General features: G+C 44.7%; 1 protein-coding gene across 4 annotated transcripts; it reads left to right on the top strand.

The window, feature by feature from the left end:
* The first annotated feature begins 60,946 nt into the window (after positions 1–60,946).
* WNT5A (Wnt family member 5A) lies at positions 60,947–133,538 on the top strand. Of its 4 annotated transcripts, none has more exons than XM_085624644.1 (5): positions 60,947–61,083; positions 108,106–108,209; positions 109,944–110,191; positions 124,603–124,895; positions 130,703–133,538. In XM_085624644.1, exons 2-5 carry the CDS (start codon positions 108,130–108,132, stop codon positions 131,159–131,161), a joined length of 1,080 nt encoding a protein of 359 aa, XP_085480770.1. In that variant the 5' UTR covers positions 60,947–61,083; positions 108,106–108,129; the 3' UTR covers positions 131,162–133,538. The 4 variants fall into 4 exon arrangements, with proteins under 4 accessions (XP_085480770.1, XP_085480767.1, XP_085480769.1 ...); XM_085624641.1 differs by lacking the exon at positions 60,947–61,083 and adding an exon at positions 88,610–90,668; XM_085624643.1 differs by lacking the exon at positions 60,947–61,083 and adding an exon at positions 105,080–105,333.
* Positions 133,539–144,179: the final 10,641 nt, after the last annotated feature.

Below are 144,179 nucleotides of genomic sequence, written 5' to 3'. Positions count from 1 at the left end.
CGGGCACGTGGAGTGCCCACTGCTGCACACTCCGGTGGCACCAGGTAATAATTTGCTCATGGATGCACAGGGGATTCAGTGTCTCTCTCTCTCTCTCTCTCTCTCTCCCCCTCTATCTCTCTCTCCCCCTCTCTCTCTCTTACTCCCCCTCTCTCTCTCTTTCTCCCCCTCTCTCTCCCCCCTCTCTCTCTCTCCCCCTCTCTCTTTCCGCCTTTCTCTCTCTCTCTCTCTTTCTTCTTTTCCTTCTATCTCTCTAACTTGCTCTTCCTTCTCCCTTTCTCACTCTCTTTCTTTCCTTCCCTCTCTTTTTCTCTATGTCTCTCTCCTTTGATATGTGCATTACACACGTCCTTATATTATGCTTTATTTTACAGGCTCTGTCGTCCACATCCATGGTCCCCACAGCAGTGTTCCACCTTGTTATTTTCGATTTTTTTTGGATACATTTTGTTTATTACTTTATCGTTGATATATGTTAATAAAAAAATAAAGTTTGAAAAAATAATTCATAACGTTTCTGGTTGTTTTCTTAACTGCTGTGTAACTCTTTCTTGTTCTTATTACTGTTATTTGATGAAGTCCACCATGGTCTTAAATTGTGGAGGACTTATCGTGGGAATACTGGTGATGTCTGCAGTTTCCGCCAACTTCTGAATAGTCTGTTAGATTTATCTCAACTTTACTTCCATTAAAGTGCTGATAATGAAATGTAGACTAGCCATTCCCATGCAAAAAGACACGAGGTGCACCTTTGCAATTTATTCAAAATACTAATATCCTGTATTGAAATGCACTGACGTAGTTGCTGCACTCACAGTGCACACACAAAATCATTTACGAAACCTCATTGTATTTATATTGATTGGGAATCGGGCCTCAGATGCTGGATCTTGACGAGATACACTGCCCAGTTCGTATATTGTCCTGCACATGCAAAAAATCACATCACAACTTTCACACCAACTGCAATGCAAAACAAATTCCGTCGATAAGCCACGTTAGCACCAGGGATTTTACACCTGCTTTCTGATGGTGTTAAGCAGGACGACTACCTGCACCATGAAAGAGAACACAGCCAAGAGCCACACCAGAACACCCACAGGTGCCATAGAATAAATGAGCATGATACAGAGATACCCATGAGGGCCACAAGACTCTTCGGAAAAACTCTGTGACCGCCAACGCCCCCCAAACCCGCATCTAAGCAAGAGTGTCCCTCTAGTCATTGTGTTAGCATGATAGTCACCAGCCCTGCAACATCACAGTGTGCTATCACCTCAGCGTTGGCAGCGAGCCTGGACATGTAGCTACGCACGCATCCTTCTGCATGCACAACCGGTGTGTGCTGGTCCGGAGTACACAGGTCAGCGCAGGGGTGTGCCTATCCGACAACGGGAACGGGGTGTCTCGGATATCTCTGTGTACAGGAAGTGCGGTAAGTGTGTCTCTGTGTTCTGGTGTGGCCTGCCTCAAGGGCCGCAGCAGTCGATGTTGTAAAGTGGCATGCACCACCTCCAAATAGCACTGTGATGGTGTAGTTGGAATGCAGCAGCACATGCGCAAATAGGCATTACAATGGTGTGCTGTACGAGTGCACGAGATACAACAGCGCACCGTACAAGTATGGGAGCTCATGGGAGGGAGGAGCAGCTGATTGCAACGTAACAGACAGTGAACTCGCCCATATGCCACGTGCTGGGCATCTCATCCATGATGACCACAGTCGCAGACATCCCACAACACCAACGACCCGCCTTTGTACACATCCTCTATGAATGCAGCGTGGTTTTGTCTTCTATGCTCGCTCACTGGTGTGATGTTGGCAAGTTGTGTGATTTGTGCATCTTGTTGGTGTGTTTCATTTTGGCCATTGTTTGTCTATACTTGTGCTATACTTAATTGTGAATGTCTGCCATTCTGCCCATCTCCCCCCGTCCCCGCACTCCCTGCTTCTTCCTCTTCCTGGTGCTGTTCTGTCTATAATTTAGTTGCTCCAAACATAAATACATGTAAAGAACAAATTAGAATAGTTCCTTGATTCTGTTAGGTTTCAAAAGTTCTCTCTCTTGGTTTCTTTTTAATTTTCCATATAAACAGTTTTTTTAAAAATTCAACAACACATAGAAGACAGAAGTGCAACGTATTCTATCAATACACTTTCTAGAACATTCTACAAAACGTACAGGTCAAAAGTTCATCAATCTTTTTAAACGTAACCATATTTTTTTGCAACATTTTCTCGAACATTTAACGGCACGTGCAGGTTAAAAGTTCACAATTGTTTTAAGTTTGAACAGTGCCTACCAAATGCAAGTAGCAGGTGTGGTTGAGTTGACAACTTTTATCCTATGATAAGTACTCCACGTTGAAACTGCCTTTTCTTAACCAATCACAAAGATGCTTTTCCACAAAACGAATATGCACCCTACTTTTAAAAAAGAATGCTTTTCGTCTCCCAATCACGTATCGTTTTGTATGGCAATAAAAAGTAGTTCCCCATCTTTAAACATATCTCCAATTCTACCAAGGAACAGCACGAGCTACAGACATCTTTCCATACCTTCCAGCCATACCTTCAAAATGCAAGTGTGGATCGTAGGACATAGCTATATTTTCTTGTGCAAGAGGTATGCAGAACAGAGATGTATTGACTTAGACCTAGGTTTACAAAATGTGGACATTAAATGGTGTACACAGAGAGGATTGAAGTGGCACCAATTGTTGTCTTTGGTTAAAACCTGTTTGCATCTCCAACACCCTGACCTCATGATTGTGCACTGTGGTGGAAACGACCTAGGCACATTGACTGGGGTAGGTTTGGAAATGCTTATGAAGGACTCCTTTGGACAATTGATGTTACTTTTCCCTTAAACTGTCTTTGTATATTCCAATATATGCCAAAGACAGAAGTGGAAATGGTCAAAACTATTTTGTCCTCAGATTGAGAAATCTAGGAAGAAACTCAACAAAGTTGTGTCTGCATACCTCAGAGACCACACAATGGGGTCCATCTACAACAACAACATACGTTTTGATATGGCTGATATCTACAGAAGTGATGGAGTACACGTCACAGATCACGGAAATTGAGTTTTCCTGAATACTTGAAGCTGTGCATCCGCACTTACATGTAGCTCCAACTAATCAACACAAGGGCTCTTTTTAGAGCCACCCTATAACTGACAACTTAGGCCCGCTATTTTAGGGCCAGGTAACGGCAACTCCCGGACCCTCACCAACATTTATTCTCCACACAGCTGTGATGCAGCGGCCAGACCTTCTGACTTTGCAGCACAGAGCTCTCGCTTTGATCACCACCTCTACTCCCCCATCGGGGTGAGTAGTTTGCGCTTTACAAATACTGTATTGATTTACCTTCGCGCTACCTATTCAACACCACCTAAGCACCATATACAAGTTGGACAAGTGTGGCACAGTGCCCAGAGCACATGACTTCACAGCATAGCAAACACAGGCTCACGGTTTCATACCCGAGTCCAGCAGCAGCTCAATTTAGCAGCATGACACTCTACACAATACTTCACTTAATTTCCGTACCCAGCACGTTCAGACCAGTAGGGGTCAGTAGTTCACCGGCTTTACCCTGAGTCCGTCAGCAGCTCAGCTTATGCCCCCAGCGCCATCAGACCCGTAGGAGTGAGTAGTTTGCACTTTACAAATACCGAATTGATTTGATACGCGCAAATTTACCTTTGCACTCCCTGTATAACACGACCTAAGCACCATACACAAGTTACAATGTTCGAAACAAAAGTTCTTCCGAGTAGGTATAACTACATACTGACACTACTTGGACAGATATGGCACATCGGCCAGAGCACATGACTTCACAGCATATGACACACTGTTTGGACTCGCGCTTTCATCCCGAGTCCGACACCAGCTCAGCCTAGCAACATGAGACTGTACACAATACCTCACATATTTTCCGTACCCCTGGACTTTCAGACCAGTACGGGTCAGTAGTTCGTCCTAGTAGGTATAAACACATGCTGACACTACTTCCACAGGTGTAGTGCAGCAGCCACAGCACATGACTTCACAGCATAAGACACACAATTTGGGCTCACGCTTTAATCCCCAACTCCCGCACCAGCTCACCTTAGCAGCATCAGACTCTAGGCAATACCTCACTTAATTTCCGTAGCCCAGCACTTTCACACCGCTACAGGTGAATACTTCGCTTCACACCCCGTCTATAGCACACCCTAAACACCCCACAGAGGTTACAGTGCTCCTACCCTCCTCTTTCCCACTTTTTCTGCCCTTTTTTCCCCTTACTCGCTTCGACGGAATCACAAAATGGTGGCCAAAACATCCTAGTTGCAACCGCTTGCAGCGCTCACAACCAATAAGCAGCAAGCTCGTGCTCGTAACGCCTCAGCCAATCAGATGGCAGAATTCCCAAATATTGATATCTGTAAATTTCGATATTTCTCAAAAACTACTGAACGGATTTACACCAAATAATTAAAAGCGTGCTTTTTAGACCAAGACCCTTCTCCCTGCCAAATTTGGGGTAATTCCGTTCACCTGTTCGACCTGTAGCCTTGTCTAAAGTTTCCTATGGAAATTAACATAGAGAAAACACGTTTTGGGACCCCCTTTTTTCTCGGCTCCCTCTTGACGAATCACCCCCACACTTCCCACATAGGAGCTGACATGAACAAAGAATTAGTTTGGAAAGTTTCATGAAGATTCATCAAACGACGCCAAAGTTATAAGCAAAACAATAAATGCTCTTCCTATGGAAACTTGGTCCTAACTATAACTATCTACTGGCGACCACCAGTAGGGTAAGATAGATAGATAGATAGATAGATAGATAGATAGATAGATAGATAGATAGATAGATAGATAGATAGATAGATAGATAGATAGATAGATAGATAGATAGATAGATAGATAGATAGATAGATAGATAGATAGATAGATAGATAGATAGATAGATAGATAGATAGATAGATAGATAGATAGATAGACAAATGTTTGCATACATGTATATTCTATAACTTGTGCCCCCATCATTCTCTGCGTACAAGCTCCTATATTACGTCACTTATGACATGTTAAATGACATCATTGATGACACCACTGATTATATTTAAACAACAACTTTGTTGAAATTACTGAGGTCAACCAATGATTGACAGTGTGCTATAGGCTTTGTGAAAAAGAAGTCATGCAACACCCTAAATTGATTGTTGGACTCTTATAAGCTTGTCTGTAAGCTTTTGAAAGATAAAAAAGAAATTGAGTATTTCAGAAGTGAAACACTTTTGACTGCTGTCATTGTCTTTATACTTGTTCTCTCCAAAGTATGGGTGCAGTTGAGGTAGGTCCCTTACAGACTGCAGATCACTAAATATCATTGAATAATAGACGCGTTGGTCAACCTTTGCTGGAAGGGCTGCAGGCTGAGTAAGTAGGGTGTTAGGTGGTCATGAAAGGGTAGGCGCAGGGCCTGGCAAAAAGGTGAGACCCTGCTGGACATAGCTGATGTCCATGCACAGTGGGCATGTACAGAGGTTTGGGAGCAAGGTCTGGCTATTGGGGAAGCCAGCCTCCCAACCCTTATTGTATGTTGGATACAGGGTCCTTTGCATGGCTGAAGATCGTGTCCAGTGGAGGATTGATGCTAGTGGAGGACTGGGGTGCGAGCCTTGCAAAATCCTATGCACTGAGTCCTGATGTGGATTGGATGCAGGGTTAAATCTTAATGTGGATTGGATGCAGGGTCTGACTGAGATGCAATGAGTGATGCCATCAATGATGTCTTTAACAAGCCATTTGTGACATACAATACGAGGTCATTAGCAGTGATGCATGGTGAAAGTTATAATTAGTTATCTAAACTATAACTTACATATTTCACTGTTTTTGTTTTTTTAACATTATCTTGTGTTTCATTCCAACGCCTAACTAGAATGTCACTTTAGCCATTGTTAATAAATATTTAGGTCAGAGGTTCCATGGGAAGAACAATTTTTGTTTTGCGAGTAACTTTGGCACCGATTGATGGAGCTTCCCAAAACTTCCTAAAGAGTGTTCATCTACTTCAGCTCCTTCCTTGAAAGTTTTGGAGTAATCCGCTAAGTGAGGGCCAAGAAGAATGGGGGTCCCAAAATGCTTTTCCCCCTTGCAATTTCCATAGACAATTTTAGACAGTGCTGCAGCCAAAACTGCTGAACAGGATTACACCACATCTGGCAGAAAGCGTGCTGTTTGTGATTTGTGGTAAATCTGCCTAGTGGTTTTTGTGAAATTAAGGTTCAAAATGATTATATATATGTACAGTGGAACAAGGCGCAAAGCCGAAACGAGTCCTGTGCTTCATCTCGGTGAAATAAAATAAACGAGTTTCAACCTTTGATCGAGTGCGGTCCCTTCATTTTCCTTTTGGGGGGGTGAAGTGTATATATATATATATATATCCTCCGCATTCCAATTGGCTGAGATGGCTTTTTATCCCTGTCGAAAATCATGCTCTTTCCGGAGTGAAGCGGTTCCTCAGGAGCTCACTCTCTGGTTGGCTGACCGCAACAGTTTTAGAAATGTTGTGGCCACCATTACAGGACAAGGGAACTCAGTAGTCCCTGTGCACTGAAATTAAGAACAGAAGGGGACATGGTAGAGGTACCTTGCCCCCGTGGGCCATCTGAGGGTCCCAGAGAGGCCTCCTTTTTGTCAAATTAAGCAAATTATTTGGGTTGCTGTGGTCCTGCAGGACTGCAAGAGGCACCAAAACAATAAATTAAAACACAGCCTTCAGGCTGTACATAGCTCTTTATGGAGAGTTCACTCTGAAAACCCTATGAAAACCCATTACATAGGCAAACCCCTACTACTCATAGCCTGGCTCAGTGCAGTAACTGTGCCTAGAGCAGACTCCCTCTAGAGACCTAATCCCCATTAGGTAGGCAAGAACCTACTATGCAGAGACTGTGATTAGTGACCAAACTGTGCCTGTAGTCCGCTCCCTTGAGAGAACTAAACCCCATTCGTTTGTGAAAGCTTCTACTATGCAGAGTCTATGCTCAGTCCGCAGACTGTTTGTAGAGCCTCCTTCCTTCAGATATGCAAGCGTTATTAGGTGGGCAACCCCTAATATGCACAGTTTGCATTCAGCACGCAGACTATGTGCAAAGTCTCTCCTTCTAGACTGCAAGAACTATTAGGTGGGCAAGCTCCTACTACGCACCGTCAGAGATGATAGTATAAACTGTGTGTAGAGCCCAATCCCTCCAATACCTCAAGCCCCATTAGGTCTGCAGGCCCCTTCTAGGCCCAATCAACCAGAAACCAGAACACGTTCCCCTCGAGTTCCAACAGAGTTTATATTACCACTAGCATCAGTAGCATTGAGGATGAACTACTTCAAGTTTGAAGATATATTCTATTTACAAACAAAAGGGACCGCAATGGGATCTCCGTTTGCCCCAGAGATGCCGATGCTGTATACGGCTAGATTTGAAGATAAATTCATTTATAATGATAATCCCTTTCTGCAACATCTGTCACAGTGGTATCGCTACATTGATGACATCTGGTGTCAATGGAGTGGATCAGAAGAAAATCTAGGAAGGTTCCATGGTTGGTTAAATAGTAGACATCCTGACATCCAATTTAGCTTCACGAAAAGCAAGACAAGTTTAACATTTTTAGATGTTGAAGTCAGACCCATCATAAATAAATTGACAACTAATTTGCATAAGAAGCCAATGGATAAGAACACTATACTTCATCCCAGAAATTTGAGGGACAATTTGCCGTATGGGCAATTATTGAGAATTAGGCAAAATTGTTCTTGTAAAAAAGATTATGAAGTACATGATGGGGCACTAAGTGACCATTTGAACGATAGAAGATACCCCAAAAAACTGAAACATGCAATGAAAAGTGCGTGGTAAACACCCGGGGAATGCCTCCTGACAAAGAAAGTAAAACAGCCAATGCATAAATTGATTTGTGTTTCCACTTATGGTCCACACACAAATACATTTCGGCAAATTATTCTCAAAAATTGGCATCTTATACTGAATTTGGAACATCCTTTTCCACCAAAATTCTAGCAATGGCCAACAAATAGTGCGGGCTGACATTGCCCCTCCTATTAAAAAGGAGAATTCAAGATCACAATGGAATTTGAAACCGATCGAAGGCCACCATAAGTGCGGCAATTGTTCAGTCTGCAACTCAACAATCGAGGGAACTGAGTTTTTACATAACAATCTCAATGGACCCACAAAGAATTTTTTCAAATTGTAAAACAAAAAATGTTGTGTATGCCATCAAATGTCCATGCCAAAAAATATATATTGGTAAGACAAATGAAGAGGCAAAACAACGTATTGTACAGCATCATTCAAGAATTAAAACAAAGGGCTTGTCACTAGTCTATTGTGACCGCAGACAGGCTGTAACCAAGACAGGGAAGAAGGGGATGCCTGACACCTCAGAGGGGTGGAAACCTCTAGAAGCTTCTCCAACTTCAAAGTAGGCCCTGGGTATAAATATTGAACCTCCAAACCCAACCTGTTAGTACACTTCTGGCCCTGTGGAAGAAGAACTTATGTGTTGCAACAAGGAGTGCCACTCTGCTGAAGGCCTGCTGACCTACTGCCCTCTTGCCTGGGTGAGAAGGACTGCACTTGCGTCTGTTGAACCCAGGTCTGATAGCGTGACTCCAAGGGCTAGTTGGCTGGCCTCTTGACAAGCCTCAGGGACAGAAGGCTCCAACAACCTCGACCCAGGTACCTGGACTTCGCCATCTGTCAGTCTACCCTGCCAAGCAGTGTCACCCCAGTCCTGGACCCTTGGAAGTGGGTCTAAGGTGTGCCAGCCTCTGTGGATCCAGCGGACCTGACACACCTCCTCTGCTGCGCAACCCTAAGTGGAACAACACATCACTGCTGTTGCATGGATTTGACCCGTAGCAAAGACCTGCATCGCCTCCATAGCCCACAGCCTCTTCAAAACCCCTGCTGCATGATGCATCCTCACCACAGGCCCTTTCATCTCTTGTCAATGCACTACAAACCACACTACAAACCAGATTTTAAGGTACTTTGTTCAGCAGCAATAACTGGGTCCCTGTAGATGGCCCATGCTCCATCCTGGTTAGCCTGAACTTGTGACTTCGTCCCAGTCCTGCGTGACCAGATATCCATAGTTGGCGGTTTGTGTTTTTTTCACACTATTTTCACCAAAATCTTTAAAATTGCACATTTCCTGTTCGACTGATTTGGATAATTTGTTGTTTTGTTTGTGTTTTATTTATTTAAAGAAAATCAATTTTACGAACTTGGTGCGGGATCCTTTTTGTGTGGTGCTGTTCACTTTATTATCCTTTGCCTCTATGTTAAGCCTGCCTGCTCTGTGCCAAGCTCCCAGAGGGTTCAGCTAAGGTTAATTTAGGGTTGACTTGTGCCTCACCCTGACAAGGATTTTGTTTGCTGCTTGACCAGGGCTCACACCCTTAGTCTACCAATACCCCAATTTCTTACAGTCAACCTTGACATGACTTGGCAGGCAGAAAGTGCTGCTGGTCTCCTCACCAGGAAGAACAGATGGCTTTAAAAGAGCACGTCCAGAAACATCAGCAACTGAGATCATCTCCCATACCATCAAGCAGAGGCTCTCCCATTTGTCCTCCCCCACAGAGAATGTCCGTTCATCACGACAACAGGTCTAAAAAAGTACAGAATTATGGTTAAATAAACACTAAGACCAATGTAATCAGTAATTGGTCCAAGTCTGTTTAAGTAGAAAACAGCATTAAATGCTACAGCTAGATAAAACGTTTTTCTAATTCTAGAGGGCCAATCTAGCTGCCTACTGTAGGGCTGACCCCTTCTCACAAAGTAACGTTCTAAAACTGGCATTTTCAGAATAGTGATGACAAATGTGTCTTTCCATTAAAGTGGACTTTTAATTATAATTCTTTAAACACCAAACTCGAACTGTCCACCTGCTCCCAATCGGAAGTTATAGCTTATTAAATATAATAAGGTAACTCCAATGTTAACCTATGGGAGCGAAAGGCTGTGCAGGACTGAATCATGAATTTAAGGGATTTTCACTACCAGGACATGTAAAACTTAATAATAAATGTCCTACATTTTAAATACATGGTACTTTGCCCTTTGAGCTGGTCAGGTCGTATCCTAGGGGTGACATATGTATTAAAAAGGAAGGTTAGTGCCTGCAAAGGGTTTATTTTGCCCGGTCGAAGTAGCAGTTTTAAAACTGCACACACAGGCTGCAATGGCAGGCCTGAGACATGTTAAATGGCTACTAAAGTGGTTGGCACTATCAGTTTTACAGGCCCACTAGTACCATTTAATTTACAGGCTCTGGGCACATGTAGTGCCACTTTAATAGGGACTTAAAAGTAAACTAAATCTGTAAATTGGGTATAAGCCAATTCTACCATGCTTTAAGGAGACAGCACAAGCACTTTAGCACTGGTTAGCAGTGGTAAAACGCACAGAGCCCTAAGGCCAACAAAAATGAATTTAGCCAAAAAAGCAGAAGGAAAGCAAAAAGCCTGGGCCAAGTTCAACATTGACCAACTCCTCAGATGCTGCGGCCTCCACAACTAGTCATTTTATTTCTGAACACATCCATGTTTTGGTAGGCACAATCCCCTCATTGGTGGTGGATTAACCCTCCTCCTGCGTGGAGATTTTTGACACCACTGACCGCCCTGCAGCCAGCTGAAGCCCTCCTATGTCATTGCCTTAGTTCCTGATGCTTCTCTCCTGCTTCCAGAATGTCAATGGTATTTGTTGCATAGTAAAGTACATTTCCATAGACACATTCATCTCTCCTGTTAGCCCATGATAGATGTTTCAGAAACAGCACCATACAGACGTAGAATTCCCATGTGTACTATTGTCCAATAAGTGGCTATGTCATAAAAGCAGCTGTGGCATATTTGTGCTCCCCACATACCAAATTTCCAGATGTCAAACGGTTTCATAGATATTGCTCACAAATGAGATGACTAATTAGTCAAGCATTGTCAAACATATATAATCTTGTGAATGTAGGCCAAACTCAGAGGTCTGATGATAGAATAAATAAATGTGACATGACTGTCCGCTTGCATGACATCTCACATATGACAGCCAGAGGTGTGCATAATGTGTACAAGACAGATTCATGACGTGTGATTTCAGATTAATTTACATAAATTACGCGTTAAGGCAAAATACCTTTCCGCATTGTCTCTACCTAATTTTGCACACTAGTCAAAGACAGTAATAAGTAGTTACAACGTACTCTCGGACTTCATATTTGATCAATTCCTGATGATGATCCCTTATTTACAACAGTTATTGACTTTCACGCAGCCCCATTACATTAGGTAATGCTCTTTACTGCTTTGATACACATTTTGATCACCTTTATAACACGTGTTTATCACACTTCAATGAGCACAGAGCACTTTTGTCACTAACACCCAATCTGTCGTTTATTACATGTTCGCCTTTTGCTTTTTTTGCCTTTTCTTTGTACATTAAGTTAACATGTGGCTACAATTATAGCTTTCTGGAATTACTTCATTAGGGACCATTCTTCATGCACTAACCTAAGATACCCCAGGTCCCTCGTGGCTCTAGGGTTTCCCTTGTATGCTTTTAACTTCCATTTGGGTATTCAGCAAAAGGATGGGGGTGGGTTGTTATCTGCTTGAAGGATGGCCCTGGAAAATTCAGTTTTGCCCTATGCCTACGCTATGTTGATGTACACGGTGAAGATTCTGAAAATCATAATAGAAAGTAGCAGAAAACAGTCTTTAAAATATGGAGGGGCCTTAGTGGCACCACACTTCATTCACTGGGTTCACAAAACCATTAAAAATAATAATTTTGGGAAGAAGTGTTTCTTTAAAGGTATAGAAATGTGCATAGTGGTTGTTTTTACATCCACACATGTAGAGCGTGATAATGTGAGACCAGAAATCAAGTGCATTTCAAACTGATATGTGGCTAAAATAGACATATATACATGATGTAATCAGTGATTTTTGCTCCGATGCATTGTGCATTCACCTGGGCAAGTTTGGGCATAGCATCATAGTGGTGTGACAATGGTGTGTCTGGATTTTAGGCGAGGAGAGTGAGATGGTGCTTCTTAGATTGTCTCAACACTATTAAATTACTGGGATGCCAATGGCCAACTTCCAGCTCAGGTGAAGTGTTAGATCACATATTTATAAAACACCTGTTGACCGTGACTTCTAGGCTTTACATTATCCTAGGCATCACTATGGGGCTGCAGTGCAGGGTTTGGGCATAGTGATGTACTGCAGCACTCAACTGGTGACACAAATACCTGGTGCAAGCACCAGAATGGCTTGCCTGTAAGGTGTCAACCATAACACCATTTCCCAGGAGTTAGAATGATCCATTGGCCTGGAGGTGGAATGCAGTCAGTACTTTTCTATAGTGTAGAATGGTGTGGGTGTTGGTTGTAGGTGAAGTGAGCTCCTGCTTATATCAGTGGGAAAATATATTAAAAGGGTTCCCTAACTGGCCATCAATTGTGCTATTTGCTTAATCATTCAACCTATATACTTATTTGTAGGATCAGTGTTTGTTTTTAAGGTTTAATTTTAGTTATTTACATCAATCCCCAATATGTGGCATATCCATCTTTTGTCCTATGCAGATATCACATCTGTTTTAGAAATCCAACATTGCTAAATGCTAATGTACAAAAACGTGTCTTAAGGTGTATCACATAACTTCACAGCACACAAACATCTATCTATCTATCTATCTATCTATCTATCTATCTATATATATATATATATATATATATATATATATATATATATATATATATATATATATTCACTGAAAAAACCATAGGTTTTACAGATGTTATAGTTAGGAATTAGCATTTACAAAAACCTTAGAAATTCACTGAAAAAACCATAGGTTTCAGGGACGTTGTAGTTAGTTGGACATTTGACTCAGAAATCCAGAGAAATTCGCTTGTTATAGTTAGTTGAGCTAACTATTACTCGCACGCCACCAATGCACTGGTGATGACGTCACATATTACATCACTCATGACATGGTCAGTGACATCACTGATGACATCATTGGTGACATCTCAAATGGCATCACTGATGACATCATCCAGTGAATCTGTGTTTCTGTAAAGTTTAAATATTTTTCATATATATCTATACCAAGGTGTATTGAAGAATGAGTGGATTTACAAGTGCCTGACTGGATTATTTAGTAGGTGCGTGACTGACTGTATAAGTGAGTGATTGAACATGTGTTACTGAATGCATGGGTTAGTGACTAAACTGTGTGAAAGTCTGTATTAGTGTCTCAGTTGGAGTATAAGCGGCTGCATGGGTTGGTGAGTAGCTACATGAGTGTCTATATGGGTTATTGATTTGTTGTCTGAGTATCTGTATGGATGCCTGAGTGTCTGTGTGGGTGGGTGGGGGGGGTGTGAATATGTACATAGATGTCTGACTGTGTGATTCACTGGTTGTATGGATTCAAAAGTGCATCTGGGAAGGCCTGTATGGGTGAGTTAGAGTGTGTATGGGTGTGTTGGTGAGTGAATGAATGTCTCAGTGGTATATATGTGAGTAACTACATATATTTTAAGGCAGTATATGTGACTGTTGGAGTATTTAAATGACTATATGTGAGAGTAAGTTATTTGAAGAGTGGGTGTATAAATGAGTGTCTGCTTGTATCAGTGATTGTATAAGACAGTAAGTATGTGTTAGTATCTGCATAAATAAGTGATGTGGTGTGTGTATAAATAACGGAGTTGGTGTGTATAACTGTATACATGAGTAAATAGGAATGTGATAGATTCTTTGCATGACTGACTAGGTGTGTGAGTAATTCTATGGATGAGTGGCGGAGTGGCGGAGTGTGACTGTATGTGTAGGTGTATGAGTGCATATAATAGTACTTTATTGATGAGTAACTGCATGTATAGGTGACTGGATGTGTCTGTAGACCTAGGAAATAGTGGGTGGTATATAGTATCTGGCAGTGTTGTGTGTATGGTTTCAAAAATAGTAGTCTGTATTTTAGAGTGTGTGTATCAAAGTTTATATTAGGGCATCAGTATGTGCATCAGATTATCACGTGGGTGATGTCATCAGTGATGTCATCAGTGATGTCATTTGAGATGTCATCAGTGATGTCATCAGTGATGTCATTTGAGATGTCACTGACCATGTCATGAGTGATGCAATATGTGACGTCATCACCAGTGCATTGCGGGCGCACGAGTTATAGTTAGCTCAACTAACTATAATGTGCGAATTTCTCTGGTTTTATATGAGTCAAATGTCCAACAAACTATAACGTCTGCAAAACCTATGGTTTTTTCAGTGAATTTTGAAGGTTTTTTAATCTTTATAAAACCTATATTTTATTATGTCATTTTTTATATCTTCAATAAAAAGTATGTATATCTTATTTTTTTTTGTTGTTGAGCAAACTGGACTCCCGTACCGGTAGTGTACCAAGCTCCATCAGCACACGAATCCTATACGCCATATTTCTAAACTCGTAAAGGATGCACATTTCATATCCGACGGCTTCGTAGCACCACGTCCCGCCTAGCATCATATACGTATAAGGTCGCGCCAGCTGCTAGTTTGGTATGGGATGGGTGCGAGGTACCAAGCCGCGCATTACGTCATATACGTATGAGGTCGCGCCGGCTGCGCGTTCCGTATGCGACAAGTGCAGGCTGCCAGGCCCTGTGTTACGTCATAGACGTATGGTATTGCACCGGGTACGCCATTCCCTCATTATTTTTTTAATGCCTCAAAACTATATCTAAATAAGTTTAAAGTGTATATGAGAGCAAGCGATAATCTAAAATATTTTAAACATTTATATATTTCTAACTGTAATAAACTTATATTATGGTAAATATATTTTCTCAAAATCACGTCGGGTGCGGCCTCCTTGCACGTTCGGTGCGCGATTGCCAAGTGACCTTAAAAAAAAGCATTTGATTGTTTCATACCATTTCCCATTGTAACAGTTGGAGGACCCCACCCATTTTAGTCATTCTCTCTACAGCGTTTGATGAGAGACACCTCTTCTGCTTAGAGAGCTTTTTTGAAACTTTTTTGCTGTGTACACATATCTTATAGTACACACAACATGCAATGATCATCTTGATCAATATTCATGCTCTGTACAGTAGCCCTTCACGTGTGATGGCCATGCATCTGAAACGTTGCGAGCAGTCCGGTGGCAGTGGGCTTGCTCGTGGGAGCTGAGGGCTGCGATTGAGCTTCTAAGTGCTTTTAGCGCGTTGTCACGCCGATCGAAAGCGGCGACACGCACTCGTTTTTAAATTGCTTGTTTCTGTTGTTTAACCTGTACTGAAAATTAACAGGTACCTTTTAACCCCCACCCTGCTTTTTCTGGGGCCCAGCGAGGCTGGCTGGCAGCTGATTCCACCTCAGGCGCCTAGCGGTAGTGGCCGCCATCTTGGATCGGGCTGGCTCGCCCGACCCCACCCACGCCACTCCCCCCACGCTGCTCCTCTATTTAGGAGTGCTTCACAGTTTCCCCAGCGATTGCGAGCAGTCCGGTGGCAGTGGGCTTGCTCGTGGGAGCTGAGGGCTGCGATTGAGCTTCTAAGTGCTTTTAGCGCGTTGTCACGCCGATCGAAAGCGGCGACACGCACTCGTTTTTAAATTGCTTGTTTCTGTTGTTTAACCTGTACTGAAAATTAACAGGTACCTTTTAACCCCCACCCTGCTTTTTCTGGGGCCCAGCGAGGCTGGCTGGCAGCTGATTCCACCTCAGGCGCCTAGCGGTAGTGGCCGCCATCTTGGATCGGGCTGGCTCGCCCGACCCCACCCACGCCACTCCCCCCACGCTGCTCCTCTATTTAGGAGTGCTTCACAGTTTCCCCAGCGATTGCGAGCAGTCCGGTGGCAGTGGGCTTGCTCGTGGGAGCTGAGGGCTGCGATTGAGCTTCTAAGTGCTTTTAGCGCGTTGTCACGCCGATCGAAAGCGGCGACACGCACTCGTTTTTAAATTGCTTGTTTCTGTTGTTTAACCTGTACTGAAAATTAACAGGTACCTTTTAACCCCCACCCTGCTTTTTCTGGGGCCCAGCGAGGCTGGCTGGCAGCTGATTCCACCTCAGGCGCCTAGCGGTAGTGGCCGCCATCTTGGATCGGGCTGGCTCGCCCGACCCCACCCACGCCACTCCCCCCACGCTGCTCCTCTATTTAGGAGTGCTTCACAGTTTCCCCAGCGATTGCGAGCAGTCCGGTGGCAGTGGGCTTGCTCGTGGGAGCTGAGGGCTGCGATTGAGCTTCTAAGTGCTTTTAGCGCGTTGTCACGCCGATCGAAAGCGGCGACACGCACTCGTTTTTAAATTGCTTGTTTCTGTTGTTTAACCTGTACTGAAAATTAACAGGTACCTTTTAACCCCCACCCTGCTTTTTCTGGGGCCCAGCGAGGCTGGCTGGCAGCTGATTCCACCTCAGGCGCCTAGCGGTAGTGGCCGCCATCTTGGATCGGGCTGGCTCGCCCGACCCCACCCACGCCACTCCCCCCACGCTGCTCCTCTATTTAAACGTCCCCCATGTGTCAGCGCAGCGGACGAGCGCAGCGGGCGCGCCGTAGGCTCGCCGGAGTCAAGCCAGAGTCCTGCCCGTCTGCGCCCGTCCGCGGCAGGCCGGGGCTGGGGGCTCTCCCTTATGCCCTCCCGCTGTCATACACTTCCTCCGAGCTTCTTTCTCACTGGATTCCTGGCACCATTAGTCCTATTGTGTCTAACTCAGTACAACATTTAAATCTCCTTACGAGCCCCCCCGCTGCACCCCCCGCCGTTATTCAAAGTTGTCTTCCTCGGCCTCGGGCCGCTGCGCCTATTCATTCCATCTTGCCTGTTCCCCACACGCCGTCCTATAATACCACTGCCATACTCCTCAATACCAGATCTGTCGTTAGCCATCAGCATGAGCTACACGATTTTCTTGACAGCCACAACCCGGACCTCTTGTTCTTAACAGAGACCTGGCTTAAGGCAGACTCCCTCCCCAACGTCTTAGCCGCACTCCCCCCCTCTTATTCCATCATTCGTGCGGATCGCCCGGAGGGCAGGAGAGGCGGCGGAGTAGCCCTGATAACACATACTGACTCCCCCTTTCAAATACTCCCCTCTCCTCTTATCCCCGAGGTAGACTGCCTAATAATTCGTGCTAGCTCTTACTCTACCCCCCTTACTGCTGTTCTTATCTATCGACCCCCGCACACAACTTCCAATTTTGTTTCCTGCCTTCAGGACATCCTCGCCACACTGGTTATTAACAACTCCTCAGTGTTGGTGTTGGGTGACTTCAATTTTTGGCCCAACGATCCCGTCGAAACCCCCCTTTCCAAAGAATTCACCAGCCTCATGACCAGTCTTAACTTTTGTCCCCTCGTTCACAGCCCCACCCATGTTCATGGCCACTCGCTCGACCAGGTTTGGACCCTAAATATCCCCACCACTTCTCCTGTCATCTCCCCCTGTTCTTGGTCGGACCATTTTTCAATCTCCTTCTCCCTCGCGTTAGCCCCAGTGCCTATACCTCTTCTCCCAAAGAACATCTGGGCTAGAAAATGGGGTAAGGCAGACATGCCTTCGTTTTGCTCATCCCTGGCCAATTCCTGCCCTGACCTCTCGGGTCTCGCCGCCCCGGACCAGCTGACTATCATCGATGGCTGGCTGACCCGGGCAGGCGATGATTTTGCTCCCCTGAGACGGATCACGGTGAAGCGTGCCCATGCTGCCAATCGCTGGTTTACCCCCGATCTCAAGGAGAAGAAATTAGCCGCACGCAGAGCAGAGCGCGCATGGAGAAGAGAATATAGTCCCGCCAAAAAAATCATCTACCTCTCTGTGCTCAAAGTATACAAACAAAGCATACTTGACGCCAAGACCCTGTTTTACTCAAACAGGATACTAGCAGCTGAATCTCAATCTAAAGAGATTTTTGCCACAGTACATGAGCTTGCCTCGTCTAATAGAGCCACGGCCTCGATCCCCCCTTCTCAACCGTTTTGCGACTCCCTCAACGACTTCTTCGTTGATAAGGTCGCAACGATCAAGGCTAATATCTCCCCCCCTTCCCTCACCTTCACTAATCCCTCCCCCCCTGCTATCACTTCCAAACTCACTTCCTTCCCCCCTCTGACCACAGTTACACTTCCTCCCCTGCTCCAAAAGGTAAAGTCAGGTTCCCCCCTAGACTTTGCCCCTGCTCGTATCCTGCGAGAAGTCTTCCTACACTGCCCTACCCCTTCCCTTACACTTTTAAATGACTCACTCAAATCCGGAGTGGTCCCCACTGCCCATAAATTTGCGGCAGTCATTCCCATTCTAAAAAAACCCGGTGCCGACCCTTCATCCCCTTCCAATTACCGTCCCATTTCCCTGTTACCCTACCTGGCCAAGGTTTTGGAGACCCATGTAACCAGCACCCCGAGCACCTATGTGGAAACCAACCACTGCCTCTCCCCCCGGCAGGCGGGCTTTCGCCCCCTCCACTCGACGGAGAAGGTAGTGATCTCAGTGATGGACAGCCTACGTGAGGGCATTGATACCAACGTCCCCCAGGCCCTCATTCTTTTAGACCTATCCGCCGCATTTGACACGGTGGACCACTCCATCCTCCTCACCCGTGTCAAGGCGGCGGGTATAGAGGGCCTGGCCCTCACCTGGCTTAAGTCCTTCCTGAGTGACAGGGCTCAGGCAGTCCACCTTGCTGGCTTCACCGCTGCCTCTCGTAAGGTTGCATGTGGAGTTCCCCAAGGCTCCTCCCTCTCCCCTCTTTTGTTTAATTTATACATTTACCCCCTCATTTTTATGTTACAGCAGCTCGAGGTCACGGTGTTCAATTACGCCGATGACCTCCAGCTAATTTTTGACCTTTCCCACTCCACTTCCTCTGCTTCAAATGTCCAATCCGTCATGCTGTTCATCCAGGATTGGATGAACTGCAACCACCTCAAACTCAACCCGGACAAGACGGAATTAGTCCTGACCAGAGGTGGTTGCAGTCCCTGGTCCCCCTCCCATTGGCCAACCTCACTTGGTGTTCCCCCGCTCCCAGTTCCTAAGGTCAAGACCCTTGGCATCCTCCTGGATCCCTTACTTTCTGTTCACTCTCAGGTCAATTTAGTTGTTTCCTCCTGTTTTTTTTCCCTTCGAATCATTAGGAAGATTTCTCGTTTTTTTTCTTTACCTGCCCTAAAAATTATAGTGATGGCCATGGTGCTTTCGCGCCTCGATTATGGGAACATCATCTATAATGGCGCTCCAGCCTACGCCACTCGCCGTTTGCAGCTAGTGCAGAATCAGGCTGCCCGCCTGATCCACGGCCTGCCCAAATACCATAGAGCTACTCCCCTACTGCAGGCCTTGCACTGGCTGCCGGTGAAAGAGCGTGCTCTGTTCAAGCTTGGCTGCACTACTTTCCAGGCCAAAACAGGCACTGCCCCGGAATTTATCTGTTCTGCCATCACCCCCTACATACCTGGACGAGAGCTTAGGTCTACTCATCAGGCTTTGTTAACCATCCCCCGCTTCAGCAAGAAAAAGACTGGCGGTACGAAATTCGCAGTGCTTGCTCCTGCATTTTGGAACTCCCTCCCCCCGGAACTCCGTATGTCATCTTCCTACATTGAGTTCCGGAAGGGTCTTAAAACTTTTCTCTTTTCCCGTGCTTACAATGCTTAAATTCCCCTCTGCTCCTGCTTGCTTCTCGCAATCCAACAGCGCCAAGAAACCGCTTGGTAAAAGTGCGCTATAGAAATGTTTTTAAATTCAAATTCAAATTCAAAAAACAAATGTGTGTTACACGATGCCCCTGGTGTGTGTGTGTGTGTGTGTGCGCATTATTGTGCTGCCTTTCGGCCTGGGTATTGGTGGCTCGAAGGTGTATCATCAGCCACGGGCAGAGTGCACATCCTAGATCACATGTGATAAACACTAAAGAGCAATGTGTAGATTTGTGTTGTAGTATGCTCTGTTGGCAGGCTTTACCACTATAGTAGTGTGTCATATATGAGACTTTCAGATTCACGTTTGACATGCATTGCTTGACTGTAATGAGTGTTATCACTGTGTATGACGTAACCTCACTGCTGATCCTCCCGCCATCCGAGCACATTCACATGTGTGCGCTTCGCGATAGCAACACTTTCAATAATACCGCACACCATTGACATGCGTGTCTGAGCATATCCACAAGCTTGACTATGACATGTGATGTTGTCCATTCAATGTTTTCGGACAGCATCTCATTAGCGATAGTTGCCGCCCTACCGGTACATGCTACATTTTTGTAAATTGTGGATTGTGCGATGTCAAAACTGCAACAGGGACACACACATAATCACACTTCCTGCCCAGGCAGGAACTGAACAACGCCCAGGTCCCCAGAATAATTACTCACACCCCTACGCTGTCCTGGCGTACGCAAGCCCAGCCCACTTTGCGTACGTATAAATAGGATAATGACGACGCCACATGTCCCAGTTCTTCCACACTGACTCAGGTGATATGGCCGCATCCACCTCGCATATCACAATGCGCAATAAAAAAAAAGGGATCCATGAGGTGTACATCATCCTGGCAATCAAAACTACATCTGAATTGTGAACCCTGCTGGCCGTCATGTTTGGACACACACCAATGACAGCAGGTGAGCAGTGGGGCCTGGGTGCACAGGGGCTGCAATTGAGCGTGGTGCGGCGGGAGGGGTGGGGTGCATCAGCCTGGGTGTGCAGGTGCGAACAAACGAAGTTGCCGTGCGTAATGATGTGATTGATCTCTGACCTCATTCAGTCACATCTCTGTCTCTTTTAGGGCCATGCTGGACCGTACTGTAGGCCTGAGCCAGCGGGCAGCGCTGCCATACAGACACGTGGTGTTGGCTTTTGGGGCACTGTAGTGAGCTGACTGCTAAGTGTACATGCACACAGGCTTGCGCCACTGCATTGCATGCGCACATTATGCTTCTAGCAGGCGCTCTGTTCCTTTGTATGTGAACGTTGGCATAACATATTATTATTTAACCTTGTGTATTCTCGTGCACTCCAATTCCTCTTTCAACCACGATTACCACTAACAGGTGGTAGATCGTACTTCAAGAAGGAAGGATACACTCAACTGGTGTTCTCTATTAAGCTTGAAATAAACCTTCATTTACCTCAAGACGTTTCCACCATTATATTATTTCTCCCTTTTCAGACACTAAGTTAGTGGCACCAGATGAGGCCCTGGGCATTCAGATGCCTTCCATCGTGATATCAAGACACCGTCCCCGACCGGAGACCTGCTGTGCCACCCTGAGAGCGGCACCCCGGAGTTGGAGCTCGCACCGGCACGTCATTGAACACACCGCTTGTGGCAGGTGAGCAGTGAAGCCTCGGTGCGCTGCAGCTGCAATTGAGCACAGTGCTGGGGAAGGGGCTGGGGTACAGCAGCCTGGGTGCACCGGTGCAGGCAAGCGATGTTGCCGTAGATAATAATGTAATCTCTGGCCTCATTCATATCTCTGTTTCATTTTAAAGACTTGCTGGACCGCACTCTTTCTCGTGGACCCCAGGGTCCCAGACACACGGGTGATGGGAGGTGAACAGTGAGGGCTGGGTGCAGTAGGCCGACGCTCTGTCGCCCCCTCCCGCTGTTCTTTTGACTCTCCCTCCCCTTCTCCCTTCCACCCACTCGCTCTCTGTCCCATTCTCACTTTCTTCCTTTCATTCTGACTACCTTTCTTTTTCTCTTGGACATGGCACACATACTTATGTTTCTTTTTTGTGTTGCAGGTTTTGTACGCTGCTTCCGGAGGAGTCCCGCCCACTTATTTCACGTTTTACTGTTTGTTTGAATAAAGTTGCATTTCCATTTATTTGTGTTGTTTTAATAAAAGTAATTTTTTTTTTACCAATAAATAAGTGAGTGTATGGGTCTTCTTTTTCTGACAACACTTTTCTGTAGTTTATTGTGAAAATCGGTGGTTGTTAGGAGGTTATGAGGGAAAACATTAGTAATTTTGCGGTGCACCTACCAAATATAAACCAACAGACTATTACATAAATGAAGCCTAGGTAATTCTACAACTGCAAGGCTTCTATGAGGGTATCACTTTACAACACAATGAGTACTGCCCGCGTGATTACAGAACCAATAAGGCACTGCCTAGGGACACCGAGGCTTCAGGGACTGGCGACACCCACCCTGCATATTTAAGTAAAGTCCTGGAGGGTGGCAATCCCCAGACTTGAGTTGGCCTCGAAGCCCCCCGAACAATTACTAAACAATACCCTGGGAGGTGCAGATCCCCTAGGCTGTGAAACGTGTTTGTGCCCTCCAGCGCCTAATTTACATGTGAGATTAAGGTCCCCAGTGCTGCAGAGACCCTGCAATATAATAATAGAACATTACCCACCAGGGGGTTCATTTAAATGAACGGGTGAGACCCCGCTTCATTTTTTTTTCTCCATTTTTACCATCCAGATCCGCTTTATTGAAGCGATACAAGGTTTTCCTCCTCTCGCTTCAACGAGGCAAACAAGGATTTGCTATCACAGGGTGGAAGCCATGCCCCTGCCCTGTAATAGCAAACATAAATGTCCCGTGGATGCACACCCCGGGGCATAGTATGAACTGTGCCTGGGAGGTGGCGCTCCATAGGGCCATGATGCATTGGTTACTGCATAACTACAGAATTAGTATAAACGCATACTAACACTACTTGCACACATGTTGTACAGTGACCAGAGTGTAGTGAAGAGGCAGAGGAAGCCCAAAATCCAAAAATGTAAATCCTACCAGGTCGGATGACATAGTTCCATGAGCCGATGACCCTGGGATGAGTAGAAACAGCTTCACCAAGAAAACAGGTCTTCAGCAGAACGCAAGGAAGTTCAAAATATTGGTGAGTGCTGCCTTCTTTTTACCTTCTCCCGCTCGTCGCCAAATTTATGTAGTGAAGAGGAAGACAAGAGTGGATTCGATAAGTAGATTTGTTGCAGGAAAAGAAGACAACTTAAACAGCCACCAACAGGAGCAGACAGCAAGGCAACCATCTTCTCCAGCACCGTGTACAAACTCCCCAAGATTCCCCTCATGACAGCCCTACATTCTAACATTACATACTTACATTCTAGTAGCATTATATACTAACATTCTACTATGACTTACATTGGAATACTACACAGAGCACATGACTTTACAGCAATGAGCTCATGGTTTCATCCACGAGTCTTGAGACCGGTAGGGCTGAGTAGTTCGCTTCCCACTCCCTGTATTGTATAAACGCAAACTAACACTACTTCCACAGGTATGCTACAGCGCCCAGAGCACATCACTTTACAGCAATGAGCTCATGGTGAAATCCCCGAGTCTTCAGACCAGTAGGGGTGAGTAGTTCACTTTCCACTCCCTGTATAGTATAAACACATACTAACACTACTTTCACAGTTATACTACAGCGGCCAGTATGCTACAGCGCCCAGAGCCCATCACTTTACAGCAATCAGCTCAGTTTGATCCCCGAGTCATTACACCTGTAGGCATGAGTACTTCGCTTCCCACTTCCGGTATAGTATAAACGCATGGTAGAGGTCAGTAGTTCGCTTCCCACTCCCTGTATGGTATAAACGCCTACTAACACTACTTCCACAGGTATGCTACAAAGACCAGAGCACATCACTTTATAGCAATGAGCTCATGGTTTAGGCTCTCGGTTTCATACCCGAGTGTAGCAACATCTCATCTCAGCACCATGTAATTCTGAGCAACACCGCACTTTCAGACCGGTAGAAGTGACTACTTCGCTTCGCACTCCCCACAGAGGTTACAGTGCTCCTATCCTCCTGTTTCCTACTCTTTTTGCCCTTTTTGCCCCTTACTCATTTCAACGGAATCACAAAATGGCTGCCAACACGTCCTAGTTGCAACAGCTCGCAGCCAATAAGCAACAAGCTTGTGCTCGTAACGCCTCAGCCAATCAGATGGCAGAATTCCCAAATATCGATATCTGCAAATTTCAATATTTCTCCAAAACTACTGAACGGATTTACACCAAATAAACAAAAGCGTGCTTTCTAGGCCCTGCCAAATTTGGGGTAATACGGTTCACCTGTTCGACCTGTAGCCTTGTCTAAAGTTTCTGATGGAAATTGCATGGAGAAAACACGTTTTCGGACCCCCCTTTTTTTTTCTCGGCCCCTCCTTGATGAATTACCCCCAAACTTTCAACATAGGAGCTGATATGAACAAATAATTAGTTTGGAAAATGTCATGAAGATTCATCAAACGACGCCAAAGTTGTAAGCAAAACAAAAAGTGCTCTTCCTATGGAAACTTGGTCCTAACTATAACTACCTACTGGCGACCGCCATTAGGTAATTTATATTTAAAATAGATTACTTATATAAACATGGTGTCATTCAAGAGAAATAGATTCAGGAGCCACAGTTTCTTCTCACTGGGCCCCCACATTGTAAGTACATTCAACAAATCCCCTGTAGATGCTCTCAATTGGTCATTTACTAGTCTTTCAGTCTACAGCCATCAATCATGTTATTTAGGTTCTTCCAGGTTACAAATGTCTTTCCTGAGCCCTTCTCAATATTGCTGAGGATTTTTAATTCAAGGAGGTATATATTTATTACTGACTGAAGTCACATATGGTATGTCTCCTGTGTTTATTGTGCTAAATGTGCCTTAGATTTCTTTAAGTTTAATTTTCCCATTTTTCTTTTGTTCCTGGTATTGTTACTCCAAGCCTCCATTGGTTTCTGTGTGTTTTTGTTGCAGTACCTGCGTTTCACCTGCTGTGGTCTCCGACTTTATTCAAGGCTAGGTTGCAATAGATTTGAGTCATTTTGGATATAGTAATAATCAAGTATATGTTGGTTGAAGATTTGTGAATTGCAGCTGACATACACCGTTGTAGATGTGTTCTTGTATTCACCTTGGCCTTCTTGTACCATTTGTTGATGTTTCCTTTGCCTCTCACCCTTTGGAATATATATTTCCATTTTCCAATCACTTATCCTTGCTACTTCCACATGTATACCTCAATAGTAGGTTTTTATAAGCAGCCCCTGATGTGTACCTTTCAATGTTCAAGTCTAAAGGGAGTGTGCAGTTCCTGTCTGGATGTGGGGGAAAGACAGGTCTTTCTTCATGATGCCCTCACACACCCCAAGAGGTGTCATGCTTCATCATTGGGCAATTGCCCCTCGCCAGGCCAGCGCTGCAATGCCTGACGGGCTTCCGGAATCGGGGATCTTTTGAAAAAGCCGTTAGGTGCGTGCTGGTGTGGGGGCTGGGTAGTGCACGGGGGTGAGATAAGTAAAATAGATCTGGAGCAGTCCTACTTAGATCACATTTTAATGCATTAGGTAGCTCTAGCCTGGTTAAAAACTGTGTGTGTGCCCCTATGTGGGAATAATGTTCCTAAAGGGCTATAAAAGTGTGGATGGTCAACATGTTTCGTGCCCAGTCTGCCCCTAATGGATCAAATGGCACTTTATCAGGAGCGAGAAAAATAAGTGTGAAAAGTGCACTACCGTCTGGTATTGAGATTCTGTGACATAAATTACCAGGTACGGTAGGAGTGCCCTATTAGACTTGTACTGGGGAGTACTGTAGACCTGTGGGAGAAGGGGAGAAGAAAGGGAGGTACAACCAAGGAAAAATAAAAATAAAACCAATGAAAGTCAAAGCATAAGCCAGCAGTGTGGCAACATGGTTATGTAAAAAACTGTAAATTGTACTGACAAACAACCTGGCAATTGCATAATTACACGTTAGTTGGCTGAGGTTCAAGCATCGCCAGTGCATAAACTCATGCGCCTTGCAAGTGATTACTAAATTGAAATGAATGAGCGCAAGGTTGCGTGAGCATTCATACTCGAACAAATTGAAGGAGTTCTGGCAAGGTATGTGCTCACGGATTCCAACCCTTTCTCGGATAACGTTCTCCTATGGAGACGTTATATCGATGATATTTTAATATTCTGGAAGGGCTACAAAGACGTGATTCCCAGTTTCCTAATATGGATTCATAACCTCAATCCCTACCTCAAATTCACAGCCAATTGCTCTGAACAGGAAATCCCTTTCCTTGATCTCATGATCATCAAGAAACCAGACAGATTGGATACCATCACATACAATAAACCCACCGACAGCCACTGCCCTCTCTTGTACCAAAGTTTCCACCCCAAGGCCCTTAGGGAGAATTTACCCTACGGACAGTTTCTACGCATTCGTAGGAACTGTGGCAACATTGAGAACTACAAAAAACAAGCATTAGAGCTAAGCACCCATCTGGCCAGGAGAGACAATACCCTCCTCGCATTATAACTAATGCACAAAAACGAGCACGCAGTGCCAACAGGTTAGACCTCCTTGAAACACAGACCAAACCTGAGAATGATCTCATTACATGTGTCATGACCTACACCCCTGAGTCAAACATGTTAAAACGGGTCATAAACAAACATTGGAGAATTCTGGAGACAGGAGACCTGACACTAAGCAAACCATGATTTGCTTTTAAAAGAACAACCAACATCAAGGATCTATTGATCAACACTAGACCAAAAAAAAACCACATTAATGACACCCAACACATTGTTGAATTTACCACCTGTGACTGGACACTATCCTTGTGGCCAATGTGTAGTCTGTCCCTTAACACCATCCACCAAAACAATCCCACTAACTAATAACTGGACATACCCAGCCCCCACACCCGCACGCACCTAACGGCTTCTGCAAAAGAGCCCCGATAAACAGCCCCGATTCTGGGAGCCCGTCAGGCATTGTTGCGCCGGTCTGACAAAGGGCAATTGCCCAATGATGAAGCATGACACCTCTCGGGGTGTGTGAGGGCATCATGAAGAAAGACCTGTCTTTCCCTGATGTCCAGACAGGAACTGCACAATCCCTTTAGACTTGAGCTTCCTCCGGAGCCTGTGTGCAGGACCTCTAAACTCGGCTCCCTGTCTCTCCTTTGTTAAATACCTTTCAATGTTGCATTTTATGAGTACGTGAGGCAACTCTAGTGGAGTACTACTCCTCATGTTCATTAAGGGATCTATAAATCTGTCCCATTCTGCCTGTAGAAAGGGAAGGAAGTTGGAAGTGCTCTCTGCACGGTGCATTATCACAGTGCACAGGTTGGAATTAAATGGTTTTTATGTTCCTTTCATGAATAGAATTTTGATTAAACAATGGGCAAGCGTAAAGCTGTGCAGAGAGGTTTGGAGCTGTCCTAATGATGATGAAGCCAATTATAAGAAAGCTGCACAAACTGCAACAGGTGTGACTCTGCAACAGCACACCACACTGCCAGGGAGAAGAGGAGGTAAACCCAACCGCGGGGTGGGAGGCAAGTTACCATCAGTAAATGGGAGTCCATAATTACTAATGCAAAAATCCCCCTACCAGTGCTTTAAGTCTCAGAACAGTAGGAGAGCAGAAGCAGAAATTGGAAACAATAGTGAACACATGTGTCGAAGTGAAGCAATGCCCTTCCTCCTGACAGGGGGAACAGCAAAAACAAACAATTAGATCAGCCCGACTAATAATATCTTCAAGAAGAAGCGTATATCAAGATTGGAGTTAGGCCTGGTTGGCCAGCTCACCTCCTAAGGAATAAGGACCTGATGTCGCCTCAGCTCATCATGCTGTGATCTCACTGCACAGAATAGCCCAAAGAGGAGGACCCCAGGGTGTTGTGATGTGTTTTAAATGGCTGTTGCCCTAACCCGGAAATTACTTAACCAGAGGGAGGGGGTGTTCCTTCTTCTCCTGGAATGAGCCCTCCCCCAGTCCTATTGGATGACAACTCAGGAGCAGAAAGGGTGTTCAGCCTGGCAGGGAAATGCTGAGCAAAGCTCCTTCCCACTTCAGGTGTCACCCTACACGTGAGGCAGGCAGCCACAGATTTAACAAAGACTGCTGAAATATTTTCCATATTTCACAGGGTCTCTGTGAAATATGGCCTCTTATACCACTGCATTTTGTGCTATATATTTTTTTGAGGACAGTTAACATTTTAGTCGGAAGATATTTGATATTAGGAAGGCATCTGATGTTAGGTAAACATCATATCTGTCTGAGCATTCATTTATAGTGAGCATATATGCAGAAGTTCTAATTTTGTTTACCATCTGCCTTATCTTGTCTACGTATACATATGTTTAATACAGATGCTAACTAAGAGGACTTGCTCAATTAAATAAAGAAGCAAAAATGCAAAGGTTAAGCGGTTTTGATTATATTTCCATGATATTTAGCAATGTTATTCATGAGTATTATTTTACCTACTGAGGACTTTCCCACCTAATATTAATTTAAGGTGAAGTAAAGGGAGTGAGTAGAGATTATATAGACCTATAAATATTCAGTACACTTCCTTACTGTAGGTAACAAGATTATCAAGTTAACTGTATATATTATTCAGCATTTGTATCTCACAGATGCGCCGTGAATTCAGGTGTTTGTATATTTTTTGTTAGAAGCGCATCCCATTCTTGTTACCAGGTCAGCAGTAAGCTATACATTCCTAGGGCCAGATGTCTCATAGGATTGCATTGCCCTTGCATCACGCAGGGTGATGCAAGGGCAGTGCAATCCTTATGATTTACCAAGCCACGGAACGCCACCTTGTGTGGTTCTGCATGGTTTGGTAAGTTGCTGTCTTGCATTACTCTGTGCCAGAATGGGGGTTACAGGGGTGGAGAGTGGGTATTCTCATGCATCCACCCATGTGTTCTGGTGTATTCCCGTATTTACCAAGACAGGTTAAGATGGGATAGAATAAAAATCCTACGCCTTCCGGATAGAGGCACAATAAGGAGAAATATCTTTATTTTACTCTTTCTAAGGGGAAAAATTAGATAGAGGAAAACACATTTAAAGGATTGTGTTGCAGCAAGGGGTTCCTTGTGCAAAAACAATTCTGTCTGCACCACAGGCACCCTTACACCATGACACAATGGTGCCTGTGTTGGCGCTAGGCTGCACTGAGTGCACCAGTGCAGAACGAGAGCAGGAATGCGCCATATGTCAGTAAATATGTCGAATTCCTGCTTATGTATGGTCCTGGACTTTCCACTGTTCCTATTTTGGTCTCTCCTGCGACAGTGTATGCACTGCATGTACTCTCGCTTGCGAGATATATTTTATACAACAAGGGATTTGCAGCCTGCCGATTGCATTCAATTGGTTGGCTTCCTTGTCACTATTATGTGCTGCTTTCTAATTGCCAGAGCGTGCTTGCTTTACTTCCTTTCTTTCAGCTTCAGAAAGGACCAAATACTGATTGCTTCAGTTTCATTGCTGTCCTTCTCCCAATCACGCTGTGATTGACATGCTATTTTTGTTTTGTATTTTTCCCCTATTGTCTTTGTCAGTGTTGTTTTTTCACTCTCATGCCCCTAGTGTTGCTACATTTCCCTCACACCCCATTGTCCATGTTGCTTCTTCCCCTACCATAAGAAAAATGCGATAATACGTAAAGTACTGTCGCTTCATAGTGCTTTTCTTTTGCCTTGTTTTCCTTTCCCTACCACCCTCCCTTTCATTGTCAGTGTTGTCTGTTCCTTCCCACCCTCCCTCTCTGTCCATGTTGCCAATCCCCTCCCACCATAACAATTAAAAAAAGCTATGATGCAGGGCTGGCTGCTTAAAGCTCCATTTTATAACTTTTTGATATTTTTTGGGCGGGGGGAGGGAGTTTTATATAGCGCGAACTAGACCCGAAGGTATCAGAGCACTTTACATGAACGCCAGTTGAATTACAGATAGTTACATTCATTTTTTTAGGCACAGGGAGATTGTGATTTGCCCAGAATCACAGGATGTAGAGCGTCCCTGCCGAGAGAGACTCGAACCCGCTTCCCCAGCTTCGAGGTCAACTGCCCTAGCCGTTAGGCCCTATCCTCTCCTATGCTGTACAACAGCTATGCTGCTCTACAATATGGGTAAAATACATTATCAGAGTCAATAGGTCTTGCAAAGGTGAGACATTTGGCTTTACCAATGCTTGTTGGCTGTAGTAACTTTACACTTGTACATTTGGTTCCAATCACCTGTTTCAGGGGGTGCAGACATGGAAGTCTACACTTTTGAATAACTTTCGACTCGTAAATAGTGAGTAGCCAAGAATAGTAAAGTTACTCAAAAGTGTAAGAGTAAGCCTACACATAAAGAAATACTCACATATAAGATTACTTTTGTGAATAGGCCCCTAGTTTGTATGTAGTACTAGAACATTTTCTTTTACTAAAGCAAATGAAGTAGGCAAGATTGAAAATGTTCCAAACGTTCCTCAGTTGTGTTGTATCCTTCTTTAATGGATGCTGCTACGTTCAACAATATAGTATGACCCCTCCATCTCTCATGAGGGGTTTGGACTTTTTTTTTTTTTAAATATACAATGAAGCAAGGAAATAGTGGCAAATGTTTTGCACAGATATACAGAAACTCAGGTTTATCCGAAACCCTTTGGTGCATGCACTTTAGCTATATGAAAATTACTATTAGAAAAGATGGAAAATGTAATCTGGAATTTAGATATTAGCCTTGCAAAGAGTCAATACACATTAAGCAACTACATGTTAAATTCCTGTAAGTGTGCTAACATTGAGTTGAATCAAAAAACATTCCAGAAAACTGCCATGGGAAAAGGCATTTAGCATCATCCCTCTCAAAACACCAAAGAGAAATACAAAATGTGTGGTCAATGAATGTAAAATGCAGACAGATATATTTGTACAATTTCACAACATGGAGATTTTAGACCAGGTGTCCCTGTTTAATTCAGGTATAAGGATTTAGAATTTAGTGTGGACTGTCACATTTACAGATGGCAGATGTATATATATTCATAAATCTAAAGAGAGCTTCATACTTCTAACAACCTTCCATTACTGTAGTACAGAACATCATAGTTTGTCTTGGCCTGGAAAATAATGTTTGTCAATATTATTGTTGCTCTCCCTTGTGTGCTGCTTTTCCCCTCGTAATGCCCATTCCCCATTATTCCCCCCGATCTGCTCCTCCTTTTGCCCCCCCATGCCCACTGTCTTTTTAAAAGAACAAATTGTATTTTGCGGAGGAGTGCACACCAGGCACCAAATTGATACCAGCACCTCCTCCTTTAAAAAAACTAACACTTTCACACAATTATTGTTATTGTATTTACTGATTCATCTTTGATCAGCAATTAAAAGTTATAATGCCTGCGTCGTCATTTTGTAAGCAACCATATGTCATCACAAATGCACACGCATACATCGTCAGGTGTGCCGCACATCTATACAAAATTAAGAGGAGAAGCTTTTGTTTTCACTTTTTTTTTTTGTTTACTTTTGGCCATGGTGCACAGCATCTTACTGAAAGACTAAGAAAGGTTTTGGCAAATAATTTCTGTAGGCAAGACTTATTGGCTTTGCCAGTGCCTGTTTGGAGAGACGGGTTGAGTACTAGTCAATAGAGCATAAGTCCAAGTTTTCCTTCTTTATAAAAAAATAACATCACTTATCTGTGAGGGTACCAAGCTGTGTCTACCACAAGTGTTACCCGAGAATGAGACTTAGGGCCATATTATGACTTTTCCGATCCTACCGCTGTAGGACTGCCAAAGCCGTTGTGCTGCTGCCGGCCAGATTAGGAGTTGACTCATGGTTTGGTGGGCGGTGCTGCGACGGGCTACGGCAGCAGTCTGTCAGGCTCATTGAAGAGCCTGACATGAAGACTGCCGTTCTCAGAGCGCCGACTGCACCTTCCTGCAAGGTGTGACATTCATTCCTCACTGTGCAGAAACTGGGGGTGTAAAACCAGGGGGGCACTACATGTCCCGCCCACAATGCACCCCCGGGTGCATGCGGGGGGCTCAGAAGTGTTAGGGCCCCCTTTGTTGTCTGTTAGGGCCCCCTTTGTTGCCTCTCTGCCACCCTTTTCATTGTGGGTTCACCGCCATGAAAAAGGGCAGCGGAAAGGCAACTCCTAATATGCTTGGCAGTGCCGCTGTTGTACCACCAGCATATTAGTGCTCCTGACCGCTGCGCGACCGCTGCAGGATCCTTTGATCCCCAGCGGTCGCAGGAGTCCAGTGACGGTCTGACTGCCACACTCCTAATAATGCAGGCGGGCTTGCAGTGTGGCGATGGTCGGACTGCCACCACAGGTTCGGTGGTCCTATGGACAGCCAAACTCGCAATAAGCCCCTAAGAGACAAACCTTAGTTCTCAAAAGTAAATGTTTACCTGTTGGAATTTTGTAGTATTAATTTGAATTGGACACTATTTTTATTGGATGTATGCAATATTGCTAAAAGAACTGGTGAAATCAGTTTTGATAATAGCTTTACATCAACCCAGTTTCCTTACATTTTTCTAACTGAATGGCATTAATAAAGCAGACAAACCCAACCTTGTAAATTTAATTGCTGCAATAAAAAAAATGATGTCATTAGTTATGTTTCACTTGGTTTCATAACAATCCTCTTCTTTCTATGAACTTTGTTTGCATAAATTACATAAAACAATAACTTTATCTCTCCACTGGTCGCGTGTGATCAAACTTCTTTTTAAAATATTTTCGAGGTGGTACAACACTTCTCCAAAATCCACTCCATTCTCTCACCACTAGACTCTTCCCTTCGCTTGGTACTATCACCCTCCCTTCCTTCTCCCTAGAATATAAGCTCGTTTGCATCAGCAAGGCAAGCGAATGGAGAGATGGAAGCTGGAATATGAGCTTTTAGTAAACTGGCTCACGTGGCAGAGGTAGCAGAGCTGGTGAGAGAACTACTGTCAAGGTGCTGTCCACGTCTATGCATACAGTATATAAAGAGCAATATTAAATACATCTTGGCATCATTTCTTTAAACTGCTCCAAGGTCAATTTGACTGCATTTAAGCCTGCAGCTGGGAAAGTGGTCACTTTATATAATACATTCCTGGAGGTGCTAATTAAAAGCAGGTCTCTGCCACAGTTTTGAGCTGATTCATGCCATAAATTGTGGAAATGATCAAGCAATGGGATTATTGCACGTTGGTCAGTGGTGAATGTTTGCTTGTCAGAGGACTTTGAAAGACGTGCTGCTTGTAACGGGAAATGTAGAAGCATTTGTTGATGTCTCTAAAATAAACAACAGAGCTTGACACAATAAGATACAAAAAGCACGTCTAACACCAACAATCTCATCTACATAACAGTAAATAGTCCTCACAATCGACAGCTCATCAGCATAAACTCTGCAGTCATCCCCACTCCATAATTAGTGGCATCATCACATAAACACACCTTAGATGCACTCACTACAGACGTGTTTCAAACCCACTTCTATATATGTCCTGGATATCCTCCTATCTGCAGGCTACAGTATTCAGAAAAGACACACACAGAAACACACACATCCACGACAAGAGGAGGACTTGCATTCACCCACAACTCTTCCTAGCCCAGCAACAAGTATGTCATTTGAGCTCTGCCACTTCCCTCTCTTTGCATCTTGGGCAGTCTCATTCCATCTTTTTTAAAGACCTTCACACCTCGCGAAAGCTTCACAGAAGAAATCAGAGATCTCCGTTACAACACCCAGCCTATATTTCTTGGAAATGATCCCACTTATTCTGGAATAAAGACAAAGAAGAAGTCCATCAAAACACTTCTCAACACTCTGGTCATCAGCCAGCATATCTATAAATCAAGCAACTCCAAAGGAAACACACTCTGTCCCATCCTAGCAGCCTTGTCCACAACCGATTGTAAGGTCCTCATTACCCATGACTTGACAAACCGCTCCTCCATCTTCTTTTCTATCATTCACTCCACACCCATTCTTGGAGGTCAAATAAAAAGAAAAACAATAATATTTCCCTCCGTCAATGATCTCCTCCACGGACACTCACCAAGAAAGAATGCATTAGTCTGTCTAACTCACTCCAGCCTACGTCACAAATGCATTGACTACTCAATGTCTACAACAAACTCTGAAAACTTATATGGAAGCCCCAATGAAACACCCATCCTTCAAATCTAAACACCACACCATGGTACACCCAAAGACTCAGTGAAAACAATTATAACTTATGCAGACAAGAAAGGAAATGGGGAGCAAGAGAGACTAATCTCTCAGACAACCTCGTCTTAATAAATGTCAGGTTTAAGAAGGGAATTGAATGACAACAAGGAAACCAGTCAACAATTCCAATCGCCGCTTGTTCCGATTAAAATACACATACCAAAGGAGATAACACACTCCCGGAAGCTACATTTAGCAACATCCATTTAATGAACAGCATTTCACAAGACACCATGACGCGTTTCGACATCCATCTTTTTCAAAAGTGGTTTCAGTCTCAATTTCCGCTTGTTGCTCTTACTCCGATGCCCTATATTCGGTGAAGGCATTCTGGGAAATGTGGTTCCTTGATTAATACACCTGGAAATCCTTAATCATTTTGAAGACCTAAGTTCCAGCACAGTGCTTGTTTGTAGCTCCACAGATTTCAACAAGCGGTCATACATCCAAGTCTCAAAATAACAATGCCTCCAGCCATTGAAAACGAAGATGCCATTCCCACATTTCCAGTGCTTAATCAATTTGGTAAGTTCAGAAATGCAGAAACAAACAAGTGTTGCATGCCAATGTACCCTACCGGCAACAGAATGATGGGCCTCATCTGTGTAGTAAGTACAGAAGGGCACGCCCATTTTACTAGATGAGACTGTCCTCTAAACATTGTTCTATACACTTGAATAAAAATGATCCGAGGTCTGAACTTCAAATGCACCTGGCACGACTTTGTTTTTAGAGGACAGTCTCATCTAGTAATATGGTGAGTGTCCATCTGTACTTACTATAACAATGAGGCTTGTTATTCTGTGGGAGGAAGGGTCCAGAAGCATGCAACACTGGTTTGTCTTACAGTCTTTAATTAAAAAATGAAGAAGTCTGCACGGTGCCCACCTCCAAGGGCTTAAAAAAAACAGGACTACCTCCTCCTTGGGGCCAATTTTAATAATAAGTGGGGGGCTTGCAGGTGCCCTTGGAACCGCCACCTCCCCGGGACTACAAATTAAAAAATACATGGGGGGCCCCACAGACCCCCCGGGGCCCTGACCCCTGGGGACCACCACCTCTCCTGGGCTACATATTAAAAATGATATAGGGGGGTCGCGTAGACCCCCTTGCCCATGGGGACCACCACCTCCTTGGGGCCGGCACATGCATTGTAAAGAACGGGGGCCATGTGCCATCCTTCTGGAGCTATTAATGGACTTGGGGACTGTCAACCCCTGCTACGTCCTGAGGTACCCACCCCCGAGACGAAGCCGTTGCTTTGGTTAAGCAAAGCAAACACTCCACTTCCAGCAAGCAGGAGCTGTCAAACAGCTCCCACTTGCTGGAAGTGAAGTTTTTAGCTCTTTCCCTGCCTGCAGACATGCAGGTAGGGAAAAAGATGAAAGATTGCTCTTGCATGCAGGGAGCTGCATTTCTACCAGCTCCTTGTGTGCAAGAGCAATGCTGGCTCCCGCAGGAGGCAAGAAGGTGGTTGAGACAGTGGGGGTTTTGAGGCTCCCCCAGCATTCCCCATCTTGTATACTGGGTGCCCTGGCTGGGACCAGGGCACAAAGGGACACATGGCCGGGCCCCAGGGAAATAGGGTCCGAGGGGCTAAAATCAAACCAGAGGGAGGGGCCATGTGGGCCCTTCGCCATAGAGTTAAGGCTGGGCCCTGGGGTATGGGTTCCCCGGGGCCAAAATCAGCCAGGTAAGGGGGTCCATGTGGATCCCCTCCCCTATTCAATTAAGGCCGGGGCCCAGGGGATGGGGTCCCCGGGCTGAAATCAACCCAGGATGGGGGACCGCATGACCCCCCATCCCCATTAAGTTGTGGCTGAGCCACGAAGAATGGGGTCCCTGGGGCCGTTCTGGCCCTGATGCTCATTTCACAGAAATGAAACCTCAACATGAAGCATTTACTAATATAAATATAGCAGGTGCCCCCATTGAAGCTCCACTTCGGTAAAGGACAATGATTCTAACTCCAGGGTTGGGAAAGGCAAAGCAAGTGTGTTTTCTCTGTGATTCTATATTGAAAAATGGCATGAAATCCTTAATGGAGGTGGCTGCATCGTTGATCTATTGGAGAGCAATCTCTATGTGACTGTGATGAGTGGGTTCTTTGTTGTCCTGTCCTGGTGAGAGCAGAGTCCATGGTTCTCCCTTTAAATTGCTATGAGTGTGCAAATGTGGAAATCACTTGGATGCTTCCCTGTTTGGCCCCGCCCACCTTAGTAAGATGCAAAGGTCTTCTTGTCTTCTGCCAGGATGATGGACAGCTTAACAAACCGCTTCCCCATTGCGTTACCCATCGATTTTGGTAAGGAGTTCTTGATGCTGAGGAATAGGATGACATCGTCACCAAACAAAGAAGCAATTACTTCATATAGTTAAAAGGAAGGACCCTTGTTTAATAGAGATTTACGTCTTTGTAGTCTCTTTGTCTTCTCTAGAGGAGGATTGATGTTATCACATATTTCTGGATAACGGTGCACCAGGAACAATCACATTGCCAAAACACACACAAGGCACTGGTGACATTTCCTTGTGCTCCAATACTCAGCTGTAATGTAGAATATGTACTGGACATTTACCAAAGGAGGTAGCTCTTAGTAACTATCCAGTAGAAAGAACTCCACTTGGGTAGATATTCTTTGCAAAACTTTGGACTCTTGTTGGATAAAAGGGAAGGAATGGTTCCTTTGTGGCTGTGTTACTGACACAGCTACTGACACACCCACACAGATATATACCCACCCACTCATGGACACACTCAGCCACTCACACAGCCCCTCACAGACCCATTCAGACACTCACATAGCCTTTCACGGACCCACTCAGAGACTAACACACCCTCTTACAGACCCAATCAGACACTCAATTACTCACAGACTGACTCGCACACTCATGGAGGCACTTACAAATCCACTCTGGCACTCTCACACCTACTCACAGACCTACTGAGACACTCACTCAGACACTCATGCACCCATTCTGACATTCATTCAAACACTCACACACCCACTCACAGACCCAGTCAGACATTCACATACCCACTCACACACCCAGTTAGATACTTATGTAGCCACTCGCAGGCCCATACATACACTTACACACCCACTGAGACACACATGCACTCACTCACTCTCACAGGATACAGTTAGGATTTTTTTTTTAAACATTACAAATTCACTAAAAAAGCCAAAGGGTTACAGGGACATTGTAGTTAGAAAATAGAATGTAAAAAACCTTGGAAATTTACTGGAAAAATCAAAGATTACAGGAACGTTATAGTTAGGCTCATATTTCAGTCGTACAAAACCAGTGAAATTCAGCAGCTATAGTTAGCTGAGTTAACTATAACTTTCGCCCCTGCAATGCGCTGCTTATGACCTGACATTACATCACTAATGACCACAAAGATTACATCTCAATGACATCACTGATGACATCATCCACAGAAGCTCTCAGACACCAACTCACTCCTTATACAACCTCTCATACACCCACTCACATACCCATTCACAGACCCATACAAGTACTCACATAACCACTCGCTCATCCACAGAGCCACTCACGCTCCCACTCAGTCACTCAGCCTCTCACACAACCACTCACTCACCCATATAGGTACTCATACAACCAGTCACTTACCAATACAGCCACTCACACAGCCACACACTAACCCACACAGTTACTCACACACCCACGTATTCACCTATACAGCCTCTCAACACAGTCACTAACTCACCTATACAAGCAATCACACAACCACTTACATATCCATTCACACATCCACGAATAAAAAACAAGTTTTTTATTCTATCATGGAAGGGACTACCAACTAGAGGAAAGGCAAGTAGCCCTGTCAAAACTGGGGAATATAGACCTTCACAGACTCAGGAGACCCAAAGTTAGGATGTAGCCTATTTCATACGACCAAATAGGAAAACTCCAAACCTCGCAGGTGACTATCGCCAGCACTAAGGACACACTGTACGATCAGAGAAACAATGAAAAAAAGTAAGATAAGTTATGAAAACCCTCCACCAAAACAGTAAAGAGACAATAAAATGTATCTAAATATCTATTTGCAGAAAACCTTTATTTTGAAATTGAGCCATAAAACATATCTTTTCATGATATTGTTTCATGATCATAACATTGCAAGCAAAACAGAAAATCAAAGTGTAGACAGCATCTGTATTGTCCAATCAGTTGTGTTCAGACCAGTGGTAGCAGAGTTCAACCGATCAATCCAACAGCATTCAAAGAGTGTCAAGGTTTGGAAAATAGTCATAATTTTTTCAGCTCTGCAAACCTGTTCGATTACCGAACATTTGATTTATTGTCCCAAATTGCCCATTTGTTCCTAATGTTCCTCTAAGGGTACAGTTGTAATGCCACAGCATATTTGACTTAGATGTTGTAAAATCGTGCAACGTATTTGTTGGCCCATCATCCCAATATAAATCTTGCCACAAGGACATCAAGTAGCATAAATAACATTTTGAGAATGACAGTTAGTATGACATGTCAAAGGTACATTTACGTTCTTTAGTGTCACATCTCAAGTCACAAACACTACACATCCTGCATTTAAAGTGTCCGTGTATAGGGGTCATTCCTAAATACTGGGACATCTGGTTGCTCGGCCTAGAGTCACAAAGTTGTGATGTCTTCACTAAATGATCTTTTAGGTTCCTACCGGTCTTTAGAGAACATAGGTACATTCAAATCACATTCCACAGATTTTAGATTGTTCCAGTTAGACAACATCAACTTTTTAATTTGGTCGCTCACATGTGTAAATTGAATAACAAACGTCAATCGTGATTGGGACTCTCTGTTCTTAGGTGCTAGCAGGATGTTCAGATGAGAGTATCAAGTTATTTGTTGTGCCCTACTGAGGAGGGGTTTTGGATACCCTTTTTCCAATAGGCAAGAGATAAGAATTTCCAATTCCTGATAAAAAATCATACCATTAAACTATGTCTTGCGTAGAAACCTGCAACACAGCCAAAGTTTGATCTACATAAAACATGGTTGTCTTTTCATTTTGTAAGCACTTTCATTCGACAATACTATACGGTTTTCTCATTTTTGTCATTGCTATGTACCGCGGTATACCGCAAAAGTACCATGGTCCAATTCATCACTGATATTTTGTGCCTTATTATATAAAAACTGCCACATAGATTTTCATGAAATACCAAAAAGATCCTTTCCAGACCATAATCTATGTTCCTGGCAAAAATCATGAAATCCGTTTAGCCGGTTTGCTGCTATGGCTATGGCTGTCTAAAAAGTCTAGGGAAGACGCATTGGTGGAAAAATGTGTTTTGAGACCACCCTTTTTTCTTTGCACCCCCTTAACTAATCACCATGAAACTTTTCAGAATTATCCAATGTAGAAAATGGAATAGGTCTGCAAAGGTTTGTGGAGATTCATCAAATGGTGGCAAGGTTATTAGCAAGCAAAAATGAGAGGAATTCCTATCTCTGGGAACCCTAACTGTAATTACAGAGTGGCTATAGTCACTCTGTAATATATATATATAATGTTACAGGGACATTATTAGTTATGCTCAGGTTTCACTTATTTAAAATCAGTGAAATTTAGCACTTATAGCTGAGCTAACTATAACTAGTGCCCCCGCAATGCACTGCTTATGACCTCGCATATGACATCACTCATGACATGGTCAGTGACATTGCTGATGACATCAGTCATAAAATCTCAAATGACATCACTGATGACATCATCTGGGGACTGTGAGTTTTTAAAACATTGATGAGTGTTAAATATAGATAGCAAGGTGTATTGGTGAATCAGTGGGTGTATCAGTGCCTGTATGGATGATTCAGTGGGTGGTGACTCACTGTATTTGTGAGTGATTAGGTGTCTCGGTGAGTGACAGGTTGTGTGAATGTCTGTCTCAGTCTGTCAGTTGGTGTCTAAGTGGTTGTATGGGTGTGTGGGTATGTGAGTGGCGGTATTGGTGAATGATTGGTTGTCTGATTACCTGTATGATTGTCTGAGTGGCTGTGTGGGCAGGTTAGGAAGTGTGTGACTGCCTGTATGGATGAGTGCGTGGGTGAGTCAGTGGCTGTATGGGTTAGTGAGTGTGTGTGTGATGGGTTGTATGGGTGAGTGAGTGTTTGTATGGCTGTGTGGGTGAATAAGTGGATGTGTCAGTGATATATGGGTGAGTAACTGGGTATGTGAAAGGCAGTATAGGTGAGTTGATATATGTGTGTCTGTATGGGTGAGTGAGTGAATGTGAGAGTGGCTGTATGGGTGAGTGTGTTCTTGTGTCAGTTACTGTATAGGTGAGAGTATGTGTTCATATCTGTATGAGTAAAGGTGAGTGGGTGGGTGTGTATCTTTATGGGTGAGTAAGTGTCTGTGTGATTGACTGTATGGGAGAATGACTAGGTGTGTGAGTTGCTCTATGGGTGACTGTCTCAGTGTGTGAGTGGCTATATAGGTGTATGAGTGGATATGTCCGTGGCTGTATTAGCAACTGAATGGGTGTCTGAGGGACTGGATGGGTTAGTGAGTGGATGTGTGTGTAGAGCTATGAATCAGTGAGTGCGTCAGTACTGGTATGGGTCTGTGAATGGGTTTGTGAATGGTTGAGTGGGTGTCTGAAAGGTTCTATGGGGTGGGTGTGTCAGTGGTTCTGTGGATGATGTCATCAGTGATATCATTTGAGATATCATCAGTGATGTCATCAGTGATGCCACTGCCATGTCATTAGTGATGTAATATGTGAGGTCATAAGCAGTGCATTGTGGAGGGCGCAAATTATAGTTAGCTCAGCTAACTAGAACTGCTGAATTTAATTGGTTCTGTATGAGTGAAACCTGAGCCTAACTCTAACATCCCTGTAACCTTTGGCTTTTTCAGTGAATTTCTCAGCTTTTTTTTATTTTATTTCCTAACAATAACATCCCTGTAACGGTTGGAATTTCAGTGAATTTCTATGTTTTTTTAAGTAGTAATGGGGTTTGCACAGTGGAGGAGGAAGGGGGCAGGGTCTCCGAAGACCTCTTAGCAATCTCATTATGTGGGACATACTAGAGGTAACAGGAGGGGTTGTTCGCTACCAGGGAACCTCAGTAGCAAAGGGGAGGTGTGTTTGCAGAGTGGTAAAGAAAGGGGGTGGGGATGATGGAGCAAGGTCTCGTAGAAAAGAGAATTGCTTGGAAATAATCCACTAGTTTAACTCATTAACAAGTTATCAATAAAGTTTTGTGAAAAACAATATGCACCACATGAACACGCGGGTCAGCGAAGCTTGCGTATGTATGTACTAACAAGGATAAGATTGAAAAAGGACTAATATCGCTTTAGACGAGAAATCTGTTTTGCGCATGCGTCAATTACATCTACGTAGGATGACGAACTAATGCTTGGAGGCAAATTAAAAGACACACAATTGATGGACGGAATGCAGAACAAATCAAAACATTCACCCCCAGTCAAGAGATCTGGGTTAAATCCATCATTCTTTTGCTCACCATGCCACCCCAGTTTAGACCTGCCTATATGCAAATCAGTCTTGACCCTGTGCCTCATGGGAACAGTCCAGCGCGAACTGCCAAGCCAGGTCCTCCCTGGACTGGAAACAAGCATCCTAGGACCAGTTTCGGGGTTTCATCCCTCTTCAGAAAAGGATAGCTTGATTCCAGTGGCACAGTGAGCCCAAGACTCACGTCTGAGCATACCTGGCGCACTTAGGGTGAGAAAGCAAAAGACACACAATTGATGGACGGAATGCAGAACAAATCAAGACATTCACCCCCAGTCAAGAGATCTGAGTTAAATCCATCATTCTTTTGCTCACCATGCCACCCCAGTTTAGACCTGGCTATATGCAAATCAGTCTTGACCCTGTGCCTCATGGGAACAGTCCAGCCCGAACTGCCAAGCCAGGTCCTCCCTGGACCGGAAACAAGCATCCTAGGCAACTTCTGGCGCACGAGCAGAAGCATTTAAAATGAAGTCTTTGAGGCTCACGTGCATGGCACCTGCTTAGCTGAAATAAAAACAAGCTATTTTTACTAATGCTTAAGTGGGGAAGAGTATTAATAAATAAAATGGGATAGAGTAGAGGTGGGTGGTATACAGTGTAACACTTTATTTGTGAAATTAATATTTGTCTTTCTGACTTTATCATAAGTGTGTATTTGGGCCTCTCTCGCATAACCGAATTGAGCTGAGTAACGTGAAGTCTGCGCATGCCCTCTGAGTGAAGCCATGAAGGCCGTGACAGAGCAGTTGAAAAGGAGCAAAGATCGAGCGCTACAACGTGGGAACAGGATGGTGCAGAGTTCAACAATGAAGAGTCGTATTCATAATGAAATAAAATTGTTGCTATGTGGATACATTACGTGGATGGGAATAACATTTATGAATAAAAATTAAGGGGATGGGTTTGCAAACAATAGTTGAACTGATTTTAGTGACATTTAAGCATGGCGTGATGAAGATCACCCCCTTGCCTGACCAATCAAATTTCGTATTTTACGATATTGAAACTTTAGTGGGTGGAACATGGAGAAACAAAAGGTATTATTAAAATAGCTTTAGTTAGTTAGTTAGCTGTTGCTGGTACAGTTGCTGGGGGAGATGCAGTGTCGTGCTGGGACAAATGCTGGGAGATGTTAGAGTTGCTGATGAAGAGCCGATTGTAGAATCTGAAGCAGAACTTTCTATCCTAATATAATTGGGTTAGATCAGAAGATTACGGAAGAATCTTGAGGAGTAAGAGAGTGTCAGAGAGGGGCGCAGCGCAATCGTCAGTATTCTAGAGGTCAACTGTCCTATGCTGATTCTTCTCCTGAAGTCTTTGTCTCCTGACCTATCCCAGAGGACCCTTACCAGCCCTTTGGCCAGGGGGTTGGTCTTCCACACCATCCTTGGTAATTATAATTTTTTGTTATTTGCTGATGTTTTTTTTCCTCTCTGTCCTCTCTCTTTCTGAGCATTGATTATTGTATGAGTCCGATGTAAATGCTTGGTGTTTATGAATTGAATTTTCTCTCCTATGAATGTTGGTGACTGCACTGTATTTTGAGATGGTTCACATACATTTAATTTAGATTTAAACTTTACTGAGACTGTGGTTATTTACTTCCTAAATGAATGAATAGTTAGAGATATGTTAATTATCACCATCAACTAGTTCAACTAATGGTCCATTGACCAGAGGAAAAACTTTTTGATCAGTGAAGGGTTAGTTAGAGATGAACAGAGGTACCGAAAAATTAATCCTGAATATTGTGAAATCTATAAACTTGACTCCAGCGGCTTACTCAAATGTGAGTTTATGGGCCCAGGTGAGTATATGGTAGTGGAGTATCTGTTGTTGGTATACTGCTGGATCGGGCCACAAAGACCTCTTAGCAATTCCACAGTGTGGGACTTACTGAAGGTAACACGGGGGCAACTACACCTCCTATTACCTCCAGTAAGTCCCACACAGCCACGCCCCCTTTCGCCACCACTCTGCAAAAGTGCCTTCTGGTGCACTGGTGGTTGGGGGATGAAGTCCTCTTGGCTCCAGAGCGTCTTTTGGGACCAACAAGCACTCCTGTTACCTTCAGTAAGGCCCACACAGCAGAATTGCTGAGAGGTAGTGGGAGGCAATGCCCCCTTTCTCCACCACTCTGCAAATACGTCTCCTGGCATACTGCTGGCTAGGGAGGAGGTCCCCTTGCCTCCAGAGGGTCCTTAGGGGCCATCAAACCCTCCTGTTACCTCCAATAAGGCCCACGAGGCGATACTGCTAAGAGGTCTTTGGAGGCCACGCCCACTTCCTCAACCACTCTGCAAACGAGCCTCCTGGTGCACTGATAGTTGGGGGATGAAGTCACCTTGGCTTCAGAGAGTCATTAGGGGCCATCTACCCCTCCTGTTACCTATAGTAATTCCCACAAAGGTGGATTGCTAAGAGGTTGGTGGAGGCCATGCCCCCTTTTCCCACCACTCTGCAAATGCACCTCCTGGTGCACTACTTGTTGGGGGAAGAAGTCCACTTTAGTTCTGAGGTCTTTAGGGAAATGCTTGGGAAAAGAGGTGGGGCCTTCGGCATCGTGCCGGTAGAGTTTTTTTTTTTTATTATTATAATGGAAGGGGGGCCGTGTGGCCCCCTTCCTTTGGCCATATTTCGCCACGGGCCCTCATCCCCTGGGGCCAGGTTTGTTAGAAAGGGGAGGGGGGAACGGCGGCACCCCTCCCAGGACCGATTACGGCCCGAGGGCCCCATCCCTAGGGGCCCAGCATTTCTTTTTCAAATGTCTTTGTTATTAATAAAGGAAGTTGACCGCGTGGTCCCCCCTTCCCTGGGCTGATTTAATCCTGGGGACCCCATCCACGGGGCCTGCCTTTTATTTTTCATTATTTTTTTTTAAAACAAGGAAGGGGGCTGTGCAGCCCCCCCACCCCCCCCGTGGGCTGATTTTCCACCATGGGACTCCACCCCTCTGGGCCTGGTCACACTACTGGGTATCCATGGCACCCAGTTGCTCATGGTGGGGACCGCGGGGAAGCCTGAAGGCCCCCACGGTCCATGCCGGCTCCCTGCATCCTTCGGGAGTCGGCATTGCTTTTGGACAGAGGGAGCTACTAATATGGAGCTACTTTCAACAAGCAAGAGCACGGGCACCCCAGGACATTGATGTAGCCAGCTGTTCAGGGGGTGGCGGTCCCCAGGACCATGTTGGCTCCAGAAGGGGGGCCCTCCTCCATTACAGCATACAGCCCCTGAAGGTGGTGGTGTCCGGGGCTAGGGGGGCCACAACATATATGTGGGGGTCAGGGTATTCCTGTCCCCCTTTTTTAACTTTTTTTGTGGGACTTGGTTCAAATGAGTCCCAAGATGGCTGCCAACACTTCCTGGTTGAAGTGTTGGCAACCCATCAAATTTCAGTAGGGTCGCAGAAGGCTGTTGGGCTCCGAGATATCTAAATTTTTTAAATATGTATGTTTATGATTATTTGTAGCCCTGAAGAAGTCCGTAAGGACGAAACGCGTTGGCTACGCATATTTTAAGAAGAATATTGAATAAAGAACTTTTAAACGGAACCTGCTGATTGGACTCACTCTTGTTGGAATTTACTTATTGTATTATATATAATTTCTATGGTGTGCTGGATCATATTTTCTTTGTGTATAACTGAATTGGAGATTTAGAGGTATTGAATCTCAGATCCTTAGCACCCTAAACTAGCCTGAAAAACTCTTGACTAACTTTAATAATAGGTGCAGATAAAATTGCCTCATACCTCTTCCTTTGTGTTTGATCAGTTAAATGTAATCAGTGATTACATCAATTACGTCATTTATCATTTCATGAGTGATGTAATATGTGAGGTTACAAGCAGTGCATGATGGGGGCACAAGTTAGTTAACCGAAGTTTAACTAGCATTTTGCAAAGGTTTTAATGTTAGCTCATGTCTCATTCCAAAACCTAACTAGTCACTTTTATTTCAGTGAAATTTTGTTCTTTTAACATAATTTAAGGTTTTAGCACCTACCTTAACTAGAACACCACTTTAAATGTTGTTTTTCTCAGTGACTATAAACATATATTTGTCTACCAAAATGTTACCAATTTCAACTTAGAGAACTCTTAAGTAACTGAAAAGATGGGTAGGTAACTGAACAGATGTGGAAAGGGTATGGTTTACTTATGCAGACGTCTCTCTCTTTAACTATTTTAAGGCTCTTTAAAAATACATTATGCCTCAAATTAATAAACACCCATACCTTCCCTCACCTTTGAACCTGCTGGTTAAATGCCTACATTAATGTCTGAATGCTCATTTACTCCAGCCTGCTACTTAGCAAAGGTTTTATATTCAACAGCTCCTATTGCAACAAAATGGCACTCGGGAGTACCTCATTTTTGTCTGGAAGACTAAAATGTTAGTCCTCTAGATTTCCATTAGAACTCTGTGATAACATTGCAGTTGATCACTAGGGAATTAACGGACAGACTGCTGCTGGTGTTGGAAGTACCTGTTTCGCCCTGCATGTCAGAAAATGTTACTGAAATGGATGAGTAAGATATTTGAGAACTCATAGAATATTAGTCCTCAATTCAGCTTTCTAGAGCACTAATCATATGATAAAAAACTCCCTTTTGTCTTAAATTTATAATGTTAGCACTCTAGTTGCTCATTAGAAGTCTGTGGTGAAGCTGCAGTTGATCAGTAGGGAGTTAACTAACAGACTGCTGCTAGTGTTTACAGTACTTGTTTCAGTCGGAATGTTTCATGCAAATGGATGTCTCATTTAAAATGTGTCCTGATTTTAGCTTTCCAGAGCGCCTAATAATAATTTCTATGACAGAATTAAGCCCCTCATTTTGCTCATTTCCATAGGAAATTCTTAAAGTTAACAGATTTGATTCCATCAAGATGGTGTTCAGTTGTGCCACACTTGTGTCATTAATCCAGAATGTTAGTGCTCCAGTTGTTCATTAGACCACTGTGGGAATCTTCAATAGAACACTGGTGAATCTAGTGACAGGCTGTTGCTAGTACGTGTTTTACACAGAATATAAGAATTTGTCACATGGCTGAGGAAGTTAGTATGAACTTTTGTGCTCTCTTTTTAGCTTTGGGAGCATTTTCCAGATCCTCTACGAGAACATCATGAGAGAAAACACTTTTCTCTCCAATGTGGTTCATCTAATCACAGCACAGGTTCAGCATTCTACACAGGGTAAAATCACCTGAAAACTCACCAGAACTCCTAAAATGAGTATAACACCACCGGCAAATGATTTATACTGTCACTAGAAACTTAGCAGATGTGCTTCCTTTTTGGGACCCTAAAAACAGCCTTTCACTACAATGCATTTCAATAGGGACCATGACCCAAAGTCCTGTAACTGGTGCCACAACATGTGGTCTGTGTTGTGGCTAGGCAATTAAGGCTGGTCTCCTTGCAACCCTCCATATGCCCTTGAAGGTCAAGGTGTGCTCATCCCATCCTCTTATATACGTTTGGACTCATTTTCAGGGCATAGGGACCATGTCTCTGAGTACTGTATTGGTAGCCATAACTATGATGTATGTTGCAGCAGTCAATCAGGATTAATTTGTCCATTTAAGGTGGTCAATCAGAGCCTATCTGAAAACATAAAATCCAGATATACCTAACTTTATAATCCCTTTATGCCCAACCTGTGCCCCTCTTTAAATGCCAATCTCTCAAAACTGTCATTTTTTCTTAATTGGAGAGCAAATTTTCCTATGTGAATTGGAAATTAAACGTTTGGGACCCTACCCTTTTTTTCTTGGCTTACTCTTGATGGATCTGTATGAAATTTTCCATGATAGAGCTGAGGGGGATGAACTTTTCTTCGGACAGTTTCATAAGGAATCATCAAATGGCACCAAAGTTATTAGCGAAACAAAAACATTCCCCCTATGGAAACTCTGACCTTATCTAGAACTGCACAGTATATATAGTTTCACCTGGGTGCCAATTTTCTACGCTGGAGATGCAGGATACATGGGAACCAGACAGTTACTATATGTACCATCATGTTGCCTTGAAAAACTATTTTACCCACATTTGGTTTTACAGAAGCGCATTTATTTATTGACACGATATGGCTTTTGTATGGTTAAATAAATGCACTTTTGTCCACTGGGTGCAGGTAAGGTTTTTGCAAGGCAACATAATGGTATATCTATCAAAAAGGAACCTGGGGAAAAATGAGGATAAGAGTAAGTCAACAGAGACACTTTTTCAGACTAGCTCCAATTGCAGTTTCAGTCCGTCTCAGAACCACCTCTTACAATGCACAATAGTTTTAGGAAATTGTCCCTTTTAGAGATATCCAAGTAATATGCAAGACAAACAGTTCATGAAATTACCTTCCCCTTCACTTCTAAGAGAAAGGCAATAATGAGCCCAGGTTTCTGAGTAGAGACTTTTTTAGCAGGAGAAGCATCTGTCTGATGTTGTCAAGACTAGATCGAGCAAGATGCCAAAGACTCGGTGAGGGAAAATTATTCTTTCTGCATTGTCACCCTCATTTTTGCTGAATTGTTTTGCTAGGTTTTAGACTCTGCACACTGGGGCACAGCTGTCCAGTGCCCAATGTATGTACTGTGATCCCTAAAACATGTAGAAATTGGCTAATCCCGGATTGGAGTATTTAACTCTCCTGTAAGGCCATAGTATATGATGTAGAATCTGCACCCATGGCATGCAAAGTTAAATGTCACTCATGGATTGCACCACTTATTATGCCAGCCTTTTATGTAACAAGAAAAACATGGCGTCAGGCCTTCCATTGTAGCCTGACTGTTGCAGTTTAAATCTGCAGTGTGACATGTTAAAATATTTTTTGACAGGTAAAAACCTCCCTTTTAATTATTAGTAAGTCATCCTTATGTAGGCCTTGTAGTCCACAAGGTAGCTTACAAGGTAAAGTGCATGAAATTTAAAAAGTGGGACATATCGAAAATGTATTTAATTAACATGTCACTATACTGCCAAGGCCGTAACGGCTATTATCACTGTGGCAGGCCTTGCTACACCTACGTAGAAAATAAGGGTGTAGATTAAAATACTAATTCCTTATCTCCGGAATGGTTGCAACTAGAAAAACGCCTATTTTTAATAAACATCACAAATCCAATTCAATGGTGAAGTTGGATTTTAATAAATATTAAGGAAAAGTAACTTTTATAAAATGTTACATTTTGCCTGGCTTAAGTTCCTGGACGCTAATTTCCATTAACTCTCCAGATTCTCCCAGCCTGTACCGGGGATGAATAAGGTGTGGATGAGATGTGAAGTTACTCCCAGGAGATACACAATTGGTCAAGGTGATTAGCGGGTTGATATGAATGAGCAGACATGACTCTTCTGAGCTCAACAGAATATGCAGGGTGGGATATGGGGTATTCTGTTGATTCCACACCTGATACTCACCTGAACTGCAGGCAGTTCCACTAGGGTGATGCTGCACAACCCACGCCCATAGAGAATAATTCTCTGCCCAGATGTTGAGAACTACTAGGGCTGGCAATTGATCCCAGGGGGGTGGATATTGGGACAGAAAGACACACACTGCAGGTATTCATATTCTAGGGTTCTTTCCAGGCAAACTGGAATGAATGGGTCAACTTTTGTCAAGTAATCCTTCTAGGTTGTATCTGTTCAGTCTAACTGTAATGAAGAACACAAGAATTAGTAATGATCTCTTCATTCACATACCCTTTCTAAATACTTCTGTTACATATGTCTCTAAACATACACCTTCTGAATGTACCCGACTCACAACAACAGTATTCTGAATAACATGGGTGTTAGGGTACTCTTCTTGATAATCCTCAAGAATGTCCAAGGTGGGCTTGATTCAATGTTTTTTAGTTTGCACCAGACTGTAAGTCTTTAGTTTGTACAATGGCCGTTGCAATCAAATTAGTCTCTTATCTCAGTAAGCTCCATAAAATATAGGATTACTGGGAAGCCTTCAACCTGTTATGATGCTTTTATTACGTGAAAGCGCTTAAGTAGTTTTACTGTAGGCGGCAGTGCCTCACGTGTACTTAAAACAGATTAGATCTTATTTGTCCTTGTTTACTTTCCAGGGTTGAAGAGTGCCAGTTGCCGGGACCAAAGACTCCAACTCTGAAGTCTCAGATAAGTGCTCTTGTGGTTTTGTAGGTTCTTGGTGAGGGCTCGCAGAAACACTTCACTTTAAGGAAGGCGAGGCCAAATGAAGCCTTATGCATGGGGTGCATTATTTATAGCCATGGCCCAAAGATGGCCACTGGGCTACATGATGTGCTGACGTCTCACAAGAATATGCGGGGTCTAGTGCACATGCTGGCAACAACGGTCAGTCACACAGAAGCATGCAAAATGAGGGAATGAGTGAGTATCTTCTGTGCAGCATTAAATAAAAGGCAGTTAGGCGACAGCAGTTGGGCAAGCGGACAAGGAGCAATATGGGAGACCTGGATAAGCTCAAGAAGTGAGTGGAGGCTGCAGGGAGAAACCAGGATGTGGGGGCCAGCAGGGACTTTTTTGGTCAAACAAAAAGTACAATAAACGCACAGAGTGTGGGCATGAGCCGAAAGTGCAAAACCTACAGGTCTGTTGAGCCACAGGTAAAATGTTGTTGCACTTGAAAGGGAGAGAACAGGGTTCCAGGACAATTCTTGTGTATACCCTGTCTGGTTGCTGAAGAATCCTTATGACCTGGCAGTCTTTTGTCTTTGGGTTTATTGTGAGAACAGTGCCTTCTTCAAATTGGATTTTGGTGTTCGTTGTGTGGAAATTTGTGATTACCATAGTCCGCTGCCCTACACATTCCCTTTTGAGCCCAAGTTTAGTATGGCTGAAGACCGTTGCCATCTTGGATTTTCCCAGGCACATTGTATTTTTGTAAAGCAAATAGGAACTACTGAAAGCGTAAGAAGGCCATTACATGGGAACCCTTACTCCATTGGTCAGAAAGAGACTCTATGGGATGTCTTAGAGTGCCCCCCCAACAGGTTGGTGAACCTGACAAAGCAGATCCTCACCCAGCCTTCCTCTGAACCCTGTTGGGTTTGTGGAACGATACCAGGTGGACTGAACTTGCTGCACTTGGCCTCTGTGATCTTTGAGAAGACCTGGTGAGTTAAGACTCCCTTCCACATCATATCCAAAGATAGAAAGATCTCCAAGGATCATAAGGATGATCTCCTGCGTGGCTCCAGGAACATAAAGAAGACTTTTGTGTGAAGAATACCAGCAGACTGTTAGTAACTGAAAATGGGCTGGACTTTGCTGTTGCCCTCTGCCTGTCACCCGAGAGTCTCTAAATGTTTCCTCTGAGGTCCTGGAAGTGTATCCCTATGGTTGTCTGGGCACCAAAATAAGTCTGAGATCTTTTTCAAAACTTTTGCTCCAGAGCTTCAAGGGCACAGACCGCAAACAGTATCCAAAAGGCAATTCCATTGCATCAGAATGAATTCAGGTTTGTCCCGTGTGGAGAAGAGTGTTTCCTCAAAAAAATGTCAAAGACCCTTTTACAGATTGAGACTTAGAAACTTTTTTTTCTAAACTCACTATTTCCAGGTCCTTGGAAGGCCAGTCCACTTAGTGTATATGACCCACGCTCCACTGTGGTTGGCCTTAAATCACACTTAGGCCCTGGTCTACTGAGCACGTTGTTACCATTGGTGCTTTTAGTTTTTTGGAATTATTTTCACTTAACTCTTTTTTTAAGGTCTCTGTTTCCCTTTACTATTTTTTTGTTGGTTTTGCGTCATTTTGCTTATTATTTTTTTTTCTATTATGTATAAATTGGAGTGGGATTTTGATTGTGTTGTGTTTTTGACTTTTTAACTCTTTTGATACTTCTAAATGCTTTACACATTTTCGTTTTAAGTTAAGCTTGTCTGCTCTGTGCCATAGCCTCCAGAGGTTGAGCTCAGGGTTAAATTATTGAAACATTTGACTGGTTAGCTGGAACTAACAGGATAGTGACTTAAATATTGTTGGTGGACACCAATCCACCCCAACTAATAAACCACTTTCTCACACTTGGTAAGAGCATTCAGTGAAAGAGTAAAAAGCTGTCTCTCTGGAACAGCAGAGACAAGTAACAAGGAAAACACAGAAATCCAATATGTGAAGGAAACTAAGTGGAAAAGAGGATCGAGAAGGAGAACCACAAAAAGTGCAGGCTGGGTGACAAACTATATATCAGACCAAAAAGCTGGAAACAATGGGAAGTTTCCATGCATCTTCTAAATATATATGAGGTGCGTATATTCGGACTCCACCTTCCTTGTCCTGAAAGTCCTGCTTCTGACCCAGACGTGTAATGCTTAGTATTGTTACTACTCTTACAATTTAAATGTTCACATTCTCTACAAGTTCTATGATTGGCTGCTCTTGAATTAAGACCTAAACCCCCTCTAAGACTTAACAGCATGTAATAAGAAACGCTAATATATAGCAGTGATAGATATATATATCTCCTTTATTGTTTGGATTCCCTTTGTACATGGAAGAATCAGGAACGGACTCCAATTTTGCTGGTGCAAATAAGTTTATTAACTCATTGTTCCGCCATGACGCGTTTCGGCCTCAGCAGGTCTTGATCACGTATATATCATATATATATATAATTTAAGAAACAAAGGTGGTTGCTACAAAAAGTGAATAGGTGATGTTGCAGTCCTCAATTGATTATCATGTGCACATGGGTGAAGGAAAAAAGCACATGGTTAAAAGAATGCAGTGGCTGCATAGAGGCTTTTCATTTCCCTACTGACTCCCTCTTCTTAGGATTATTGTACGTGTGAGCTAAAGCTCAATGATTTGTTAATGTTTCAACACAGATTGCATCAGTTGAAGGTGTCATCATTGGGAGAGTAAGATTAAAAAAGTAACAACCTTATGGAAGTATAAAAGCAAACAATATAACTAATATAGCAAGGCCAAACAACTCATTGAATCAATCAACAGGACAGAAATTGTCCTAGTTTCAGACATCCCATGGTTAGTGGAAATGCAAGGTAAGTTTCATAGTCCAGGTTAGTGGGAGAGTCTCTAAAGAGATGAACACAACAAACACCATAACTTTGGCCAACAGCCATACTCCAAACATGAATTTGCCAAGCACATAGAATCAAACTGTTAGACCTGGCATCTTTTGGTGTGGTTCCCCTGTCTTTTTGCTTCTGACCTTTTGTTTTTGATTGTGTGCTGAACTAAATTTTTGCTGGTTTTATCACTCTGGGCACTTTTCCACTGCTGACCAGTGCTAAAGTGCATGTGCTGTGTCTAAAATGTAGTGGTATTTGGTTTCTCCATAATTAGCATATTTGATTTACTGATAAGTTCCTAGTACAGTGCACCACATGTGCCCAGGGCCTGTAAATCAAATACTACTAGTGGGCCTGCAACACTGATTGTGCCACCCACATGTGTAGCCCTTCAAACTTGACTCGGGCCAGCCACTGCAGAGCCTGTCTGTGCAGTTTAAACTGCCATGTCAACCTGGCAAGTTCACCTACTTGCAAGGCCCAACCCTTCCCATTTACTAGATATAAGGCACACCTAAGGTAGATGTTAGACCTGGCACCATTGACGTGGGTCTCCCTTCCATATTTCGCTGTTGTCTCCTCTGGTTTTGCTGGTGATAGATGCTCTGGGCGTTGTGCCACTGCCATTCAGTGCCTCAGCACGAATGCTCCCTGTGTAAAGATGACATGTGAATTGGTATATCCATGATTGGCTTATTTGGTTTACCTCTTAGTCCCTAGTAGAGTGGCCTGTGTGTGCCCAGGGCTGGTAAACCAAATGCTGCTGGTGGGCCTGCAGCGCTGGTTTGCGCCACCCACAGAAGCAGCTTGTAAAGTGTGTCTCAGACCTGCCACTGCAGTGTCTTCATGCAGTCTAGAACTGCCAACTTGGCTGTGAGGTGCACCCACTTCCCAGCCCCTGAACCTTCCCTTGGCATCATGTAAGCCACCCCTGTGGTAGGGTGCATTGTATGTGTAAGGTAGGACATGCTCTGATGTGTGTAGCATGTCCTGGAAGTGAATTACACCCAATTTCGTTTATCACTACTGTAAGGCTACCTGTTCTCCATAGGCCAGAATAGGAGGTTTGGCTATTACATTCTATAGTCCTAACTGACCCACAGAACATGGTAGAAAAACGAATTTAGTATGCCTGAGCTCAGAATATTAAAATACATCTTTTAGTGAAGTTTATTTTTAATTCTGTGTTTGAAAATGCCACCTTTAGAAAGTAGGTATGTTCTTGCCTAAGCCTTCCAGTGGGCTCTGCTTTTATGTGTATTGGCTGTCTGGTTTTGGAGGGACAGGGCAGGCTGAGTCATGCCTGGGTTGAATAGAGAGATCTACATTGGAGTATGGGGAGGGGTAGCTCCTGGACCTGAATAGGGCTGTGCCTGACAAGGTGAATGCTGACTCCACCTCCCACTGTGTGTCTGATGGCAGACCCCCTCTTTCTGAAAGGAAGGCTGCAGCCTGGTAAACAAAGTGCTCCAGGGCTGGGCAGAACTGGTTCTGGCTGGGTTCAGTGACTTGTAGCTTCTAAGAACAAAGACTTTTGGGGTATAAATATCTGTGCTGAAACCCCTACAATTTGCATTGCTCCTGGACAACAAGAAGAACCTCTGTTCCTGTAACTGAAGGAATCTGCAGGAGAAGGACTGTCCTTGTGCTTGTGTGCTGTTTCTTGGACTGGCCTGCAGTGGTTACTACTGGACTTGGAAGAAGAGGAAAAGGACTTTGAAGGAACTTTTATTTTTGCTACAGCAATCACCCAAGGGCTAGAAGAGAGCTAGCTTCCTGCAGGAGTCTCGGGCACATCAGACTCCAGCACCAGCCTCCTGCAAGGAAACTCGTCGCTCTGCTGCCGTCGAGTGCTCGCTACCGGAGATCATCGCATCACCTGTCTGCGGGCTGTCAAACGCTCGCAAACCCGAAGATTATTGCATTGCATGTTTGCGGGCCTGAAAGTGCTCGCTAACCCAAGATCATCGCATCACCTGTCTGCGGGCTGCCAAATGCTCGCTAACCCGAAGATTATTACATTGCATGTTTACGGGCCTCAAAACGCTCGCTAACCAAAGATCATCGCATCGAGTTCATCGCTTCACGACATCGCAGAGCAGACGCCGAGTGTTCACCATTTTCATCGCATCGCATCCGGATCGTCTCTTCCTCGCAGAGTGCCATTTTCTTTCATCGCAACAAGATCGCACACGCAACAGGCTCGGCGCATCATCCTCCCTTCGCGGCAAGGATTTTATCGCATCACCGGCTTAGCGTGCAGAAGTTTGTCGCTTTGTCCTGCCCACAAACCAGCGCATCATCCTCACTTAAGGCAAGGATTCAATGCATCGCTGGTTAGCGTAAGGAAAATCATCGCTACAACTCCTTAGCGACATTTTTGTTGCTTTGCTACAGAATCCAGGTATCTTGTGAGTACAAGGGTCGCAGAGACCACTGCCTTGAACTGAACTCGTCTTTGCACACTTTGAACTATTTTTGCAGCATTTTAAGAGTAAACCTATTTTCTAGTACTGTGGCTTTTTACTGTTATTGGTCTTGTGTTAAGTCTATATATAAAGATAATTATTTTTCATAACTACTTTTGTGGTGTCCCTTTGTAGGGTTCTTCACTGTGTTACTGTGTATGGTCATAAATGCTTCACATACTGCCTCTGAGATAAGCCCAAATGCTCATGCTACGTTACCACAGGGTTGAGCAGGGGTTATCAAAGGGTGTAGCCCGCTTACTCTGACTTAGGAAGAAGGGTCCCTACTTGGACAGTGGCCAGCCATTGCCAACTAGAGACCCCCATTTCTAACAGTAGGCTCTAGGTAGCGCCATGGGCAGGGTGCAGTATATTGAAAAGGTAGAGCATATACTTTGGGGTTTTAAATGTCATGGTAGTGGAAAACTGCTGAATTAGTAGTTGTTCACTACAGCTAGGCCTATCTGTCCCATAGGTTATTATTCGGGCTGCCTTGTAACACTTTACAAGTGTATCTTCCGATTAGGAAGAGATAGAAAATTGGGGTTTGGTGTCTCTGGAGTCACAATTTACAAACACATCTTTTAGTGAAGTTGGTTTTTAAATTGCAGGTCTGCGAATGCCACTTTTAGAAAGTTGGCATTCTCTTACTTTAACCATTCTGTGCTTCTGTCTGCCCCTAAAATACACGTCTGGCTCAAGGTGACAGCTTAGTGAATTTACCTTAGACTGTAACACAGAAAGGGAGCTGAGGTGTACCCTGCATATTCTGATGGCCCATCACCAGGCTGATGGGTCTTCCTGAGCTAGAGTGGTTGGAGGAGTTGACACTTGTACCTGAATACGGCTGAGCCTGTCCCCACACAAATAACTGCCTACCCACCTGTAGTGTGCCTGGAGCCAGGGCAAAGAAGGACAGGGTCTTGTGCACTATAAAGACCTTCCTTCGAAGTCTCCCTACTTCAAAGGCTAATATGGGTATAAGTACTGGACCTCTGACACCATATACTCAGAACACTTCTGGATTGAGGATTTTCTGCCAGGAAGAAGAGCTGTTGAGCTGCCAGGAGGGACTGCCACGTTGCTGCTTGCTTTGCTGTGTTGGTCTGTTGCTTCTTGCCTGGGAGTGAGAGGACTGGACTTCACTCTCTGCATCCTGCTTCCTAAGGTTCTCTAAGAGCTTGACTGAGATTGCCTTCTGTTGCTGAAGTCTCAGGGACATCAAAGACTTCACCTACATCTTGCAACCAGCGCCTGGGCTCCTCTGCTGGGAATCCTGACCTGCTAAGTGGTGCCAAAACATGTCCTGTACCCTTGGATGTGAATTTTGGTGCAGTTAACAAAAAATCGATGCCGAAGCGTCAGTGGGAAACAGTCGCTTTTCTGTGAAATCGACACTTTGCTGCTGCCTGCAACGAAGCAGTCTACACCGCACATCAGGTGTGCAGCTCAATGACAGTGACTTCAATGCAGCTTCGAACTTGCCGCATCGCCTCCAAAAAACTGCTGCAGCATGAGTCTCGACACCACACCACCGACGTCTGTGGTGCCCTGTCCTGACTTCGACACATCCACAGTCCTGTGTGACTCCTGATCGATGCAAGGCCTTGGGCCCAGCGGTTCAACTACGACAACGAGAAATCGACACACCACGCTCTCAAAAATGATGCTGCATCTGGAACCGAGGTCTTATGCCCGCAACCGATGCATCATCTTATCTGTTGATCGCGTCTTCCCGGAGCAGCCAGAGCTTCAACGACCCTGCACCGCCTTAAGGAACCGACGCCTCACCTCCACCCGCGACACCTCACCTCTACTGAGCAACACTGTGTCCTTAGTTTCCGATATCATGCTTTTAGCTTACACAGCCACCAAGGTACTGAAGCACAACCAGATGGCCCCAGTGGGAACTATAGACTTCTAATCACTGCATTTTTTATTTAATCTTTAAAATGTATATCTTGACATGTGTATGTTGGATTTTTGTTGTTTTGTTCTTGTTTCACTCAGATAAATATTGGCTATTTTTCTGAAACGGGTGTGGAGTACTTTTGTGGTGTTTTCAGTGTGTGTGTGGTGTGTGTGTGTGTACTTCACGCATTGCCTCTTTACTTCAGCCTTACTGCTCTGTGCCAACCTACCAGAGGGTGAGCACAGGTAAACTTGTAGTGTGTACTACTACACGTACCCTGATTAGGGTGAGGGTCCATACTTGAACAGGGTGCATACCTCTGCCAGCCAAAGACCCCATTTCTAACCAAACCTAAGAGCTATTAGGAGAACAACACGGTGGGTAGCAGAAGTCATGTCCCCTATTGTGCATGTTGATAAAGATAACTAGTGAATTTCAGTGGTTTTGGGCATTTGAGCCAGAGCTATAACTCAGTTTGTTAGTGTCTTTTTTAGTAAATTGATATATAGTCAAAATATACAAGCTAACCTTATTATTTCATTTAATGAACAGTTTGTTACTGCTCACAACCTAACAGCAGCAAATATGTGAAGGTAGAGTGTTGTCATATTCACTGTGGTGCTTACAATATCTGATATGCATTATTTCATTTAAACTGCCTTAAACGCAGGCAACACTACTGTTCCCTACAAATAATCTATTTCTGCCCTTCTTCATGTGTCAAATTTGTTGTCAATAACATATAAATGATGGTACAGTATCTGCCACACCTAGCGTTGGGCCGATCTGAGACTTATCTGGCCCCTTTTCACCAGATGGATCTAGTCTTACTTTTAGCAATATATTAGATATGTAACACTGATAAATTGTCGCTTTCCTCACATTTGGCAGGTAAATGATCATAAATACTTTCAAAGATGTAAAGGGAAGTTTTGGGTATGTGCTCTGAAATTTTGAATTTCGCTTGTACAACCTTGGAGTGTGAATCTCTTTCCTGTTGAAAAGGGCACATTCAGCCATGTCACTGTGGACAAGGCTTAGTTGCACGTGTTTAGCTCTAGTCAAAAGCTGGCTGTCCCCTGCTGCACATCTGTTGTTGGCCATCGGCACATCTGGAGCCTTTGCCATATCTCTATATTGCTGTGCCATGTTTTCTTCCCCTGGTCAACCCAACCAGTTCCTAGGACAGAATATTCAGTATTAGATTATTTTCCCCATCAATGTGTCTGTACTTGTAAGTCCTTTACAGCAGTTGTGCCCCCCTGCTGATCGTTGATGTTTTGAGCTATAAACTAGTAAAACAAGCATTGGCAAACACAAAAGTTCGGACCTTGACAGGCTTGTGCTGGTCATTACTTTCAAATTGAAAGCATATGTCACAACAATAAGGGAAAATTAAATCTACTGCCCCCTTAACATGTCCACCTTAATCCTTACAAGCAAATTTAAAAAAAAACATTTCAGTGATGTGGCTGTTTCACTAGTGATGTTTCCTGCCTTCCAGCTACCCTGTGCAATGTTATAGTATTATTGTTCGTGACAGAGACAAGAATAAACCACAGCCTAACGAAGCACTCACATCTCCGGCAGACACAATGTTACAATGCCACACAACACTATATAACAGCAGCCTAAATATGCGGGTAACAATAAATCCCCAACTAATTAGTCAACAATGTGCAGGCAAAATAAATAGCCGGTATTGTATTAAAGGAAAATCTAAAAAGCAGACTTTGAACTGGCTTTGACACTGAAGAAAGGGGAACTATTTGAAGGCGGGTGTGAGCGCTGTGCGCTGACCATGCAGTCACTCAAAGCCAAGGGAGCCAATGGGAGAAGTGAGCTGACCGCTGCCTCGTGCTGAATGCTGTGGTGGGAGGAAACAAAATATGAATGACAGTTTACCTAGCCAAAGGATGAAGCTTGCTGAGCAAAAGCCCCCCTAAGCATGTATTAGTTTTTGGGAACACAATAGTAAGCTGTTTATAAGTAGACATAAAAACAGCGCGATGAAGTCACATTAAAACGAACAGGCGAACCCTGAGCCTTCAATCACAGACAGACACGCAACATGTAAGAAAACACACCAACATGCTCAGTGAGCTGAAGGGCTTGAGCAGTTAGCATGTGGAGAAACTTTAGGGATGGGTAACACCCAAAGGTTGTGCCATCATGCCCACGGTGGACTTCGACAAATAAACGTAGGTGGAAAGGTATGAAAAAACCGTTTATAAACGCACGACGATAAGCTCAATTTGCGTTTTAAGGTAAAATCAGAGGAGCAGGTTGGCCGCTGTGTATATCCACGGCGCGTGTGACGCACACTCCCACTACAGACTACTCAAATACGCAGCGTTTGTGACAAACCTCCCGCATTCTGGATTTTAAAAGTTGACAAATGCCAACCACCGCTTTTGTCATGTTTTTGCGGCGACAAAAGTCATACTTGAGTTTTGTTTGATTGAAATGTTATCATTTAACCTTAAATGGACGATAGATGCCCTGCTTTGAACGGAAACTGCAGCAGGGTGGGTAAGGTGGTTTGGCACTGAAGGATTGCCGGGCTGGCTCCTTTCACCCCGTCAGGGTTCAGCCAACAGGAACCCCCGAGTCATCTGGGCGGGGTGGGGTACATTCGGCTGATCCCAGGATGTCTGCAGCATGCCTGCCTTTTGTTCCCCATCACACGCCTCTGGGCAGTCTGTAATTAGCAGGAAGCCGCCGCGCAGACTGTGATTACCAGCCCCACTGATGGCAGCCAACCCCGGCCAGCCCTGCCAGGCTTTATAGCCCTGCATTGTCCTGGGCCAATACAGCGGGCACTAAAAAGCAGCAATCGCCCGACTCCTACGCCTTCGTTGCCTGTCCTTTCTGCAGCAATTAGCATTTTATGCACCCGCGACAACTGTCTGTTCTTGGGCATTGCCACCTCTCCTGGGAATGTCCTCCTAACGCAATCTCCATGCCCTGTGGGGGTGTCTCCCCCCCAGAGGACTCCTGCACCCAAGCATCTTTACTTTTAAAGTTTTAACTGCCTTAATGGTTGCTGGCGGAATATCCAGTTCGCCAGTTGCGAATGGTTTATATTTGCTACGACCGCTGGTATACGTTTTTTTAATCATCAGGTGAATTGCAATTCATAGTTACAGTTGATTGCTGGTTCAATTTGTGTAATGTAAGGATTGCTGATCAGCTGTTTTTTTTATTTTATATGTAGAAATTCAATTTTCCCCCCAATGGTCATATAGAGTCCAATGCACATTCCGCACCTGGATGAAGACAAAAACACTAGTAACTGGTCAACTGGAAATTCCTCCATTGCTGGCCTATCTAGTTAGCTTGTTCTCTGTTAAATGAACCTTCAAGGGAAATGTTTTTAAAACTGGTCTTACATCCCCACCACACGTCATCAAGCATTTGAACGCTAGGAACTCGTTCTTAGTGATTTTTAAAGAGGCAGGCGTGGGTGTAAAGAACTGAAGTTGGTGGCCCCATTAAAGATAACTAAGCTGCCCTCCCATGTTTTACGGCTCCGTGTGGCTTTCTACCAGAGACAGAGGTGCGGCCATGCCCTCGCCCCCGGCAACAGTTTCCCAAACGATGTCATTGAAATGCCACGGTCAGCAAACGCCATAAACGCGCGCTTTATGTGGCGTGAGTTTGCCTTTCACAGAATGCACCGATGCCACCTGGGGTGTGAACGGCGCCGAGGTGTTTGAGGGACGGTTCCCACGTCTACTCTCTCGGGCGGGTCCCTGCCCACCTCTGGGGGGAAGCGTCGCCAAGTGCACCCCGCGCTTTTACCTGGCGTGCCCAGTGGGGTTAGGGGTACGTCGTTTTCTGACGTGCAGGGTGGGATTGCCGGGCCGGCACGTCCTTTACGTGTGGTGGGCTACCGGCACGTCGTTTACCTACGGTGAGGTTCTCTGCAGCGACGGTGTGGTTACCGGCACGTCATTTACCTCGGGTGAGTTACCTGGCAGTCGTTTACCAATTGTGCCTGGTGGTGTTACCAGCACGTCGTTCGTTTACCTGGTGTGAGGTTATCGGTACGTCGTTTACCTTCGGTGAGGTTATCGGCTCGTCCTTTACTGAAGTGCCTGGTGGTGTTACCTGCACCTCGTTTATTGACGTGCAGTGTGCAGGTATCGGCAAATTCTTTACATGTGGTGGATTACGGGCACGCCGCTTACCTGGGCTGCCTGGTGGGGTTACGTCTTTTACCCGGTGTTACAGGCACTCGAACCCTGACGTGTCTGGCGGGATTACCGTGAGGTGGGCAAAAGTAGCAGGAGAAAAGGGACGCCCTTTTTTGTAATTTTACCTATATCTACATTTCCCACTAAAAACTAAACCTTAACACAATGACATAATTGTCTCGAGCAAATACACGAAAACGGAATAATAAAGGCGGTTCTTCAACAGAACTCGTGTGTATTATGGTCTGATTCAATGTGTACAAAACTAAGTTATTCGTGTAAAGGGTCAAACTTTCGACAAAAAAATGGGCAAAAAAAAGTCAACCGCAGAGGTGGTGTAGTGAATACTCACGCGTATATTACGTAATATTTATCCTAAATTAAAATGTTGTGTAATGACGTTTTATAATCTAAACTGCAATTTTGAATAGAAAACAGCTCAACAATATGGGCAACAGGGGACACTTTTGTTAACGACATTCACTATAACACGACTCGCCGTATAAACGCAATTACGATGCAAAGAGGCGATCGGAGATGCGTCGAGGCTCATTTGCGTGAAACTGCGGACGGGAGGAATTTAGTGCCAGTTGAATGTGTGCAAACATGCGCACCGAGGCACGCAATGTGCGTTTGGCATAGTAGTGACGCAATTGGAACGCTAGTGAATGTTTTTTCCCGCCAACGCTTGACCTCCTAAAGTGGTTGTCTATCGCGATAGACATCGGAGATTCCGTGTAATAATGGTGAAAGGTGAAACGCCGCGTCCTAGTTTTGAACCTGAGGCATGCTACACACATGTCCTTTTTTCGGCTTTGTGAGGGTATCGACAGTCAGTCCGTCCATTTGGGCTTGTGTGTCGTTGGGGGTTCTAAAAAACATAAGACGAAATATTCCGGTGTAATGTGAGAGATACACAGCATTATGACCAGGATGGGTTATCTTTTAGAGTTTATGTCAGTCGTTTTAGATGTGATTATTATTTTTTTTTAAATTACATTTTAGAAGGGCAGCTTAAAAGGTGTTGGAAGGCCGCCCCATCTTTTCCCATTGTCACATTTTGTCTCCGTAAAACTGTATGAAAGCGTTAATTATATTTTTTATTTACTTATTTTATTACGGTATAGGAATTACATTTTCCCTCTAGATGTAGCGCACACGTCACCCGTGGAACACGGGATCAAGTTGAAGCAACATTTATAATGCAGCAGCAGTATGGAGTTTGGGTCCTGTTTAAAACAGACCACAGAAAACCGCTCAGTGGGCAGCGAGGCATGGCATATGCACTAACAGTCCAGTGGGCAGCGAGGCATGGCATATGCACTAACAGTTCAGTGGGCAGCGAGGCATGGCATATGCACTAACAGTCCAGTGGGCAGCGAGGCATGGCATATGTACCTGGGCTAGGCAGCACACCGCACAGTGCTTTCCTCTGTCAGAGATATATTTGCATAGTGTGTACAAAAAGGTTCATGCGTCTCAATCGGTTCGCACCGAATTACAAGATGTGAGAGGCAGTTGCAATACCCGGATGAGATTTACGACCCCAGGGTTGCAGGGTCAGCAATGTAACCACGAGGCACGGATTCCCTTCCATATTCCCAGGTGGCGTCCATTTTTAGGAAAGGCACGTGGAGTAGGTTTGGGACGCCATAGACGATCCATCCGCCACTCATCTCTCGAAAGATATCAGCCACGTCACCATCCCTGCATACTATACCTAAGTATGCGCTCATTTAGCACATCACCCTCCCTACATGAGTATACTTGAACGGGTGGCAAGTACGTTTGTTTTCTTTTGCAGTTTTGTATAGCGCTAACTCGAGCCGAATGTATTGGAGCGCTTTACATGAGCACAAGTTACATTACAGGAGGACACTGTCATTTTTTTTTGTAGGCATGGGGAGATTGAGCGATTTTCCCAGAATCACAGGATGGTGAGCCTACGCCGAGACTCCAAACTAGTTCCCAAATCGGCAGCTCTGGCCTCAGTCACCCCTTGAATATATAACGTGCTCCTTGTGTTTGTGTTATGCTAATTGAACACCAGTACACATAGTAAAAAAACACATGCAGCTACTTGCATAGGGCCCGGCGCATTTTAGTGGGGACGAGTTTATGGTGCGTTTAAAGTGTCTGGGGGCTCAGCTTACGTTTCCTGCTCCTTGGACACTTTGGAAGTTTGGCTGCCAGTTCCTCTGAAGGTATGTGCACCGTAATAAAACCATAAACACAAATGCTGCGTGTGAATGCCTATCACTAGCATCAAAGTGGCCAGAAGGATATCAGGCGCTATAAAGAAGAAATTAAGTAAGATAAACATATGGTAAACCAATGTCTCCAAAGTCTGTCCTGGAGGGTGGGATCCATGCCAGATTTTCAGCATATCCCCATTTAGATAAATGTAGTTATCTTAAAAATCTGTCATGGGGGCCGGCTTTGTGGTAACCCATCAAAAGAGCAGAAGCGATCATGGAGTGTCTAGTTGTGACCTCCTGTGGATCTGTTCTACCCACGCCTACTGCTTCTTCTTCTATGTAGAGGGCCGTTCTGAAATATGGTGCAAAAGTAAGTTCTCGTCGTTTTCCCTAATTTCATGTGATTTTTGCAGAATGGCCAGCCCACTGCAGTTATTTTTTGTGTCTTCCCACAATAGGTAATAAAGGCTACGATAATACTTAAGTTTATTTCACAACGATTCCCGCACAGACAAACAAGGGTGTGGGTTTAGCTCTCGATGAGGAAGTGGGCACTGCAGTGTATCCTGCACTATGGATGTGGCTTCCCCTCGACATCCCATGGGTGGCCGTGAGCAGAAGTCCTGTGTGGATCTTTAGGTGCCGCACCGAAAGAGGGGGTGAATAGTGCCAAATATGCCCACCAGAGCACTCAGGCACTTCACAAGGGAGTTATGCAGGTGTAAGGGCATCATCAGCTTACACATGACCTCGATACAGATGTATGTTTGCATGGTGTGGAACCTAGTGGGGGGTGTACCCTCTGCACAAGTTATACTTGAGTTCTAGTGTCCCAGCGTCTTAGACACTGTATGCCAGTCCGGTCTGGCCCTACTGGGCATCAGCGTTTCCCTTGGGGCTGGAAGTGTGGGGTGCACTTTTGTTACTGGGGTCTGGTTTTACAGCAGTTTAAAAGCCCTGCAGAGTTCCTCCTATATCCAACAGTTTTTAGGAAACAATAAAGGTGCCAAGATAACTGTAGTGATTAATGTACCTGAGAGATGGGAGTTTTGTCTAGTGGCAGTTATGACTCATCGAAGGTAGCACAGAGGGTTAATATGCCTGCTGCAAAGAGCGTGCACTATACAGATCAAAGAACAGTATTTTATGTGCATAGCTCAGTGGGTTGCTGCTTTTGTCACAGGGATCCTTTTGTTACTGTGCAGTTCATAAATCACAATCATAATCTAGGTTAGAAAGTTATGTTTTTTGTGCCAGTTTTTCATTATCCTAATTTTGCTAAATAGGGGTTGTTTGGGTAGAAATACATGTGTATAAGTACTGTAAACCCCTAACCACTGTGTTACATTATGAATCCTGAGTTTGTGCTTCTCCTGGCCAAGTTCTCTTAAAACATTCCTACCAGTATGGAAGACATGTGAATCGTACACCTTGTAGTCCCCTTTGTCTTATGTAACATTTTCTATGCACTGATTTACACATGTATGATTCATTGTCTCAATGTGTTTGGGATGTAAAATGCTCAGACACCCTACACTTGTATGAAAGGTGCTATAAAACAAATAAAATACTGTGCATGTGAGAGAGGAGCTATGGAGAGATGATAGGCACTGTTGGAGGGTGATAGTGAGGGAATCATTGAAGAGCCCTAAAAAGATTGGTGCAGTGTAAGGTCATCATTTACTATGCTTTAAAAACGAATACAATGAATATATAATGAAAGATATGTTGTAGAATGCACAATTTATGCAATTTCTTCCCAAACTTTCTTGGGGAGAGATTCTCCCAAACCCCTCTGTCGTGATCAGGCTCGCTTATTGCACTTGATCGCTATGCACCGCATGGGGGCAGGTCTAACAAAATTTGCCAGGGCTGCTTTGGGTTCTCGATCTGGCCCTGCCAGTGCCCCAGAGTATTTAGTGACCACGCATAGTACTGGAGCACCACCCTGTGTTGGGCTGGAGGTGGTCTCTGGTGTACCATGAGCACATATACATGCACTTTGCAATGTCTGCGTAGGCATGGCGAGGAAGCTGGAAGTTCCAGACCAAATCTAGAGCATTGCCAGCAGACACCTGTTCTGTGGAATGTTCATGTGTGCACAAATGGGTGGTTTGAGGCCTCTAGGTGCACCTTGAGCATGCAAGCGCTTACTCTGGGGTGTCCTCGGCATTTGAGGTGGGAGCTGGTGTGGACCAGTGCAAATGCCCCGGACAGTTCCCAGCAGGAATGTGCCTCCATGGGCAGGGCATCTCCCTGCATGCACAGAGAAACTATTTAAACAGCATCCCTGCTTGTAGCCACGGCCGGCTTTAGGGCAGGGTGACTGGTGCGGCCACACTGGGCACTGACCTGTGTAGGGGGCGATGCATTTAGCAATAACTTAGGATTGAAGAGATGAGAGACACTTTTGCCCGGTGGTAGTGAAAGAATCCGAGGAGGTGGTCAGGTGGTAATTGGGCTGCCAAAAATGATTGTGGCACCAGGCGCCACCAGCTCTAAAGCCAGCCATGCTTGCAGCTGCTTCATTGAGCACTTGGTATATGGTCGGGTGAATATACCCTGATCACCCACTGATCTCGTTGCATGTGTCCTCTACCCGTACAGTGCTGTCTCAGTGGTCCCTACCATTTTGTAGCATGACCACAAGTGCTCCACACCCTTTAAACTCTCTAATCCAATCACCTTTGTCAAGAGTCATGTGAAAATCCCCAAAGCTCAATGCTATGTCCACCTTCTCCCCTCCCCACAGCACTAGTGTTGTTTAAAAACAAAGCCGTGGATCAACCACAACAAGGTAAGCTGTCACAGCAGTATTATAGACAAGGACATGCAGCAACATTCCTTGCGGGACAGAAACAAGAGGAACAAGAAAAGGCAACATTAACAAGGATAAAACCCTCCAAAGGGCCAGTGGTACTAAGAAAGTAAGGTCAAGTGTTGTGGGTAAAGGTTACAATAGTTGCCTCTTCCCAATCCACTCACTTATAAGTGGTTGTAAAGGCCACACTAGCTCTTCCATGGAAAGCATTAGAACGACTCAAGACGAAGACCACAGGATTAGTCTTCGATCAAGCACAGTTTTGACTAAAGCTCTTAAGGGAAGGGCAGGTTCGGAAAAAAAACTATACATAAAAATCTTGCAATCTCAGTAGTACAATAGAATTAGGCACATTTTGCATCTCATACAGCACCGCTTACACTCAGTTTCTGAAGACCTTACAAGTATGCACAGCACATGTACCACATTAATTCAACAGAATTAAAAGAGCTGATCCTGAAAAGGGGTAGGAACACTAGGCTAGAGGTACCCTACTCTTGCGATTCTTTGGCCAAGTAGGGGTAGAGACAGCACACGATTGGAGCAGGGGTTTACCTCACAGATGGTTTATGTTATTTAAGGGAGAGGCCAACTTGACTTGTTCTTGTCACAACTTGCTGCCCAGAGAGGTCAACTTGACCTGTCTTTTCTCCTTGCAACCTCCTGCCCACGACCATGAGAGATGTAGGGGTGGGTGGAACTTGCGGAGTTGCATAAAAATTCAGTGAGATTCCTCAGAGTTCATTGAGTGGGGAGAATCGACACATCACGCTGATTTTTAGTGCCGGGAGCTTGTCCAGCACTGCAAAATCAGCGCAAATGCCACCATGAGGTGCGCCAGAGGGTGTTGCTTCTTTGCAGCCGCTCAAGTGTTTTTTCTACTTAGGTGGCAGCTTTCTCACGGCGAGAAACTCTCACCACGTGCTACCATTCCATCTGAAACAAGCATTGGCATAGCCAATAGGTCTCGCCTTTGGGACCTTATAAGTGTTTAGCCATGCAACAGTTGCATAACTAAATACTTATAAGGTCCCAAAAGCGAGACCTATTGGCAATGAAAAGCGGCCGTGCGGCCGCGAAAGCAAAAGTGATCGCGATCACGATCAAACATCAAAGCGGCCGTGCAGCCGCGAAAGTGAAAGTAATCGCGGTAAAGCGCGGCGCGCGTTCCCCCGCACATGCACTGTAGCTCTAGGCTGGCCTGGTAGCACTTTTTGGAGCCCTCTCAATAATTCTTGCCAGACCAGCGCATGCGCTGGGTCAGGCGAGACCTAAAAAATAGGAATCCAATTCTCACTTGACAACTTAATCCTGGTGAGCTGCATGCAAGATAAAACCCAGCCATGCAGCGTCTGCGAGAGTTTTGCTGAAACTCCGCGTTCTGGGCAAAACTCTACAAACTCCGCTGGTGGAGCGGAATTTATTGCCCATCACTAGACAGATGTCCATTTGGGCAGAGGTCAGATATCACCCACTCCCCACCCAAGATGCAAAAGATTTCATCCGAGTGGATGGATGGAATTAAAATAGTATCCGAGTGCTGTGAAAATAAAAAAAAATGCAATCAGCGAGCCTGCTGTTGTTGTAAATACTGCAGTGTGGTGTTTAGTAGGATTAAAAACGTAATTTTCTTTTTTCTTTTTGTTTGAATCTTGTACAGATATTGTTTTAATTGTATTGTTTGGTAAGAGCTGATTTTCGGAAATTAAATATTTTTATTGTGTTTAGAATAAACACAACCTATGTGTTATCACATATCAGCTGATCAATTTTTGAAAATAGCCATATGTTGCTATCAAATTCACATTTTTAATTTTGAAAAGAAAAAAAAATGACAAAAGCTTATCATTTAAAAATAAATAAATAAAACAAAGCATGTTTTGCCACAAATATCTTTTCATTTTTCAAAAATACATATTTGACCGTCAAACTTCAATTGATCATTTTCATCACACACTCACATGCACCACTACCACACATGAATGCCACTATCTCATGCCATGGATGCCTACAATATGCCAAGAATCTTCATGTTTGGATCAACATTAGACCAAGCGTGGGAATCCTGATGTCATGTACACCAACAACAAGACGCAAGTAAATGCCACGGATATACCTTTGCCACCATTATACTAGGTTGTGCAACATCATTCAGTGGTGGACACCAATATTTCAAAAATTGACATCAATATGGCAGAGGCGGCATTTGCCAGTGGTTGCCATCATGCAATTGATTCTCACATTATGCAAAGCATTTTCACCTGTATGCCATGACCACCAATACCAAAGGTGGGAACCATCAATACGCTAAGACTTCCAATCAATATGCCCGGGACCACATTTTGCCAGGAGTGGGCACCATCTTTTACATTGAAGCCACCAATAAGCAAATAATGATCACCATTTTGCCTGGACTAGAAACTTTATGTAAGAGTGGGCACCACTTGCAAATGGATGGCCCGAAGAAGACTAGAATCACGGCCAATATAAAAAGAAGGTCTTTTCTCAATAATGGGAAACATCCTGGCATGGATTCCCAACGTATAGCACAAATTACCACCATTATGCCAGGCCAGGTACCATCAAGTATGGCAACGGCAGGTTATAAATGCCCATAATATACCAAGAATGTCCACCATTATGCCAAGGCCTGCTTTATACTGGGGGTGACCACCACCATTCCACAGATAACACCAATAATTGCCAGGTTAACCAGTTTTCTGCGGTAGACATTATCATACTATTACCACTTTATTGCAAGCAATTCCACTATTAACGCAGGGGCTCCAACACTAGGGGTGGGAGACATCACACCATGGAATCCCTCCTTATTTTAAGCATTGTTACCATTATGCCTTTGCATATAATATAAAAGAAAAGCAATAGCATGCTATTGATGACTACCATTTGCCAAAAATGACCACCATTGTGCCAGGGCCTGCACCACGCCAAGGGGTGGGAGCCATTAAGTCAAGGATACATCGGATATGCTAGGAATAACCACCAATAAGATAAGATAAGATTTTGCAACAATGGGCATCATTATGACCTGGGTACCCACCTTATGCTAAGACTTACTAATATTATGCTTGTGTCAGCAGTACCTTGGATCAACACCATCAGGCTATAGATCCTCATAATACGCCAATATTTATGCCAGCCCAGGCATTATATCAAGGTTAGGCACCATCATGCCATGGACACCCCTGTTATGCCAATACCTACAACCCACCAATATGCCAATGTACACATTTAGCAGTGAAGGAAGTGACCAGAATTGGGCCACCCGGGTCACTCGCGATCACCTCTCAGACTTCCACAAGAAATGAAGAGTCAGTAAAACAGTAGAGAATACAAACCAAGTTATTTATTAGTAAGTGCGCTCGAGTGGAGTCCAGTCAGACTAGCCTCCTTAGATGCTACAGAGGGGACTGACTTCAGAACACTTGGTAAAACATAATATACAATTCCAACACCCCCTAAAGACCGACCCAGACTGGAATTTTCCAGCTCGGAAACTGATGAACAAAGCATGTACAGAAGGATGAGCTACAACCTGCAGAACGGGTACATGTTATCACATTTTCAAGGTTGTCTTGTTCAAGCTCAACGCTCTCTAGTGTGGGAGCAGGGCTGCGGTAGAGGAAAGGCATGCGAAGACAGAATAAGCTATTCATCAGTGCATTAGGATTCAATCTTGAATACGATAAGAAGTAACTCGAAGCAGCTTTTCGCTGAGGCAGACTGTTATTGAGACAGAAGCTTACTTTCAAACATTGTGCAAAATGACAGCTAAAGACAAAATGGCACCACAAATGCTGACAACTCGAACAGTGCCAGAAGGAGGCGGCTAGACAGATTTGCAATCCAACAGACCCTCCTTTTAGCATTTGCTAACAATTTTGTCTATTCGCCAAGATATTTTATAGCTACTGACATAATAAGCAAATCATTAATGCAGGGCAATACACATACTGATAATATTAAAAAATACCCTCATCAATATTCATGAAATCATGGACAGCTTGCATCATCATAGCTGAGGGCTTAGTATCATGCCCTGGAGCCTTGGGTGCAGATGTTAACTTGTTAACACAATATGTACAGCAGGCAGGGAGACAATTAATGAATAGGCAACAAGTGAAAAAGACACCTTCAATGGCTACTATGAAAAGGAGTATTTTCCAAACCCAGGATGCTATCAAACCCCAGAACCAACCAGAAAGGGACCAGGTGCCGTTCTCTTGGTGAATATCAGATGCAAGTCGGTGCAACTTTTATATTGCTGCATAGACATTCGGAGCATGGTACGGTATGTACACACAACAGCTACTACCAATGACACGACAGGCCCCAACCCGATCAGCAAGGATGAAGTCTAACACCATCCACTTTTGAAGAGCAACAAGTCTCGTAGCCTGAAGCTCAGCTGTAATGTTGGTCAGTATTCCTGCCGTAGTGTTAATAACTCCCTCCACAACCCTTATGAGTCGGCGAATGTTAAGGCTATTGGACATAGGACCCCAGAAGGGCAGAATACCCTTTGTAAACTTCTGCAAAGCAGTGTCTGTCGGAGCTATGTCTTCTGTGTTGATAACCCTTCTAACTCGGGACAAGTATACTCTCCTACGCTGCAATCGATGGTCTCGGTGATAACTGGACGAGCTATATATACTGGGGGTAGGAGGAAAGAGACATAACATATACCAGACCACCCCCTGGGAAGCCATACATAAGCCTGGGACACACAAACAAAATACACATTATGGGGTGGAAGTAAAGGTGGACTATTGGTCGTGCTCAAGTCATAAGTATAATTGCAAATACTCCTTCCCACTTTAACACTCACAAAACCTTGGACACAGAAACTTGCTGTCGTGTTAACTATTGGCACTGGCATTGCCTCGTCCTGAGTAATATTACGCATCTGAAAGGACTTGAAGTATTCAGTGACATTAAAATCTTGAAAATCCATCATTTCATTTTGGAGCTACGTTACATTCTTTTTGACTTCGCCCAATATTCATACAGGCATTTGAATGCCAAGTATCAGGGGCCCCTTGTTCTCTTGGAGTAAACCCCTGGTGTACACTGATATATTCTAACACAGTCTCATAATCAGCATATGTCATATTCGTTGGGGAGAGGAGTTAGCCTAACGGCCAGGGCGATCGACCTCGTTTCTGGGGAACTGGGTTTGAGTCTCAGCAGTAAATCTGAACATCCTGTGATTCTGGGCAAATCACTTAATCTCCCCGTGCCTAACAAAAATGAATGTGTCCTCATGTAATGAAACTAGTGTTATGTAAAGCGCTCTGATACCTGATTCGGGTCAAGTTCGCGCTGTATAAAAAACTGTAAAATTGAAAAAAATAATAATAATTGCATGAGTATGGAAATGGATATACACCATGGTAAACAGTTGAAACCATGCCTCACAGCTCCCTAAATAAGAGAAGGGTAGGGACATCAATAAATCATTATTATGCATCACAGAAGGGAGCAAGCTGCAAACCCAGCAATCAGTAACATTACAGGTATGGTGCGCCTGATGGAGCATCTGTAAGAAAACATTGTCAACGTACTTTTGTCTGTGCCTCTCCTTATGAGGGGCTAAAGTGACAAATACATGCTCAGAGGGAACAGGACTAGTACCAATAAAAAAATTCACAGGATATTTGTCTTCAAAAACCACATAATTCTGAATGTAGTTATTAAAAGGATCAGCACAATTACTACAAACACTATCTTGCTTTTAGTAGACCAGCTAGATCAACCAGGACCACTTTGCTCAAAACGAGGGGCTGCTAAGGGCTGTTCTTCATCCATAATTGGGCGGCACAATGGGTACATTTCAACATTTCTTTTAATTCAGACTACCAGAGGAAAGGTTATACAATGGAGCCAACGATGATAAAACAAAGAAGAGAGGCACAAAACCCAGCGTCCGTCAGAGCCTCCATTACATAGCATGACACTACAACGCATGTTTAAAAACTACATTTACAACGCATTCCATTACATCGCATACTACCTTCACAACGCATACCATTACAACGCATAGTTTAGGGGTAAAAATTACTATTCTAACTCCAGGGGGTGCAACAGTAGGGTAAGTGTTGGATTGCGTTGTAATGGTATGCGTTGTAAAGGTAGTATGCGATGTAATGGAATGCGTTGTAAAGGTAGTTTTTAAACATGCGTTGTAGTGTCATGCTATGTAATGGAATGCGTTGTAGTGGATGTTGCGTTGTAAAAATTTCGTTGTAAGTGTAGTGTGTTGTAACAGTTGCGTTGTAAAGGTTGTTCACCCCACCTGGTAGTTTAAAACAAGAGCCATCAACATATATTTCCCCTTGTGGATAAGGGAACATCAGTCAGGTCTACCCGTCCCTTGGTCTCCTCTCTGTTCGAAAAATACAATCATGTACATCTCCGTCCTCACTTTCAGAAGGGAGGGGTAGTAACGTGGCTGGGTTCAGAGTGGCACATCTTTTAATCATGACATGTGGTTCAAAGAAGATCAGCTCATAGCCGGTCAGACGTGCACTGGTAAGGTGCTGTGTCTTCGTTTTGTTCAAAAGTGCGTCCACAGCATGAGGTACCATAACTACGAGATAAGTATCAAGGACGAGCCCCACCGATTGTCAGATAGAGACGGCCACAGCTGCGACTGCTCTTAGACAGCTCGGGAGGGCTCTCGCGACGTTATGAAGCAAAGCAGAATAATAAGAACATTGCCTCTGCTTACCTCCAAAGGCTTGTGTTAAAACCGAGAGAGCACAACCAGCCGTCTCGTGTACATACAACACGAACGGCTTAGCATAATCTGGGGTGCCAAGCACAGGTGCAGAGCAAAGCACAACTTTTAATTGCTCAAAAGCTTGTTGACATTCAGGCGTCTAGGGCAAGGGTTCATGCACATCTTTAGTGGTTAGCTGCAACAGTGCCTTTGTTAGTAAAGAATAGTTAGCAATCCAGTGGTGACAGTACGAAGTATTGCCGATGAAGGCTCGCACATCCCTTTGAGTCTTGGGGATGGGCATTTTAACAATAGCACTAATGTGTTCGGGTGTTAGTCTCCTGCCCTCCTTCGACAGTAGGTGACCTAAATAGGTGCAAATAAACACTCTGATTAGAACAGGGTCTGAGGCAATTTTTAAAGACCTAGCGTGGATAAACTACCCCAAATACATGACTAATACAACACTAATATCCACGGGTTTGAGTTATATCATTTAGATAATAAGAAATCTGAAACAGAGAATATGCACACATTCCCTAGTTAAGGCAGATGTAGAAAAATCTTATTTATAAGACGGATTCCCATCACTCACCAGTGGTGACATGCTTCATCATCTGGGTCTCCTCTTGCTGTCACACTGGTGACACTAAGGGCTACAACCCCTTCAGAGGGAATGGGGAGCCCGAGGATGTTTTAACAAGGGGTTATCAGTACAACACTCAAAGTTGTCCTACTAATTAGATGTCCAGAAGTGAGTAAATGGTTGGTGTGGGAAAGAATGCAGTGCACAAAAATGTGAAAAAGTGATTTAAAATTGAGCTAAGAGAGACCAAACCTTTGATCATTTCTCTCGTAGTTCAACTTAAAAACAGTGCAAACAACAGTTTGTAAAGAATGACTGTCTAGTGTGTAAAACGGGTCAACATGTTTCAGCATTTATGGAAACCATTTTTTCCTTGCCTTCTTCAGGACCACTATTCTTATGCAACTGCAGATGTAAAAGAAAACCACTGGTGAGTGATGGGAATCCGTCTTATAAATAAGATTTTTCTACATCTGCCTTAACTAGGGAATGTGTGCATATTCTCTGCTTCAGATTTCTTATTATCTAAATGATATAACTCAGACCCGTGGATATTGTATTAGACATAAATAGGTGACCTCCTGTCGACAATATTGAAACTACGAAAGGGACACTTTATGTCCTTGCTGTGCCAAATGTATTAATAATTTGACCGTTGCATCTTTGCAACCTTCTTTAGTGTCAGAAGCAATCAAGAGATCGTTCACATACTGCAGTAATACATTACCTGGGGGAAGTGTGAGGGAATCCAATAGGCCTTTTAAGGCTTGACTATATAGGCTAGGACTTTTAGTATAGCCCTAAGGAGTGCGTCAGAATCAAAAACTTCTGCCGGCCAGAGTAAATCCAAAATGGTGCCTGCTATCTGGATGAATGGGAGTGCTAAAGAATGCGGTTTTCAAATCAATCACAGAAAATAATTTGTCAGTGGAAGGAATCATCGTCAGAAGGGCGTTGATGTTGGGGACCACTGGGAAATGAGGGACCACTATTTTATTAAACTCACGCAAATCAATCACAAAATGATAGACATCAGGATGAGCATCAGAGGAATCCAAGGGTGCCTTCTTAAGAATGGGAAGAACATGAATATTAGACACATTCGCTGCTATCTCCTGAACAACTCCTGACTTAATCAAATCATGTATAATCTGCAATAGAGCTCGTTCCCCTGCCTGCAGTATTTTGTACTGAGGAATACGAGGCAACACAGCATTGTCTTTGTCCTTAATAGAGACCGGAGGTATCTGCAACAACCTTACGTCCGTATCACCTGTAGCCCACAACGTGGTTGGCACATCTTTGAATTCAGCAGGGAGTGGCGCATCTTTGGAAAAACACTGCTTGGTACTAGCCACATTTGGTGCTATCATCATATAGACACCATCCGGAGAACAATAAATTGTTGCATGCAACTTCTTCAACAGGTCTAGTCCCATTAAATTCTCTACGCAATTTGTGGTCAATAAGACTGGCGAATCCACTGTAAAAGTGCCAATAGTGAAAGCAAGGGGTTAGAAAATGGAGCTCACGACCGGTACGCTGGAAAAGCCGAACAAACCATTATTTTGGCCAGACAGAGCTGCGCCAGAGACTGGCAAACGAGAAAAAGAGCTATTCATTGCACCTGTATCAACCAATTTTTTTTTAACCGAGCCGTGCAAATCCGCTGTGACATAAGGACCACACTGATCTACAGGTATCTGAACTGGTCCCTCACCCTGTCCCTGGCTGTCCTAGCTGTAAGACATCCCTGTCACCTCGTCCATATCATAATCATCATGATAGTACTGTCTTCCTCGAGGGTCAGCAAAATAGTTCTGATTAGAGCGACCCTGTGACGACTCATCTGCCTGAACCTCGTCACGACCACCTCCACCACGACCCTGTCCGCAAGGACCCAGTCCTCTGGGGGGGCGCTTCTTTTTGCAACAACTTCGGGCAATCACTTTGCCAGTGTCCCTCCTCCTTACAATACGCACACTGGTTCGCCCTACAGGTGCACTATTTCTGCTAGTGTGGAGCAACTGTCGGGCTGGACCGGTGCCACGTCTTCTACCATTCCCCCTAGCTGCCTGCAGCATCAACACCTTCGTCTTCAACTCTTTATTTTTCTTTTCCACCTTTTCCTTCTTCTCATTTTCCCTATGCTCATTATACTGTGCCATACCCAATATCACTGAAGGGGAGGATGTAGTCCAAGTGCTCTCCAAAGCCTGTAACCGAGTCACGATCTCGGTAAGCAGGTTCGTAACAAATCTGTTAACGAACAATCAGACACCTCTCTCCATTGACAAATCCTACCCACTGAAATCCAAAAACACACCTTCAAACCTAGTATAAAAATCAGATAAACTTTCATCTTTCTTCTGATGACATGCTGCTAACTTGTCCCAATCTACCTATCTAGGTGGGATGAGGGAATTCATGTAAGTAATAATACGACTCAGGAAAGCTAGTATCTCAGCCCTAGGCTTCTCACCAGGTTTCCTCCCTTTATCCCATGCCCTGATCTCTTCCCAAGTGCCACCCAACTCCACAACATGGTCCTGTGTATGCACCGGTCTCCAAACTTCCACCGGTACCAACAAACCAAAAAACATCTCAATATCTGCCAACGTCATCACTGTTGATGAGGCAGCCTCTGTCAATTCTTTGTAATAAGCAGTCAGATTTTTCCTAGGGTCTGCCAACTGACCCTTAAGAGCTAAAACCTCACTCCTTTTCCATGGAGTGTAAACCCATTGTTCTTGAAAGTGGGCCTCTACTCGCTGTCTGATAACGGCATCATGCTGATTACGCAGCTCCGGTATATCAGGGTGAAAAATAGGATGTATTTCCCTAATTGGGAACTGGGACACTGCTGTTGGGGTTTTCTGTTGTAACCTACCTCGACAACCAATCAGTGTGGCAACATTACTAAAAACTTCATTAGGAGCCATGTCGGCAGCATACATAGGGTTCCGGATGTCATAAATTATCTGAGGTGCGACACTATTGAAACACTGTTCCCACAACCCTATTAGTGTGGCCGACATATGCTTGAGGGCATGCTGCTGCACAAACGACTCATAATCTTTCACCACACTCCACACATCCTCCACGCTGTAAATCGGGTTCCGGGCACACTGTGCGTCCTGATCAGCCACCATCATTTTCTCCTCATTCACCACATCAGATCGAACCAGCACTCGTCCCATTCGTTCTCGAGCTGCTGCCCAATTCCCTTCGTGCAGTCAACGCACCAACGTCCCTATACTTAGCAATGTCAGGGAAGAGACATTTGAGGAAGACCCAATAGATGAAGGGGCAGGCACAAACGTTATTAATGGCTGTGTTGAGGGTGTGAGGGATTGCGAGAGAGCATTAGCAGAAACAATAGGCATAGCAGGGAGACTTGCAGTCATTGCATCCCCAGCATGTGAAGCTAGAGAATAAGCAGGAGGTGCCGAAGCAGCCAGGTCAAGAGCAGAATAACCAGAGGTGGAAGCAAGAGGGACGGAAGACTGAGGCGTCGGGACAACAGGGTATATCCTCTGCGGGGCATAGGGAGGTGGAGGTTGAGCATCTAACAGCTCCTCCACAAATGTATCACCTTCCTCTCGGGCGACATAAGATTTGTCACATTGCACTCAAACCTTTCTATTAGCACACACTGTACCCTTTTCTATTTTCTCTCTATCATACGCTTCTGCTTTCTGAGTCACTGTCTGCATCTTCCCTCTCCGGGCCTCTTTTTCTGCTCTCATGCCCCTTTGCCTAGCTTCCTTTTGCCAAACCTGAAGAGAATCAAACATCAACTGTCTGCTTCATTTTGCAAACAATTTATCCTGCAGGAAATTCCGTTTTTTTTCATCCAAGGTACCTGTTAGTGGCCACTGCAGCTTGGCATTGTCCCTCGTATATTTGTGCCACAATGTACTAAACATAATAGGACCAATGCCATGTTTGGCATACATATCAAAGTTCGGGGTGCCTTGCGGAGGTGTAGGTTGTCTTTGCTCCAGTTGAGCCCCAGCAGATCAACAACAGCACCCAAAACACCACAAATTGCTCAAACAAGGCATCTTAATAGAAGACATGTTCACTATTCGTACAGGACGAATAACTCGCAAATATACCTTTTTTTTTTTTAAAGAGTTGGTCCTCAGACTGCATCAAGCAAAGGAAACCAAGAGTCAGTCCTCAGACTGCACCAAGGAGACAGGCTCAAGTCCCAGGCATTGTCAAGGGTAAGCCAAATTCATTATGTTGCTTGGCAGAGCGTCCACAGACACTATGTATCCAAACAGTCCGCAGATCTACCAAGTTCAAGCAAGCCAAGAAACGGTCTTCAGATCATACCCAAGATTATTCCACCCGGGCCATATTCACCAAGAATCAAGACAACCTTACCTGGTGCACACAGGTCGAACAAAGTTATTCTCCACTGCTGACTCTTCGGACCAAACGGTTCGCTCCAAGGGTTTCGTCCTCCTCACCCATCCGTGGGCGAAGATGGGTCAGCGCCAACTAAAGGAAGTGACCCGAATTGGGCCACCCGGGTCACTCACGACCACCTCTCAGCCTTCCACAAGAAAGTAACAGTATGTGAAACAGTAGAGAATACAAACCAAGTTATTTATTAGTAAGTGTGCTCGAGCGGAGTCCAGTCAGACTAGCCTCCTTAGATGCTACCGAGGGGACTGACTTCAGAAAACTTGGTAAAACATAATACGCATTTCCAACACCCCTAAAGACCTGCCCAGACTGGAATGTTCCAGCTCGGGCACTGATGAACAAAGGAGGTACAGAAGGATGAGCTACCACCTGCAGAATGGGTACATGTGATCACATTTTCAAGGTGGTCTTGTTCAAGCTCAACGCTCTCTAGTGTGGGAGCAGGACTGCTGTAGAGGAAAGGCATGCGAAGACAGAATAAGCTATTTATTAGTGCATTATAATTCAACCTTGAATATGATAAGAAGAAGTAACTCGAAGCAGCTTTTTGCTGAGGCAGACAGTTAATGAGACAGAAGCTTACTTTCGATCATAGTTCAAAATGACGGCTAAAGACAAAATGGCGCCGCAAATGCTTACTTAACTCGCACAATGCCGGAAGGAGTCGGCTAGATGCATTTGCAGTCCAACAGCAGGAGTGGGCACCATCATGCCATAGAGGCCTGTTAGTCTGTAGATCTGGAGCTGTGCGCTGCACATTTTGAAATGTACAGGCCTGCAGACTAAACAAAGCAGGGCAGCACACAAATGCCCAATGGGAAAGCAACTACTGGGCTGGGAGACCTTGGGTGTAACATCTGGATGATTCTTCATTCTGCCAGGATTCAGTGACAACTTTGCACCCAAATCCCAATACCTCAGGGCATTATCTACAAAACAGCAAAGAGAACACCGGGGAAACAGCATTTACTTGGACCTGTGTTGTGCATGGTCCTGTGAAAAAACTGTATATCACGGTGCAAGCAAGAAAACAAAAGACACTGACCAGCACATCACAATCACCCGTTATTTTAATATCAGGCAAGCATTCCCTGGCACAACATACTAAGAGGGTTTGGTGGAAAGCTCAAACGTCCAGATCCACTACAAAAACATCCAAGGTGATAAACCACAACATCCTGATAGCAATCCAATCACAGAATGACAACCAGTACACATAATCTACCTATGACAAACATTGACGAAAGGAAAATGCTTACAAGACAAACTGGAGGAAGTGTTGACAAGAACTAATTGTGCTATTGGACTCTTTGCAAGAACACCAAAATACGGTACATGGTGTAAGTTCCTGGGACCAGAGATCTCAGAGAAGTGTTCTCGAGTGGGGCAACTGGTCGTATGGTCTTCTAAGGTACTGAACAGAGCCAAGAGGAGACCTATGAGGTCACACAAAAAAAACATTACATAGCATAACTCATGGTTGTTCTGGGTTTCTAGGAGTATAACCAGAAAGCTAATAGCCTCGATGAGCAGATGGCGCCTTTATTTGGTGTGTTACATTTACTGGATATGCAGTTTTTTGTATAAATTGCAAAGTACACAATTTCTACTACTTCTTGGCATTTGTCCAATATATGTATTTCATTGAAATTAACATTGTGTTTCCTTGATCTGCAAATGCGCACCTTCTTTCGAAGACCTTGCATTCTTTTTTTTTTTTTTTTTTTTTTAAAACCTTTATTACAATTTCAGAGAAATACAAGTATGGGCCTACAACCAATAGGCCGGCCGCTAAAATGCAGTGTGACCCTAGGTACAACTGGAACATTCACGTCGATGAAGCCATAAAAGGGGGTCACTGGAGTGCAAATCCTTGCCGTCGGCCGCAGTTGCAGTCCATGAACAAACAAAGGTTTCATATTTTTAAGAAACGAAAAACAACAAACACACAAGGCAAGGAATTTTAGAGCAGTAGCATGTGCCCATCGTATCGAGGGAGTAAACCAACCCGGGTAAACAGAGGGGGAGGGGGGCAAGGCCGAAGAAACCAAACTCGCATGTCGCAGGAGCGTACAGGAATGCGCGGGCTAGGGCGACACCGCGGCATCTATCTCACGCGTCTGAGGCGGGGCACATATATCCCCGCGATAGGAGTTCCAAGGAGACCTTGCATTCTTGGTCTTGTTTTCTGTGAGCTCACAAGCCCCTCTCCCTTATTTCTTCGACATGCTGATTAATACCATCAATGTCTCTTTAGTTAGCCGGACTTTTACCATGCAAGGATGTTCAATTAGTCCTCTAAGGGATTTGTGCTCTGCATGTTTATGTATGTGGATATAAGCTGGTTTACATTGTTTGTGTCAGTATGATCCTTTATGGGACTATGGCGCCTAGGCGTGTTGTGTGCCGTTCAAATGCATAGTTCCTTAGCCTGCTTGCATTCTTACTGGTATGGTAAATTCATGGGGATTTGTGAGAGTTGAGGCAATGTTGAGTTTTAAGTATTTCAGACCACTTTTTGATAATGGTGAATGTGCTGGTAGCCCATGTCTTTATAAGGAACTAATTTGCAATCAGTGTGTGTACATACAAATGCGCATCTATTACACAGTGGTAGCAATCACTGTTAATTCATAGTTCAGAAGCACTTTCCATTCAAAATGAAATTTTCTCTACAATGTTGGACGCCATGAATAGATCTGCACCAAATTCGACAAATTTAGTGAAGGTCTGGCATGCCAATTATGAGCAGATCTGTGCAAGGGAAAAAATGTTATGGGGTGGGGGTAAGTAAAGGAAAGGAAAGGAAAGGAGGAGTTTTCCAATTTTAGCTTCCATGAGAAATGTTGTCTGCAACTACAGCAAAGCAATCACTGATGACATTATCCATTAATCTTCTGTTCAGTGTATTCTAAAAACCAGTACAGCTTTTAAAATATTTTTTTTAAAGTACTAAATTGTACAGACTCAAGTAAAGAATAAATAACAAACATATATGCTTATATAAAATAATTACATTAGGGTACATGTTCTCTAGACACACTAGCCCCACTAGGTGGCCAAGCCCCTACTACAGACATCCTTCACCATGTGCACAAGTTTTCATGGAGAATCCCCTACTTCCAGAAACCCTAGTCCTGTTAGGTGCACAACTCCTACTCTGCACATCTTTTGGCCTTTGAAGTCCCTTTAGGAGCCAAAACTCCTACTACCCACATCATTTGGCCTGTGCAAAGCTCTTCACAGAGATGTCACTGCCTCCAGACACCCAACCTCATTACGTCGCTAAGCACCTACTATGCAAACCATTGCCCTGAGCACAACGTTTGATAGAGAATCACTACATGCAGACTCTGAAACCCTGTTAGGTGGTAAAGCCCTTGCTACTCAGCTTTTTCCCCGGTGGACAGTTCTTCACAGAGAACCCACATCATCCACACGTGCAAGGCTCATACAAAGGCCAAGCATGTTGTAAATAAGTACACTAATTATCAGTACACATGCTATAGAAACTGCTGTAGATAAAACACACTACATATCTTTCAGTGTCAGAAGCGTATAGCAAACAGTAGCACTTATTTGATGGAATGAGTAATAAAAGTAGAAATGTCATCAATTATGTGATAGGAGATGTCATCAGCGGTCATCAATGATGTCATTGAACATGTCATGAGTGATGTAATATGGGAGGTCATAGGCAGTGCATGGTGGGGACTCAAGCTATATTCAGCTCAGTAAACTATAACTAGTGAACTTCAGTGATTTTTTTTAGTTTAAAATGGTAATTTTTTAACTGACATTTTTGCCTAACTATAATGTCATGTTAACCTTTGTTTTTATTTCAGTGAATTTCTCAGGCTTTTTTGTAGCATAAAATAATATCTAATTACTCTAACCATAATGTCACTTTTACATTTGCTTTTTTGAGTGACTATAGGGTACTAACATTAATGTTTAAATCTATAAACCACATAACCACAGCCCTCTTTCCAACACTTTATATTGCTACATGTCATCTCAAAATCTTCTATCCACCAGACACGACTCAGACCACAGGCCAATCGCCCTGTACCACCTCCAAGGTTCAAGCTTTGTATACCTTAAGCTGCTTTCACTGGAACTCCCTACTGCATGTCACTCATGCCACGACTCACTCCAGAAGTTTTAAATCACACTTAAGGTCACTTGCTCCAACAAGAAACACAGGATGGCTAACCGCACACTCTGAAGTAAATAATATGCTTGTGATGTGCTCTTATCTTCCTTTAGCTAGTGATAGATTATGTTTACTGTTATATTTTTGTCTTTGCCAACAAGAGTCCCACAAAGGCACAATTCTTGAAGACCTAAATTGGAACTTCCACCAACCATTAAAAATATATATTAATAACATTCACTACCTGTGAACCATTACTGATGCTATGTACATTTCTAATAATTTTTTTGCTGCATGTATGTAAATAAATAAATTAAACAAGCATTGGCACAGCCAATAGGTCTCGCTTTTGGGACCTTATAAGCATTTAGTTATGCAGCACAATAGCCTTGGTGCAACAAAATCAACTGTTGCATGGCTCAACACTTATAAGGTCCCAAAGGCAAGACCTATTGGCCATGCCAATGCTTGTTTTCATTAATTATGGACACAGTCCGCTTGCTTCCCGCCAGGGGATGAAGTGAAAAGCGCATCTGACCGCTGAGTTTACAGGAAGGACAAACACTTGCACACTGAAGTCGTCTGACCGGCTGAGTCTTTTAACCAGGTGAGTAACACATTTTAATATTTAAAGCCAAATATATCTAAGCCAGCTCATGCATTTGTTGTTGTCAAGGAGGAGCAGTGCTTCGGCTCAAATGCCAATATACTGTTTGATGGATGCAAGTGTATGCTCTTGGGCAGAGCGTGCACACACTGGACCGCGAAAGTGAAGACGGATGTGGCCCTTTTTAACTTGTTAGTTGAAAAGAGTCTCCTAACGATTGCAAATTTGGTACCAGAGTGCAAAGGAGACAGTTTATGCTGCCAGAATCCCGTTTTGCTTCCTTTAGAATTTACTGCTGACTGTCTCGCAGATTTCACGTTACAATCATTTTACAGAAGGAAGAACAGCCTGTAACCATGAGGCTTTTTAATGAGGCTTTTTAATGCGTGGCTTCACCCCTCGTCTGTTTAAATATATCCTCTGCGCATGAAAGCAGAGCATGGCAGGAGCCATGCACGCTGATCCGCAGACTGTAATGGCAAGTTCTAGGTCAGTATAGCGCCCAGAGCGCTTTTATTATTGATCTATCATTCAGACTTGTGTAGCGTTCCTGCATCACTAAGTATTAGGGCCCCTTACATGAGATTCACATTGGTAATGCGCCATTAAATGTACAGCAAAACATCTGAGTACAAGAACAAGTCTCGAATAGAGCGCAGGTGTCAAGGAGCTTCAGAGCAGCCTGGCAGAGTCGAAGCCACGTGTTGTACACCCGTCAACTGCCGGGGGAGAACATTTAGTTCAATACAAATCAGAAGGGGTGAGTTTTTAAGCGTTTTTCATTCTTAAATCGATGTTAAGACACGGCGGTGCTATCCGTAGATTCAGCTCAGAGATGTTTGACAATCACAGCCATGGTTTGCCCTTTTAGGTGCTCAGGGTGAGGCACTGGACATGCTGTGGACGTTGTCACAACGGGTGGATTATTTCTGATGCCGATACGGAGTGGGCGCTTGGTTTGAGATCAAGAGGCGTTCTTGCCAGTCTTGGGGAACATTCCACTCGTTCAGCTCAAATTTCACTTCGACTGGCAGTCAGTGTACAAATCACAGATGAAAGGAGCCAAACCTGAGAAACAACTTCTTACAATGGTTTTCTGAGAGCATGTGTAGAGAGGGGGTGGGGGTAGAAGGGACAGAAGGCCCCCAGCATGTCTGAACTGCTCCGGAGCCAATCAAGGCTTCTTTCAGCAAGCAGGAAGTGGGATAAGGGAGGGGGTGGCAAATGGTGAGCACTTTCGCGGCCGCTTGGATGTTCTCAGTGGCCGGGTGGCTCACTGAGAACATCAAAGCGGCCGCGAAAGTGATCAGCAGACTGATAAATGGTGCGCGTGCCCGGCGCACATGCACTGTATTTGGAGGCCTGAAAAGCACTAGTTTGCACTTCCAAATCCCCGTTTTCTAAAGCTCTCACCAGAGCAGCGCTAAAGCGCTGGCTCAGGCGAGACCTAAAAACATGCATCAGAAAGGAGATGCTGGTCTATGGGTGTACATGAGCACACAACTCCCTCTGAAGTACTAGTGTGTCCCTGGCTGGGACTGGTGATGTATGGGTGTAATTGAGAAGGCAGATGGCTACAGAGCACATTGTTGGGCATATCAGGGTGGGTTTGTGATCGATGGGCTTACATGAGGATATTTAATAAACAAAAGGAGGTACCCCCTATGAATAATTTGTAGGTCTGGGAGCAAGGGGGAAACAACCATACTATCCTGCAAAATCTCCCACCTGACCTATATCCTTTTACTTTAGGATAATGTCAGCTCATCATGTATACAAGCACATCACTTTTGTTTGTATTTTTACTCCATTTTATTCCTTTATTGAGTTCATTTTTTACTTTTTGTCTCTCAGAAAACGATATCTGATATTCATTTTAGTTATACAAAAGTACAAAATATGTAGATGACATCACCAAACATGTTAAAAGTGCAATAAGTACAATTGTGCAATTCCGATATGCATGCCATATTCTTCTGAAGCTGTCATCTTGGTTATAATTAAGGCTCCCTGTTTTCCATTTTTACGTATATTTACAGATAAATACAGACAGAAAACACAACAATGTGTTTTCTGTCTGCATTTATTTTTAAAAGTGGATAAATACAGAAAAGTGTGCTTCTTTTAAGTGAATCTCTGTGCTGTCCTTCATGAATTATAGGACAGCATCTCAGCAGATGGACAGCATGGGAAATTAAAAAACAGGATGAAATTTCTTTAACTAATGGCATATGTCAACATAGATTTATGGTATAATGCTAGTATTTACCAGTGGATGTATTGTTGTGTAATATTTGGTAGCTTAAATAACTAAAACACGGCAGACATCAAAGTATGAGTGCGTGTCTGTCAGTTAAATAGATATGGAAATGTCCAGTTTTACAACTCCATTTATACGCAAACCACAAAATAAATATGGATAAATACAGTAAAATGGCCAAAAAATAAATATGGATAAATACAGATGGAAATGGCCCAAAAATAAATACCATAAAACCGGGAGCCCTAGTTAGAATTTACATGTACATATAAACATTAAGCATATTCCCATGGTAATACCACACTTACATGCTGTCCTATCATTCCACTCCACACTGACGCACACTCCTCACATGCATACACTTCCCAGCCTACAACAGCACACACTGATGGATCACGGAGATGACATTTCAAGCATCCGTGGTTGTGTTGCCAACTGGGATATCACTCAGCCCCGTCGATGTACGTTTCAGTGGAACTTATAACTTTTCTCCACCTTCTTCAGAACCACTCATTGTTAGCAATTTAAAGGTGAGTGGTAGGGGATCATAAAAGTCTGGAGATGTTCTGAAACGAACAGCGTTTCTTTTTTTGGATGGGGAGACCCTTGGTTTAGGCTTTGAGGCAATACCCGAGTAGCTATCATGCTTGTAGGTTGATACCCATTCATAATATATGGTGAACGTGCAGTGCCCAGAAATGGACTCCCAATTTGAAGATGATGGAAGGATGACTGGCAGGTGAATGTTTCAAAGATTCTATTCATGTGCATATTCATCAGTCTGTGTTCTGCAAGGCATGGTACTTCCTAGATGTAAATTCTTCTTAAAAAAGAGTAGCGACGTGGCAGAGATTCTGGAGTAAGTTCCCTGCTACTCAGCACCGTCAATTCAACACACCTTCCACGCTGTTACATGAGGATATATCTGGACCCGACAAAAGCCTTTATGTGTTTGGATAGTGCTCTTGGTCTCTGACTATGCCTGAGCACCAACTAGTTCCAGTGAATCTCGTAGAAGCAAGTAGTTTCTGTCTGCCTGAACACCAGTGCTTAATTTGAGCCGGTGGTTGCAGGTGGAGACCACTGGCATTTCTTTTTACTCAACAGCAGATTTTGATCCAGAGCAAGATAGAGAAAAGACAAATGGAGGAAAGAATGAGGAAGAGAAAGATGAAAAGTCAGTGATAAATATAGAAAACAGGCATTAAAAGAATCTGCAATAGTGATATAAAAGGCCAAGAGGTGTCTGGTGGTGGATGAAAGAGGCATAAGGTGGAATCAAAACTGGCATCTGGCAGCCCCGATATTCACAGTGCCTGCAGCGGGCTTCTGAGAAAAATGTTGGCTACTGGTACTGATTGTTTTACAAATTAGTCACTGCTGAACACACATCCAGATTGTAAATAAAGGGAGAGATGGTGGTCCCTTAGGAGTACTTGAGCACACGGCTAAGACACTGTGGCAAACAGTGCCTATCAGGAGAGAGCTGGTGGTGTTTAGTTGTACATAATCACACAACCGACTGCAGCACATAGTGTAGTTTCCATTGGAGCACCAGGTGCAGTGGCACCGGGCCCCAGAGCCCAACTAATCCCTGATAATTGCTGCATTGTATAATTCAGACACTAGCCAGGGACCCATTTCCTTCCTTACACTATAGCCCATGACTCACTGGCTGCACTACACTTGTTTCTACATCCTGCGGTGAACCAGAAACACAACTGCCTTCCGACACCCTGTTTGTGTACATCTTGAACCAATGCTTTAAATGTAAATACAGAATTGCTGGTACTCTCTACTCGGAGTACCTATTTGTCGTGATAAGTGCAGGTACGCTCCAATTAAATATATTGCAGCAGAGCTCATACATGAAGGTACTCTCCCTATCAAATTAAAGCAGTGCAGGTACTCAGTACCAGACAATACCTTTCCATGTAAGGCACTGTGGATCTGTGTGCAGTCTGTGCATATCTGCATTTGAGCAATCAACTGGCTCTGTAGCATCCTCGGCAGCACCCAATGTGCATCGGGGGGGGGGGGGGGGGGGAGTAGATGGTAAATTCGCTCGGCTGCCTCATATGTGTCCTCTGGCCACACTATAGCACTCACCTGGCTGTGGAACACCCTGTCTGTATTTGAAGTTGCTGGTGATTTTTGACACAAGTATCTCTGGAGCACAATGAGTATGCGAGTGTAGCTGTTTGGTATGTGGGCGCACTAGGGCCATGGGGCATTCCATGTTTATTCGGAGGCAGCTGGGGTTCTTGGAGTGTTTGTTCACAAAAGTGGCCTGGGAGCAACCTCTGTGGTTGTGGGTGGTGCTGAGCACACAGCTGGCTCCCTAACCCACCCACTGGAGGGTGTATTTGGAGGTCTCTGTGAGTAAACAGGGCCACTGGAATTATGTGGCAGGGGAGGGATAAATTATGTGGGAAGAAAAAGCTAATTTTGCGGTGTAACGCAACACATTTTGTAACAGCATTACTTGATTATTTTGTCATTTTTACACTTGTTAACACTATTTGGGGCATTGGTTGCACATGATTAGTACCAGTTAAATATCCAAATAGAGCAATAAGCAACAGAAAGGTGACCAGTCAACTTTTATAAACGGCCTTCCACTGCATGACAACACATGTTGCTGTGTTTTTAGTAACTTTTGAACCGTTTGAGCAAGAAACATTTTTTGGTTAAAATCTGCAGATTATGCAGCAGATGACGGATTGTGCGGCACATTCATAATAATGCAAAAAAAAAAATGCTTTAGTCGCCGAACTGCATTATTACAGTGGCCCTTTGTATACTTGTGCATAAAATAGGCTTGCCTTGCCCTGTACGCACTGCAGGGGCTGGTGATTTCCATGTATTCCCATACAGTAACCTGGCCGAAGAGCACCTGTATCTAGAGAGAAGCTGATGGTTTGTGAGTGTACCCAGGCACAAACACCGAGCCACTGCCTGTTTCCACACCAGGGTGCACGATCTGTTGATGTGTGCCTCAGCAGACAACTGACTCCGTAGCAGCATTTCAGGGTCTGAGGATTGGGTGGTCTCCAAGTGCATCTGGTCAAGTGATGTACATGAGATGTAACTGCTAAATAGTGTGGGGGGGGTCTCAATGAGACATTGTTTGAGATAGATTTATTGTGTCTAGACACCTACTTGTTACTAGTGCTTTAAATGGACATATTAAAGTGTAGGTACTCACTATTTAGAGGACTGGCTTGCTCCTTGGAAGTGCTGGCACTCTCCCAATAAAATGTAGCAGTGCCGAGAAGTGCAGTACTTTTCATTTCGAATTAAAGAAGTGCAGAAGCACTGGCTCATTCAAAGCACTGCTTTTTACTAAGCATGTGGAGTCAGGCGTGCAGTCCGAGGGAGCTGTGCATGTTTGTGCTGCGCGGCAGCCGTGTTCTGCAGGCAGCCTCGTTATAGGGCCGCCAGCTGCGCATGCGCAGCTTCCTCATTCTGCGGCCGTCTTTGCTAAACTTTGCGCACTCTTGGGAGAGGGTCGGAGGAGAGAGGAACGGAACCCTGCAGAGCGGGAGCAGGAGGAAGGCTGCCCCCTTACAACTCCTATTCTCAGAAGCATCCAATGCAGGCTCAGGACCAGGGCGCAGCATTCGCTCAGACAGAGAGGGTCCCCACAGCGCTTGTCACATCCATCCGAGACCGGTTCTCTCAGACCTGCTCGGCTGGCAGCAGAACAACCGCAAGGACTGGGGAAGCGGACTTCTCGGCGTCGTAAAATGGACGGAAAGAGGTTGAACTCCCGTGTGCAGCCTACCAGAGCTGGAGCAGATAGGCACCTCTAACACGCGGAGGGGTTACACCACGCCTAGCCGTCCCGGGGCTCTGTACCACCTCCCCCCACCCCAGCTGGGTGTTCTGGAACCCAGCAGCACAATTCGCCCTCCCTCCCTGGATATATATTTTTTCTGTGACACTGGTGAATCTTTGGCTTGCAGACTCTTGCAGTGAGTGACACACAGGCTTCACTCCCTCACGGACTCTTCTCTCTGTAGGCGGCCGCCCCCGGGGAGGAGGACTGCGTGGGGGGCAGGAGTGGTTTAGCAGAGGAGGGCAGTCCTGCGGGTAGGAGTGCAAAAGCAGGATCTCCGGCAGGACTCGACGTCTCTGTGCGCTGGAGCTCAGGGGTAACACTTGAGGGAGTACGGATAAAGGCACCCACTGGACCCCACATCAGAGAACCCTCCGGGTGGACCTGCAGCAGGCACGCTTACGGAAGGCACCGAACGGAATCCTGTGACACGAGGGGCAGGCACACTGAAGGAGCCAGAACAACGCACGGCTCCACAGAGAAGCAGGCACGTCGAGGGACCTTGCCAAATGAGGAGCAGGCACACTGAAGGAGCCAGGAGCACAACGCGCCACTGCACAGAGAGGGTAGCACAGAGCGAGCAGGCACGTGTGGGGAGCCTGCCGCACGAGTAGCCTGCACTACTGGGGACCCTGCCTCACCAGGAGGAGGTACGTCTGGGGACCGTGCTGCACGAGGAGCAGGCACACAAGCAGCCAGCAGCACAAAGCACCACTCCACAGAGCGAGGAGGCACGTCTGGGGGAACCTGCCTCACGAGGAGAGGCACGTCTGGAAAACGCTGCCGCACAAGGAGCAGGCACAGTGGGGCTCTGCCGCATGGGGAGCAGGCACACTGAAGCAGCCAGCAGCACAAACACCACCCACAGAGCGAGCAGGCGCGTCTGGGGGACACTACCGCACGAGGAGCAAGCTAGTGGAAAGCATCCGTCCGGAGGTCTTGCAGCACGTGGAGAGACCTTGCACTGCCTGGAATAGGTACCTCTAGGGAACCGGAGGTATTGAAAGCAAACACACCGAGGGAACTTAAAGCACAGAGAGAAGACACTCCTCGGAAAACCACAACACAGAACTTCACACAGACCCCTGGAGAGAACCTGTAGCACACAGCCCCATTGCGAGAACCACATACTAACGCGCGAGGGCATCTGCATGAACCGTGGCCTCTCTCTAGGGTCCTGCATCCTTAAGGTTCTCGCGCTGTGGTCCTCAGGGAAGCCGGAAGCGCATCAGCTACCAAGGGCCTGCAGCAGAGGGCACAGCTCCCTCGGGTTCTCTTGGTCCTCACACACCGCTGAGGCCTTCAGCTCCACCAAAGACCATCTTCAGCTCGGAGGTCGAGAGACCGTCGAGCACATGCACTGTACTCTAATCTGAGAATCTGTTACAGAGGGCACCTAGACACCCCACCAAAGAAAATCAGCGGCCCCCACACTAGTAAGGAGTCACCCCTCCACAGCGGCACAGAGAGAGCCCCGTCCAAGGGAAGCAGCCAGGGAGGCCCCCGCCCCCTGCACAGCCCGGCCCAGGCTGCCTCACACCACAGCAGGAACCAATTTAGAGAACGCAGGGTCTGCAGCGCGAGGCCATTCGAGTGTTCTGGTTTTAAGCAGCCCACCGGCACCCTTCTCTGGACGGATTTACCATTTCAGTTCCAATTTGGGATTATTCTTGGCTGCTGTCGCGGGGTGAATTCTAAAAAGGTATGTTCACGTCACTAGCCCTTTTGCAGCATTCATTGGCCGCCTGTTAATTACTCCGGTTCATAGATGTCTACTCTACAATGTATTTTAATGTAACACATTTGCCGCCAGTAGTGTGCACTTCTTCGGGTGTCTGCGCATGAAAGCAGTTAACTGTGCAGGTTTTTGCTAGCAGCTTTCCTCCAGTCTCCACGCCATGCGTGACACCACGCATGGCGTGGAGACTGTAGCATTCTTGAAGCTTAGGCCCAACAAACAGCAGGTAAAGTGTGGTTGGCAAAAACCAGGGATTCGAGGGGTCGCGACAGAGGTACAGGGCCACCTGACAGGTCATGTTGCAATTCTCAGATTGCCAAACAGGGACACTTATTCTCTTAAAATATTCTTCCCTCCAATATTCTGACAAAGTGAGCCTGACTCTGGACACGTTTCTTTACTGGCAGGAAACGTTGTGCGCCAATGGGGCGCGGGGTGGAAGTTAGGCCGTGGCGCACCTCGGCACTTTTCTGGTGCAAGCGAGCCGAGGCTTTCACCTCCGGGGCCAGTCACACAGACCAAGTTGTGAAATGTTCAAGTTTATCGTTATGGCCTGTGCCTTTAAGGGAGGAGGCGTGGGGGTGAGGCGAGAACCTGAGGCAGGAAACTTATTACAACCTTTCCAAGCTGGCCCTGGTCTGGTATGGTCTGCGTGGCTGTCAGCGACCAGTGGGTCGTGCAGCCGGCCTCTTACTGTCACTAATGCGTCACAGGGCGCCTTCCGTGCAGGAGAAAGGCGTCAGGGCGCTCGATGGGTTCAACTTTGTATTCAGCGCTTTCTAAAGTTTCCAGTAAATGAGAAGGTGAAGATTAACGTCAAAGATGCCTGTTAAGAAACCTACAAGACTGAGAAACTCGTGCGAAATTTCCGATTGAACCCCCCCCCCCCCCCAAAAAAAAAACATTACATAGGTGGATTAAAAGGTACGCTGTATAGAAATGCTACCTGGTAAAACACACGTGTGCACGTCTCTAAATACCCGACTTCTGTCTCGAACAGCACACTGGCTGTCCTTCAAGGGGCCAACTATTTAAATAAAAAAAGGTGAATAATCCAATGCCCGATCACTCATCACAAGTCATCGCAAAAACTAAAGATTCCCGAACCCCCTTGCAATTTGTCAGACAGGGAATTGACGCCACCACCCCGGCACGGTTTAATTGGGGCTGACTGGACGTGACTGGATGCACTTGAAGCGCTCGCGCCAGCAGCGCGTTTCACCCACGCATCGCACGGGAATCCGTTTTCAACACTCGGGTGACTAATTGCTGACAAGGTGCTTATCCCCTGCGATAAAGAGGTCAGATCTGGGGGCAGCTGTTCCGAGTCAGACTGGGAGGGGATCTAATGTTTGACTGTGCAGCCCCCTGGGGGCTACATACCCAAACTCAAGTGCCCCAGGCTTCAGGGGTTTGTGGGAAAAGGCCACTCCGTCTCAGAGTGGGTACTGCAACTGAGTCACTTTGGGCAATGCCCAACATAACACGGCGAGTTGACGCTCTCCGCGGGCACCTGTAAAAGTCACGACTAGGCCAAGTCAGCCTTTCGTCATTACGAGGTCGGACAATTGAGCGCCGTTCAGCAGGATAAAAGTACCGTCTGTCGTTTACAGCGCTAACAAACTGCAGGCGTGCGGTATTAACTTTTGAAAATATAAAATATAATCAGTGGTAGTCCATGCAGAATCATTGGAGACACCGCAGTAAAAAAAAAACAAAAAAACCTGGAGCCGATAGAGGTGTCAGACGGTTCTAAGGGGTGGAATTCCTCAGCCCCGACAGAAGTCTGGAAGTGGTGCAACGTAAGCCCCGCCCCCTCCTTTGGTGTCTGCCTTTATCAGTGGTGCTTGGGCGTGACAACATCTCGCAGTGCAGGTTGCCCCCTTCTGGCCGCAGATATATTTACACACTTAGTTTTTAGTGACTGGTAGTTATAGTTGTGCAAGAAATGGTGTGGCTATGGTTTATTTTCTGTAAACCGGATAATGGAAATATTTTACCCATGGCAAGAGATGTCGCTTTGAGGCACTAGAACAGAAAAAATGTGTCAGCTCGCTTCTCTGCCTGGTTGAGCTGTACACCTAGACAGTGACAGAAGGTGGCGACCATCCGGAAAGACACAATCAGATAATCGGTGGCAGAAATTGCAGGCAAGTGGTGAAAGCGAACAAGCCCAAACCCTTCACATCTTTCGTGAAGAATTGCATCTAACATTTTAGTATTTCGTACATATCCAGTTAACTGGTCCAGATTTAAACTGCGTATTCCGCTAATGGTGTGGGGTCTAAAGAGACGCTAGATAAGCTACAGCAGAATTTTGTGAGTGTGTGTGTGTATATATGTGTGTATATATATATATATATATATATATATATATATATATATATATATATAATTTCTATCTATCTCGAACAAAACTATCCTGCTCCAGCAAGGAAGAAGGCACGTACTCGAGGTAAGTTGGAATAGGGCTTTTTTATTTCCTTAGGTCTCCCACGACCCCCGCAAACAAGGAGACACGTTTCGGCTGCGCAGCAGCCTTTATCAATCTACTTGGCGCCATAAACAATCAAGTATATATAGCCCTTCCCCCTCTAAGGCACAAATAGACATAGAAGAAAGACTGTGCAGTTGTAACCAGATGCTGATGCAGTCATATTGCTGTGCTTAACCAATTTCACGATTTAAAAAAATCAAAAACATAGCTGGTAAAACTTGCAATCACATAATATATAAAAAGTGCACAGTGCGACAAAATGAAATGAGACAAACATATTCCGGCATAGTGCACAGTGAACCTGCATTTACCAGAGATTAAATATGATCAGCCTACTAGTATATGCACAGAAAAAATATCTCATCAGCCTTAGTTGGGAGCATGCCATAATGACAAGATGAGGTGCATTAATATATATTTAAAATATGGCGCCATTGCTCTCTGAAAATGCAGCCCATCTAAACATAAATCAAAAGATAAAGCTACACTGAATAAAGTAAAATGAATTAAAATCGTCCTGCATAAGTCATTCAAAGCTATTTGCAAAAGCTATTGGCAGAGACCACATTATCCCATGTGTATAATATATCTTTATTTATACACGAAGCACAGCCCTGCTGAGAGGGTGGGGTCACCCCTAGGTCCCGCTGTGAGTTGGATCCTCCCGAAGTCCCACTCTTGACATGAAGCAACCCCTTGGCCCGACAAGTGTATGGTCCCTTCACACCTGGTTCACTGCTGGAGAATGCCCCTCCCTCCACTGTCATATGGATGTTTACCCTTGTCCTCCCTGTGAGATGGGGCCTTCCTTGGCCGCGCTCTGAGCTGGGGCCTTCCTTGGCCGCGCTCTGAGCTGGGGCCTTCCTTGGCTGCGCTCTGAGCTGGGGCCTTCTCCTCTCTGAGATGGGGCCTTCCTTGGCCCTGCTCAGAGGTGGACCCGCTCTGAGATGGGGACTTCCTTGGTACACAGTGGAATGGAACTTCTTTTGGGATGGGTCTGTCTGTGATCCTACACAAAAACTGGTAAAATCTGTGCAGCTTTCTGGAATGGGTCCACCTCGGCCCAACTCCATAATAGAGCCCCATTTGACAGCGCCTGGAAAGTTTCTTCTCCTAGTTGAACTCAAGAATCTCTGCTTTGAGATCATTCCCTGGCCTCAAAAGGAACTCCATCCCTGCTGTTGAGGACCAAACGTGTGGCCAAGGGGAGCCTGCCTTGGCATGGATATCAAAGAGACCCAGTGTGTGCAACCTACACTTGGGGCTCAGCTCTAGCGGCCTTGCCCTCAGATGCGCCATCCCTCAGTGCTCTGCAACAACATCGGCCTCCTTAGATGCCTACTCTGAAATGGGTACCTGTCTGAGCACTCCTCTGAGATAGATCTCCAAGGATCTGTTGTGAAATACCACCCATGCCCCATGTCAGATGGATCTCCAAGGCTCTGTTCTGATATGCCAACCCCCACCATACACACCACCTTACTCTCCAATCCGTCTTCAGTGGAATTATTCCATGGTAGTCCCCAAGGTTAATGCTATGTGATGGGTCATCCAAGTGCCCCATCAAAAAGAGGCCCTTAGGACTGTAGAGAGACCACAAGGGCCCTTATACTGAGGTGGGCTCTTGTAGCACCATACCTTTGATGGGACATCCAGAAGCAATTCTGAGGCGTGCTCCACAAAGGTAGAGCTGTGATATCCGCTTCCCTCAGGTCCCTATTTTAAGGTGGGCCCCTAAATTCTTGGTTTGAAGTACGCCCTCCTGGTCCTATTTTGAGATTGTTCCCCAAAGCCCTCTTCTGAGATGCTTCTCTTTCCCCAGACAAAGCTTTGAGATGGGACCTCCTAAATGCCCCAGCAGAACGGGTTCTCGTTGTGCCCCTGCACTGTTTTGTGGGGCTGCAAGGCCCCTAACACAGATATGTCCTTTAAGCATCCTGCCTTTAATGCTTTGAGAGGGGCCAGTATTGGTGCAGTTGTGCGATCCCCTCCCATCAAGGCGCTACTTAAAGATGATCCCAGTGACCATGCTCAGTGATGGCCTTCCCCGGTGCCCTGAGTCTGCTCTAAGAAGGGTTCCCAGGACCTTACCTTGAGGTGGATGCCCCCAGCATGATCTGAAATGGACCACAATTGTTGCCAGGAGAAAGGACCTTGCTCTGAGGTCATTCTCACTAAAGTCCACCTTAAAGACGTTCTACTCTGAGAGGGGTCCCTACCAGTTCCTACTGAGAAGCCGGCCCCCCCAAAGCTTTAATCCTCATGTTTGTCTCAAGAGACCTGCTGGTCTTCCCTCTTCTGAATCTCCCCCCACCCCCCATTCCCCCAGTGCATTGGACTACGCTAATATGAGGGTCTCTACTGGTACCAGTGTTAAGATGGATGCTGTCAAGAGGTCTACTCTGAGGGATGGTACCTCTGTGCCTGCTTAGATGCTGGTCCTCAAGGACCTTACTCTGAGGTTAACCCTCCGGGACCTGTATGGATGTGGCGCTGCTCGGCCCTCTCACCCACACCCCCAGGTGCCATGCTCCAAGATGTACCTTCATGGGGTCCAGACCCAGCTTTAAGATGGGTTCTCCCAAGTGCTCTAATCTGAGAACCCTCCTTCCTCCCTGACCCCCCTTCGACACTGTCCCCCAGGGACCAAACCCTGAAATAGAGCCCCCCCCCCCACGTTGTTTTCATGGATGGTCGTTCTCCTGTGATAAATGTCCAGCTCATTCCTGTCTCGAGGCGGAGCCTGGGCCGACCGCTTTGCTAATATATATATATTTTTAATGGTGACACCTAATCTCTGGATAGTCCCTAGGGCGGGACTAAAGCTAAACCGACAGAAATGTTCATTTCAGACCTTTCTGGAACTGCGGCAAACAACAAATCAATCAATCTGGTATTTGTAAAGTGCGAACTAATCACCCCTAAGGGTCTCAAGGCGCTGGGGGCCAATGGAGAGATTAAGTGAGCTATTGCCCAGAGTCACATGATGCTGAGGTGCCACTGGCGCTGGGAATCGAACTGTGAGCCCCGAGCTCTGGAGGCAGCCTTCCTGGCCGGGCCGCTGCGCCATATATCTGTAACTATATATCTGTATCTCTCATGTAACAAGTACACATTTCGGAGGAGCTGAATACTCATTTTCATTTTTCTGCCCCTTCCTCAGCTGGTTATTTTTGAGAGGAGAGAACGTTCACGCATTATAATATTAATGCCAAGACAGCCTCCCATCGAATTAAACAACGAGTGTTCAGAAATGCAGAGATCTGTTAAACGTCGAGGGCCTGGCTGTCCCCTGCGCCCCACATATTTCGGATTAGCTCATTTGTGCTGCACTGACGCTGCGCTGCCAACTTGTGAAACAAGAAGTAGAGCAGGGGCACCTCTTGTGACGTTTGTCTTATGCCAGCCCTAGTGAGATCGGCCCCGTGAAGCTGCTTGTGGGCAGACGCTGTGAAGTGTGATTAGCAACGTAGATCCTATGATTTTTATCTATATATATATATATATATATATATATATATATATATATATATATATGTTACGTGTCTCCTTTCGGTTGCTTCAGAGAGCTGACGTATTGGGTCATTTTTTATCTCCTGTACGACAAAAAAACAGTGGCATTAAAATACTGAATTTTCTGCCTTATAATTGGAGAGGGAAATAAACTTGTATTTTATAAACTTAATAAAAATGTATTGCCTGAAATCAATGATTTTCTGGTATTTACAATTTGGACAGTTCAATTACTTCAGCATTTGGTGAAAAGGAGCCCACGAGTTGCATGTGTCCTGCCCAAAAATAGACATTTCAGCTCTGAGAAGTGGTTGATTTAGACCTACTGGTAGCATCTGGTCCTAATTGGACCTTTGAACTTGTGGTAAATTTAAGTTTTAATCCATTATTGAGCAAGAGGGTGTGAAAAGGTACCAAAGAAGCCAACAGACTAAATAGTTTGTAGTGATCTTCGGCTATGTCAAAGTATCGTTTGTAGCACACATATATGTTTATTCTGTGTGGGACCATATTATGTAAGTTTTATAAAGCGCTATATACTCTTCGGGTTACTAGGTGCTAGGATTAGAAGGGTGCCTGGAAGAAGCACGAACGTTTCAAAAGAAAGCGGATTTGGCTTTAAAAAAAGGTTTTAAGTGTTTTCCTCTCTGAATTGTGGGAATAAAGAAAGCTTTACCAAGCTATTCGAGATTATTATATTGTTTATAACTGTAATCCCACCCCTGCACAAAAGTTGTGTAAAGACTTATTTTTGTAATGTGTTGTGGTAACTGGTCAAACGTGAAGCGCTACTATGTCAATTGAGTGAGGTCAGCGCTATGCAAATATTAATAACAGTAAAGCGGATAAGGTTATAAGTAATACAATAATGTTTCCATGGTCTAGCAGCTTCTCATTCACCTTCAAATCTCTGCGTAATTGACCTTCAAATCTCTGCGTATATGCGTGCGTGTAGGCACGCGTGTGTATGTCTGTGCGGGCTCACAGTTTGTTTGTATTGGTTTTATTTTATGTATTTTCCTGTGTTCTCGCGTTTTGCTGAATATTCACGTTTCTCAATGCATACCATAGATTCTCTTGCACTAACATCTGATACTCGCTGTCGGAAGCCTCTTTGTGTCAGCTAGGGTATAGCTCCCATCCGTCTCACCCATGTCCATAGGATCCTACCAATGGCCTCTCCCTGTGGCCTTCCTTGCCAACGCGGCTCTCTACACCCCGACCCTCCGCACGGGCGCAGCTGCCAGACCAGTTCGTGCTTTCAACATTTGCGGCCGCAAAATCAACACTTTTGACTTCTGAGCACCCGTAAACCCCGCGAGGCGGCGCCCTTAGATAAACCGAAGACAACGTGGGCTTCCCGCCCTTTGAAGGGGCTCTTTTCATGTGGGAAATGTGATTTACGGCGTGTGAATATTACAGGAAACAGACTGAGTATACCTATCCCATGCAGGTTGCCTTCATCCTCGGCCCTCTGACATGGAAACTGTGCCCCGAGAGGGGCAGGTCATCGCCTCGGAGCCCTGTCAGGGCACGCCACGCAGGGCGGCCTCAGCCCAGGTGTTCTCCGGGCACCGAGCGTGTGCCCTGATGGGGGCTGTCAGACTGCCCTCTGACACCGAAAGCGAGTCTGGGATGGGCAGGCCATCTCGGGGCATTTCACGAGGATTGCCTCGGGGTATGAGGCGCAGGCTCACTTCAGCCCTCTTCTTCTCCGGCCATGGAGCAGGGCAGTCATTATACAGGAGCCCTCTCGGGGTATCTAACACAGCCTCGGCCCACCGCCCTCTGACACCGAAAGTGTACCCTGAGGTGGGCACAGCTCGTAACACCGTAGTCAGGCTCTGGGTTTGACATGCAGGCTGCCCTGACACGGACAGTGTGGCTTGTACCAGGCAGGCCGTCCCATCCGAGGCTTCTCAGGGGATTTCACCGGCCTCAGCCCAGGTGTTCTCCGGGCACTGAGGGTGTACCCTGATAAGGGCAGCCGTGAACACCGGAGCCAGGCTCAGGGTAACGCGTGCAGGCTGCCCTCTGTCACCGAAATGGTGCCCGGAAATGGGCAGTCAGCCCAGGTTTCCTCCGAGTACCGAGGGTGTATCCTGATGGGGCCAGTCCTTAACACCTGAGACAGGTTCGGGCCGGGGTACCCCCTGCAGGCGGGCCTCCCGCAGCCCAGGCGCGTGTGCGCCCTAGGGAGTGTACTGCGTCGTACCGAAGCTAGGCTCGGTGTGATCATGCAGGCCACCCAGTTTGACATGCAGGCAGACCGTACGCAGCCCTGACGAGTTACACCCTGAGGACGGTACTCCCTACCGAAGCAAGGGTTGGCGTTTTCAAGCAGGTTGACCCCCAGTCCTGGATTTATGAATAAGGAACCCAGAGGGAAACACTGAGGGTGTAAGCTGAGCGGCACAAAACGTCCCATGTGTTCCTGGCTCGATACAGTCCATGCAGGCCTGCCCCAACCCGGATCTTCTGCGACATGGAGGGGTTAGCCGGAAGGGGGCAAAATGTCACAAGGGAGCCCGGCTCAGAGTATGTTATGCAGGACGACTTTAACGCAGTTGTTAAAAACATAGGGTGCAACAATGTGCTTCTAAGAATTATGGGGGGTCCGAGCAAAAATTATATTGGGAGCCCATGGTCTGAACAATTTCAAATGTCTTTTACCCATTATCTGGTAATTGAAGCCCCGTTGTGCCATATACTATTGCATTAGTTGTGACATTGAGCAATAGAAAGAAAAAAATCTCTCCTGGGGAGGGGTGGGGGGGCTGGCCAGCTGCCCACGTTGCTCATGCATTAAAGCGTCTCTGGGGTGTGCCCTGAGGCGGGGAATGCTTCACTAAGGAGCCAGGTTCCGATTATCCCATGAAGTCCGGCTTCCACCCACATTTTCTCAAAATGGCGGGTGTGCAGTGTCACGAGGGAGTCCGGTTTAGGTTATTCCATGCAGGCTGGCTTCCTCTATTCTTCTTCAGACACCAGGCTGTACCCTAAGAATGGTATACCCCCCCCCCCCCCCCCCCCCAAGGGAGCCATGCTGTCTAAGTTCCGCACAGGTTGGCCCCGGTCTTTGCTGTAAACTGAAGAGGGCAAGCGAGCCAGTGACACCGGTGCCAGCTCGCTGTACCCCACGCACTGACCACAGCCCGGGTACTATGCAGACACCGAGGGGGGGGGGGTACCCTACGGATGGCAGCGCCCCCTAAGGCATGCTGCTTACATGCCAGGCAGGCTGTCCTCGGGCCAGGTCTTTGCTGTAAACTGAAGAGGGCAAGCGAGCCAGTGACACCGGTGCCAGCTCGCTGTACCCCACGCACGCTGGCCTCCGCCTGGGTACTCTGCAGACACCGTGGGGGCTAACCTACGGATGGTAGCGCCCCTAAGGCATGCTGTTTACATGCCACGCAGACTGTCCTCGGCCCAGGTCCTTGCTGTAAACTGAAGAGGGCAAGCGATCCAGTGACGCCCGAGCCAGCTCACTGTACCCCACGCACTGACCTCAGCCCGGGTACTCTGCGGACACCAAGGGGGTGTCATTAGAGACTGCCTTCATTCGGTAGCTGGCCTCAGTGGGTTACATACTGGCTAGCCTCAGCCATGATCTAAGGCAAACACCGGGTGTCCCCCGAGGCTAGCACTGTTCACAAGCACAAAAATGAGCCTTTCAGAATTGTGGTGGTCAGACGAACCCGATGCACCCCAGTTAGGAATCCGTACGGTTGTATTTCATTCATTCCTAGTGTCATTCATTCCACTCTACATTCAGGAGAGTTGTTAAAGGACAGATAGCTCATTACATCAAGAAGGAATACTTTGCCCTTCCATGGAGTAAATGTCCGGGGTATTAGATCATTTTGCAGCTCTTGGAAGCACACTTTATAGCGCTTGGAAGGACACAAAGGCCAACACCACACACAGGAAGATCTTGGGAATTTTGTGAGGCCCTGGGCCAAACTTATGTTGGTGTCCCCTGTTCGGGACAGCTTTGAATTTGTGATCCCATTTCAGCCCTTTCCTGTCCTCTTTGGCCTGGTCACTGCCAGTGCAGAGAGACACACTGGTCCGAATTCTAGATGGGTTTACATCTAATATTGAGGGATGAGGATGTGTTTTCAGTACTGTAACAGAACAGCAGCTCACTAATATCATTGCGAAATTATCTCTGTGACACTCTCCCATTTTTCAGTTATGAGGTCCTGTTTCGATTTCACAGAAAATATGTTTAGGTATATTGCATGAAACAAACACATTTCTCTGCAAAATGTCTGTAATAGACTCTCACACATCACCATCATTACAAATAAATTAAAGAAAAACGGTATTTATAACAATATGTTTAAGAATTATTCAAGTTCATCGTGCCAAGACGTTCTGTAGAACAGAGCTAGCTCTATTGGGGCCCCCAGGAGAGGCTGGGGCCCGGGGCCAGTGCCCACTTTGCCCTTGCCGTTAAACGTCTCTGACAGCACAACAGCCTGGATAGAAAACGGCGTTTTTAAAGCGAGCTGGAGACGTTGACTGTGGAGGGACCGAGAGGGGTACATTATGGAAGATGCTGTCAGTCAGGGAGGCTGCGTTCCCCTGCTGGTCTGCTTGCAACGGAGCCCTAAATGAAGGGTGACAAGTAGTCTACGTAATGCCCATGGGTTCGAAAAAGGGGACCCTTGGGGGCCGTGGGGTTTGATGTATAGACTGAGATAGGCATACACAAGAGAGATTGCCCAATAGAAGTTGTGGTGAATGTTCCAGCTCAGAGCTGAATGTCCTTGTAATCCAGAGTGAGTGAACTGTCTGAAGGGACTGGTCGTGTGGGAAGATATGGGGATCTTCAGCTCTAACAGCATGGGGGGCCGAAGTGACGTACTTGGGGGTCCAGAGGGCAATGGCCTACGCAGGCAATGAGCCTTGTGATCCAGGTGGGTGTGGTTGAGGGTCTGAGGAGACCAGTGCTGGTAGGCTGTGGGTGCCAGGTGACAAGTCCTGTTAGACTGTGGGGTACGAGACGACTGTGACTTGTACTGGTAGGCAGTTGGGTTTGAGATGACTAGTCCTTGTAGGCTGTGGGGTTTGAGATGACTAGTCCTTGTAGGCTGTGGGGAACAAGGTGGCTAGCCCTGGCAGGCTGTGGGGTTTGAGATGACCAGTCGTTATAGGTTGTGGGGGACAAGGTGGCTAGCCCTGGTGGCTATGAGTATGCCATGACTAGTCCTTATAGGCTGTGGGATGTGAGAGAACTACTCGTGCTAGACTGGGTGCAAGTTGATTAATCCTGGTATGCTACGCAGTTTGAGGTAACTAGTCCTGGTAGACAGTGTGGTTTGAGATAATTAGTCCTGGTGAGCTGTGGCATACAATTTGGCTACTCCTGGTAGGCTGTATTAGGTGACTGGTCACTGTGAGGTGTGAGATAGCTACTCCTGCTAGACTATGGGTACAAAATGACTAATCCTGGTATGCTGTGCGGTATGAGATGACTAGTCCTGGTAGTCACTAGGGTTTGTGGTAGCTAGTCCTCGTAGGCTCTGGGTGCAGGGTAACTAGTCCTGGTAGGTGTGGGTATGAGATATGTAATCCTGGTAGATCGTGAGTGAGAAGTGTCTTACCCAGTAAGCCTGGGAGTCTGAGGGGCCAGGAGGTGGATGGATTGGTGGCAAGGGTGGTCTGTGAGGGCTAAGGTAACTGCTCCTGAGATGCATGAGAGCTGCAGGAAGATCTGTGGCTGCTCTTGTGGTCGAAGGAGGCAGTGCGCATCACATGACTCCTCTTGAGGTCCGCTTGGGTACCTGGAAGGAGGCAGTGCATATCATGTGACCCCTCTTGTGGTCTGACGGGATACTGTGAGCTTTGGGGTGAATGCTGTTGTAGTCTGCGGGCTTTGCAAGGTTTGAGAAGATTGTCCTTCTGTCCTAGCAGGGCTGTGGGTCTGACGTGGCTTTTCATGTGGTCCAGTACCACAGTAACTGCTTTTTGTGGTTAAAGGAGGGCTGCTGGCCACAGGTAAGTAACCACTCTTGATGCAGTGAGAATGTGAGGGGACTGCCTCTGGCCTTTGAGTGAGATTGTGGAGAATGCGTGACCGTTCTTGAAGCGAATAAGGCTGTGGGCCTGGGACAACGCCTCTTGTGGTTCCCAGGCTGTGGGGGTTTCAGGTGGCTGCCTTTGTGGTGCAGAGGTCCTTGGAGCTCGCGTGTGACTGCGCTTGATACCCAGAGCGGTCTAGGGGCAGATGTAACTGTTCTTGCAATTGAAGGGAAGCTGCTTGGCCTGGGGTAACTACCCTTGTGGTTCATGCGGCCTCTGGTGACTCAAGCAAGTGCTGAGATAAGTGCTTCTGTGGGCCAGAGGTCTGTGGAGTGTGAGATGACACATCTTTAGGTAGGCTCTCTTTGGTTTGGCCATGATAGGCCTAGAATCTGTTTTTCTTCTTGATTGGGTTCGTTAACACAACACTGTGAAAGATTAAATGTTGGAGCTGGGCAGGATTAGGTTATTGTGTTCCAGCACTCCATCGCCCCCCCCCCCCCCCCCAATCCCCCTAATACTTCACCCAAATAGACATGGTCCTTGGGATGTACCATGCACTGGGGCTGAGGGGTGGTTGTTTTCTCACCTGTCCTTTCTCTGAGCCTAGAGCTGGTAACCTCTTGCATGCAGTGCTCCAGGTTGTGGTGGTTGATCATAACAGCTCTATGGAGATGTTAGCAGTTGTGATTTTACAAAGGTGACCAGATGGCTCCATATCACTGAAACACCACTTTCTATTCTTGGACTTTGCTTTTACGTATCCGTGCATTCTGGGAGCTGTAGTCTTTGTTAATTATCATTGAGAAAACTGAACCAGATGATAACAGTCGTATATAAAAGCAAAATACAGGGAAAGAAAGTGGTGTCATAGTGACACAGGGCCACCTGGTCAGCCTAGATTTGACACTAGTCTCTGCTACTGGAGGAAGGCTCTGTAGCCCCACGAGAATGGTGTGAGATCGAGGGTTATAACGGTTGCTGTCTGTGTGCTTGGGCATTGAGGATATGTGAGCAGCGACTGCCTAAATTGTATTTTATGGACCCAGAACCACAAATCTCTATCAAACCTACCTGTGTACTTCCTCAAAACGTTAAAACTAAGAAAATGCACAGGGTAGGTAGGAATGAGCTTCAAGTCCTCTGCAGATCAGACCACTCAAGTCTTCTGCCATTTTCTATAAGTGAAAAAAATATGGGGCTTAACAATATAAGGCACTTATGTTTCTTTTGTGGCCTAGAGGTCTCCACTGAGGATCACAGGTCTCCAGTGTCTGACTGTGGTGTAAGTAATGACTAGATAGGCTCACTCAGCTAGTAAGGCAATGATGCTAAACTAATGGTTGCATCTCCAGGAGGGGGGGTCGCCCACTGACGTCAGTGCTTTGGAGTTTGGGAACAGAGTTCTCCATGTCCCCAGGCCCATGGGTGAGCAGTAAATCAATGGAGGGCTCGTCTTCGGGTTGTAGTACTAGTAGTTCTGATTTTATAATGAAATTAATAGAACTACAAGTCGTAGAAATCAAAGAGAAATCCTTAACGTTGTGAAATTCCCAGTTATGGGGCTGGGAGGCTTGAGACGTCCTGGAACAACTGGGGAAACTGCTATGATCCCATTGTCGGAGGAGGGTGGTTTGGTGCATGCCCTACTAACATCTCTTAACCCATATTTCTGATCTATGGACACTGCATAGGAGTGAACATGATCTGTTTCTGCAGCCCGGGTTACAGGGAGGAGGGGGTTCACAGGTTAAGTCCCTGAACAGAAACCGGGGGCGTGTCTATATCTAGCCAGGTGGCATTGTAGGTCATTAGCGTCGGTGGCCCTCTAGGGGCAGGGAGGGGCATTGCCACGCCTTGTGACATGCTTGGAAACCGACTCCCATGGAGCTAGTGTTTGCCCACATAACGGCCTTTCTGTGGGAGCACGTGTCTGGTACAGGAAGCGCATATTAGAGCGAAATCGAGTCACGTGACTCTGAGAGGCCAATAGAGCTTCAGCTGTCTGTCACGCCGGGTTCTCGGCCTTGCAAAAGTACCTGGGGTTCGCATTTCCTTTTAGAACAGTCACCGGTGTTTGCTTGCAGTTCATCCAATCCCCGGAGTGGGATTAAGTTTGAGCAGATTTAGCCAGATGCATTAATGCCATCCGTAGGCACTTGCATCGACCGTTCTTTCTGGCACGTTGTGTTATGTGGCAGCAGCTTTTAGCCACTAAATACCCCGTCAGACTTGACGCACTCCGCATATCTTGCCTTTTTGGGGGAATGCACTATCTATCCTAGGGTTTATAGAACCATATGCATCTCACATGAAACTGCAAATTCCACAATGCAATAGGAGATTCAGAAAGGGCCAATGTGCCACACTTGCTAATGGGCCGCGTGTCATCTCTGTGGGATGATGGCATTGAGCTGCTCTCTTGAGGGGGGGCTGAGGGGTGGAACAGTGCCAGGCGGGCTCCTCCATCAATGCGTTTGCCATCTCTCACCACGGACTTTTCTCGCGGTGTGATCGGATTGGTTGAGTGTGAAGTGTGCCTGCGAGGATTAGTAGGCCGGGGCCCTGTGCAGAGGAGCCGGGGATCAGGTAACGACACATGGAGAGGGAGCTCTGTGGGAACCGGGACAGTGTAACCGTGCACTGAAGGATCAGGGATGCACTGTGCCAGGGCTGGTAATCGGAAGTGCCCCCCTCAATAATTGACGCGTCCCCCCCCTTCCAGCAGAGTGGATTGAGGGTCTGAGGAGAGACGACTGACAGGGGCTCAGAGCGGGAGGCACCGGGTTGAAAACCTGACATCCGAGAGGGGGTCTGGAGGGAAGTGTTCGAAGAGAGGCGTCAGCAGGTGGCGCTGTTCAAGGCTCGATGCCTAAGGCTGACATTTTGTGACGCTGCAAAAAATGTCCATATGTAAAGCGCTCTGTCGCCCCCTTAGGTGTGTATGCCTGTAGATGCGCGTCCCTTAGAAAAGGGAGTTTGTTTGTTTTGGGTGGGGGCCTGGGTCTGACAGACTGTTTGTTGCAAGCAGCCCTCCGATGCATTGCTCGCTTCGTGCAGACTTCGCCATCGTGAGATTGCGATGCCTTCCGCTCTCTGACACCGACTGCTCTCTCCGTTTTCTGACACTGCGACTGCCCCCTCCGTTCTCGACCTCCAATTTCTCCCACCGGCCCATAACCGCCGACTTCCCACCCCAGGCCCCTCCCTCGTCCTCGGTTTTTTAGCACTCGGGGTCGGACTGGGACAAAGAATAGGCCCGGGCGGCGCGCGCCGCACCCAAATAAAAGTGGCCCACGTTAGGGAGCCAGATAGCTACAAACTCGTTCCACGTTTGCATACAGGTCGGTTTTGAGTGTGTACACGTCGTGTAGGTGTTTTGCAAGGCATGGTGGAACTGCATGCATGTGTGCTTGCTACAGGCGCTGCTAGGGTTAATATAAGGGAAAACAGAAGTAAAATTGGCTCACCAGACCATAAAACAGACCCACAAACCTCACAAATCCGACCCACGCCCTGATCTATCAGGCCAACCCATCGGGCACTGCCTAATGGCCCTGGTACCACTTGCCGTCCACCTTCTACCACACACCCCTCGCCTTCCACTGTCTAAGACAGGCGCCCCGTCCTCCTCGATGTTCCAGAAACCCCTCCCCAACCTTCCAACACTGCGCCCCCCTACTCTCTACAACAGACCCCTCGCCCCCCACTTCCTACCACTCTCACCCCGTCTAATGACTTTAGCAGTTGCCTTAATTGCCAAACGCGGCGACCACTCTTGACATTTGCTGTGAACATTTGGTCCGAGCAATCCAAAAAAGAGGCAGTGGGCTCCCTCGAGGGAGGGGTCCGGCGCTCCTTTTCATAAGTTGTGTTCTTCCAACTCTTAAATCTTCAAGGGGAGTTTTAACTTTACGGGGCCCATTCAGCCAAATGCCTATGAATATTTGCGAGATTTTACCACATTCGTCAGGGGGTGGAGAGGGGCATCATTTGCATTACGTCACTGGGCGGTCTCTAAACGAACGGGCTGCTTGTTACGTCACGTCAGTTGTAGTCACTGTCGTACCCGGAGGGGCTGTTTTCAGAGGTTTGTGGCTCCGTTGCACCTATTCCATCATCACCAACCCAGGACTAAAAATCCCAAAATGCAACAAAAAAAAAAATGCACGCGGTTCCATTACCTTCCCAGGCGTGCCACTGCGGAACTTTAGTGATATGGAGAGAGCGTTCTTCTGCCTGTGTGTGTTCGTGAAAAGAGGTGTGGGCGGGTGCGGGGGCTGCCCTGTGACCCCGAAGTGTCGTGGACGATGAGGTAGAGAGGGGTCAGGACGGGCTCTCAACGCGGCTGCCTACTGGGGAGGTGACCGCGGGAATGGTTTGGGTTTCTTTAAAGACCGGATTTTTTGTATTATTCAGATAAATCTTCCCCAAGAGGATCCTTCCAGGCGTCTAGTGGTTACAAATATTATTTTAATATTAGTGTGGCGCACGTGACCGGCTGCTGCGCCTGGGTGGAATAAAAAAAAAAGCAGAGCGCATTTACAGGGGAGTCCCGAAAGCGTGCAATAGCCAGTATTTATTTAGCAGTTCGGCGCCCTCTGTGCGCGTGACATCACACGGAGCTCTGGCCGAACGTGTCAGAAAGGGACGTTGTACTGATGAAGGGGATTTTAAAAGACCCATTCAGCAAGAATTAATTGTGCCCTTCTCCATGTGTGCAGCCGGTGTTATTGTTTTATTGGAAAAGAAAAAAAACTTTATTGGAAAGCGATCCCTCTATAAAACCCCACTCCCTTCCCCCATACCCTGCAAAAATACTTCAACATTTTTTAAGCAAACCTATTAACATCCTACCTTTCCTCACTCAAAACTGTTTCTTTGTGAGCCATGTCAATGTCGCGAGAGTTGTGCATGGGTGCATTATGCATTTAGCGGGTTGAAGTAGCCGGCGGGTCACACGCAGCGCTTTGTAAACGTTAAAAATGTATGTATTGGTCACACTAACTGTTTTCCTTGGGGCACTGTTGGTTTGTAGTCACGAAAACCCACTGACCAACGACTAGCACGTTGCTTTTGTTGCAATGAGTGGTAATGAGTTAGATGTGCAGTTGTGTCGCACGCACATTCTCGTGCACATGGCGCTATAAACCCGAGCGCTATCGCATTGGGCATGGTCAGCCGAAGCGAAGCGGGTAACCCTTCAGCTGCCTGGGAAACGTGTTTCGTGTTAGCAGGAGGAGGCGGATTCTCGCAGGGAAGAGCCGGCCAGAGGTGGTTGCTCTGAGCGGGGGAGGGCAGGGGCAGACTTCAAGGGAGACGGCTCTTGGAGCAGACACTGAGCGCCTCGTGTTGTTTCAGGATCCCGCCGCCGCCAGCCCCGGGATGGCCTCCAGGTACCTGACGCTCACCGTCGCGCTGCTCGCCTTCTTCCTGCAGGTGGACATCGAAGCCAGCTCCTGGTGGTAAGCACCAACTTTCATTTCTTTTTCAGACTGTAAAGGTCGCGGCTGTGCACGGTGTATATGTATTGTCTGTGTGTGCAGTTGTCATTGGCGAGTTTTATAAAGCGCCACGTGTTATCTTATAGATGCTTCAGCGCCTCGTACGTCTATATGTAGTTAACAAATGTATTTTATAAACTCTAAGGGATTTATTATCTGAAGAAAAATTATGCTTTTTTTCTCACAAATGTTAGAACAAAAGTGTTTAGGACTTTTCGAACGAATGCCCATTTACACGCACATTACCTAAAAAGGAACCTTTACATGTATTGTTATTGACGTTTGGATTTGCAACATTTTATCTCATAGGATTTGTTAAAGAAACAAACGGTCTTTGCCAGTTCTGTGCTGTCTGATTTTCTTTTCATTTATTTCATTATTTTGTAAGATTAATTTATCTGTGAACTGGCTGGAAAATGCCAGGTTTACATTATGTTAAATTTAACGAAGCATAAAATACCTATTTGAATGTTTGGGTTTTAGCCCAATATGTTTTGACCAAAGCATTCCTTCATTGATTCTCTAAATACATACGAGTTTTGGGGAATTTTGGCTCGTATTCTTAAATTCGTATTTTTTCATATCCAGCGACAGGTCAGCCGCTACAATTCTTAAATTGTAAAATGTTTAGAACAATAATTCACCCTAGTTATGAGAATCAAACCTTTTTAATTTACGCTAATATTTTAAATTTTCACAGTGCTCTAACAATTTTGTGAACCTCATTCGTTTCACCTTTTGATATAGATAATGAATTGGAATCGAAAATGTTTCATTTATTGCACGAGCTTGACTTTCTCTCTGCCCCGTAATACCTTTTTTTGAAAGTTTTGTGAATTGTGCACCCTTAGTGCATGCACCCTGAACCCTCGGGACTCCACCGCTCAAGTGGGGCATTGGTAGCTTTATCGATGCACCATTCAGTTAAAAATTATTTTCGATTTCTACAAGAAAAAAATATATTTTTCAACTTTGTGATTGTTGTGGACTCAACAGACCTCTCTGGAAGGTGTCTCTAACATTTAAATACTCTAGTAGACCTGTTTAGCATTTTTTTTTTCTCAAATCTCTAAAACATGTTGCTTTTTCTGTTCTCGAGTAGTGTTTACAATAAGCTTCCCTTCAGCACATATAGCAGCGTGATTGCAGTGCTGTGGCGAATGTGCCCTTGCAGCAGAGTGCATCTGAAAGCAATGGGACAGCAGGGAGCTTTTAATGTAATACTGGTGCGATTATCACGTATGACAGATCTGAATAGAACGTAATACGACTTGAAGTGGAATGTTAGAGTAGTGCAATTGTAAGTTGAGACTAGTGTGATTTTAAACTACTGGTGTATCTTTACGTTAATGTCAATGTGCTAGTAATGCACTAGTAGTGTGAATGTAAGGTGATACTATTGAGAATATAAGTTAGTACACGTTTGATTGTAAGCGAATACTAGTGAAATCGTATCGTAGTAATGCGATGCATGTAATGCATTGCTAGGGAGATTGTAATACAGGAGTGTGAATTTAAAGTGCTTCTAGATCTTTATAAAGATATTACTAGCGTGCATGAAATGTGATACAGTATGCTTGTGCGAGTTACACAATAAAGTCGAATGTAATGCAGTATTCGGGTGGCTGTGATGTAGTTCTTGTGTAATAGTGACCTGCACTAGTGTGAATGTAACGCCGTGTATTTGTGCTCCAGGTCTCTAGCCATGAACCCGGTGCAGATTCCAGAGGCCTACATTGTAGGGGCGCAGCCCCTTTGCAGTCAGCTGGCAGGCCTCTCCCCAGGGCAGAAGAAGCTGTGCCAGCTGTACCAGGACCACATGCAGTACATTGGGGAAGGGGCAAAGACTGGCATCAAGGAGTGCCAGTTCCAGTTCAGGCACAGAAGATGGAACTGCAGCACCGTGGACAACATCTCTGTGTTTGGCAGAGTCATGCAGATAGGTAAGAGCCCAGGCACCGCATCTTTCCAAGTGTCCCAGTTAGGTGACCTACCCAGCCGGACTTTGGGCAGGCTCTCCCTCGTCTCTCCATCCTATTTCCCTCCTACCCCTTTACCCTACCCCCCGCCCCCCTCCCTTCTAAGCTCCTTTTATCTTGTCTTTACGCTCTTGAAATGTTTTTCTGGTAACTGATGTAACTGGTAACTGATGTCATTTTGTAACTTTGTGGAACCTTCTGTAAAGCGCTCTGGTACCTCCGGGTCTAGCCAGCTCTATATAAAACTCAAATTAAATAAATACATTTAAAAAAAAAAAAAAGTGTTCAGATGCACCATGGTACATCTGGGCCCATCATGTTCTGTTCACATCTATTCTTTCCAGTCCATTTATACTGCCTGCCCCTCCCCTCAACCTGTTGGAAATGTTACCCCCCCCCTCCATTGTTTCTCCATCTAACTGTATTGCTTCCCATCTAACTATGCAGCCCCTCAATCTAGCTGTGTCGCTCTCCCTCTTAGAAGCATATAATGAATATTTGCAAAGGTAAAAAAAAATCCGATAAAATCCATACTGCTACTCGTGATAAAGGATAGAGTAAGCGATGTTCCCACCTATGGAATATTTGTGCAAAAGAAAGTAGAAAGCAGATTGTGAAAAGTTTGCAAAGTGATACATCAATTGCTTCTAAATAGTTTAACTTTTATAACAGTTTTTTTTCTTATAAAGAAACTTAACATAAAAAACGAATCAGTAAAAATACATACTGGTTTACGTATAACATTAAAATGACGTAGCAAACCATTTTTCAAACTTTCATTTCTTGAGTTCTAGAAAATGTACTTCAGAACAATTTGTCCTCTTTTCACATCTGAAATGTGGAGAAATACGCCGTCTCCACCCAGATGTAAAACAGTCCATTTTATTTGCTCCTTTTAGAGCTTATTTTAAGATAGGGTAGGCTAAATTCCAGGAGGAGCAGCCTGTTGCTGACTCTTTAATATAAAGATATAGCAGCAATGTTTAAAAACTATTGTGCCTCACTTTTCTTTGTACCTATTGAACATGCTACAGACAGAAACCCCACTATTTCTCCCTCTTTAATTCACAACATTTGTTTAAAACTACCCATTGTTTCCACCAATCTATTTGCCCTCTCCAACAAACCTCTGTCTGCAAGTATCTTGTCTGTGATCCTATCAGATTTGGAACTGCACCTTCAGTCGGGGCTATAATTGAGCTTTATGTGGGATGCAAAAAGTGTAGTCTCTACAAGGGGCGTGTCCTATATAATTATGGGCGTGGCTCAACCCATTAAATATTTGTGCTCCCTATAGTGTGCCAACCAACCGGTATTGTGGTGCTAGATTAAGTAACATATGTGAAATACAGACTAAATCACTGAAATGGAATACTTTAATGTTTTTCCCTTTGATTGTTCAATAATCGATTAGTGTTCTTTTCAAGTAAGGTTAAGGACATGAGTATAGGATCCCATAGAGTCTGTTTCAATTTCCGTTTTAATTGCTAACATGTCTGAGACCCAGAGGAACCCGTCCCACTTAAAGCCCTGCCTTTAATGATGCATAAAAGCTGGTAATTCCCACAAGTGTAGGCTTTAAATTTGCATCATTTAAAGTGACATAAAATGTTCCACTAGTCTATGAAATGCGACTTATTGGTGTCCAGTCGTTTGATAAGTGTCAAACATCGCCTAAGATGGCTGCACCGAACCCCCTTCATTAAAAATATCAACCATCGGTCAACTTAACGGTTCTCATGTCAAGACATAACACAATTGAAATGTTTTCCCTTGTACTTGAAACATACCAGTCGTTGTCGGTGCTTGATTTTTCCCCCAGCTGGTTTAAAACAATAATTTAATATTTGTTCTTGAATTAGTAAATACAAAATAACAATTGCCAAATAAGTTTTCTGGAGGCAAGATAGTAATCAAAAGATGATTCTAATTTATAAAAACAAAACGAAGAAATGTTAGGGGATCGGTGCAAAGTGTCGATCATGGCAGGAAGAAATATTATGCAAGATCCTGTCTCCCTTTTACTTTGAATCCGAGAAGAAACATTCTAGTAGAATTCACCAGGCCTAGGTTAATTATATTTGACGGCTTAAAGATCCTCGCTGGATTTGTACAGAACCCTCTCCTCACGCTTGGTTTGAGCACATCTAGTTTGCACCTCAAAGTGAAAGTAAGTTATTGAAAGTGTCCCAGCCAATCCATAGTTTGATGTAACATTGAAAGATTGGTTTATGACATTTGGTGATGGAAACCTATGGCCATTTACTTTAAAATGTAGAATAAGGTTGCACCTTTTTACTTTGTAAACTGGGAACTGTACGTATATATTTTGCTTTAGGTGTGCTAAGTGGAGAATTGGATTTTAATTGTTCACTTTTTGATACATCTTTACAAAGGAGCATAGTTTGCTGTGCAGTTGAACAGGAATACAACTTGTTTTACGTATTTGTGGACTTTGTTTTATTTTGGGTGTGATGGGAGACTACCTGTATATGTTCTCTCGAGTAACACGTTAGTTTGCATAACATGCATGTGGTTCTGCCTTTTATCCCAATGTTAGTGATGTAGATCGCATTAGGAATATCCATAGAAGGGAAGATCAAAACATGTAGCAGTCGATCCTACAATATGTTAGCTGTGTAGCGGGATTCCCTACATGTACCAGCTGCCTTCTTGTGTAGGAAGGTGCTCCGCACTGTGGGGCTGTGCACCAGGAGGGCAGGTCATGTGTGTGTAATTTGTATACCATGATATTGTATCGCATCTAGTTGTGAGGCAGGGCATCTTATTTGCTACCTTGTTGTGAACTTGGATACCCTAATGTTTGTCTAGTAGAGCCTCTGAATGTTTCATCCTGTGTCCATTGTATGGTGGAACATACCCAGGCATGGGGAAACCCAACCTCAGTGCAGTGTTCAAGATGTACAACATTGCGCCTTGATGTTTTCTGGGCTAGCCTATATTGTGTCTAGTTATGTACCAGCATCTCCTATTGTGTCACTAGTTGTGTGCCAGGATCTTGTGTGGTGCATGACTGTGCCACAATGTATTTTGACCTATGTCTGGCAGGGGTACAAGAAATGCCTTCACACATCTTCCCAACTGGGCCTTCTTTTCTTATTTGTTTCAGGATAAAGTAAAACACCTCTTCTTCCTACAAGCCCAGCGAGCAGCCGGCCTTGGGTTATTGGGCAGCTGCTCTTGATCTATAGGACCAGAGGATGGATGGTGCATTCTAATTGGCCATATAGCCTGTGTAAATGATCAGCTCACATGAGCTCTGAAATTCGCCGGCCAATGATCCTTGAGATTAACTACCAAAAACATTGAGCGGGCGGTGAAAGTAGATGGTCTGTCCCAGTGCAGGGCCTGTCTGTGGCAGGGGCCCACGAGGTCCGGTTTCAGGGCACTTGGGAGAAAAGTTTGAGATGTAATTACATGGTATGGGAATTGGCAGTGTGCTTGTTGCAGCTTTGTGGGTCAGAGGGTGGAGCTCGGAACTGGAGCTAAATACAGAGATGTCCTGCCATCTTTATGAGTCATGGGTGGACTGCATTTGCCACACTATCCACTTGGTGAAATGTGACTTTGTAGGGCTAGCATTTATCTGAGGAAAAATGGATGTTTCCCTGAAAGCAAACCGTTCTGTATTTCATTTATTTAGGAATATGTAACATTTGAACCCAAAGCACCTGGCATAGGACAGCAACATAACATTTCTAATAAACCATTGAGAAATAGAACTATTAGGAACAGAAGTATTCCAGCGTTTTGATGCCAGGAGTCTAATGGAACGTATATGGAGGTGCCAGTGCTTAATATGTAATAAAATAAGTGCCCAACACACTCCTACACATGTGACGATTTGCACAATTTCAGGCCACCCACAGCTATACAAATTGCCTGGACACACTGGAGTTATTTTTTAAATGTGTATTTAATTCTTAAACTAATGAGGTCTTCTAGGAAATAGAGCCACTATGTGGTGGACTGCCATAAATAAGTGCTGGTGTTAAAGAATTAAGTGCCGATCCTGAGCACTGGTAAACACTGGCACAAATTAAGCACTGGAAGGTACCGAGATGGCAGTGACTGTATTGAAGATGCAAGTGCTTAATGGAAACTTGCCAAGAGCCTGATTTGAAATTAATAATTAGTCCGATAAGGCGATTTAAAGGTCTTACTAAAAAATTAAACTGATTCACTTTTCAGAATTTGAGAAGTGGATAATCGGTGCACACTCCTAGTCTAAGAATTTTTTGTGATCATGGAAGTGGGAAGTCTGTAATTGCTATGCACCCATGATTACTAGATTCCCAGTTTTCTTCCCCATTCTTGTGTCGGAAGCTCTTCAGGTGGGTTACTGATTCTATTAAGACTGACTGCTGGGCACATCATGGACCAGTTTTGTTAGATGGCCAGTTGGAACTACGGAAACAACCTGCTGCTTCCCTCAATGTGACTGGCTGCTCTTCAACCAATCACAATTAGTGTTTAGATCATTCCAAATATGAATAGCGGCAAACTGCACCATCTAAGCTATTTGAAGTGCACAGAGGCATAGCATAGGCCACCTATGTTCTGGAGCAGAATCTGACGTTTGATTTTAATTTGCCTTCAGACAAATCTTTAGAGCAATGCATAGCAAGGCCAAATGCATTTTTGGTGGACGTTTTCTCCCTGACCTATGCACAGTCACTGCTTGGTGATTGCTGCATCAGTAAATCCAAAGATGAGCACTTTAACGAAGCCTCTTAGCACAGTTGATTATGAATAAAGATATGCCCAGCAGTCGAAGTGCGTTAAAAAACAGGCATGGGAAGTGTGATCCTGAGTGCAATGGAGGCGGTGTTAGTGAGAGTGTGGGTGGGGTCAAAGGCATGGCTGATAAAGAACAGACTATTAAATAATGTAATATATTATCATTTTCTTTGTTAGTCTTTCAATTTCGGGTGTAAAACACACACCTTTCATGAAAAATTAATGCATGGTAAACTAATTGGTAGGAAATGCACTAGTTTGTTATGAAACGTCTATTGGTTGATCTAAATCGCTGCATGTTTGTGTAAAGAGAGCCACAGGACTGAATCCTGGTTGGTGCAGTGGAGAATAGCGGCTCATGTATTTTTACAGCTATTGGGTTCCAGCTTGTGACTGAAAACTCTAGGAATATGTTAGTCAGTATTTTAAACTTGAGGTACACACAGTGAAAGATAGACTGTACAAAAAGATTTAGGTTTAAGCTAAAAACTTGCTTTCAAATATAGATTTTAGTAATGCACAATCAGATTTCACCTAGTGCAAACATTTTTATAAGTATCTATTAAAAGCAGGCAGTCCAGTACTCGGCTAGTAACACACATACATTACCTCTCAAAAAGGATACATCTTTTGTCATCTTGAATCATAACGTGAATCCATCAATTAAAGACTACAGTGGCTCACAAGCAGCCTTTAGATTTGCATATTCACCAATTGCACACCTTTGCATTTCTTTCAGGTAGCAGGTATCCTGATGAGAAGACTCGTTTCTTCTTTAGATCTCTGTCCCTCTCTGGGCTCCACAGCACAGGAGACCCGCTTTCCCTCTAAATCAAGGTAGCTCTACAGTTGGAAATGGTGGTTTCAGGATTGTCTTTTAATAAAAAGTAGTACATCTGTTTTTTGTTAAACTTATTATTTTTTTTTTTTTTTGAATGGGCATCTCCTTCCCCAAAGATCCATTCACTTCGACCTCTGGTTATAACCTGAAATTTGCACCACTAATAATGATTTTCATCATGAAAACCCAACCAATAGCACAGTATTCAACATATCACTCAAGACAAACTATGCCCGTTGTGCAAGTTTAATCCATTAAATAGTAGGTGGCAGTGCAAAAGGGAAGAATGGAAGCCATTTGTGCAATGAAAGTTTGTGTAAAATATACAGCCATCTTGTTTTGGTTTGTTGGCTAGAAAGAGTATATCGCCATAAAATGTTTTCAAGCTCGCAGAGAAGGAAGCCACACTCACAAAACCATTTACACCTGCCAGGAAATCCTTTGCCGATTCTATGCAGTTGTAAAAATAATAAGTACATTCAGTTGTAAACTCATGGTGATGATCACGTTTCCCTTTGCAAATGGGCCATATTCTGTCTACTGATGTATTAGGAACCCAATACACGATGTCTTCAAATACTACAAGACAGCACACATACCTCATTTCTAGTGGTGCACATGCAACTTATTTTCACAATTCCAAGTCACAATATTGTGCTAATACAAATCTATCCTTAGTGTAGCCTTGTAGCACCATGGGTTGTGTGGGAAATGTGCACGGTTCCAAGGTTTCATATAAGACCTAATCCAAATCATTAGATGGTTACTCTGGTATTGGGTTCTGATCCATCTCTCATGCTGTGAAGTGCCATATGATGGGAAGGCCTGGTACCAGGTTCAATTGTAGAATGATTACAAGTGGCCATTGTAGATAGGCGATTGGTCAGTTCTGATTCATTGAACTGAAGCATATAGTTCTAGAATGGGGCATGTGACTGGAGGGCTTTACTGTTTGATTAAAACATGTTTCACCAGTGGCATACCTGTCAGAGGGTTAGTCTGTACATGCTGCTTGGCATGATTGAGATAAGTTGGACGTGTGTTGTGTGTGATGTTCTATTGCATTAATGTAGGGCTATGATGATTCAAGATACAAACTTCCACTATTTTAACCAAGACGGACCAATGCACCATTTGCTGCAACTATTTCTACTTTATATGCACAGCGTGTGAGTATGCACACAATGCCTTGCACACGGAGATGCAGTAAACATTCAGAGAAGAAGATATGACCGATATACCCATATGCCACACAAACACAATATGCATGTTTTTTCTGTTATGTGGTAATAGCCAGAAACGTCAGGAAAATAGTTAAACCTGTAAGTAGGGACGGCGTTGCATACAATATTAAAGAAAGTGTAGTGGTGGTGGAGTGAAGTGGAGAGGTATCTGAATGATTACTACCTCCTCTATTTTACGTCGCTACAATTCCTCAAGTAATTACTAAATTACCTTCTCCTGCCAGAAGCAACAGCGTGATGTTATCCCTTCAAGGCTGCAACCCTTAAAAACGTTAATAGCTATCCCTCTCAAGTGCAATGCTACTGCTTCAAATCTACTTCACAAAGTTGAGGGTGTGGGGCTTTAGCATACACATTCACATAACACTTATGCTACTCTAAGGAATTATGCCTTTTTTTCTATGGCATAAGGAAATATGCCTATGCTGATGAATCAATATTCTCATTCTCTCTCTCTCTCATATACAATTTGGAAGACAGGCTGTAAAGTACTAAAAGTCACTATTACATTGAAGTACCTTCAAACGTTTTATCAAGCTGGCTTTTAAGTGGTGCTATACATGTATGGCAAAAAACCCAGTCACTTATATTAAGGCTCGCTGCTGTAGTAAGAAGCAACACAATAGATAACAATCTTTGATTAAAGGTTCCTCAGGTCATTACTAGATCATGTCAGATGAAAAATCCTGAAAATTCTTTCACAGAGCATGCAATCCGTTAAGGTGTTACTAAAGGTCCCTCGCGAGTCAAATGCAAAAATATCAAAGTTCTTTAATGAAGTTGCCGTTCCATAAGACGTTAAGAGGTCCCTCTCCTGTCTGATGCAACTGCTTGAAATGACTTAGTCAAAATTACAGATTTCAATAATTTTTTAAAATATTTATTCTAAGTAAGTGATGACACTCTATGTGTACGAGCTAACAATGCCAGGAAAACACAAATGCCTTCAAATAACTAATTTTGGCTGCATATGTTTAGGTGGCCGTGAATGCATGTGTAACCAAGACTTCTAAACTAAAGTGGTTTAACCCATTGATGGATCTTGTGCCCTGTGATGGGAGTGGATATTATTTGAGTAACAACTGAGCAATTTAATGGATAGAAAGATTGACTAAAAGTCCTGGTATATTTTTATGATTATTTTTTGTGAAAGCAGGCTGGCAGCCTCCAACTATACAGCACTAGCAGTTCCTAGTAAATTTAAGTGCCATCAAACTGATTCTTCGCAAACTGGCTTTGAGTGACTCTATCGGTATATGCTAATAGTTCCAGCAACTTATATTAAAGCCCACTGCCTTATGTTGTATGCTATGGTGGGAAGGAGCAAAACCTCAATGTTAGTGGAGTAACACAATAACAATATTTGATGAAAGGTTTGTGTATATCTTTCTATCTCTCATTTTTCTTTATCTCGTGTGTGTGTGTGTGTGTGTGTGTGTGTGTGATAGATAGATATATATACATTTACATATCTCAGAAAAAAACCCAAAGTTTACAGCGAAATTGTAGTTAAGAAATTAGAATAATCCTTGGAAGTGCACTTGAAAAAAACAATGGTTGCAGGGATGTTATAGTTAGGCTCACATTCCACTCGCACAAAACCAAACCATAGAAGTTCAGCATTTATAGTTACCTGAGCTAACTATAACTTACACCCCACCAATGCACTGCTTATGACCTCACATATTACATCACTCATGAAATGATCAATGACATCACTGATGACATCTCAAATGGCATCGCTGATGATATCATCCAGTGATTGAGTGTTTTATAAAAGTTTCAAAGTGTTAAAGATCTATACTAAGCCACTACCAAAGTTAAATGAGTATAGTTTGTGTACTACTGAGTGATATTTTTTTGTAACACATATTAAGTGAGTGGCTGTGTGACTGTGTGTATGGGTGAGTGAGTGGCTGTGTGAGTGAGTGAGTGACTTGTAGGTGAGGAAGTGACTGGGTGGGTGGCTGTGTGACTGAGTGGGTGTGTCAGTGTTGTATGTGTGAGTCGCTGGGTATGAGAGAGGCTGTATAGGTAAGTGATGGGGTGTGTGAGTGGCTGTATCAGTGAGTGGGAGCATAAGTGGTGTATGAGTGGGTGTGTGAGTGACTATTGGGGAGTGAATGTGGCGTATGGGTGAGTGTGTGCTTGTGTTAGTGACTGCATAGGGAGGGGAGTGAGTTCATGTGTTAGTATCTGTATAAGTAAGTGAGTGAATGTGTGAGTGACTGTATGGGTGGGTGAGTAGGTGTGTGAGTAGCAGTATGGGTGACTGAATCAGTGTGTGAGTGGCAGTATATGTATATGAGTGGGTGTTTTAGTGTTCATATGTCTATATGACTGAAGGTGTGAGTGGCTGTATTGGTGGGCGAGTGAGTGGGTGCATGAGTGGCTGTATGGGTAAGTTAGTGGTTGTGTGTGTCGCTGCTTGAGATGATGTGTGAGTGGCTCTATGAATCAGTGAGTGGGTGTGTGAGTACTTGTATGCGTTTGTGAATGGGTATGTGAATGATTTTGTGGGAGTAGGAGTAGGTATATGAGAGGTTGTATGGGGTGTGGGTGTGTGGGTGGTTATGTGGATGATGTCATTTGAGATGTCATCAGTGATGTCACTGACCATTTCATCATGAGTGATGTAATATGTATGATCATAAGTAGTGCATTGCGGGGTGTGAGTTATAGTTAGCTCAGATAACTATACCTATTGCATTTCTATGGTTTTTTACGATTGTAATTGGAATCCAAGCCTAACTTTAACGTTCGTGTAATCTTAATTTTTTCCCAGTGAGTTTCTAAGTTAAGAAAAAAAAATATTTCCTAACTATAACGTCCATGTGACCGTTGGTTGTTTTCAGTGAATTTCGAAGTTTTTATAAACATTTTATTTTCCAACTGTAACCTTTTGAGAGTGAGTGTGTGTGTGCGCATGGGTGTCTCATTGGGTATGTGAGGGAGTGCATGAGTGTCTCTGGGTGTGTGAGTGCAGGAGTTTCTGAGTTGGTCTGTCAGTGGATGTGTGAGTCTCTGAGTGGGTCTCTGAGCAACTGTGCGAGTGACTGTATGGGTTTGTGAGTGGGCGCATGAGTGAATGGGGCCTATGAGTGGCTGTATGGGTCTGAGTGGTTGTATAAATGTGTGAGTGCCGGTGTATGTGAGTGGGTGTCTTAAGTGTCTGTGTGGGTGTGTCAGTAGCTGTTAACCACAAAGGAACCACACCTTCCCTTTTATCCAGCAAAAATCTACAGTTGTGCACAAATTATCTTCTCAAGTGGGTACTTTCTTCTGGTTAATTATTAACTGCTACCTCATTGGGTAAATGTCTAGTGCATATTCTACATTACATCTGTGTAATGGACTTCAACGAAACGTCTCCAGTGAGCATGTGTGCATTTGGCAATGTGATTGTTCCTTCTGCGTCTTTATCCAGAATTCTATCATGGCATGTATCCTCCCATAGCGAGGACAAGACTACAAGGAGGTAAATCTCCACTAAACAGAAGTGATTCCTCTCATCTATATGAAGTACATGCTTCTTTATTTTGTGGAGAGGTCCTCATCTTCCTTGGTGTTGAAAATGTGATACCAAAATCGGCAGCAAATGCGCTGGGGGGACTTTTGGTAAGTTGTCCATCATCCTGGCAAAAGGTAGGAAGACCCTTGCATATAACTAAAGTGGGCAGGGAGGCCAGGCCAATTATTGGGAAGGGAGGCATGCGCCCCCCTTCCAGGGCCAATTTTGGCCCTGGGTACCCCACCCCCCAAGACCCAGCCACAATACAGTAGAGGAGGAGGGGGGTTGTGCGGCTCATCTCCCTGGGACAATTTTGGTCCTGGTGACCCCATCCCCCAGGGCCTGGCCATAACAAATGGGGGAGGGGTTCATGAGACCCCCCCCCTCCCCGGGCTGATTTTAGCTCTGGGGACCCCATCCCAGGGGCCAGGCCATATTTGGGGGAAAGATAGGCTGTGCAGCCCCCCTCCCCATGTTGATTGTGGCCCTGAGGACCCCACGCCTTGGGCCTGGCCATGTTTCCTTGGGTGCCCTGGAGCCTTCCCAGGGTGATTTAGAACTGCAGGAGAAGCCTCAAGGCCCCTGGTGTCCCAGCCAGCACCCTGCCTCCTGCGGGAACTGCCATTGCTATTGCCAACAAGGAGCTGCTGGAAATGCATCTCCCTGTGTGCAAGAGCAATATTTTCTTCTCTTTCCCTACCTGCATGGCTGTGGGCAGGGAAAGAGATGAAACCTCCACTTCCAGCAAGCGGAAGCCGTTTGATGGCTCCCATTTCCTGGAAGCAGAGTGTTTGCTTTTGGTTGGCTGGAGTGGTCAAAGCCCCTGCCAAACAAAAGAAAATAGCTATGTCCTAGGGGTAGGTACACCGGGACATAGCAGAAGCCGGCCCTGGGGGTTGGTGGTCCCTAGGGCCTTGTGTGGCTTCAAGAGGGGGGGCCACACTGCCCCACTCCTTTGAATTTGAAGCGCCTGCCCCTGGGAGGTGGTGGTCCCCGGGGCAGAGCACGACCCAGAAGGGGGCCGTACAACCCACTTCCTTTAAAAATAATAATAATAATAAAAATAAAAAAAAAGCAAGCACTTGGGACGTGGTGGTCCCTGGGGCCAGGGTTCTGTGGACCTCCTCCATGTGTATTTTAGCCCCGGGAGGTGGTGGTCCCTGGGGCTTCTTAGAAGCTTAAAAGGTGGGTTGCATGGCCCCCCTCGATTATTTAAAACAAACACACTTTTTTTTTTACCCCCCCCCCCCCCACCCCTCTTTTGTTCTCATTCTCCACTTGACGGATCACCACAAAACTTTCCATGTGCAACAAAAACTACCGGCACACTTTCTTTGGAAAGTTTCATGAAGATATGTCAAACAGGGCCAAAGATATAGGCAAGTCAAAAACGCTTTTTCTTTTGAACCATCGTTCTAACTATTACTACCTATTAATTTATATTCACAAACCTGCATTTTCTCAAGTCTTTACTAAAGGAATCTCAAGTCAGATGCCAAAGCATTAAAATTCCTTCATGAAGTTGCTCTTCCTCAAGTCATCACTAGAGGTCCCTCTAGAGTCAGATGAAAATCTTCAAAAAAATGTCCTAGGGTTGCTGTTCCTCAAGGCATTACTTGACATCCCCCAATGAGTCAGATGTAAAATAACTGAAATTCATATGACGCTGCAGTTCCTCATGTCATTACTAGAATTTGCTGGCAAGTCTGATTCCACTGCTTTAAATGTCAATCACATACCTGAGGGGGTGTGGCTTTAATCTATATATTTGCATATACACTCTTGCTAATCAAATGACCAGCTCTCTGCAGGATACATAAATATACCAACACTGTTTTAAAATAAGGATTCAACATTGCAACTTGCAATAAATGTCTTAAGTGTTATAGAAATAGTTAAAACCCTACTTTATATAGTGTGGCTGGGAGCCACGGGGAAGTACAAATGTCTAAAAAGTTCTGTTCTTGGGGAGCTATTGTTTAGGTGTATGTATACATGTACAAGGACAAATACTGTCATACAAAATAAAAGTCTCGAATGGCGAGAGTGGGCTGGTCGGTTGACCTACATTTTGTTATGGTGGCGAAGAGCATAATTTCAGGGATCTTTGAACAGACCACCTGTGAGTGATTGAAAAACCATATATGTATATATGCATGTATATTTTGGAAAACATGAGGCTGGTATGACAGCTAATGCTGTTTTTAGGTCTGGCCTAAAAAGCAGTGTTCGCACAGGACGATTAAAAGAAGGTGTGGGAAGTGAATATTTTTGTCCTCATTTCTTGAATTTAGTACCATAAAATTTATGTTCAAATGAATCTGTTTTTGTGTATTTCTCCCACTAGTGTGTCCTCGTAGTACATGTGATCATGTGGTCATGTAAAGGTGCTCTTTATGGGGTGTCTGAGTGCAATATGGCACCAATCTGAAAGGTTTGGAATTTGGTCACAGGAACCTGAGGTATATTGGTTATCCCATGCATGTGTAGCCATGCAGGACATGCTATTGATAGTATGTTTTCATTGGTCAGGTAGAATGTTATATGCATTCTTTAAGTGCATTCACACCATTACTATGGTCACGAATCCCTTTCATAGTATGTGCTTCACTTTTATTTCTCAGATTCTTGGTGACTGGATTCCAAGTAACTTGTTGAACTTGAGTTTGGTTGTGTTAGAATGTAGTCTCATAAAAAGGGTAGAGTTTCTTGTAGGACAGGATTGATGTGGCAGGATGTATTTGTGGTTTCTAAAATGGCACTTGTCCAACTGGTTGACCCTTGATCCGGTTGTGTATTTTATCAGGCATGCATGCACGCATGCGCAGGAAGGTTACATTCGTTTTGAGTGAAAAAACTGCATTGTTGAGGAAACGAGTAGGAGTTCTGTTGGGAGCAGAACATTGCCTTTCTTATAGCCTTTTATACTATGGTAAATTTAATGCAAAGGAGTGGGCATGCACTGTTTGGGGGTGACGGTAGAGTAACTGCTGAGCCAGTACATCTGAAGTCTGTTCATTTTAACCTTCTGGTACGTGTGGTCCTAGGTCTCTTGAGCAAATGCCCTGCCTCCATTTATCACTCTTGAAGAGTGACATCTTGCCAATTGTATGCTCCAATGTTTTGTTGGCTGCATGAAAATCTTCTCTTGGTGCTTCTGGAATATACTACTTTTTATAGAGTCAAATTATGATTCCTGGATTTTAGGCTTCAGTTGCCTTTAGTGCTGATTGTATTGAGTTCATAGTTAACTTTTATATATTGAGGTACCTTATACGCATTTATTATGTTAAAGGGTGACATCTTACTCTTGATACTGAGTTGACTGCATTATTGTGATGTTTAGTGTGTCTAGTTATATTTTGTATTTACAATTGAGGAGTTTGTAATTAAGTTTTATGTTCATTTACACGGTTTGTAGCATATGTGCAGTGGTAGGTCTCAAGAGTTATTCATGTTGTTAATATTATGATGTAAGATTGGAGAGCTCAGGTTCTCTTTATTCTAAGCTCAGAGAGCCCTGGGCAATGAAGTGTGATTATACTGATATCATTTGTGCCTTTGTGTTGTGCTGTAGGCGTTGAGGTTTTTATGTGTTTAGTGCAGTTGAAGAGTGATAGATTGAGATCAACACATGCTCCGTATTTCTATTCGTATGTTGTGTTGGTGCACTTGGCGTACTCGTTTGTGTCTGTGATTTTAGGTTTTGAGGTGTGGTATTTTTATTGATGAACATTGAGTTAAAGTGTTTTAAAAATTTGACCTACAGACATTTACGTACATTTGCATCTAGTTCCATTCAATTTCTCAGAAATGATCCATGCCGTGCAAAAGTTTTTCATGCCACTATCTACCTTAGTGATTGTACATAAATTGTATTTGATCAAATAAAGGTTTCAGTGTTTAGTAAATCAGTACTAGTGTTTGGACGTTAATTGCTGTTTTTTTTTATTAAAAAAGTATAGTGCCCTCTAGTTTTAGATCACTGTCTAACGCTTGTTCAATTCTCCTCATATAGGTAGCAGGGAGACTGCCTTCACCTACTCCATCAGTGCAGCGGGGGTTGTGAATGCAGTGAGCCGAGCCTGCCGAGAGGGAGAGCTCTCCACGTGTGGCTGCAGCAGGGCTGCTCGACCCAAAGACCTGCAAAGGGACTGGCTCTGGGGGGGCTGCGGGGACAACCTGGACTATGGCTACCGCTTCGCAAAGGAATTTGTTGATGCCCGAGAGAGAGAGAAAATACACCAGAAAGGGTCCTACGAGAGCTCGCGGACATTAATGAATCTTCATAACAACGAAGCTGGAAGAAGAGTAAGTAGGGGTACAATGAGGCAAGATGTACAAGCCACCTAAAAGGACTGATCATTAACTGATGTTGCTTAGATTCACACTATAAGGCTGCATGGCTCGCGCTGTATGTAGTGGAGTATCTGAAGTATGGTACCTGGGGCTTCCGTGTTAAGGTGCGGACACACTGTTAGGATGTATGGCTCGTGATGTATCTAGTAGATTATCTGCAGCATGGTACCATGGAGGTTCGGTGATAAGGTAAGGGGATTCACTGTAAGGCTGCCGTACTCATGCTGTATGTAGTAGAGTATCTGCAGCATGGTACCATGGAGGTTCCGTGTTAAGGTAAGGGGATTCACTGTAAGGCTGCAGTACTCATGCTGTATGTAGTAGAGTATCTGCAGCATGGTACCATGGAGGTTCCATGTTAAGGTGGGGAAACACTGTAAGGCTGCATGGCTCGTACTGTATGTAGTAGAGTATCTGAAGCATGCTACCATGGAGCTTCCGTGTTAAGGTGCGGACGCACTGTAAGGCTCCATGGCTCACTCTGTATGTAGTAGATTATCTGAAGCATGGTACCATGGAGCTTCCATGTTAAGGTAGGGGGACTCACTAAGGCTGCATGGCCCATGCTGTATGTAGTAGAGTATTTGAAGCATGGTAGCATGGAACTTCTGTGTTAAGGTGCGGACACACTATAATGTTGCCTCGCTCACACTGTTTTTTAGTAAATTATCAGAAGCATGGTACCATGGAGCTTCCGTGTTAAGGTGCGGACTCGTATGTGGTGGATTTCTGGTTACAGTAGGGGCCTTTCTGTAGCACTGCCACAGGGTCATGCTGTACCTAGATGTTATTTAAAGATTTGTGCCGAGGGCTTTCATGCCAATGTGGGACCTATTGTTGGCACTATGCCACAGGCTCACTCTCGAGGCAGTAACTATTTAAAGCATTGGGATCCTATGTTACGGCTGTGGTTCGTCTAAAGCAATTAATTAAAAGCAATATGGCGCTGGGGTCTCATGTCAATGCTGTTACCCAATTAACACACTTTGCATTGCCATGGTCAACGTTAATCGGTGAACTGTGGGCTCAGACTATAGGCTGCATCTCTTAAAATAATTGCACCATGGGATTACAAAGTAACTTTGTGTCCTGTCAGCAGTTTACCCATGATCCTATGCTGAAGCTGTGGCCCATTTACATAACTGTACCACAGGCACTGAATGAAATCTGTGCCCGTTCAAAAGCATTGCACCACAGTACTACACAGTAAGGTTGTGACCAAAAGGCCTTGTAACGTGGGCTCCAGTGCTCAGGCAGTGGCCCATTCAAAGCTGTGTGCCAGGGGTTCTGTGTGCCAGGGGTTCTGGTGACAGGCAGTGGCCCATTCAAAGCTGTGTGCCAGGGGTTCTGGTGACAGGCAGTGGCCCATTCAAAGCTGTGTGCCGGGGGTTCTGGTGACAGGCAGTGGCCCATTCAAAGCTGTGTGCCAGGGGTTCTGGTGACAGGCAGTGGCCCATTCAAAGCTGTGTGCCGGGGGTTCTGGTGACAGGCAGTGGCCCATTCAAAGCTGTGTGCCGGGGGTTCTGGTGACAGGAAGTGGCCCATTCAAAGCTGTGTGCCGGGGGTTCTGGTGACAGGCAGTGGCCCATTCAAAGCTGTGTGCCGGGGGTTCTGGTGACAGGCAGTGGCCCATTCAAAGCTGTGTGCCGGGGTTTCTGGTGACAGGCAATGGCCCATTCAAAGCTGTGTGCCGGGGGTTCTGGTGACAGGCAGTGACCCATTCAAAGCTGTGTGCCGGGGGTTCTGGTGACAGGCAGTGGCCCATTCAAAGCTGTGTGCCGGGGGCTCTGGTGACAGGCAGTGGCCCATTCAAAGCTGTGTGCAGGGGGCTCTGGTGACAGGCAGTGGCCCATTCAAAGCTGTGTGCCGGGGGTTCTGGTGACAGGCAGTGGCGCATTCAAAGCTGTGTGCCGGGGGTTCTGGTGACAGGCAGTGGCCCATTCAAAGCTGTGTGCCGGGGGTTCTGGTGACAGGCAGTGGCCCATTCAAAGCTGTGTGCCGGGGGTTCTGGTGACAGGAAGTGGCCCATTCAAAGCTGTGTGCCGGGGTTCTGGTGACAGGCAGTGGCCCATTCAAAGCTGTGTGCCGGGGGTTCTGGTGACAGGCAGTGGCCCATTCAAAGCTGTGTGCCGGGGGTTCTGGTGACAGGCAGTGGCCCATTCAAAGCTGTGTGCCGGGGGTTCTGGTGACAGGCAATGGCCCATTCAAAGCTGTGTGCCAGGGGTTCTGGTGACAGGCAGTGACCCATTCAAAGCTGTGTGCCGGGGGTTCTGGTGACAGGCAGTGGCCCATTCAAAGCTGTGTGCCAGGGGTTCTGATGACAGGCAGTGGCCCATTCAAAGCTGTGTGCCGGGGGTTCTGGTGACAGGCAGTGGCCCATTCAAAGCTGTGTGCCGGGGGTTCTGGTGACAGGCAATGGCCCATTCAAAGCTGTGTGCCGGGGGTTCTGGTGACAGGCAGTGACCCATTCAAAGCTGTGTGCCGGGGTTTCTGGTGACAGGCAATGGCCCATTCAAAGCTGTGTGCCGGGGGTTCTGGTGACAGGCAGTGACCCATTCAAAGCTGTGTGCCGGGGGTTCTGGTGACAGGCAGTGGCCCATTCAAAGCTGTGTGCCAGGGGTTCTGGTGACAGGCAGTGGCCCATTCAAAGCTGTGTGCCGGGGGTTCTGGTGACAGGCAGTGGCCCATTCAAAGCTGTGTGCCGGGGGTTCTGGTGACAGGCAATGGCCCATTCAAAGCTGTGTGCCGGGGGTTCTGGTGACAGGCAGTGACCCATTCAAAGCTGTGTGCCGGGGGTTCTGGTGACAGGCAGTGGCCCATTCAAAGCTGTGTGCCAGGGGTTCTGGTGACAGGAAGTGGCCCATTCAAAGCTGTGTGCCGGGGGTTCTGGTGACAGGCAGTGGCCCATTCAAAGCTGTGTGCCGGGGGTTCTGGTGACAGGCAGTGGCCCATTCAAAGCTGTGTGCCAGGGGTTCTGGTGACAGGCAGTGGCCCATTCAAAGCTGTGTGCCAGGGGTTCTGGTGACAGGCAGTGGCCCATTCAAAGCTGTGTGCCGGGGGTTCTGGTGACAGGCAGTGGCCCATTCAAAGCTGTGTGCCGGGGGTTCTGGTGACAGGCAGTGGCCCATTCAAAGCTGTGTGCCAGGGGTTCTGGTGACAGGAAGTGGCCCATTCAAAGCTGTGTGCCGGGGGTTCTGGTGACAGGCAATGGCCCATTCAAAGCTGTGTGCCAGGGGTTCTGGTGGCAGACAGGGGCCCATTCAAAGCTGTGTGCCGGGGGTTCTGGTGACAGGCAATGGCCCATTCAAAGCTGTGTGCCAGGGGCTCTGGTGACAGGCAGTGGCCCATTCAAAGCTGTGTGCCGGGGGTTCTGGTGACAGGAAGTGGCCCATTCAAAGCTGTGTGCCGGGGGCTCTGGTGAATGCTGTTCTCTGGATATTCTAGCCTTCGAAATTGCTCAGCCATGTTGACTTTTCATAAAGATGTCATCAGGCATTGATACAGCGAATATGAACATAATGCAATCTTGATGGACTTCCAACTATAGGATTAACACACAGAGTTGTGTTCACACGTGGAAAGAGCCCTTAAAGGCGTTATCTGGCGGAATATTTACTTTAGAAATAAAAACATTCCATTATTTCTCTGACATCACTGCCAGAGGAGATTTCAGCACTGGAATAATGGGCTCTTTATTTGAACAGTGGAAGGGAATGAAACGCCCAATGCCGGAGTGGCCATTTCCCCAGACAGCTTCTTCTCAACAATTATTAGTTAAAATATCATCCGTTTAAAAAAAAAAAATCCAGACCTTACTTTTCTTTCGTTCTGGAAAGACTTCTAAACAGCGCATCAGCGCGTCCACGGTCCTGCACTGCGCTTTGCAAATTGCATTAACGTTGTGGTTTTACGGGCTGGATAACATCACATTTAAATGCACTAACACGGCAGCCTAATTCATATAGAATAATGCGAGTGGGTTAGAGTGTGATGGCTCGGCTCACGTCATTCCTAGTAAACCAGCACAGGTCGAGCTTTGTGTGATGGAATACACGAGCAGGCAAGTCATGGCGGCCACCCATGAGCCCATTTCCCCCGCCGTCGTTTAAACTTCAGGCCATATTTAGTTTCCGCCTTTAGCCTTGGCGTGGACATGTCTATGCAAGGCACCGACGGCTGTCCGTCATTCCCTTTTGCTTTGGGACTCCACTTGGTGCAAGAAAGAGGCGCTGTAAAATGGACCACGGCCTCTGCAGTAATTCAAAACCATCTGTTATTAGATGCAGTTCAAGCAGTAAATTGCTTAGCTTACAGCTCTGTCAGAAGGAAACTGCAGAGAAGTAGACAGGCTACAGCAGAAAGGTCTGAGGTGTAAATGTAAATTTGATACTTGTATAGCGCACTACTCACCCGCAAGGGTCTCAAGACGCTTGTACGAATACCGCTGTGGAACCCATCCTGGCTTTCCCTGTGAGGCGTCCACTCCTGGGCACCCCCAAGGTGGAGGCCAGGCATCCTTAGCGTTGTGGGGGCCGTTGTGGAGATTAAGCAAGCTATTGCCTAGAGTTGCAGAGTGGGACTCCACGATTGGAATAGGCACCGAGGCGAGAATTCTCAGGTCCGTGGAATTTTTGAGCCCAAGACCCGCCGAGGCAGGGAATTGAACCCTGGACCTCTGCATCAGGGTCTGCCGCTCTAATCATTGAGCCACACTTCTCCACAGAATATATGGCAGAATATTGTGTTTTGCTCATTTACATCAAAGCTGCAAAAAAATGGAGAGCTCTCCGAAATTTCTACCTCGAAATAAAAATAAAACGCTATCAATGTTTTAAATCTGAGACCGAATGCAAAAGCTTTGTTTTGATATGCTAAGTTGATTGTTAGGGTTGATTTTATTGGGCAGTCGCATTAAAGACCTTCCTATAGATAATTGTAAGTGCGTTTGAAGATGGTTTTGTTTTTGTAGGTAGTTTCGCAATGGGAACAGTAGTACTTCCCAGATAGGCCTGCATTGGAACGCTTTCTTTGTTGGTTTCCTATTTTTTTTCCATTTGCTAGTGGCAAAATATGTGCACCATTCTATTTTCAAACCACTGTCCACTTAAGACTATATACCCAAAACATTTCTGAGGGTGCTTCTAACTCTGACGCTTTTCAGACTGTAGGTACAGACATTATGCACCTAAGAAGGTGGCGTGTTTGTATTATCTAGTTTTTTAAAATGTAATAAATATAGGCGGTGCTAAATTAGAGGATCTAATAATGAGATGATGGGCAATGTATCCTTGAAACTTGAAAAATACATTTTTGGAGAGTCTATATCTTTGTTGGAAATTACATTCGTGCATTGTTCTTAAATCATTTTGTTGGTTCATATTAAAGGAACACACTTTTTTCTTGCATAGAGTGGTCTAGTTGTACTACGTAGCTCTAGCTTAACAAATACAATACTTTTGATGCTGTGTAGCAACAATGCATGATCAAAACTTAGTTACAGTTCTCGAGGATGTATGATGTTGGAATGATGACTACGTCCTACATTTGTGTACTTTGTGGCTCTGCTCATTCCCCATCTTTCTTTTAGTTTGTATTTATCTCGAGTTCAGATTTGACAAATGTCAATAAAATCATTTCCGTATCATCGAATGCGCTTGTACCAGCAAGTGACTTTACTTAGTAACATTTATGATATTATGTAGTAGTCATAAGTGTCATTTTTTGATCCTCACTAATGTCTGTGTCTTTCTCTTCTTTAGACAGTCTATACTTTGGCTGATGTGGCTTGCAAGTGCCACGGGGTTTCTGGCTCTTGCAGCTTGAAGACCTGCTGGCTACAGTTAGCCGACTTCCGCAAGGTGGGGGACTTCCTGAAGGAAAAGTACGACAGCGCTGCCTCTATGAAGCTGAACACCCGGGGGAAGCTGGTGCAGGTGAATAGCAGGTTTAACCCACCCACCACAAACGATCTAGTTTATGTGGACCCCAGCCCTGACTACTGTGTGCGCAACGAGAGCACAGGATCAATGGGCACCCAAGGCCGGCTGTGCAACAAGACCTCGGAGGGCATGGACGGTTGTGAGCTAATGTGCTGTGGTCGGGGCTACGACCAGTTTAAGACCGTGCAGACTGAGCGTTGCCACTGCAAGTTCCACTGGTGTTGCTATGTCAAGTGCAAAAAGTGCACTGAGATTGTGGACCAGTTTGTGTGCAAATAGTGCTTGTATACAAACCCTGGGACTATTGTATATCCACTTTATTTATGGAGCTCAGGCAATGCGAGGCTGGACGAACTCGGAGACAGGAACTTTATCTTCACCCGTTTGAGAACTGCTGAATGGCAGAGATGGTGATAGAACCTGAACGAAGCTATTTATTTAAAAAACAAAAAGACGTTCTTGACTTGCATCACAGTAAGGGAAAGTAACTACGATCTAAGGACATGGGCTACCAGGTGCATGTGTAATAGCCAATCACAGGAAGATGCACCATTCCATCTGAACAGACTGACAATCATGCACTAGTGCATAATTGATCTGCAGACCAAGTAAAACGCACATGCACACTCCTACTGCTTAAAAATGATTACTGCATTGGGTCAGTTGTCTAAGTGGTGCTCTTTGTGGAGAGGTTGTATATTGAAATCTGGTGACAGGGACAGAATTTAATGATGTATGAATGTTGAAAGCAAAAAGTTTGGTTTGTGTGCTACAAAAAAATAACTTTTATCTAGTAGCTTTGGGGTCAAAAGGGGAAAACTTGTTACATTGAGCAATAGCACCAGGGCCAGTTAAAGGTCTCTTTGCGTTCTAGGACCTGCAAGTACTATGCATCTGAATGCCAAAAACTGGTTAAATCCATGTTGAGGTTGTATTATGCACTTCATGTTCCATAGCACACTTCATCGGCCACTTGATTTCATTTTGCTGCCATTTTGCAGCGGAAGGACTGTGCCTTATTTTTGTTGATCACTTTAGAAAAGAAAGCAAGTGGGCCTCATGAAAAACGCTCAATTTCTCCTCATTGCTACGATATTGTATCTGGTGGCCATGTGGATTGCAGGGAGACGAGGACTGGTTCAAAAGTCCATTTTGTGAGAGTAGATCTGTTTTACTGCAGGTTTAGTGAAAGTTGTGTTTACTGCTGTGACAATAGAGCTTCATATTATTTTAAAACAGCAGCCAGGCTACATTTTACAGAACCCTGCATCAGCACAATGTATCCTGTGTACTAAGTTGTCATAATACTCACGCTTTACATATAGCTATACACTAAACTGTTCTTGCATTATGTGAACAGTTACATATAGGGGAACAACGTGGTCTGCTGGTGTCTGGTATTTGGAAATTTGTGTGTACGTACGTGTGTGGGCGTGTGTGTGTGTATATATATGTGTGTGTGTGTGTATATATATATATATATATATATATGTGTGTATATATATATATATATATATATATATACATATACATATACACACACACTTCATTACAGGCAATGAAAGAGATGAAAGCCTATGTGTTTATTTACAAATGTAGTTAGGGAACAAATGAAATTTCTAATTTTATTGCATTATGAAATATTACTGGATTGGGATTCTTTTTTATCGCGACATTCTTAAGTTTCGTGGTACAAGCCTAAGAGCCCTGCCTCAAAGTGGTTGTTCTGGATCTTATAAGCACAGACTCCTGCTCAATGGCTTAGACCTTTCTTATGTCATTCATAAACCACAGTCGTTCTTGATCAAACATGAGCAACAGTGATTTGACCATGATTTTGACCTGAGTGGGTTGCAGTCACACCGGGTTACAATGCACTTAAAATTTAAATTCTTCACATTCTTTTTCTTTTTTTACTCTGAGGGCATTACCAATGATTGTTGGGTTAAATATAGACACTTAAAGTCTCACATCAACAGCACACTTTGAACACTTAACTTTTCTATCAGTCTGGAAGGGCTCTCGGCACCTATTTGAGCAGTTGAGTATGTCTGTGAGTGCTCTACTTAGACTTTTTTGTTTGGCAGGGATTTTCTCCTTAACCACGTAACATTTCGCACATTTAAGTCGTCTTGTTTTTTTTTTCACTTGGAGCTATTGAATTGATTCCATTTTAGTTTCATTTTGAAAAAAAAAAACGGTGTTCAAAAAGATTACATTTTTTAATTGTTTTTTTAATTTATTTTACCATCCAAGTTTTATACCGAGTTCTGTGTGCAGCACATTTAAAAGAAACCTGGGATTGGACCTGTAAGCACTAGTTCGGAAAACTGTAACATGTCCATCCTTTGTCCTACAAGCAAAATGGCCGACATCCATTTCCAGATGTTGGTTCATTATTATTAAGTGGCTGCACATTTTAAACCCGCTGCGACAACAACCTGGCTATTAAAACGAAACTATTTAATGTAAACTATTTTCCTTGTCACCCAGATATGTAAATCTTTTATGTTCTTTTCTGTTTTATTCTGTACATTTAATGTACATATTTCCTTGTTTTGTATATTTCACTGGTTACAAACACAAACTTTAAAGAGATGAGTGGCATCGGCCACAATGGAAGAAGATAGAATATAAAATAAAAAGTCGGTTGTAATTGGGAAGTGTGTTTGCCTGATTTGCTCTCAGCAGTCAAGTTTTGGAGCAGGCCACGTCCGAGCCTGAGTCGGCGCCCGAAACCATTGGAGGAACGTGCTCACCAGAAGAGTTTGAACTCTGCTATGTCCGATCCTTTGTGTGAAAAGCTACATGTGCAAGCACTTAAATACACATTATGTGCCACAAAACATTAGGCAAATTGTTCAGCCTCAACAGATGCTACCAAGGGGCATATTGCTTAACTTACATACTGTTGTGAGAGAAGTTACTTGCTCGTTTTTTTAAATTTTATGTTTTACCGTTTTGAGAAGTAAAACATTTAAAGGGACGGCTGTACACCAAGCGTGGTAAGAAAAAAATCTAATAGATTAATGAAAACCATACAAGTTCCACATAACACCTGAACGCTTGCAGATCACAGAATACTTTTGTTTTAAATGTATAGTTGTCTGCAGAACTTGAAAGTGTAGTTACAATTGCCAGTAGAAAGGTCAAAAAGCTGCCGGAGAAGGGGGGAATTTAACAGAAATGAGACAATTGTTTAGGTCTCCTGCAATAATTAATCCTCAATATGTCGCCTCCCCCTCCTTAAAGCTGGGTTTGATTAATAATCCCTTTAAAAAACACTGCAACAAATTGAAACTTATTTTCAGTGCCAAGAATGCATCACCCACGAAAGCCGTAGGCCAACATATAGAACAGTTAAAATACAAGTTTCTGGGCAAACGCAAGGGTCCTGTGGTCCCATTATTCACATCTGTTTCAGTTTTCCATTAGTTGTATATTGATCAGTGCTTTTTATTGCAAAAACACATACCCTATTTTAGAAAGTCAGCAGTTTTTTCGGGAATGTTTTAAACTCTACGAAGAACAGGAAAATTAACAAATATTTATATATAGCCAGTGGCCAGAAAGAGCTTGTTCAAAAAAGTCTTAATGGGTTGAAGTAAGAAGAATGTTTTGAATTTCAGTTAAGTTTATGCTCACTCTTTAAACTGCTCCTGTCCTGAGGCTGGTGCAGTGTATGTTTAGTTCTGAACTTCTGTTTAACTTGGTCCTCTCTGCCAATGGCGATTCTTACTTTTTTTTTGCGAGACAATATTTAAGCCACTTGTGTCAACAACTATAATTCGGAGCAGAGGACGTTATATTGAGTAGCTGCTGCCTAGAAATTAGTAGCATGCTACATTCATCATTTTACATATTTGAATATAAAATGAAGCCTAAGGTTCTATTAAGCCGCCAAGAACTCTTACACACAGCACTTTCTTTAAGGCTCAAAAAAAATACCCAGCCCTTTTTGCATCTCTGCTCCCAATTACTCTGCTCTATAGATGGGTAGAAATATCCGAGGGTAGTTAAAAAAGAAGAAACTAAGAACCATGACCTAGAAAATGCTAAGGCAATTCTCAATATTCTAATTTTAAACTAAATATTCCTCCGGTTTCCGATAAAATTATAGTTTGCATTTTTTGCCGCGTAGTTGAGTGCTCTGCACCTCTTGCCTTCCACTGTTGGTGATTCTTTTACTAGGTGCACATTGAGTGTGCTATGTAAATCAAGCGTAACCTGAAAAGGTTTTACTTCAATTTTACGTTGGAACATTATTGATAAATCATTGTCCGGTGCAGAATCAGTCTTCAGCACAGCAGTGGTGTACTGCACTGCTCCACACTTCATCATTATGGCTGACCCAGTATAGTTTCGTGCACTAGAGACGTCATCATCATTCAACTGTATTTTGGTCATAGACCATAAAAGTGCAAGTGCAAAGTACAGCATATAGAGAATATTAAAATCCGATATATACATTAGGAACTAAAAGTAGTAGTACACGACATGAGGCGGAGTACAATGAGCATTAGTACATTGGTAGCCAATTCAAAGTTTAAAAGAAACACAGTGGGCTTAAACAGATAATACAAGTATCCGTAGGAACACAATCTATTAGTCCATTATGATATAGGGGAACACAGGTATGGAGTAAAAACCATGACATCAAAAGCCTTTGCCTAAACCACTTAAGGGTCGAGGCCCCCGCTATGCCGGCAGGTCTCTGTGCTTTTTAAACACCCTAAGCCAGTAAGAGGCTGCCCAGTAGACCCAAACCAATGACACAAGGGTAATTTAAAACCATATAGATACGATGGATAAAAGGTTAAAAATCTTTGCAAAGATTTCACGCTTTCGACAAAAGCCTTTTAAATGCCCACATGTGGGCCAAGAACTTGGCAACAGCACAAACAATTGTTGGGGTAGGTTCTGATCTTCGGATACGGAGTGCCTCGACGTGAAGGCTTGTACCCAGCTGCTTACAAATTGGTTTCAGCCATTTGTGTCTTGGGCAAACAAAAATCACGTGGGCAATGGACTCTATAGCAGATGTGCACCTGGGGCAATGCTGCGAGGGAGTGCATGTCTGCCTCCAGATGCTAGTATACGAGTTTAGAGGAAGTGACCCAGAGCGGAATTGCATAGAGAGTTTCCTGTTGAAGGGAATGGCGATGATTTCAAAATATTGCTAATAAAGACTAGTAATTTAAAAATTCATCAAATCCAAGGTTAGGCATCTCCACGAGGAGCTGGTGACAGAGCCCTGGGCTACCCAATTTCAACAGTATTTCTGGAGTGCATCTTAGCTGAGGGGCACCAAATGGTCCTTATTTTCCCAGTGATCCCCTAGATCCAGTGCTCTTGGAGAGGATTTCACATTGCAAATCTAGCCAACCTTACTGGAGGGGTCAAGTAGGACCACCTCATCAAGGGTGGCAGCCTACTAGGCCAACTACGGGGTGGTCCTAATATGCAGCCAGAATAATAGGGTTCGTAACTTGGCCTTTCAACAATGGTGGCTCTATTCAAGTCTTAGCGGAGGGAGTGGCGTGCTCTGCGGTAGAGAAATGAGTGACCTGAGAACCTTGTTCTCAGAGTTCAGTAGAGCATCCATCCTTTCAAATTCCCATAATTCTGCTCCATATAGCGCTGCACCCACCGCTTTAGCCTCCTAGATCTGTATTGGGGCTGTCACTGGTTTAGTAAAAAAGGTGTCCTGTTCCTTAAGCAAAGCTCCAACGACTTGTCTGTGCTTGAGCGTCTGCTTTTCTACATGGGGTTTCCATGACACATCTTTGGAGATGGTAATTCCCAAGTAATTAACAGTATTCAACCTCTCCAGGGGGACCACTCCTATTCTAGAGAAGGAGCTTCATCTTTAGGGTGTTAATCTCCAAGCCCTGTAAGTCACAAAATGATTTCAACTATTCAGGAGGAGTTGGAACCCACTTGGTGGTTTTGATACTAACAGAGTATCATCAGCGAATAATAGAGTTGCCATTTATTCTCCCCCTAAGGTTGGGGCATCCGCTGGAACCTGGGGAAGATGCTGGACTACACCATTCACAAAGGGATGGGAGCCAGGACACAGCCCTGGCGTACCCCCCTGTTAATTACTATTGGGTCTGAAAGCGGGTCTTGACAGCCCCTTCGCACCCGAGCAAAGTTTGCCTCATGGACGGGGCCGGACTGGCCGTAGCGGGCACTGGGCAATCCCCGGTGTGCCGCACAGGTGGGGGCCGGTTTTGGGCCCCTGGGGGCCATTTTTGTTACAGGCGGAGCAATTTGCCAGGTGCGGTTTTGGTTCCCAGTCCAGCCCTGCTCATGGAGTCATATAGTCGATGATAAATCAATTTTGGGGAGGCCCATATCATTTAAAACCTGCCAGAGTTTACTCCTGGGGACAAGATCGAAGGCAGTCTTTAGGTCGATGAAGGCTACGTAGACTCCCGCAACGCAAGACCACAACCTTCCAGTTACGGAGCAGAAAACAAAACACCTGATCAATGGTGCTCATCTTCTGTCTAAAACCAGCCTGGAATGAGGAGAGGATGTTGTATTCACTCATCCAATCCTAGACTTTAAAAAAGAGTGCCCATGCGAAGACCTTTTGGATACAATCTATACAACTGATTGGCTTATAATTGCCAGGTTGAGATCTGTCGTCTTCCTGATACACTGGGATCACCTCTGCTCCCTTCCAAGAATTGGGTATTTGGCCCCTGTGGCTATGGCATTGGCCAAGGCCAAGGTGTAGTTTGCCCAATTCTCACTGTCATTTTGAACACGTCACCCAGAATACCATCTGTCCCAGGAGCTTTATCCTTGGCGATGGAATCAATGCAAGCCATAATTTCGTTTGGAGAGAAGAAGTAATTTGCTGGAGCAGGGGCCTGGTCATAGGAGGCTTCCTCTCTCTCGGGTGAACTGGGCCCAGAATAAAGTAGCGAGAAATTATCATGCCACGCGGTGGTAGAGATATTGTTGGTAGTGAGAGGAGGCCTGTTGACAACCCCCTAGCTATAAGAGCCAAAACCTCTGCGAGTCCTTGCTTTCGCAGGACTCTCTAATCAAGGACCATCTACCTATATCCCACTCCCTTTTGGCCCTCTTTTGAGCTGACTTATACCTTCTCCTCAGATCCCTCACTAGAATCCGATTGTTCTCTCAACTAGAATCAGTTTGTATCTCTAGAGACTTATGTGATGAGACTCCTTGCAGGCTCTTTACATGAGTTTGCTACAAGTTGGTTTCACCAAACAGTACTTACCTCTAATGGAGTTGGATCGGTGCCAAACAGGAACTGCCTTTGAACATGAGTAACTAATGTTCTGTGCCCTGGCCATGGCCTCCCCAATGGTTGATGGCAGTGGAATGCTGGTCATAGTGTACAGCACTAGGTTGGCAACAAATTGATGGTCATAGTGGTCAGCCTAAATTGTGGAGTAAGTCTACTGACTTTCCTAGGTAAATCTGGATAGACTTTTATAACTGGACTTCCTGGCATCCACAGAGTGTGAGAGTTGTGTGAGGTAAGTGTGGCATGTTGTGCAAATGAGAAGTTGACTGATCCTAGGCTGGGGTGCCCCAAGTATATGGTGGTTGCCAATGTTAAACATTCTTCAATTGTCACTCTGCATGACGCTGTGCCTCACATTTCTCCCCTCCATGCATAAAGCATTTTAGCTATTTTAAATTCCTGGTTTGAATACATAAACATTCAGTGGAGCATAGAATGGCTCACTGGATCATATAAACAGCATGTGTATGCGTGAAGAAACCCCTTAAAAAAAGATTGTGGCCAAAGACCAAGCCACTGCTACAATCTGAACAAAAGGGACGAGTTCCCTGGTCATGCTCATATCCTGTGTTCAGCTCTGGCAAAGAGCTGGTGCCCCAGCAACAACCACTGATTGGCTAAGTGACTGTTTCAACAGGAATTCCCTGCTTGCATCGTGGGATGGCTGCCATCACAATGAAACTAGAGTGACTTTGATCATTACATGATGCTGGTGACCATGAGACTGAACTAAAGAAGAATGTAATTAGACTTGAATGGATCCCCGTACGAACCCCGAGTGGCTGTTTGGCCTGGAACCAAACACCTCAACTCTAGCTGTAATCGAGAATATCATTTCACCTGTTAACTCAATGTGGGCCTGTGCACCTACAACAGGGAAAAGATGGGCCCAAGGTCAGGAAGCTTGACTTTCTCACTGTAGGTGGCTACAGAAGACTCCCAAGACTGGTAAAGAACATCCTGCTGTTGCTTGCATTTATAGATACTGAGGTAACCCATCATGCAAGTTGTAAACCGGCTTGTCTCAGCTTATGTGAAGTAGTGCAATGCAGAACCACAGCCCGAAGATAAGAACCTGCTATCCTGACCCAAAATATAGCACTGGAAAGATTGTTTTGCTATGCTGTCCTTAGGCCCACTTGTAAGACCGATCCCCATTGCAAGATAACATGCACAATTTCTTAAGAAACTATGCCATACATGCTACTTTCTACCAGAACTGCCTAAGTCACTCTTCTATGATTTTTTTCACTGCATCCCTGTATGCCCTCTCAACATCCTGGGCACTCTGTTAGCCTGGCACTTATGCTGCCTGCCACAGTTGATCCTGAAGATTGCAGCTCTCCAGCACCACTCTTGAGACAACCACAGCTGTGAGCTATCATCACTCCAGCAAGCTCTTCCTGACTTAGACTGATCCCACAAGATCCGGCAATCAACTCTCCTCTAAACACACTATAGAAACTCTGTGCCTTAAACGAGTCCTCGTACCATAGCACTAGGCTTGTGACTGCTCGCAACCAAGAACCCATCCTTGATCAGCAGTTTCCCAGCAGCAATGGGATATTTAGTAAACCAGAATAAGCAGACATTATATCAAAGTTTGCAGAACATACTGAACTTCCTACAGAGCAAACTAGAAACGAAGTGCCCAGTCCACATTCAGTTACTAATGGACTGTGTTCCTTCTTCCTGATGCCCATTAGAACATGGGCTCTGCTGCTTAAGTGACTGTTCTCTGATTAGGTTATAAATGTTTATTACTGCATAGCTACTGATGTTTCTTTTAAAACTTGTAAATATATAAGGGTGCTGGGAGATTCAAACTATTTCAAAACATGCTTTACACCTCACAGCAGGGAGGTTGCATTCTTCTGCACTTTTCCACTATCCCATTTCCTTAAATATACACAAAAAAAATCTAGGTTAACTTGGTGATACAATAATAATTGTAATTTCACATTAATAACTCCCAGTTCGCCAGTATGGTCGTTTTCCTTACTGGTACATTTATAAAAAGCGTCTGGCTACATAAGTCCTCTGTTAACAATAAGAAAAAAAAAATCCTGGAGCAAGTTTAATTTTGCTGCCTTAGGATGGGATCCCCCCCCATTTCTCCACTATTGAAGTAAAAATGTTAAGGCCTGGGGGTTATTTTGAATAGCAAAAAAGAAATAGAAACGTGTGCTTAATTACCTTGTGGGAGGTAAAACAGTTTGTAGACATCACTATTCTTCTATTGTTAGTGAACACTCAAATCTCAGTGAAATATTCACAAAACCTTGTGAAATATATTTCCTAATTTCACTCTCTAATATTTCATAAGAGACTAATCTATAATCTGTTGCCATCCCATGACTAGTGCCCGAGTTTCTTAGGGAAGAGGACAAAACGCCACCATTGCACAAAGTTTACTTTTAGCCAGTTCTGTGAATTCTGATCCAGGCCATGTACAGGCAAGAGATTTAGGCTTGAGTGCCTTCGAACCATTATGAATGTTGGAGGCACCTTGGACAATATTAATTATGTACATTAAAGCATCCCCACACCATAGTTAAAAAAAAAAACACTTTATAATCCCGGAACCCTGTTATACTCCTTTCCTTTACCAGGCCACTAACCTCAATCAGCCCAAAGCGCCTGACTTGGACTATTCTTGACCAACTGTGGATCTTCATTCATGTTCCAAACCCCACTCTAGTGTTACACTGATCAACCAGTCATCTTGTATTGTGCTCTTCATGCCTTCTCAACTTTTCGGATGCTGTGTCCAATCTCCAAGCCCTTGTTTGAGCCCTACCTCTAATCAATTGTCTAAGAATATCTCCCAGATGCCATTGTCCCTTCAGATCTGCTATATTGATTGTTTAAAAGATTATGGCCTGCAATTCTTAATAAAGGCACACATAAGGACCCGCATAAACATGGCAGAGGACGTTTAGTCTTGAAAGAAAAAATAATGTTGTGAAGCGCATTAAGAGAAGAGCAACTGTGTTGCAGGAATGTAATGTGTGACTTCGATCCTCTATGTTAGGTACTCTACCTAAGCCTTGGTCCATAGTCAATTAACATTTTCAGGCTCTTGACGCCCTTACCACATGGACAACTTTTCAAACTTTAGGAATAAATTAGAAATTAGTGTTCGTGGGCCATATTTTTTTCTCTTTTTTTACCTTTCTCAACCACTACTATACTGCATTCCTTTACCACACAAGTCGTTACAATGACTTACCTTGAGGAAAGCGTTGCTGGATTGATATTGGACTTAAATCCAACACTTTCAAAACTGTTGCATAGACTGGAATTGAAATTGTAAATTATACTATTCTCACTCCAGCACTCTCCTTAAAGCAAGTCGTTATAACGACTGGCGCGGTAACAGAATGCATTGTAAAGACGCATTTGTTGTTCGGACCGCATAATTAAGGCAGGTGTGATTAACGCCTGCGTGGTTCTGACACACCGCTGATTAGATCAATTACAGAAATATTCAAAAAGATTGGTTAGAACATACATAGAAAATAACAGGTGTTCCGTTCAGAATATAGCCCCTATTCTAATCTTAAGGACAGATCCTATCACAAACCTATAAAGAGTTCCTTCTGATAAAGAGCACGTTGAAATTTGAAGCAAAGCCAGAAAAAATAGGATCAAACTACTTCCCATAAAGGGTTGTTCAGAAGACTCAGACGAATACTCCTTACAGTTGCAGTAGCAAATGTCTAAATGAGCGAGTGGGTGAGACAAATCACAGCAGTAGCTATGAGAAGCATCAAGACAGAAAGTCTCCTCAATCTATGTAAGGACAAGTCAAAGAAAATCACCATCCGCAATAGCTTCTGGTAATTCCAGATAGCACAAAAAGGTTCTAAGGGGCATGGCAGGGTAGAAGTGCATAGAATGTCTTGACTCTATAGCTAGGAACACGTACTATACATAAAGGCCACTAAACATGGTGCAAAAACAGGTGAATAGGTCCTCGGCATCCAATGGAGGAAGGTTTTACGATGGTCTGTCATCTTTGTGCTCGATTCCCACAGTAAATGCCCATGTCTGCATGAAGTTATGCAGAGGTGACCACAACGCATTATAAAAACTTACATTGCGAAGGTTCTCATGGCAACCATTAGCAAGCCTACTCTAGTAGCTATATTGCGTCCCATTGTGTAACCGTGAGCTGCTCTGTGGAATGAAACATTTGATTTCTGGTATATCCTGGTTAGTTCATGGAATTTAAGCTGCAGTAAGCATTTTCTTTTCAGAAATATGCTTATTCATCATGAATATGTGGCAAAGAAAGCAATCTAAATACAATGTAGGTACAGGATACAAAAAGGGTCAGGCTTTATGATTTTGTTATAATGTTAAATCACTTTTTATGAAAGGCATTAATGTTTCTTACAGGGATAGAGCAGAATAAAAGAATATTGCGGCCTAACATTTGGAGAACAATAGTAATGAAAGCTTTCTGCAAACTTAAGCAACTTTTTGACTTTTGCATGTTTAATAAAAGCACGTTTCCTAACATCTACTTCATTACGCATTTCTGTGTTAACATTTTTAACACGTTTCTATATCATTATGTGGTACATTTTTCCTCAATTCTCATTCTGAAGATTTGTAAAATCATCACATATATAGTTTCTCATGTGAATCTATTTCAGAGTGCACTTTCGTCAGTTGAGTCTCGTCTTTTTCTTTTCAGACCTCTACATTTCAATGAATTCATGTAGTTGTCATTCATAATAGCCTTCAAACCCAAATCCTTCTCATACCATTTCCTTCCAATTTTTTCCATTCTCTTGCGAAGCATGTATTTACAGCCCAAGAATAATGTGTGAAGAAATATAAGACAAAGCCCGCTATTATTATTGGCATTAATATAGTTTTTAAAATACCCTTTCCAGCCATTGAAAACCCGTTGCCAATTGTGGTAATTTCCTTCACAAAATTTTCAAACAAACTTGGTGCTTCCAAATCACTCAATTCAGGTGCCAAACTTGCAATAATCTTTGCACAGCCTTGTATTTCCCTACTCTCGTCAGGTATGTATGTGCAGCAGTGAATTAATTTGAGCATTCTGAGGCCTCTGCCTTTCTCAGCAAGTAAAATGTCTAATGGGAGACGGTCTTGTAATACAATTGACCGTATAGCTATTAGTTCTGTGTTTAGTAAAGCTCTGGATGTGCTAGTTGTCGTTTTGTCAACAGCTGTTCCAAGTTTTTGAATCTTTTCACCATTTAAAATGACCCCTACAGGTGGAATGATAGCTCCAAATATGTCATCTACAAATCCAGCTCCTGTTTCAGTACTGCTGTTCTGCCTATGTGCAGGTGTTAATATTAGTGCATCTATTTTACATGATTCACTTTTGAATTTAAATGCCTAAGTAGCAGGTCTTTTCCCAGTCAGTTGACAATATAAAGTAAGCATTCTGTCCACAAGTGTAATAAACCCATGGAATTACATTCTTGTTTCCCTGCAATATTTGCCAAGATCCAGCTGTTAATTCGAAAGTATGTTCACAGCTACTAATCCCTAACAGTATAGTTCTTTTAGGTGTCTGTCTTTTGTACATGCACATTTCGCTTTATGATGCCTGTCAAGCCTCAGTTTAGGGGTGACCATCTTTTTTCCAATTTAATTTCCATCTTTCCTCCATGCAGTCTCTGTCTAAAACATCACTCTTTTTGTCAGCAGTACGTGTCATGTTAGTGTACCTTTATTCTAAAGCCAGTCTGCAAGCTTTTTCTATAGGTCGCATTAAACAGGTTAAATTGTCATTATAAGCCTTTTCACTATCTATGGGTCTATGAGGAAAGCAATAGTACCAGGCCGTATCCATTTCCTTTGCTTGTGAGTGTAAGTTCATGCTTTCTATTAATGGTACACTGGAAAGTAATAGGTCATGATTAGAAAAAAAATACACAAAATGTCCACTCCTATACACTAACGATAATACAGAAACAAGAAATAGCATAGATAAAGGGATATTATAGTAGGTGA

Source organism: Triturus cristatus, chromosome 9, assembly GCF_964204655.1.
Source record: "Triturus cristatus chromosome 9, aTriCri1.1, whole genome shotgun sequence".
In the NCBI taxonomy this organism is placed as follows: domain Eukaryota; kingdom Metazoa; phylum Chordata; class Amphibia; order Caudata; family Salamandridae; genus Triturus; species Triturus cristatus.
The sequence above is the reverse complement of the archived record's forward strand: the minus strand, read 5'-3'. Positions and strand labels throughout refer to the sequence as shown.

Coding starts and splice junctions, on each gene's coding strand:
- WNT5A (XM_085624644.1), top strand. CDS start 108,130: ATGGCCTCCAGGTACCTGACGCTCACCGTCGCGCTGCTCGCCTTCTTC. Junction 108,210..109,943: donor ATCGAAGCCAGCTCCTGGTG/GTAAGCACCAAC, acceptor TTTGTGCTCCAG/GTCTCTAGCCATGAACCCGG. Junction 110,192..124,602: donor TGGCAGAGTCATGCAGATAG/GTAAGAGCCCAG, acceptor CTCCTCATATAG/GTAGCAGGGAGACTGCCTTC.